Below are 144,179 nucleotides of genomic sequence, written 5' to 3' on the forward strand. Positions count from 1 at the left end.
GCGTCAGAAAGGGAAGACTCTTGAGAATGGCTGCCACGACAGGCGCCTGGTCCTGTGTGCCGTCTACCTGTCTCTCTTCCTAACTGCCATGTTCTTGTCAGTGTTGACACCCTGTCAGCCCCACCTAGCCGGGGCCCTGTGGGTAGCAGGCAGGCGGCAGAGGTGCAGGTACACAAAGCAGGCCGGCTGAATGGGGACTGACTAGGCTTGGCTCTAATGGAGCCAGCCTTCCAGACGCAGACAATAGCAGGGCCCGAGGCCGGGGCCTGAAACCTGAAGCCCCGGCCTGGTATTTTAAGAGGCCTGAGTGGCTCTGGAGCCAGTTGTCAATCAATAGGTGCACACAATCAGGCAAAAACAAGACGGGAAAAAGGCGGAAGAAAGAAATGAGACGATGACAGAGAACAGAAAATATTGACAGATATTTTGTGTTTTTCCATTTCAGTGAGGCAATCTTTAGGTTCACATTCGAGTCTTTTCATGCACACCACAAAACTACACGCACACACACACACACACACACACACACACACACACACACAAATAGATATACACTACTCTATCCAGGCCAAGGTTGCTGCTTGCACACTGAGGTCTTCATTGTCTAAAGTGCCTTGAGAAGGGGTGAGGTGGAGAAGCTGTGTGTGTGTTTGTGTGTGCAGGTGATTCATTAATACACGGCGTTATGCTGTCCCTCATTCTAGGCCACTGCTGCTGGATGTGTGTTATTGCGTGTTTGTGTACGAATGTGTAAACACACATACCCCAGACGTCAACTGCAGCAGAGCCGGGGTCCCTCCTCCTCTCACGAACACTTGCATCATTGTGTCAGGAAGGAAAGAGCCTGTCTCTTTCTCCCTGCTCTCCTCTGACACCTCGCAGACATCTGAGGGGAAAAGCGACCTGTCTGTATGGAATGACACTCTGCAATTACCCATGCAAAAGACCCATTATACCTCCATGTGTCACCGTGGTGGATGAAGCCGTGCCGCTTCCTCTGCTGAGCTCTATGTGCTTCCTTCTGTCTTGAGTGCCGATCACCGTGTTGTCCTACCTGTCCACCAGATGCCCCCAGTGTGTTCTGCATGAGCACTTTAGCCTCCCCCTTCAATTAAGTAATCACTTAAACGAATGGATCCCTTTACTGTTTTTTTTACTTTTCCCAGTGCCTCTCTATGTTTTCTGTCTGATGGCAAATAAAACCGCAGTCTGAATACTCGTGCCTCCAGTTTTTTGGTCATCATCTTTCTCCCCTGAGTCCTGTCATCACACAGGCCTTGCAAGGACATTAGATACTTATGTGGAAACAGATGAAGCCCTCTGTCAGTACTTTGCGTTACCTTTGTCCGTATAAATGCACGGTTGCTGAAAGCTTATAGATACAACTGGAAATCGTGGGGAGGCCAATAGTTTAAGCGAGACGACCATATGAGAGGAAGAGATTTCAGCAATGCGAAAACTTCTTGAGGAGAGACTTTGCAAGTTGGTAAGAAACTACAGGCATCTGGATGATGTTACTTCGCCCGGGCACAGGGAGAAAAAAAAACTCTTAAGAGCTACATTATCACAACCTCCTCCTCTACCAACATAGATCAATGATCTTATTGTGAGGATAAAAGGACTCTTTGAGTGCGACACTCTTCTTTCCATTTGATCAAATATAATAGCAATATGTCTTTTTTTATCCCATGTTTTTCATTAGCTTCCTTCAATAACAGTCCATTTACTGAGTCAGAAGTGATGCTGTGTCATAAAACCTTTCCATGAGAGGGCTAAAGAAATTGGTGAAATGGCCTCTGTGAGAGCATCCACCTGGGACTCAGTATTTCACTATAATGATAAAGAAGCTATTCATATTTATTACAATACTAATACAAAGTTTCATAAAAAGTTTCACATTTTAAAAGTTAACTTTTACAAAATAAAGTGTTAAAAGTTAAAGTTCTCCTTATGCAGACTGGCTCCTTTTAAAGTGTCACGTAAATATATATAGTGTTGACAACATGTTATTACAACATATCAGCTATATTAAATAATTAGCTGAAAAGATGTTTAGGCTTTGCTGTCATCATGGTAACACTCAAGAAACATCCGAGCCTTCCCCCAGAGCTAGAAGCGAGGAGCGTCTTTTGTTTTGAAGGATTGCCTCTCCTCAGGGAAGTCACTGTAGTTTCCCAGTGTTTGTAAAAATCCATTAGAAACAGCTGTCACACATGCATCACTGGTGCTTTGAAGACAACATGCACTGTATAGTTTCTTTTGTTGATGGCAAAAGGAAATAAATACGTTTGTTTTCTGTCATTTACATTAAAGAAAGATGGATGAATCAACAAGGAACAAACAAAAGAAAAGTTTGAAAAGAGCAAAACTTTTCAGCGGCCGCATAACGTAAACACTCACATAAAATGTCACAGGGCTGGAGCCCCTCAGCCAACTAAATATGTGAGCTATCAGGAGAAGGGTCAAAATATCCCGTCAAGGGCCAAAGTCGGCCAGTTGGAGGTCTGAGATTACAAACACTAACCCTGACTGGAGTGTTGCAGCTTCGTCTGCGGCGAGATGCAGATTAGAAGTGACCAGTGGTACCATCAGAGAGCGGCGCCTGCCTCGTGTTTGTCAGTGAAACATGCGTCCAGACACATCTGCAAGCAGTTGACTCGGGCCTTTTCCTGCCGCTCTGTTCCTGAGAGGTCTGGAAGTGTGACACGCCGACGCTGACCTCACTGTGCCCTGCCTGTCACTTAACCTTCATGTTAGATGTCAGCTCCCCTGCCGCCGCTGTTCAATCGCCCCGACCCTGACACCGAACACGACGCATGCACTGTGTAAAGTTGTGACCCCCAAACTCTGGAGGGGAAGAGAAGGTAAATGGTTACGGAAAAGCCAGAAACCCATTTAAATATTTCAGTCCAGTGTTTTGAAAGCTAGAAAAAGTGAGATCGCTTTAGCCAATCTCTTAACTAATGATCTTGTTTGAATAGTATTTAAAGATCACCACTACATATCCTGGAAATGATCAATTTCTCACCCGAAGCGGTTTGGATCTTCAGCCTTTGAAACAACAGTGGTCCGTGTGATAAACTTTTTCAAAAAGTTTACATTTTCTTTGCCTCTGGAGCCCTAGAAACACAAGCTTGTGCTGTATAAATCTGTCAGGGCTGCAGAGTTGAGCATATACAGAGTCCTGATTTACACGTTCCAGATGGGAGATTACAGGACTGTGGTGAAGCACTGGAGCATCACACACACTCTACTCCGTCCATCCACCGCCCCGCTCCCCTTTGATGGAGATCCCTCTCGTCTCGGCGGTTAACGTTATGAGCTTTCTGACAAACAAACAAAAGCACAAAAGAAATTTGTATGTTGGCTTTCGGGGCGGTACGGTGTGAACAAAGAAACACATTTTGGCGAGACGCTGTATCTGGTCCTGATGTAAACTTACAAAAAAACAACTGCAGCACATGAAACCCTGAGCATGTGTCAGATTTTGGATATATGAGGATTCCCCATTGGTTCGGCACAATAAGACATTGTTGATTATGCATTCAGACGTTTCTCCGTGGTCGTCTCCTGGGTAAACTTGCATGATAACTATTTGCAGAAACAAAAGACTCACACAGAGGAAGAGAGCGCTCATAGTGAGGCACGGCACTTTGGTTAGACCTACGTGCATGTGTGTGTCTGTGTGCATGTGCTTATGTGGTGGAGGCATCACACTTTCCTCCCCGAGGGCTTAGCCGCGGGTGCGTAAACAGTGATCCTATGGCGCAGGGCGGAACAATTCAGTGTCAGGGAAAAGGTCAGCTATCGCTACTCAGCTCCATCAGGTCAGACGAAAACACAGAAAGGGAAGAAAAAAGCCGGCTAAAGTGGTGAGAGCCCGAAGAATATGTTTCCAATAGACCCTCGTCAGGCTGCGTTAGCATCTGCGTCCAACACGTGCACCGCAGGGATCGTGACCTTCCGCTTCCCCTCCCCTTGCTCTCCCCACTGGGCAGAGTAGCCCTGCAAGGTCAGCACAGAGCTGAGTGGGGCATATAGGGGCGCGGAATATAAACTGACCCCCCAGCAATCCCCCCCCACTCCCCTGGACATTTCCAAAGGGAGGAGGACAGAGAGGTCCTACCCCATCGCTGCCGGGGTCACTGTCAGCCTGCAAAATCACACCAGCGCCTGCAGCACCGGGCTAGAGGGAGCGCGGCGAGTGAGCTGCAGGGTGAAGCTCGTGCCTTTGCCCAAATGGCTTTTCATCCGTGTGAGCAGGTTGAAAGCTAAAAGAGAGCTGTTTGCCTCGAAAATACGCAGCCCGCTATCACTGGAGGCTTCCTGTTGATCACACCGTAGCCCGTGGTACTGTCGGCCATGATCACTTTACACAGACGGCGAGTGCAGCTTAAACGCAGAGCGACCGCAAAGACCTTTATGCTGCCTTCACCTGCAGTAACGCGACGCATGTGTGGCATTACGAGCCATAATAGAAACCGATGGGCTTACAGAGGAGATAAAGATCATTTCTGTCTTTTTGAAGCTCACGCAATAAGAGTATTAAAATGTATATATAATTGATTTTGGGGGAGTATATGCTTCATATTCACTACTGCATTTTAAAGCAAATATTGAATTAATGCTCTAAAATAACAGCAAATGAATGATTAAATGAGAGCATGTTTAATCATGTAATACTTGAGGTTTATATGCATGAGGTCTCACCTGCTCTTTACACACACGTACAGAACACCAAGATTAATCATTTTAAATAACCTATTGCACACACATCCATTTTCTTATCTCAGTGACTGTGAGGAAGTTGTAGGGTTATTATATTTTAGATAAGAAAGAAACAAGTCAAACCGAGAGACTTACCATGAAATCATAAAATACTTTCTGACAGTAATGGTCATTTGTTCCATTTCAGATTTCCTTAAAATGTTTTGACTCGAGTATTTCCAAACCATATAAAAAACATTACAAAATCAATAAAATAAAACACAATTTACAACAAAGTTGAGATGTTAAACGTGGGGGAGAAAACTAAAATTCTTCCGCTTGACAGAGGAAAAATAATTATGAATTAAGATGGAGCGCCTCATATAATTAGTTCTTTCATTAAGTAAATGAGGGGGGGGGACTCTGATCGAAATATGTGGATGCGTTTTCCAATGCATGACCATGAAAATAACAGGAAGGGGGGGAGGAAAAAGAGAAAGGAAAAAAACATCCCTGGCTAATTTAAATACAGTCTTATTAGTCTAATGACCAGAGTCTGTGATCACTACTCATCACCATTAATGCCAAGAATCTCCCCTGCTCTGATTGCCCAAGGCTTGGCTTTTTCCCCTTAGCCCACATTCGGCCGGAGAACCAACGCGTTTTCCCTTCCGCTACACATGAAATGTGACATGAGGACACTAATGTATGTGGAAAAGGGACGGAAAGCAGGGATGTGAGACACTCTGCACTCCTCCTTTCGCGGTTAATGATATGACGTGCTGCACGGAAACCAAAAACTCCTCTCCTTTTAAAAGCCATCAGCTCTGAGGCATGTTTCTATTAAGAACACTCCTAAATGTTATAATAGGTGGCTCTAACGAGCTTTGGCCTCGCTCGCCTATCTGCTCCCCTCAACTACTATATTGGCCGCATGCTGATGCTTATCAAAATGATGAATGCAGCATTAAGTTCAAATGAGTTGGAAGATTGGGAAAGGGGGAAAAAAGTCGTGTTTATCATTGCATGATTTGGCCCAGTTTTCTGCTTCACATTGCACAGAGACTGCTTATTATTTTAACCACATGTTTTCAGATATCAACAATCACGAAATAAGACTATAATATGCAAGAAAACAGGCTATAGCCTCATGTGGATGCTCTGGCAAATGGAGGGGAAAAAATCATTTAGAGAGGGACAGATGCACGGAGAACAGGGAAACAATGGTGATTAGCCGGAAAAAGGAAGATCCAAGCTTTAAAAAGATAAATCATATTTTTTTCGAACAGAGCTCTTCACTTAGATAAACCCAATTTACGGAATAGTGTCCCTTCTTTGACCTTGCACACAGACACGCACACACGCAAACACACACACACACACACACACACACACACACGCACACACACACACACACACACACACACACACACACACACACACACACACACACAGTCTTATCACTAGTGTTTTCAGTGATCATTATGTCGTTTTTAAAAAACATTCCAGAGTTGTCTCAGTCTGTGTAGCCCTTTGTTATTGTAATCCTGTCTCTCATGGACACAAATTCACTGCTGTAATATTATAGAATACATTCCCCATGGCGTACTTTATTATTGTCTTGCCAACAGCTTTATAACCCCCCTAACAGCTACTGTGAAAGAGGTGTTGTCAAGGGCAAAACCTCAATGAAAGAAAACCATATTGTCATAACATAAAAACGAGGTCTGAAGTCATTTTAAGCCTTGAAATGAACGTCGTGTCTCTTGGGTGACTGCAAACATGTCGCCCGTATCAGCGTCGTGCACACGACAAAAACAAACAGGCCACCAGACGTAAGGTGGAAACATGAAAGTCACACGTCTAATGCCCTGCATCACCAGGCGTGATTCCACTCTGCCAGACAAAGTGGCACAGCTGGCAGAGAAAAGAGCAAGAGGAAAGCAGGCAGCGTGTTAAATGACCCACGGATGTGAACAACCTTGGTGACTGGGGAAGGCCAGCACTAATTAACGCTGGGCAGCCTTGTTGACTGTCAGAGCATCATCGGAGGGGCACAGTCCTTGGATTCTCCCCCATGGATGTCCTCGTCACACCCCTGCTACTATACCCCAATCAAGACCCCGGAGAGGGCAGCCCGCCCCCTCTCACGCCAGCCTCGACCCCTTCGCATGTTAATGAGGGGGATGTTTGTGGAGGAAAGGGCTGACCCAAACTGTGTCAGTCAAATGCTAGCCCGCAAACACCCCATCATCATTACTGTCACTTCACTTTACCACCACTCCATCGATGATTCATTGTTCTACTTTTGGAAATTCACACCTTGAAAACTTGCAGTGTGAAGGGCTGCAACATTCATCCAGTTTATTATAAAACATGTTTACATGTTGAGGCATTCCACGTGACAATTTGCAGCCGCATGGCCAACATTTTGACACTCTCCTATGCACATTCGAGTGGCTAGGCTACTTTCTCCTCAGCATGGTTGTTGGAAGTGAGAACAGTACTTGCAGCCAAACATGTCTGTCAATCATCATGTCATGCTGCCTCGAAAACATTGAGATACTATCACACTATCAACACTGCGTCCTTCTGCACATGGTTTAGCATCCTCCCGATGCCAGAGAGCTGAGGAATTAATATTCAGCGCTTGCAATTTATGGATTCATTTATCACCCACATCTTATTTGTTTCTCTTAATCGACCCTCGGGGTCTGACTATGGCCTTGGCTGGCCACCAGTGCTGGAGCTTTATTCCTCTTCACACAGGCCTAGTGTTAACGCCGCTGGCCAAGTTCACAGATTTGACTGACTGTGGACTTAATGCCGCTTGCCTTGTTTTCAGCACTTGTCCCTCCAGATTTGCCACCCTGGCTGCACAATTTCCTCCAATTCTAATTATTCATCAGCTCGTTATGCCTGCGCCTGGGCGCCTCTCCTAATTAGAGGCGACGCAGGGTTTGGTCCCAGGCTAGCCCCGAGTGAGGGAACCAGTTCAGAACCAGTCCGCGGCGTGCGCTCATGGAGGACTGGGTAACTGCCAGCCTCTCCAAGTGCACGGGGGAGAGGAAGGGCCTGTCTTGACAGTGTGATGTGACGTGCCTGCACACTCTCTTTCTCCCTCTCAGACACACACACACACACACACACACACACACACACACACACACACACACACACACACACACACACACACACTAATAATTCTGCAATGTCCCACATCTATTAGCATAACCTCCAGATATTTATAGGAGCCCTGGAACAATGGAAATCCGTTGTCTCAGTGGTGTTATGTGTTGCCAGAGTAGTGTGAATTTTTTTTCGTTGATTTGTTATCATGCTGTGAAGCTGAGATGTTTGGGCGGGGGGGTTCTGAGAACAGTGTCAGTGGGCAGGGTAGAAGAGCGTGAATTATTAAATCATTGTTCCCTAATTAACATCAGGCCTAAGACACAAAATAGCCTCTCGAGCTGAGAGCAATTGAAAGTGGTCGAAAGATATAAAAAATTATAATTTCAGAATAGGAAACAAACAATGGTGTCTTGTTCACTTAAGAACAACATGCATCTCTTAAGCTTTCAATATCTATTGTATTTGTATGCAGACGAGGAACTGTAACAACAATATGTAAGAGTCAGTGAAAAGGAAATCTCTGGAGGTGCAGGGAGATTTCCTCAGGAAGGACTTCTCTGCTACATTACATTCAGCAGTGGCTGACTTCATATTAACACACTAACATTATCCTACAGCTACTGAACCCTGAGACCTTTTCAGCCACAGCTGTTTTTATGCAGGCTCATAATGGTCCTCTGGGACATCATGTTAGACTTTTAGTAAAGAGGTTAGCAACTTAGGTAGCTGGCCGCTGATGGTGCAGTTCATGCAGCCTGTCCTTATCGCCATACAATCCCTTTAATTATTCATCCTTCCATGCAGATTGTTACTCTGACGACGAGCAGCTAAAACATAGAAGCCATCTTCAAAACCTTTTTGCACCGTGGAAGAATTTATGCTTAATTGATATTATAAAAGCCTATTATTCGGAGCCTATATTAAGATATTTGGAAATTTCTCGACAAGGATTAATGATGACATCTGTATGAGAATCCCTCTGGTGGCCTCAGGTTTCAGTGTTTCGCGTGTCCACCTCTGTGTACGGGTGCGTGTGTTTGTGCCGAAGCTTTTTTTGCACATTAGCAGATCTGCTACCACCGTTAAGTGTGATTCCTCATCTTTTTCTCACCTTCCCTCTTTCCCTCCCTCATCCTGTCAGCCGCTCTGGCCCGGAGTGAGAGAGGACCGCGGGTACTGAACGGAGAAATCTGCTCAGGACACGGGCAGCGCAGGGAAGGGCTCATGGTTCCAAAAGTGTGTACGTGACACACACCTCCATTCAGTAAACTGACAGAGACTTAACGCACATTTATTCACCCTCTCATGCACAAGCACACAAACACAAACTCGCACACAGTAGTGCTAATTAAAGCCCTCAGTGTGAGCAGGGAAATATGTAATCCTGACATTTAGTCAAGGGAGATTTGGGGAGACGAGGAGAAATTCTAGCGCTAGGCTTGAGCTGGGCCTGGGGCAAGCTGGCAGACAAAAGGACAGCGGCAGGCAGAGAGGCTTGGATAGGGAGCGGCGGAAAGGTCATCTCCGTGAAAAGGCTAACGTGTCAGTGCTTTTGTTCCTGGCCCTCGGAACATATGTTTGGCCCTCCTCCATGGCTGCCCCTGCTATCGGGATGAAATCTAACCCCCAGCCCCCCAAACGCAAGAACGGAACACACTTACACCGACAGACACACACAAACATATGCACACACGCACACAGTGGACAGTGGTTATGTTACTATACCGCAGTTGTGTAGGATAGACGGATAAAAGTTGGGTTGAAGGTGTTGCCTTACCACTCTCAGTGATGGAAAGCAACACCGATCAGAAACACCTGTCTGCTTCTGTGCACAGAAATCAAGATAAGAGAGAGGTGACAAAAGAGAAGAAATGAGCAAGTGTGTTAAGGAAATTGGGTTAAAGCTCTCTCTCTCTCTCACACACACATGAACAAACACACAGACACACACACACACGGATATAGAAATGATACAAGACCAAAAAGTATGGACGCAGACAGTGTGTTAATAGATAGATAAATATAGCCATAAACAGGAAGCTACGGGCAGCAGTTGTTTGGATTACCTTAGCACAAAGACTCAAACCAGGAGGAAACAGCTCGTCTGGCTCTGTGCAACGGTCCAAAGGTTTATTCGCCTGCGCTGAATAGCTAAGTAGCAGAATTAAAGGTTAAATCTCATAGATTTTGGTGTGAAAACACTGAAATTCTGTCCAAAAGGAGCAAAATGTCTCTATTATCACCTCCCACGCTCACTGTTTATTATGTTATATCTTGGTTTTTTGCTTATACAAAATTCTAAATGCAAAACATCAATTTGTGGTTAAAGGGCGCACAATTTCTTGGCCGCAGTGGCTTCCTGCGCCCTCGTTTCCCCCTGTTTGCAGTCTTTGCACTAACTCGCTGCTGGCTATAGCTTCAAATTCATCTGGCAGAAATTAGATTTTCAATTTTCTCATCTGACTCTCAACAAGGAGGCAAAACAAACATAGCTCAAAAAAATGATGCCTTTAAAACACAGGCGTATAAACGTATTTACCTGTTTACAGCCTGTATCTGATGGCCTTCTATCAGCCATGCAAATGTGGACGGCTGTCTTCAGGCATTGATTTGTCCTGAACGTGATGTCCCGTGTTCGGACCAGTGGTCGGTAGAAACAAAACAGCAACGCTATTCTTTCGGGGAAATTGAACGCAGACATATTTAGTAGCATGTCTAATGTGGCAGCATCTGCTTCCTGTCAGGTAGGCTCGCTCAGAAGTCTTGTCTCAGTCTTTTATGCTGGAGGACATTTTCTCATAAAAATTTATGATCGGGCTATTTCATGACATGCAGTATGTGGTAAAAATATAGAGAGAATGAACCCGGTTTCATCGGCCGACTTGTTAACATGAACCTGACATAAATTGCTAAAAAAAATTACCTCGCAAATTAGTCGCTGATGCAGTAACACACTGATTTAGTAAAGAACAACATATGAAGTAATTATTGCAAAAAAGATCATCTAATAATTTAATAAGTAAAATGCAAGAGGGTAGCTTCGTCTTAGATTGCTTTCATCTTTCTTATATAAAAAAAAAAAATTTAAATGCTTTTTTAATTTGCTAATATATAGCTACAGTAATGTAACTGTGCTGCACATCAAACACTGACAAGCTGCACAACATATACCCTGAAATATGAGAAGCGTGATCCACACAACTGCCACACTCGATTTTGACCGACCCTCTCTCTCTGCCTTGTCTCTAACTTCCAGTGTAGCCCTGATGAAGCCTGCAGTGATAGAAGTCCTGCTGTGAAGGTGATGCTGGGAGGGACGAGGGTCTGGCTGGTGGTGGGTGGAGGTGGTGAGGTCAGTCGACTGGTTTACATGCCAGCTGCTGATGCCACCCATTCATCCTGTGCCCTTCAGGGAACCTGGGTGAGCTTTAATGTTCACTTACTGTAAATATAACTGCATGTTTCAAAAAGAGAAGAAGGTCACATCTCCATTATTGTACTGTAAAGCTCACGTGTATTAACATTTTGTGGAAAAAGACCAATACAATCAAAGTCTGATCTGTTCCTACCTTATTTTACATTTTTTATTTTGTTGTCAGTTTAAACAGCAAACTGGATATAAAGATGGACAGCATTGCGGATCCCAAAAAATGAAGCCAATGCATTTCAATCGCCCCCTGTTGGCTGACTGAGGTATAGCCCATAAATATAGCCTCCTTCATGTCAGTGGATTGGAATTGGGCCATTGTATGTACAAGTGTATATTATTCTGGTAAGTTTGGTTTTAATCAGTTATTTAATGCCTTAAAAATGGGGTGAATATTACGATTGGTAGATGGGAGTGACTCCCAATTGGTCGAGCACTTGTATCGGTGGAACCTCGATACCACGGCCCCATCCCCCAATCACTACCTTCCAGACTCTTGCTCCAAAATGTGCAAGATAGCAGTGTTTGTATATTCTTTTCTTCATTTCTGCATAGTGTGACGAAGTAGAAATGCATCATCCGTCTATATATACAATCTATATACTGCTGTAACCCAGGTAGATGTGTGTGCCTGTTCTGGCATAGTACATTAATAATCTCTGGCTTTGATGAGCTTTCATCTATCCCTGCCCACACCCACATTACAACCCGCCACCACCCTCCCCAACATACCAACCTCGAATCCCATTAACCACCCAACCCACCCGTCAAATGAGCTGTCCGTGTGCATCAAGGGTGAGGCCAAAACGACGCGCACGTCTCTGTGTATGTGCTTGTGTGTCAAGGGCAGAGAAAGATGCAAAGGTAAGAGGTCACTCTCATTAGTGAGAGTCACTGTCACTTCAGGATTGCAAACATTCTCCAGATTAGCAGAGTGAAGCGACAACTCAATTCCTCCAACATACCAACATCCACCGCCAACCCCCCCCCCCCCCACCCCCCCACCCCCCCCACCCCCCCCCCCCCACCCCCCCCTCCACACCCTCACTGCTTGCTCCCTTGTCATATTGCCCCTTCACACCAACTGCACCAAGCATGATGACCTACATTTGCATAAAGTCTCTGTTGGCAGATTAGATTGGTCATTGGTCATCCACTATTCTTAGACTGGTGGTCAACAAACACACCTGTCAGGAGCGCTAACAGTAAGCGGAGCATTAGCGGTCAAAGATGTGGTGTGACTATAGACAGGGTGACCATTGGCTTTGAATGTGCCGTTTGTTTGTTTGCGTGCATTTCCATTTTGCGTGTCTGAGACCTCGCCTGTGGTGCCATCTGTGTCCTTTTCCTCACAAATCGGGAAAAATCAGAGTGCTGAGAGGAAAACAACACTGGGAAATGGATAAATAAATAAATGATGGTGTGCAGAAAGAGTGCAAATGCAAGTGGCGACAGGAAATGCTACAGGGAAGAGGAGGAGAGAGAAAGACAGTGATTAGGCAACAGGAGCGTTGGTGATAGGCCTCTCTTCACAGTCTCTGTGGACCCTGGAGATGAGCCTGAGAGGGGGTAGACAGCCGACATGGCAACCTCTCAGCCCACATCACGCTGTCGCCTACTGCGATGTCCACCCAGGAGACCGCAGTGTGCTCTCCATGAGAGGGAACAAACTCATAAAAGCTATTATTGTGCAGATGGAATGTGCTCTTTTCTACTCAAAAGCTGTCAGTGATAGAGCTCAGAATTTGGTGGCAACAATCGTGAAAAGTCTCAGGAGCTGGAGTAAGAAGCAGAGAACAAGGCTCATCCTGACCTGATCATGTCACACCGCTGACACAGAGTGTGTGTGTGTGTGCGTGTGTGTGTGTGTGTGTGTGTGTGTGTGTGTGTGTGTGTGTGTGTGTGTGTGTGTGTGTGTGTGTGTGTGTGTGTGTGTGTGTGTGTGTGTGTGTGTGTGTTCTGCCTCCATATTAAGAGCCGAGTATGCTGCTTAAAGTGACCAAGAGTGTGTGCATATAAATCCTTGGGCATTAATTCTCAGGACATGCTGCTGCCTCAGTGATGTGGGCAGACCAAAGGAGCTGTCTCACAATCAGGGCGTGAAATGCTAAAGAGCTTCCAGCCAACACGCCTGCATGGTGTTTTCTCCTCACTACTGTTCATTTGACATTTAGTAAATCATTACTTCAGTCGTGCCCTCAAGGATCATACACACACACACACACACTATAAAAATGTGCCATGTATGTACATGCATACATACATACACCCTTGATGATGATGAAAAGTGTTTATTAACAAGTTAGGTGACCTGATTTCATCCCTTTGCCAAAATTATGACACATCCATCGAGAGGTGTGTGGTCAAAGCCCCCTGAGCGTGCTGTAATTTTATAAATCTGATTGTCAAAACCCATAAGTGATTTTTTAAATATATTTTTCGTTAAAAGGAAAAACACTAAATTACATTGTTTACGATACCCTTCAAAGAAAAGCTTTTTTTCTTCTTGATAACTGGCCACGTACCATTTATGCTGGTATAGTAAATTCCATAATGGTGTTTAAATAAAGACGTCAAGTGATCTTTAAACTTCTGTCGGCCTGCACGTGTTGTCTGGGCCTGCCTGTCCATGCAGGCCCTGTCAGGCTTTCACACATCACAGATGTGTGCTAAACTTCCTCCTAGCTCTCTAATCATTGCTGGGCGGGGGGGGGGGGTGAAAGATTATAAAAACCCAAGCGATATAATGGCCACACATCTGTCTGCTCGCCTCTCATCTCCTCCCATCCACACGCTGTCAACGGCTGATGGACAGTTGATGGCGAGACAGCTTTTTGAGCGATTGACAGGTGACTGAAGGAGCTTTCTCACATTTTAAATGCCAATTTAAATATAGCAATAACATTCAATACAGGATTCAAATTTTGACTGAGATTTGTCTATTAGTATAAATACACTTGTATATATGTAAATTATCATGCTTAGTTATGTAACTTATCACCTGGGATACAGTTTTTTGTTGTGATATTTAAAGAAGCTATGCAAGCAGATATGTGTGACTTCTATGAGAACCGTACACCAAGCTCCAAGATAATGCCCATTCATTTGAGTAACTGCTCTCTGAGGGTATAAGCCAAAAATAAATGTGGTTGTACCAGGTTTGTATTGTGTGTAATGGTGTCGTCCACCTTGACTCTGCTCGGCTAATAAACATGATGTCACTGACATATTTTCTGTGCCGTGTCTATGTTTTACCTGTTTTTAACATTTAACATCTCCATGTGCAAAACAGAAATAATCATAAACCCTGCCGCCTCCATGTTAGCGGATGGGACATGGGACAAACTCAAGGATGGTTTGTGTAATTTTAGGTAGCTCTTATCATGCTGATGTATGTCCAAGTGTTTGTTTTCTTTTTGTAAGGGAGGGAGGTCATTTGTTATTTGATGCTATAAAAATCGGGCGAAACATCATGATTGACAGTTGATCCTGACTCGCAGTTGGTCGAGCACGTGTATCGGAGGGACTTTGCGGCAGCTACTTTTACCATTATAAAATAGTTTATTGCTGACACCCATAGATCTTGTTGCAGTACAGCTGCCAGGCTGACAGGTGATGCCGTATCCAACCCTCTTATCATATCAAGGAGATGTACAACGGCGTAGCTATACATTGACCTAAATTCTAGTGTAATGTTAAACATCCTAGTTAAGTATATTCATTCTAACATGTGGCAGATACTACACAAAAAGTCTGCGGCTCCTCAAATTCAATTCATCCACATGGGACCATAAATGTCCATCTGACAGCTGAGATTTTTCAGTCTGGACCAAGTTAGTCGACTGACCAGCGACGACACTAGTGTGTTTAAAAAGGTCCAACAGATGTTGAGTAATACATATCAACTACAGCTTTTTCTTTCCATCATTTGACCGGCCACATCCATTTTAGGCCTGCCTCTTTTTGCACATGTATAAGTTACCTGGACTCATTAAAACTCTCAGTTTATCAGCCGCACTTTCTCAATTGCTGCAATACAGACCGGCACCCCCTTAATTAATGCAAATAGAGAGCCAGGTCTGAGTCTTGCAAATAATCCTCTGCCTTTGTCATTATGTTTTATCGAAGTGCTTTAAGCCCATTGTCTGTGTGATTAGCTAATAAAGAGCTCCTAATGTCTTGGCTTGCACTGATGGTGCACATCCTTCTTTTAATCCATAAGCTCTTAAGGCCACCATAACCAGTAAAGTGTACAAAAGCAACCTTAACAGTCCATACACATTCACACACACTTAATATCAAGGAGTGAAGAGCAGAGAATTGAGTGTGTGGATGAGAGTCATATCCACCATCAATTAAGGATGCAGATAGGAAGCAAGACATTTTAATGTTGGCCTTGAGAGGCTTGAGTGGGTATAGATGTGGAATCAATAGCATAAGAAACCATATTCTCCTTGTGTGTATTTCATCTGAGGAGGCTAAAATACACTTTAAAAAATATATTTTCAAAAGTTTGACCCAGCACTGACCGTACGATTTCCATATTCTAAATTATACAAATATGAAAAAGACTTTTCCATGTTATTGAGACATGGCAAACAAGATGTGGTCTTGCTCTGTGTTGTGTATCTTCCCTATGCCCTGGCCTTTTTTGCCTTCCAGCAGTGCAGCGCTTAACTTGAACGCAGTATTTGAAGATATGATACATCCTCCATTATTCTCGGCCTACCTTGACGCCAGCCCCAGTGGACTGCCCCAACACCTCATCGTCACTTTGGCTCAGAGTAAGATCCTGAGATGATGCCCATCGCCTCCTCAGTGACAGCAAACATGCTTATTACTGTATTAGTGGGCTTCCTTCCGTCCTGTCCAACACATAAGGTTATCTAGACCGGATAAAGAAGGGAAGGAGAGCGGTGTCCGTGTTCAAGCCCCAGAGGCAGGATGAAGAAACACGCTGAGGTGGGGAGTTGAGACGGGAGACGCTACGAGTCACACGCAGTGGACCTATTGGGTTCAGCCTCGGGGTGTGTATGAGTGTGTGTGGTTTGGGAGTGAAAAGGGGGTGTGTTTGGTCGTCTCCGTTGTGGTGGAAGTAACCTGGGAGAGGGAATGGACGGAAAGAGGGGAGGGGTCAGGGGTGGAGGAAGCGAGGAAACGCAGAGGAGAGGGTCATTAAGATTATTGCTGGAGAGTGTGTAGTGGTGGGAGCTGGGGAGGCGATGTTACCAGTGCCTCAAGCCTTTGGTTATTTTCTGAAAACAGATAATAAATTAAATGTGGAGCATTACACCACAAAGGATAGACAGAGGCTTATCTCAGCATTTAACTATGTGTCTTTGACATGTCATATTTTTATTACACTTTACCTCGGGGGCAGAGTGATGAGAAAACCTCAGCTCCATCCAAGGAGCTCCATGTCAGTCCATCCTTTCTTCCTCCTCTGGGGAAAACCAACCATTATGGCTTTCACAGTAAAGCAATACAAAAAGCATAAATCATTGCCACAGCAAAATCATGGACATGGTTTCAACAAGTCAGCTAAACCAAACTTACTGAGTTGAATTTTTAAACTGATTGTGATTCTACATATTTTTAATCCATGATGGTGGGATTGGAGTGGGTCAAACCACCTCTAGACATTCGTGGTTACCAGAGAATTAACCTCACTGAGATTAGTGATCACTGACCAGCACTAGTGGTTTTATATATGAGGTTTTTAGTGAAATGTCTGGACTTTTGACGGCCTGCCATGAAACTATGTTATGGTTCCCAGTATACCTCTGACTTTCAAGCTCCCCTGATGCCACATCATCTTGTCCAATACTTTGGTTTATGGCTAAAAACTACTACCATCCATTAACCTCAGCTGTACTTTGTACTAGTGCTTATTGGGAAGTGTTCTCATGCTAACATGCAAATATGCTGTGAACAGGGTACACATGATACCTGCTGAACACAAGCATGTTAGCATTTGTATTTGTAATGTGTTAGCAGAGTGATGTTGATATTAAGCTCAAAGCAGTGCTGTTTCTTGGTACACGCCAGGTTATGCAGAGGTTAAGATGAGATTTCGAGGTAAAGGACTGATGCCGAGGCTTGTTCTAATACTTGCAGACCGCTTCCAGATGCAACATCTGCTGATCAGCAGTTCGGCCGCTCTAACCTCCAGCTTTCTGAGACAGTTGACTTCCTGTCTGTGGATCGATGGCTAGCTGTCTGTCTGCGTCACAAACAGGCTTCATCGGGGGCATCTCTCGACATTTTGGTGCCCTGAGTGAGATCAGAATTAAATGTCCCCATACGCCACCACAACATTACCCCCGCACGACTGTCTCATCACCACCCGCTCACTGAAACATGAAAATATGAACAACAAACATCAGACAATACAATGGTTTCAGGGCAAAACATAGAACCTTTATTTTCTAAATTTGAATAATGTAATTACACATATGGACGGAAATTTGATGTTGCTTCACCTGCAGGCTGTGTTTCACTGGAGGCAGCTGCAGTGCTGGGTGACCTTTAGCTATTTCATATATAACATAGAGTAAATCCATACTGTTACATCAATGCCCTAAGCACATTATTATACTAGATTTAAAGTAGAGCTATACAAACAAACTTCATTTGACTAAGACCTACATATAATTTGTAATAGGGGGGAAATACCAATTATTAATGATAATAATCATAGGCATCATATATATCATTCAATTAAGTGCAATACCAACAGAAACACGTCATGTTGTCAAAATGTGGTGTTCAGGGGGCAACGTATGTTTTTTATTATCATATTTAAAATGTTGTTTTGTTGATTATGTTTTTACTGCAATCATGATTTAGAAAAAATTGACATCCTGCACCCAACTACCTTGGTCGCCTATACAATGAACCGGCCCTGTGTATAATGTGTGTCTGTAAGCTACTTTTCTGTGGCTGTTTTCTGTATGTGCACATTCATGAGTAAACTCCTCTGTGTGTCATTCAGTGCTACAATGCCAAGGCAGGCTGTTAACACAACATCGTGACCTTTGACACACTCCATGTGGCGCTACGAGTCCTCCTTGTTACATTTCACTGGGTCAAGAGTTCACAGTCCATCTATCAATGTCCAGAGAGACTTGATGGCTATTTTTAGAAAGACCGGAGAGAAGAGAAGAGAAGAGAAGAGAAGAGAAGAGAAGAGAAGAGAAGAGAACCAGTGCTGTTGTCATAAACAGCTGGGAGATTTATTATTCAATCACTCCCTGGTTACCTAAATCTGGTTTCTGCAAATCATATTGTGGCCTTTTCTACTGGAACCAGCTGACTGAATGGCACGCACTCTTTTAAGTGTTGGTGTCCCACCTGAGGGGCCACAAACCACTGTTCCACCAGGGTCAGAGCAACATCCTCTCAGCTGTTAATGATCTAAAACATGAACTTTTGATTACAGCAGCCACTCAGTGCAGAATGCACTCAGTGTTTATTACTTTGGCTTCAATACTATCCTTAAATATTGATAAATTATGAAGAGCTTAGTGACATTTTTCATAGGCAGGAGCTCTAGTAAATGCACTTCGGTAATTCCTGCGTTTCCACACAAGCGCTAGGGAAAAACGGTGTTCTGCATGAATGCATGAAGAGTTTAATGCCACAAAATTAAGCAGCAGAAGTTCTTTGGGGGGAAAAGGTTGTTTTAAAAAAAATCCCCTAATCCCATTCAATACCATAGATTTGGAAATTTAGGAATATTGCATTTAACATTGTTTTCATGTGCAATCCGTTTTTATGAGATTTCCTTTGATCTCCTCAAAATAATCCACCATGATTTAAAGAGTACAGGTTAGCTGCGTCAATTTCCAAAATGAAATGAAATAAAGATGGGATAGAAAAAAGGGAATAAATGAGTGGGAGCTTTCCTCTGGAAACTGACAAGAGCTCAGTTCAAAGGACTCGTACTTATTGCTAAAGTTCTCTCATGAAATGGGCGAGCAACATGAGATCCTGTTGAGTTTATGATATATGTAACATATCACAATGTGTTTCACATACATTATTGTAAAGAACTCCGATTTCAGGCAGTGTGTCTGCTAGTTTCAGCCATTTGTTTTTGTATACATATCAATTTACTTTAAGGTAGTATTTTTCACTGTTGTTTTGCCAATAGTCGAGTCAATATATGCACTAAATGCTACAAATGGAAGGAGGTCTGTACAGCAACTATTGTCAATAGTGCAGTTGGGAATCATAAACTCTTTCACCAAAACACCAGGTCTCTGGAGATGAAAACCTCTATGATACGAATATGACTGCAATTAACCATTGCAGCTGATGTCAAGATCAGATATACTGTATGTGCAACCACATTCTTGCATTCAAGTGGATGCATATTCCAAATCATAAATATAGGGATTAAGACAGTGCATGTGCATTTACATGCATACAAATGGACACTGAGACTCACACAGAGACGCGAAGCAGAGGAAGGCACACCACCCTGGTATTAATTTTTCATAACATCATGCTCAATACAAAATGCAATAAGTGTTTCTTGTAAGACGACTCCGGGGCACTTACAGCACTTGAGCATTCGGCAAGGTTCTCCTCAGAGGTCCGGCCTACGTGTTTGTCTGACTTACTTTGTCTCTGGCAGGATGACATCTGATGCTGAAGACGCCCAGGGGCTGGAGAGGAGTGAACTGGGCAGAGATCCTGTGCTGTAAATTCAAAAAAACACGATAGGAGAGAAAGAAGCGGAGGAAACCGAGTCACCGTGTTCATCCAAATCCTTCATAAGCAGATTCCCCGGCACTGAGGAGGAACAGCGTTAATCTCTTTGTCCAATACCATGATACACAAATAGATGTAATTCCCAGTCTTTTCATTATTCAACCAGACAGGTTAGGCTTCCTGTTGTCATCACATAGGCCTGGTCAGCTTACTCTGACCCGCATCAGCCTCACGTGTGCATACACTGATCCTTCATATTATTCTAAACCGCTCTGACCTCCATCTCTATGTTCATTTTGAATAATTAATTACGGTGCAACCCTTCCTATAACTATATGGACATGATAAACGATGTTGTGAGATAACCCAGTGGTGACACCTCTCCTTCTTCGAGGAGTAAAAGGGGAAAACTTGAAGTCTAGGAAAACAGGTGCAGGACGTGATGGACAGTAACGGTATGTTTTTTCTCTCAAGTTTATTTCTATTTCTTTCTTTACATCACAGTGCATTTCTCTCCCAATTAACCAATTCCTCTTTGCGATTGGCTTTCTCGCTAATTGTTATTAGTGCAACGGAATCACAGCAATCTTGGGATTTGCACGAGTCAGCTGTATGTTTGGGAAAAGCCTTCAGAGAAAAAAAGGACACTGACATGCAAATGATTGTCTTGAACTTTATTGAGCGGGTACATTTAAGTTAATTTGCAGTTGGGAGTGGCTAATGGAAGTAGGCTCCTCCAGTAACTCTTAAAGAGTCAATCCACCTGATTTAGAGGAAGCGAGCGCATAGATCTCTTGATTGACAGAGCTGTTACTCTGCATGTGACATAACTGACAGACAGGGAGAAAGCATGGAGGCAGGGAGGGAGGGAGGGAGGGAGGGGTTTCGGGAGGTCCAGCGCTGCTCTTCCACTTCCTGTATCGTATCAAGATGCCCTCATGTACAGTAGGTTCCAGATGTTGGGGCTTATGCTAGTGGGATAGGGAGTTAAGTGTTGTTTTAAAGCCTTGAGGGTGAATCATAAATGTTGCACGGGGGACCTCATGAAAAATTCAATATGTACGCCCCCTTAGCTAAAACAGAGCACTGATGGACCTCTGGGAACGGAGCATGTTAGTGTAGCATCATGCTCCGATTACAATCATAACAAGAAAGGGGCTTTATGGAGATGACAACAGAAATACAGGAAGTTAGTTAATCTCGGTAATCAGAGTTCATCACGAGGAGCCGAAAGCCTCGGAACAGCATCACGGAACGCAACAGGGAATCAAACGTGTGAAAATGGGGTGAAGTTGTATTTAGAGGAGCAAGTCCAGATTTCTAGGGTGAAAGTTAATTATTTGTACAAATGTAATAAAAATACAGTTCAAGCTAAATATACAAAAGTGTCCTGTCCTGTGAGCTCACCTGACGCCGCAAGTGTATAACTTTGTCAATATGTGAGGCGGTGGGAGGGGGCATCAAGTCCCATCAGGTCTATTTTTTTTTGTTTTTGTAAAATGTGCTTGCATGATGATGCTCAAACACCCTTGTCTAAGCGTGCGTGTGTAGGTGCGTGTGTGTGTGTGTGTGCGTGTGTGTCCGTGTTTGCCCTTTTATAGATGTGTGTGAAGGACCCGGCAGAGGAGCTAAAAGTAAAGTGTCAGGCCATAATTGGGTTACAGGGACCAGTGATGGATTAAAGCACGGCTAGGGAGACACTGCAGCAACATTAGGGTGTCTGAGATGTCAGGGGCAGAGCGCTCTCATTAATCGCCTTGGCCCTTACATTACTGCATTAGTTGTATTAGCAGCTATGGAGTCGGCAAGCACTTTGGAATTTCTTGCTGAGGCAGGACACATTCCGCGCTTTCCCCTTCTGGTACAACCACACCGAAGTGGGCATGGTATCTCAAAAAAGAGAGAGAGAGAGAGAGAGCAGAAGGAGGAGGAAGGAACAATCAAACTGGACAGAGAGGATCATTTATTTCATTTAATGTGTATTCTATGTCTAAAACTTGAATTTTAAGTAATTGGTGCCTTGAATACAAATTGGTTGCAAGGTAACAGTAATCATTTGCCAAGTTTTGGTATGAAGAATAACTCAAAGGTCCTGAGTCTCACATTTTTCTTGAAACTTGTGAGGTAATTTGCACTAAGTACACACCCACACACACACACACACACACACACACACACACACACACACACACACACACACACACAGTGAGGTAAATTACAGTAATGACACACACGCAGGCACATACACTGACATGCACACACGTGAGCATGCACGCACACACCCAGTCATCCCACTTCTCAATAACCTAATAGTCCTCCTGTGTGAAAATTGATTTTTAGGAGCATGTTCCATGACCCCGACTGCTCCCTCCACCACCATCACAATCTCAGTCCTCTTTTCCTTCTTTCAATTCCATCTATCTACCTCGCAGAACGGATATTTACACAGTAGCTGTTATTAATAAGCAAAGATTGATTTTTCTGTGCAGTAAGAACATTACGTGAGAAGGCGGGTTGGTGTTGGTTACGGAGCCCTGTTGGCTATAGGACGGGGAAGTGGGTGCAAGTTTTACATTTGCCTGATTGATAGGAACGGGTGGGGCAGAGGTCACGAGGGAAACCTATATGAGGATGTATAGACTAACATTAGTGATCCTGAACGGTCAACCCTTGTACACTCCCTCTTCATGAAGTGAGAGCTTCATCACTCATTCCCTCTTTCCTTTCTCTCCCCCCTTCAGGGCCTTAAGTATGTGACTTAATCACAGCTGAAGTGTCCCTGATTGCCTCCGAGCTGCTGGTGGCCGACACAAAACCGAGTGTCCGTGGAAGCAGACGGTTTGATCATATTAGGAAAACACCCACACCTCAGATATGGCACCTATTGTGTACTAGTGAATACATCCATTTGAAAGATTTTTTCAAACTTCCAGTAGTGCAGTCACCTTTAGAGTTGAGAAGCAAAGCATGAACGTAATGTGATTATTTTTGCTGCAATGTCAAATCTACAGATTACAGTTGAAAACATTTTGGGGGTCGACTTGCTTCCTGTACCAGGACACATTGGTCCAGGGGCATGTCAGTAGCAAGCAGGGGCTGGAGGTGTGGTCTGAAATGGTTCTTCTTTCCCAAAAGAGAAGATATGCAAGGGGCGGATCCAGGGGTGGGGCTAAGGGGGCACTGGCCCCAGCTGAAGTCTGATTGGCCCATGAAATGCCCCTGTCCTCTTAGTCCTTTTTTATAAACTATTCACCTAATAATAATACGAACAATGAATATGACATTTGTCAAGAATTTCTATTTCTATTTCTAATTTCTAAGCTATCTAACGATTTTCATTGACGTGTGACTTTGCTCAAAACTATAGAGCTAACAGTAAACAGTGATTGTGCCTGTTTTATTTTCTCTGATTTTGAAAAATCCCAGATCCGCCACGTAGACATGCACCGACTGGTCCAACCAAAGCCGTCTTATTTGCGCTACTGAGCAACAATTACATACTTTTGCTGCTGAGTAGAGTAACATGATTACTGTTTAATGGGAAATATGTCATTATTCTTTGATTGCAAGATACATGCATTGCACCGTTAGCCTCAGAGTAGCCTGATTTCTGCTGTATTTGTTTTGAAATATCCAAAGCTATGCCTCCACATCAGTCACACTGATGGAAAATGTTGAAAAATTACATTTGAAAATTCATCAGCAGCATCATTCTCCATAAACAGAGTCCAGGTCGATCGAGGATAACCGATAGACTTGCCATTGAAACATCTTCTCTGTAGCTACTGGAGAAGTAGTCGTCATGAAAAGTGCTGACTATTAACCTACCATTTAATCTGTGCCCTCTGGAACGAAGAAGGAACGACCCATCAGGTTTACAATCTAAACTTTGCATAGATCACTTTCTCATGGCGGGATGAATGGCGAGGGGCAGAGGGCAGCGTGTGCGAGGGGCTGGGCAGAAGATGGGTTGTTACTGGATCACAGTCGCATAGAGCGCCATTTCCCATGAGTGTCCTTGGTACCTGATCTGTGCTAAGAAATACTGGACCCCACTCTCTATTGTTCCTAACCGCTACATGCCAATGCGCACACTCGCACGCACACGCACGCACACGCACGCACACATGTTCAGGTATCCGTTCGTCTTGCGAGCACCTCTGTTCACAAGGAAGGGGTTGTCCTCCCACTCTAGGATGAGGTATTAGCTTTCCCCTGAGGGAGAGTTCTAATTAGGTAATTGACTGATGTATAAAGCAGGTGCATGTATCCGTTACAGCCGGCTCGACCTGTTCATTATTAAACAGTGACCCGCTCTGCCACTTGTGCCAAAGCCTTCGGTACAGGGGGAGAAAGTGGCCGGGAAGAGCTTTCACACAGATCAGACGCACTCGTAATTACACTTGCTGGATACCTGACGCTATACCACCGTTACTGTTGCATGTTGAACAAGAACCCTGCTCCGTTTCCCACTGATTGAGCACATCGCCGCTGTGATGGCACCGAAAAAGGGGATTTGCAGGGAAACGGAGAGTTTCAGTTGTCTTTCCAGGGAATTGGTCGGAATTTATTTTGCGGAAAATGCACGATCATGGAATGAAAATAGCATCGCGTTTGACAGCTCGCAAAACTTTTCATCCTCACACATTCGTACATCGATAGGCAAAGGAAACGTGAGCCAGACTTGGCCTGGAAGGAGAGGAGAGGTTTGCCAAGTGCCAGCGAGCAGCACTTCTCTCTGACACTTTGACATCGGTGAAATATATAAAGTATTGGGTTGCTGTTGGGCTTATATCCTAGTTTATTCACATCAGGAGGCCCAACGATCGAGATATGGATTGATAGCGGAGACAGGAATTGATTCAAAGGGTGTGTGTGTGTGTGTGTGTGTGTGTGTGTGTGTGTGTGTGTGTGTGTGTGTGTGTGTGTGTGTGTGTGTGTGTGTGCGTGCATGTGACGGCAGCCTCAGAACGTGAGCCGGCCGGTCCATTTTAATTCAGCAAGTCACAAATTTCATTTCCGAGTGTTTAGGTTACAGAGGCCGATGGGAAAGGTTGCAACAGCCTGTGAGCCAACACTTTTTTTGATTGAGCTGGACCTGGATCCCAGCCAGCTTATAAAGTGTGACCATGAAAGACTGTAAATGACATCACAGTTTTCAATCGACTTTTCAATCTTTTCACTTTTTGTGTCGTCTTTTCGTGCAAATAATGACAAATCATTGGAAAAGCTTGTGGAGCTAAGCACACTGCTGCTGCCATGGTTTTATGCCACTTATAAAATAAAAATTGATGTTTTAGTCCTGAGTGCATGTCTTGACCTTTTCTCTCTTGTACCACCTCCGTCTTTTCATTATCTTCCAATTGGTTCAAACCACAGACTGCATATAAAGATGGACGACATGTGGGCTCACCAAAAGTGAGGCCAAAGCATCTTGACCTCTGCCTCCTCCATGTTTGTGGATTGGACATGGACCAAACTAAAAAGTCAAAGTACACATTAGTTTATTCTCAGAGGTTGTTTCTGTCATTTCATGCACGATTTCCTTTTGTTTATCGACTCTTCCTCTCCAGTAATAATCTTAATCTTTGACCACTGTTTATGTTATTCTGTCAAGTGTTTCAATAATTGTCTGGGATTGAGAGGCTTAGTACTCCAGCAATAGAAGAACTGGATGAAATGCTGGACCTCAGGCCAAGAGGAGATCTTTTCTGTCTCCAGTAGACATTACCTGTGTCTGTGTGTGTGTGTGTGTGTGTGTGTGTGTGTGTGGTATTCAAGACTGTTTCAGAAAATTGATGGTGATGATGACACATATCTGCTGACATATGAGTCACTGTCTCAAGTATGAAAAATATACTATACCTACAATTTCTTTTATCAAAAACAGACTGAACAGTTCTTCTTCAAGTTCTGGTACTGGCCTTCTGGTACACACCCACCCTCACTGTCAATTTCTTTTATCAAAAATAAATTGTAGAAATGATTAAAGAAAAGAAAAGAAAGAAATTGTAGGTACAGTATTTTTGATCATAATTCATACTTGAGATAGTTACTCAAGGACTGATGAAGGATGGCACCTGTATTCCTCTCTTTACACAGTTATCATGTCACCCACACATGGCATGGCATGGCATCTCCTCTCCTCTCCTCTCCTCTCCTCTCCTCTCCTCTCCTCTCCCCTCCCCTCCTCTCCTCTCCTCTCCTCTCCTCTCCTCTCCTCTCCCCTCCCCTCCCCTCCCCTCCTCTCCTCTCCTCTCCTCTCCTCTCCTCTCCTCTCCTCTCCTCAGCGAGCCTCCCAATAAGTTACAGGTCCACAGAATCTTGTGCGAGGATTAGTTTCATATTGAATGTTTATTCCCAAACAATCCCTAATCTGATCTATCCTGAACTAATCCCATCTGCAGTGATCAGTGACAGGGGGATCACCTCTCTACACACCCACCCTCACTGTCACCACCACCCCTGCACACTGCAGAGAGGTGAGGAGGGTCACTTTGGACATTATTTTCGTTATTGCTGCTTAGCTCGGGGTCAGTCAAAACATTAGTGTTTTTGTTACTGAGATATCTTTTAAATTCCTTCAGAAGGATCAGAATCCACCATCTCCCATCACATCAAAACCTTTGTCCCCCAAAACAGTTTATGCTAAAACTGCTTGATAGATATGGATCGTATATTGATAAATGTACGATGTGCCATTCTCAGAGATTCTACGACAAAGGCCAGTACCAGGACTTGAAGAAGAACTGTTCAGTCTGTTGGCTCCACAGAAAAGGTTACACAAATTATTCTTCTATTTTCACAGAGGGATGTTATGTAAAAAACATCGAAAACATTTGCTTAGCCCTCATCTCTTATACAGCCATCTTGGACATGTCACCACCAAACGTAACCTCTACAATTTTTATATATCGGCCGCAACACTAACACCAATGTTGAACCATTTCATTGGAAACTAGTTGTGCAGTTTTTGGTGAATTCATCCCACTAATCCGATGTAGCATAATGCACATTTATAAAAGCATTTTCTCAGATATTTAAGGCAGAAGAAGTTGTTGCTTAGAAAAAAAACACTTCCCTGGCCTCATTTTCATTCAGCCTTACAAAATAATCATTTTGAGTTCTAATCCCCTTTTTCCCCCAATTGTAGGACTTGTCCTCACTGTGCGGTACAGTATGCACAGCTGCTAGCGACTGGTGAAGTGCCCATTCTTTGATTCCCAGATCCAATCATAAAAGCTTAGCAGAAATGCTATTCATTACACAGATGTTGCCATTCTCGGCCACAGGGATGATCAACCTGTCCTCGGAAATTTAAGACAATCAACTCCCCAAAAAAGAAAATTAAAGCAGCGGTATGGCTCATGGCTTTGATTGGATTGGTCCCGATTACAATTACCAAAACAGTAAATAAAAATCTTTGTTGCTATAGCACCAATGAGGGACTTTTACATGTCAAGCAAGATATATCTATAATCCATTCAAGCCTGTCTGGAGATCTGTGCAGCAGAAATTAAAATTGTCTGTGGCTTTTCATGACTGATGTTTCATCTCTTAATCAGGCCATAAAGAGGGCGAGTGCAAAACGTGGTTTGTGTGGCAAAGGGTTGGAGATTTTTGATCGGGAGTTAACAAGTCAAGACTTTGCTAAAGCCGTTTTCGGACATGAAATTTGGAGAATGAGAGTTTGTCTTTCACATATGAAGAATGCAGCAGGAGATTGTCCAGGTCAGATACATTCACAACAACAGGAAAATGTCCCGAACATTCAGGCGAGGTGTGGTGCCAAGGTGGATCATGAAGGAGGCATGACGCTGGCTCCACTGGCGCTGGCTCTTATCATCCAAAGATATTTGTTTGTTTCAGTTCTGCATCCGTCTGGTGAGTGAAAGAAATTTGAATTCTCCCAATATTTTCCTGCTGTATTCTCTTATGAGCTTGTCAGGACATTTTCCGAATACGTTATAAGGGGGCTGATGGGAAAAGTAACGGTAAAAAGTCTGAAGTCTCACCAACAGTCCATGTGGAAAATTATAAGAAAAAGTTCAGTGCTTGTCTGAAAGCATCTGAAGAGTCTCTCCGAAGTTTCACAGCCAAGTGCAGTTCAAAGCCGGCTGCTTTCTCACTGAAGAAATCATCCCTCCCCATGAATATTGATGAGTATATTTCTTCACAGCTGCTCTGTTGGGAGACCCCTTAGTTTAAAGGGACTGCGCCCCCCCCCTCCCAACCCAACACTTCACCAGTGACACCAGATAAAAAGAAGTTCTTAAAACTCCACACAACTCACCTCTATCCCTCCTGAGTGTGACCTTTGACCTTATGGAGACTCTGAACTCCCTTGAACTGACCCACAGCCTCGTCCTCTTGGAACCACTGTCCTCTCCTCTGAAGAGAGAGAGAGAGAGAGAGAGAGAGAGAGAGAGAGAGAGAGAGAGAGAGAGAGAGAGAGAGAGCATCTTTTACTCCTTCCTCCTCCTTTCAAATGTTTGCCAGAACACACACACGACTGTAAAAGTGGAACAAGTGCAAATAAAAGTCGTTTTTATGAGACAGTAGAAAGAGGAAAGAGCTTCCTCTCTGCGAGCCGCGTCACATTTGGATCCGACCTCATTCGGACCCTCTTCTCTCTGAACCACATCCATTAAATTATGACCATCTCAAGGAAACAACCTGGATTCGATGACGTGACTTCAAAAGAACATCCAATTCTCTTTATCTGTTGGGTATTGATCATCACGAAGCAATGACCTGAAGAACAAGCAGCAGCCACTGAGATGAACCATTTTATCTCTGTCTCTCAGATCTGAGCTGCAAAGGACTCTTAGCCAGGATAGTTCAGAGGTCATAAAGTCATGTGCACAAAGAGAGAGAGAGAGAGAGAGACACCGCCCTCTATGATTAAAACAATAAATCTGATTAGTCTTCTCCTTCTTAGTTTTTTTACAAGGAGTCTCCGATGCGTGGGAGCGTTCGAAGCCGGTTTATTTCATTCCTCTCCCCAGGTGTGCCGGTACAGCATGTGAAACCTGAGAGTAGATTAAAGTGCCAACCCCAGAGAGGGAAAAATGCTTTTAGGAACTTTTAAAACTGTGTTTAACAGTGTGTTTTTAGTGCCCACTAAAACTAACACACCGCGCCACATGGCCAAGATGGAGAGAGATGCAGCATCCGAGAGAGTGGGAGAAAGATGAGAGGAGAGAGACAGAGACGAGCAGGGGCAGACGAGGATTTGTTTGGTTTACAACAAGAATGACAAAGGTTGATTTCTCAGTCACTGATCAATCTCTCCATTTGTGGTAGATTTTTTTCTTGGCTGTGGCCCCTGCTGAAATCTGATTGGCCCCTGAAGTGTCCCTGTCCTATCAGTAGTCTAATTTTCAAAATAAAAATCAATGACAGCTTTGCTCAAAGATAGAGCTAACAGTAAATAAGAAATTACTTAAATGTGCACCTTACTGAACAGGGCTGTTACCTCGTCATCACTAAATGACATGAATAAAGAAAGTATTTAGTTCCGCCTCACTGCACTGTAATTATATCTATAAACTTCACGCTCCTGCCTCCGACCACAGAGGCATTTCAGGGTGCGACTTTTGTCTATTTAGTGACATCATGGACTCAGAATGTTATTGATAGAACAATGAAAGTCGTAAATCACATCACGTCTTTTGATGGCTTTTAACTGTCGGCACCCTCGCCCGCCAGCACGTCTACGTGTGGCTTCCTCCTCAGAGGTGAGAAAACATCAGTCAATTCACTGAATCTCTTTTTTCTCCGTCCAGAAGTCAAAACGATTCATTTTGAACAAACTGTCAGTTGATCTGAAGATGAAAGCTTCCATTGTGTTGCAGATCAGGAGGTAAACCACACCTGTAGCTACCTGACACCACTTATAGTAACATTATGACATAAGAAGAATTACTGTTAGAGAATTACACACACGTCTGTTCATCCTCCGGCGATGTTATGGAGGCACAACAGTGAGAAACAACGTCCGTATTTTGATGCAGGTTTTCCCTTCTTTGGAAAATGGAAAAACAAACAACATGAACGTTTTTAAGACTTTAAAGCATTTATCTGGAGAAATGTAACGCCTATTTCATTCAGCTTATGGAATAATTAACTTAAAAAATAGCTTAAATAAAGTTTGCAGATTTAAAACCAACATGTCCTATCATGGAAAATCACAGACATACATATTTAGTAAAGAAAAGAGGAAGAAATGGACTTCACCCTCCTCTCCTCTCTGACCAGGCCACTGCTCTTGACCTCTTCATACCTGTGCTTGTAAAAGCAGCCACAGGGGGTCCCAACAAGTGAAGAAATGGAAGCCATGTGACACAAGACAGTGCCTATAAATATGGCCGAGATCACAGGGGCACTTAATGCAGGGGTGGGCAGACTGCTCTTTTACCAGCGCGTCTACAACATCTTAAAAAGGTTCTGTCGTGTCATATGAAACCAATAAAACCCAAACACTTCCTCCCCGGGCATGGAAAGGCTACCACAACTCACCATCTGCCCAGACCAGACCAGACTTTTGCTTTTAAGCCACGTTCATTCTTTTTTAATCTTTTTTTTGTATTTGGCACCATTTCTCACCATGGAGTTGATTTATTCCTCTTTCTACCTTTTCTTCTACGCTTTGAATGCAGTTTTTCACTCCCTTTCCATAGGAAATGGGTGCAGAGTCATGGTTTTACAGGTTTTAAGCGGTAAGGAATGGCCAGCACTCCATAAGACTTCAAATAAATGACGAAAATGAGACAAATATGCACTTCATTACACCGTGAGGCGGCAAGAAACCAGACAAACAAACCGCGTAGAAGCGACTGAGCTACTGTTCTCTGACCTCTGTACTCACTCCCTACCCTTTTTCCAACATTTTGTTTTTTCAGATGATGTCATTGATCAGCACTTAGAGCTCACGCATACAATCAGAGAGCCTGCACGACTGGTTCCCATGATTAGACGTGTGCACTGATTCTGTATCAACAAGTCCTCCAACCTGAGCAGCCACGTAGGGTGTTTGTCTCTACCCTCTGACACGACCCATGGGAGTGTCTCCTGAAACCGTGCCTTCATCGCCAGGGGTATCATTACATTAATAAACATGTGGTTAAAGCTCACGGAACAGTTTGGTTATGTCGCCGCACTAAACCTGGCGTGGGCAAAGATTGTGGTTTCAGTTGAGATAAGTACTTCCTAAAGGTTAGAGGACAAGTCATGATCTTGGTTGCAATAATAAACATGGCATTAAAGTTGTGGAATGGTCTTGGATTTAAAAAAAATTAGAACACCAGTCTCTTTATCAATCGATCCATCTGATGTATCCTCCTCCTATGAAGACGTTTTCACGATTTGCATCACGTCGCCTGACTTCCTTGTTTGTTCCCTGTCATCGTCACCTTAACTCTGAGGGTTAGGTTAGGTCACCTAACAATAAAATGCAGCTTTGGCACGTAATGATCTTTAATGCAACCTTTTAAAAACATAAGGACATATGTAGATTATTCCAAAAACAGTGCATGTGGAGGATACAAGGTTATTACAAAGATCATTGTAAATCTTAATTATATTATGTAACTATAATATGTCCAAGCAATAATGGTGTGAAAAACATAACAACCTTTTACCAGAATGGGATGCAAGTAAATAATAGACTCTCGATGGTACCAATTTAAATTTCTAACGATTTTTCAAATTCCCTGCATTTAAAAAGACTTTTTACGAAATTGAAACCATCCAAGCCTCCTCTGAATGTGATTAGTGGTGTGCACCCTTATATGTGAGGACACATATATTCATATTTGCACTTGACTGTATGCGCCATTAAAAACAAACCACTTAAACGCTGCAAAGACAATATCTGGCTCATCTCGACAAGGTCAGAGATTCTCCACTGGGACGTCTGACTGAGCAAAAAGCTCATTAAGTTTTACTCAGTGAGATTTGCAGTGAGCACTGGAATCCTTAAAGCCTGAATAGCTACACAGCTACAGGACAGAGAGAGGGAGGGAAGGATATGATAGTTCATTAATGGATTATACAATTCAGACGTCCGTGTGGTGAGTTCCTCGTTTCCACGAATGTCAGGTCAGGCTTGAATGGAAATGTTCTGCACACACAAGCGATCAAGGTTAAAACAGTATCTCTATTTCAGTGTCACGATACCATTTAGAACATGTACTGTATGTTGTTGACATCTTTTTATGATTTATGCAAATAAGATAAGACGAACTGTTCTCATGATATGTGACATACAGAGATTTCTGAAATTATTCAATGGATAATCATATTAATCGGAAATTTGCATTAAATAAAAAACATATAAATGCCATATAAGTTTTTTGCGTGGGGATCTTACTAGTGCTCTTCCAGTGCAGTGCAATTGTACCATCTGATTGTCACGTGTAAACCGGGATGGCAGTAAAACCACAAACCATACCCGACGTATCGCTCGGGTTTCACAGCAGACTGACCTGAAGATCCTCTGCCTGTATCTCTCTATGGGACAATGAAATATCTTTAATCAGGCCCATTGCCCGCTAATGAACGGAGGCGAGTCGACGGCCCCGGAGAAGGAGACGCGAAGAGGAAGGCAATTTCTGGAAATGATCACAGACTCATTTCCGTGTTTATCCTGCTTTTGAAAAGAGAAAGAGACCCCCCCCCCCATCCTGCCCTCCATAGGTCCTCCACTTATTGTGTCACAACCACAGACAACGCCCGTCTGAGGCCCTCATTGGTCCATCCTTAATCACTCTCGCTCCGTGCTCTTTCACTTTTGCTCCTGTCCTTTGGCAGATTTGTTTCACTCTTTCAATAAACTATTTCCTTTGTCCCTCCACCCTTTCTTTTCATTCCTCTTCCCGTCCCTCTTTCTTGCACTCCGCTCCATTGTGGATTTGAGGGTTCCACTTGTAAACAATTTCCCCACAAGATCAAGCTGGGTCCCGTCCCCTTTCATTCTGGGCCTCTGGCTTACCCCCGGCCCTTGTCTGCTTCAAGTGGGCGAACTGGCTCGGACTGAAGTTAATGGCTGGAAATCTCTAACTAACCTCTCCAGCAGCTGTCTCCAGAGACCCCTCTTTCTTGTCCCCTCCTTTAACCATGCGTCCCCTCCGCTCTTTGGCTCTCTCCTTCTCTGCCATGAAATAGGGGATGAGGGCTCTGGTTGATTGGGAGGGGGGGGGGAAAAACTCGAGGAATTTTTCCAGAAATTTGCCTTTTCCCCCCAACAAGTGGCTCAGGGCCGGAAGAAAACCAAGGAGGGAGAGCTGGAAGGAAAATTAGGCTCTAAAGCTCCTTTCGCCCTCTGTTTCTCCCTCTCTCTCTCCTCCTTTCAGTAAAAAGGAGACTAAGGAAAGACCCTCCAGTGGACGTGTCTTTCAGTTCCAAACACAGGTTCAAAGGTTCTGGGAGATTTGGGGCCTTTGTGAGGGTTTGACGGTAATGATGAGAGGGGAGGAACAACATCCAATTCCAAACAGCTTCCTGGCCTATTCTGCAGAGTCCCTCCAACCCCTCAGCTGTAGAGCTGCGGCCTAATCCACACAAATCTACACGAGCTGGAAAAAAAGAAGCTGTTTCCAGCCTTCAAGTGGGTGAAAGCACTGTTGGAGTGTAGGCTGTTGGCTGACTGCTGAATCCTGGTGGCTGCCTGTTTAGCTTTCGAGCAAACACATAAACGGAAGGTCAACAGCTCCTCCGGATTCATAAGATAATGGGTGTAATCATTAACACAACAATGAATTATCATAACAATTAACACTCTTCAATTCTGTGGAGGATTAAAATTAATTTTTCAAATAAAAAATAAATATTGTTGATTTTGATCAGAAATATTAGATTTTTGATTGTGTGATTCTCAAATATTTTTTACAAACTTAGCAAAGTGTCTTCACAGAGAGTGATGGAAATATTTTTTCCTAGAAAAATCAAGAAATTAAGGGACACAAACCTGTTTCTTTGATTACATAAAGAAACTTATATGCACTGAAATCTAATTATTCGGATGAGGTAAGTTTCCAGCTTGTGCATCAGAAATTTCTGAAATCTAAAAACAGAAAGCAGAGTAACTAAATTAAAATAGGCATTTTTGAAATAAATACACTTTTAAAGTCTAATATGTTGACTTAATTAAAATGTCAAAAATTCACTGAAACGTTTCATGACAAACAAGAAAAAAAAAAGTATTTAAATGATAAATTGTAATCTATTGTCTTATCTTAAATTCAGGGATGGAAAATAATTGATGTAATATTCACATTAAAATCCTGAACAAAGTCTGCGTTTCAGGATTTGTGTTTTTTTTTTAGAAAACTATTTATTTATTTATGCGTCGACTGACAGTGGGATGAGAGTGGATTCTGCCACCGTCAGACACTCAGATGCCCCGAAGAGACAGGTGACAACCTCCCATCATGCCACATCACGCCCTCTCCGTGCTGGTGACACACTTAATTTGGCGTGGCAAGTAAGCATTTAACCTAAGATTACATTCGGAGACATTCAAAGCAGGCAAAGCAGGCCAACTGGCACACAAAGACGTGGATGCACTTGCATACCGTCACATCTGCAGAGAAACGCACTAAAGGAATAAAAAAAAGATGTCCGACGGATGATGACAATTTCTAAATATGCTGCTGATGCACCTTTATAATGTATATATTTCTTTAAATATAAGGCGGTGTAATATTGATATTGTAGAATAAATTAATTTATTGATTTAAACATGCTTTGACACACACCCACACCAAAATGCTAAATATGTCCTTGACACATGCAGAGAAAAAATGCAAATGCACAGACATATGTCACAGGCCTCTCTGCTGGAGCATGTGGTACCTACATATACTGAAAAATGTAACTGTATAATATGTATATACACACACACACACACACACACACACACACACACACACACACACACACACACACACACACACACACACACACACACACACACACACACACACACACACACACACACACACACACACAACCTCCATGTTGTCATACCGATGGTGGTCACAGGCCATGAGGGCTGATGAGCAAGATCTTGGTCGACATGCCCTGGAAGAAAGGATTTGTTGTCCTCCTCCATCACACCTACCTGTTTTTTTCACACTTGGCTTCATTCTACTCTTTTCCTCCCTCTCGTCCATCTTTTTTTCCCCTCCTCCTTTGCTGAGCAAATATTTCAGTGCCTCAGGACCCTCTGTGTCTCCCTCCCCTCTCTCCCGCACACCCCCAGCCGGTCATCAACCACCGGCACCAGCTCCCCATGCCACCCTCTTCCCACCTGCAAAACACAAACAAAACCTCCCTCCTTCATCTGTCCTCAAACAAAGAGCCCTCCCTCCATCTTCTCTCCTCTCGTTTTTTTCTCTCCGTCTGCACTGTCAGTCCTGTCCAGCTTTTCACTTACAATTAGCTGTGGCGGGCTTCGCACTCATCAACTGTCGTGAGTTTAGCACCCAGTCATGAGGGGCCTTGACAGCTCAAGCTAAGGCAACCTGACACCACTGGTGTGAACGAAGATTCTAATTCCTGATAATTAGCTGACGAGAGCATGAGGGAGGGGGTGAGGAGGGCGGGGGGTGAGGGATGAGGGGGGGGAGGGATGAGGCAAAGTGGCAGTGCGTCGTAAGCACTTTCTGTCAACTTACTGTTGATCTCTATTCTCTCTCTGCTATTCTCTCCCTCATCCGTCCATCCCTTTCTCTGTCTGTCTTGTTGTCATTCTCTCCTTCAATGGAACTCCTTCACACATCTCTCACATCTCTCTCCAAGGACCAGCTATGAGACACGTCCTCCTCATGTAAAACCAATGACCTCATAAAAACGGGGCCCTAGATAATCTTAAATAATCTCACCTTTTAAGCATTAGGCTATGTGTTGAATATATAATTATTAATTCAATTTGGATTATACATTTTGGCTTTTCTGTTTTTAAATGTTGTAATATTTAGCATTTAGCATAATATTTCATTAAGAAAATTATGTGAATCTGTACACGAAACCTGTATCTATACTGACAATGACAAAAAGGACATTTGAATCACATCTTACTGTTGCACCTTCTTCTTCTGCAATGGTTTTAATGGCAGACAACTAGAGATTCAGCATCACCAGCTGATTGTCTTAAAATAAATATAATATAGTGAACAAATATTCACATAACAGCAGTGGATAGAAATGTGCATTAATTCATTTTTTTAAATGAATGTTCTCAGATCTGTTTAGAGCTTGGCCTTATATTTTGATAGAGATCTATGAGCTCTTGTTGAAAATATTTCTTGACAACTTGTCAGTTTTACTATCCTATAATATCCAGACAAAGCAAACGAAGCTGGTATGAATTTCAGCTCTTTCTCTGCTCATCATCCATCAGCTCTCTGTGACTTCTGTGCAGTTGAAGAATGTAGTTTTTCTTGGAATCAAAGCTGGAGAGCAAAGTCCTGGCAGCACATATGTTGCCCTCAGAGCACTTCTCATAGACAGCGTTGGTGTGCACACTAGCACCAGTGTGAAACTGGATACTCGGTACATCCGAGAATGCTTATCAACATGTAAGTGCTCCATTAATTATAAAGTTGGCTAATGCAAGGAATGACCCTGTTATTTGCTTGGGGCATATTGCCACTAGGCAGTTCTGTAAGCAGACGGTGTCATGTGCTGTTTGGATGCCCTAGTTCTTTTGGGAGTCTACGGTGGCCATTGTAACTGTGTTGTGCAAACAGCGCAGATGAAGCTAATGGTGTTGTAGTCCATCAAGATAAGAACCATACGCGACCACAGCAGGCATCTCAAAGGGTTGGATCTTTGCGTCCGCTGTATGAATGGATGTATGCTTGACAGGTGCTCGCACTGGACGTGAATGACGGAACAATGCTACCAATGACAAAGACTAGATGAGAGTGAACAGGCACACGGTTCACATGCAATCTAAATAAATACAAATACACACATGTAAACACACACACACAAGTATACACTGTGCAGGTGCAGGTGCACAAAAGCAGTGGCTATTTGCACACGTGTACAGAACATCCTCAATGGCAAAACATGGTTCGCTCAAATTAGAGCATTGATACACACAGAGGCACATGACTACACATGCATGTTAAAAAATGCACACGCACTAAATCTCACATAGGCACTCTCTCACTCACACGCACACACATAGCGACAGGGAGTCTAACTATCTTGGAGGGAGTCTTGACGTAAAGTGGGTCTAATGCAGAGTGACATTTGTGATGTCAGATTATTTGCACCACCAGCTGGGTAGTTAATGGCCATTAGAGGCTGTGCAGAGACTCTGATTGGTGCAGGAGGACAACGTGACCCGGAATGTGTGCTCGCCAATGACGCCTTCACAGTTGAAACAGCGACCCAACCCGACCAGACACAAGCCAAATCAAACGTCAGTGCATTTATCCGCAAATTTCCTAAATCGTTCCTACACTTGTAAAACCCACCTCACATGACAGTGCTTATGCCCGACCATATTCTTAACCATCCACTCACTGCAGCTCCCCGGCCATATCAACACATTTACTGAGTTAACCATCCATGAATGTCTACATATCAGACCGTGACCCAACAGTTAAGCCCGGCGCCGGGGCCTCTGTGTGCGGCATGCGGAGTAGGCCCATCCAACCGTGGCCAAGGTGGGCCCCAGCCACTGGCTCGAGCCAGACACAATGGGCAGGTCCAATGGTTTTGAAATGATATCTATTACTGCTAGTGACAGCAGTCCCGGACAGTGCGCTTTGATGCTCCTACAGACTGACAAGCCGAGCAGAGTGACGCTGATGGCTGTGGGCACAAATCAGAATCGCTTTACTGCATCTGCAGCACCCAGGCGCCGCTACGCTCTCCATAACCCTAGCCCCAAACCTCTGACCTGTTCTATCCCCCCCAAACTGAGGGTGAAGCAGGGAGGAAAATCAAGGTTGGAGGAAAGAGGAAGAAACAGAATGCAAGGTACAGAGGAAATGCATTTCTGAGTTTTATTGTGTCCTGAACTTCTCAGCAGTTTGCCCCATGTAACTCTCTTTTTTAAATCAGCACTTGTCTCACACTTCTTTGTTTCCCTTTATTTATCTGCAAGAGATTTTCTCTTTATTTGTCTTACTGTTTAAGGTTCAAACGAGGTTGCTCTTCAAGACAGAAGGAGTGGCAGAAGAAAAAGAATTAGGAGGGATGAAGAATGAGTTGAAGTGCAAGAGTAAAGACAACAAAAGAGCAAAACAAGACTTGAATTGTAAAGACACGGAGCAAACTCCTTAATTCTTCCAGAATGAGCCGCCATGCTACTGGAATGGATTAGCCCCCGGGGAAAATAAACTAGTTAATCCTGGATGTGCTGACAATTCTTTTGCATGATACACTTACATTTCCACCCAGAAGTGAAAACATTTTACAACGTGGCTAATTGAGGCTGATCTGCTCAAACACAATTAATTTCACATATTTATAGAGAAATACAGTTTTTAAAGTTTGAAATAATTAGACAGAAATAATCCTCCATACTCAAGCATATTAAAGTTTGACTCTGGACAAAGCATTGGTATTTGCTGCAGTATCTCTGTGCTCCTGTATTTAGTTTACGTCAACATACAGTTCACATCTAGCTTTACCAACACACACATACATCATGTCTGTTATGTATCCTGCACAGGTTGCCCTGCTGGTACTTTCAGAAATCTCATCAGTTAAGTGATGTTGTGGTCCCACGATCTGAGGTAACACAATAATAAGTGACTGTACACACAAACAAGCACACCACTAAATACATAAAATCCTCTCTGTGATTTAAAGTGCACACATACACATAGACACTGGCACACGCAGCTGGATACAAACACAATGGCGAGCGAATGCAGGCGATGACGCCACACTAGTGTCTGCCTGTGCGTTTGTGTGTATCTGTGTGTCAAACACACTTCCCGGCAACTGAGCACCAGCATGCAGCTCCTCAGAGGGAGAGGGGAGAGGTAGTGGTGCCCACTCCGCTGAAAGGCCTCTGGCCACCATGCCAGCACAATCTCTGCAGCACTTTGGGACCCCCGTCGCTCGCTGCCTCTCCCTGCGCCTCTCTGCCTCTCGCCTCTCCCCCAACCCGCGTTTATTTCTGTCAGCTTCCATATTCTTGTCTTCACAGCGTGTTTGCCCGTACTCACAAGACATTTCTAGTCCGTGCAGACGAGGCGCTGCCGCCAACCGCGGGGACCCCTGGTAAGATGGTAAACAGGCACACCAGCTTCTGCTAGCAGGCTTCCCAGTTATACTCAGGGCCTGGGGACATGTTGAAGTCAGACCTTCGCCTTATTCTTATTCTCTACAGGGACGATCAGAAGGCCTGTTAAGGCCCTGGTATGACACCGCCTGTCCCATATGATACACCAACACAGGCACTCAGCTCTTCCCCGCGGTTGTACGGCCTCCATATGCACACATCACTACAATGAGGGTCCTTCAGTGAAGGCCCCAGCTTTACGGATATCGGGGTTATTATCTGGAAAGATTGTTGCCAATGGACAAGCATCAAAAAGGTCAAAGGACTATTCACTAATCACGGCCAAAATTTAAAAAAAATACTGGAAAATAAAAGATTTGTGGGTCGAGAAGTGCTTTGTCACATAATGATTGAAACATATAAATTTATAAAATAGAAATCTGTTGTTAAACATGTAAGGGGGGTTTCTGAGTAATGATCCTTGTAGTACAATAATGAAATAGAAAACATGCAGTACATTCATCAACTAGAATGTGTCGAGTGCTTTTACTCCTAACTGGGCACTGAAAAAAACATTCCATACAATACGGGACAAAAATATAATGAAATCGTTTGTTGCAACACAAAAGAACTCAATGTCAATATAAAAAAAGAAATATGTATATAAAATGTATTAATATTATTTTTATTACCGTGAGATATATAAAGCAACTATTCGGCATTGCTCGACCAACATCAACAACAACTGAGAACACCTTTAATGACAGATTTCCTTATCTTATATTCAAATAATGTTAAAAATATTATTATGACAGCTATTAAAAATAACATTCATAATTTCTGATTTAACTGAGCCATCCTTGAGTGAATTATAAAAACAGCCCAAATCAAATCCCTGAGACAGCATCTCGCTGTTATATAGCTCTGTATATACTGTATATGGTCAGAGTCACTTCTGTTCACATATAGTTATGTTTTCGCAGATCATTATGATGTCACAGCGAGATTGACCTTTGACCTTTTGGATATAAAATGTCCCAATTTTATTGTTTCATCCCATTGGATGTTGGGTTGTAAATCATTTCATAATTAGCAAGTGGGCTCTTGAGTTATGCCCAACCAACTTTTTTGTAAGGTGTTAGTGATCTTGACGTTTGAAGATCAAATCACCATCTTCGAGTCCATGTGGAAATTTACACCTGATGTAATGCTTTCGTGATTTATCGTGTGGGATCAAACGACTGGTTTAACTGAACCTGAAAACAATCCAACTTCAGCATCAAATACTAAACCTAAAACTGTTCCGTCTCATCCTGAGCCCTCAGTATGTCTGTGTAGTTTCCTGATGGTCCTTCTGTGATGGACATGCTGGAGCCAGCTCCATCTATCTGCACTTTAATGAGATGAGCAGGAGGGAGGGCTGCAGGAATTGATGGCTGACATTCTTGTAGGTTGCCTCCTGCTCCTGCCTCTGTACACCAGTTAGGGGAGGTGAAGGCCATATATAATGACTAACCCCAGCGTACTGATTTACAGTGCTGACCCTCGGCACGCCCTGACTGCAGAGACACTAGCCTCTAGGGGCAATGAAGTCGCCATCGCTGTAAGACGACGAGTGGATAAGAGAATTGTCCTTTCTTAACACAAATTTGATCAAACTGAGTTAGTTAAAGAAAGAAAACAAATCATTATTGCACTTTTTTTTTTTTTATTCAAAACAGGGTCAAAATCAGTAAAACTGCAGGAAAGTCTTAAAATGTGCATGTGAAATATCTGAATATCTTAATACTATGTTTATTAACCCATTTCTTACATAAAATGGACCTGAATGGAAGTTTTTTATGTAACACAAACAGTAGTATAGTCTTAGCCTCTTGTGGCTCAGGGGTTAAAACTCTGTCCATGTACCACAATTGCACCAGTTTGCATCAGGCTGAAGACCGAAGACGTCCCATCCTTCCCCGTCCTATCGCCACTGTCCACTCTCCGATAAGTGCATAACCAGCCTTAAAATATTGATTAAAAAAACATGTATTCTGGGAGCTGCTTCTGCCCCCTCTTGTGTATCTGCATATTACTGCCCCCTACCATTACATACCTCCACACCACCAGGCAGGGCAACAGACAAACACAATATTAAGTGTTTGGTAAGAAGAAAAAATGGATCCTAACTTATTCCAACATGTGAATCCAAATTCAGTTAAAATCCAAAATCAAAGATGAGAATGAGAACATCTGTAGTAAAACATCTGAGAATTGGGGGAAATAAGTAAGTTCTATTGAATCCATTATGTTCAAGAGTCACTGCTGACTTGGTGCATGAAACAATAAATTAAATATTCATCAAAACCAAATGTATGAAAGAAAAACCAAAGCGACTAAAAGAAAGAGAAACAAGGATTTTAAATTAAAGTCGTTTGTGTTTAAGACTTTACTGTAAATTTGTCGGCCCTGGACAGACGCAGTCGGGTGACAACTTGTGTCCCTCCTCCATGAGGCTCCACTGTGGCCTCCCCACAGCCAGCGTTTTCTGGCAGGTCATAAAAGATAACTGCGTTGTGTGGGCTTTTTAAGAGTCGGCCAACGAGTGCTCCAGGGTGGTCAAGGGGACTTAATGTGTGTAAAGGTGTGTTTACCATGACACAGAGACAGTGAGACTCTGTGTAACCGCCCACTAGACAGCAGATAAGACAACTATCCACCCCACCTCTCCAATTTAGGGAAGAAGGGAAGGAGAGATGGAGGAAGTGGAGGAGGGGCTGCTTGACGAATGAGTGTTGCTGGCACCATCCACCAGCGGTTTTGCGGCTGCACACACCTCAACTACCCACTGACAAAATGTGTGTGTGTGTCTATGTGTGTATATTTATGTATGCATGTGTCTGTGTGTGTGGGCCATGGCGGTCCCAGACCCAGCAATCTACGGGGAGTCGTTGCCCTATAGCCCCAGTCCTGCTATAACTTCATTAGGTGTGTGTGGAGGTAATGGCACCATGGTCCAGGAGCTCGTAACATGGAGCCAGAGGCTCATCGGCTGCTCGCCACCCCAGCCCACACAGATACTGCACTGTATATTCTGTGAGCGCTTGGGTTGTATGGGCAGAACTAGCGTTTAGCGAGACGCCACTGTAACTTAATATGACACTGTGTTTATAACTTGAAGTGAGTGGAATTCTTGAACAACACAGGGATTAGATAAGTAGATTAATTTCCAGTAGACATGAATAATGTGAATAAAGACTTAGAGCAAATGTAGACAGAAAAACAAGTAATTGATTCTTCACTTCTCGACGATCCATATCTTTCACACCACTGATGTAATAAAGCCGGTCCAAACACAGTCCAAATTCTGCTGACAACCTGATTGTGGTTACTTCTTCGGTGGAGTCAATGAGAGACTGCAGCAAAAATAATGCTGGTTCTTCAGAAATAATATATTAAACTCCAGGATAGAGCAACATAATCTTAAAATGTTGCACCCTAAGGTGTAACAATCGATTCCAAGTGGAAAGGATTAAATTGCATTATGTCATTGTCTGTAGCCCATTGTTTGGTTGGTTGTCACTCACCCTTGGCAGCCAGCCAGCTGAACACAAAGTCAGAGAAGAAGAAGAAAGAGTTCCTACAATCCGAGATGCTAATTTACAGATACACTGCAGAAAATACAGTTATGAAGGTGTTTCACTTTTCTTTTGTTTCTACTTCTGTCCATTTGTTTGCTTGTATGGCAGCAGGATTACACAAAATTTCCTGAAAGGATTTCCATGAAACTTGGTGGAAGGATGGGTCAAGGGAGGACCTATAGGATTCTGACGTGGATCTGGTCTATAGGAGCTCGCTGAGATTTTTTCTACTTTCTTTTACATTGACAAATAGGTGAAAATGTCCAAAATACCTTTTTTCTATAAAATATATATAGATCTTGGCATGTTTAGGGGATTGACTATGAGCAACTTGGTGCAGATCCAAATTAACATCTAGATAGTGGATTTAACTGTGGGTACATAGAGGGGTAGGATTCATTTTGCCTGTAATTTTGGCTTGAAACTGGACAAGAAGGGTATCCAGAGGTTTTGTATCATTTTCTTTAAAATTGCGAGGGAGGGCCCTTGTTGCTCCAATGATTGCAATTGTGGTTTATTCAAATGATTCTGCCCTTTTGAAACATCACAATTTCCCTAACTCGTTGTTTTGTTTCATTTAATTCCAAGAAACCAGAACTTCCAAAACTGCTTTAGAACAAGTGAAACTCTAATTGAATTCAAAGTGCTTCATCATATCGTATGTAAAGCGTGAGCCGCTAATGCAAATGAACGTTCATTGTAGATCGAGCACTGACGCGGCCCATTCAACAATGAGCTGCTTGTCGATTCTGCTTTCTTCTGTGGACTAAAAGGTACAGCTCGTTTGAATAATCCGCGTAGTCACTGACTGACTGACTGACTGACTGACTGACACACACACACACACACACACACACACACACACACACACACACACACACACACACACACACACACACACACACACACACACACACACACACACACACACACATACACACACGGTGATTGAGTTGCACATCCCATGTCCGAAGGAAGCCTCCGTTTATTTATTTGCTATATGTCTGAACTTGCCGGCCTTGATGCTGTCGTGTTGTAAGTGAGTCAGAAAGGGGCCCTTTATTAAATCACTGGGCTCCCTTGCTGGAGTGAGACTATCCCACAGATCTATGGTAATACACAACCTGGGGTGGAGGACAATTCCATTAGTGGAGGACAGGGGCTGGGGCTGATAGCACTACAGATAGACCCCCCCCCCCCCTCTCTCCCTTACTACAATACCTCAGCCTGTTTATCCTGAAGTTTATTAGAGCTAATCAGCGCTGTTTGCACAAGTCGGAATAAATGGGGCCCTGTGCACCTGAGGGATAGACCTGCGACAGTGTTTTGTCATCATGAGGTAAATACCTGGCTCCTGGTCTTGTTTTCAGAGTCAAGTCAGTAGCTGAGATCTGGGAGGGCAGAATAGTCACTGGTGAGCAGATAAGCAGGATCCCATCTTTAAAAAAACAGCACACAAGCAAACAGTTAAATTAACACCTGACTCTTTGGTTCACCTTTAAACTGGTATTTACCTCAGTGTTGAGACCGTTTTATTCTGTGGATTATTATTTCTAACTCAGCAGTTCCCACTTTTGGTTTTGCCTGTTGTAACAAGTCATAGTTTTCCTCATTTATTTACTTTAATGCATGAATATATATTGTACATTCTGTTTAGAGCCCCTCCCAGTGCAAAGTAAAATGTAGTTACATTTTTTAGCCGACCTTGACAAACCTAGGCCAGACGAGTGAGCAAGAATAGGCCGGGCTTTGGTAAAGCCTGTGATGAAAGCCCACCACTCTTGTTTTTATTGTCCACTCTCCACCATGCAGAGTGTTGTGGGAACTCCAGAGAGTTGTGGCTGCTGTTTGATCACACCATGGGAGTCTGACCTGTCACTAAGTGGTGGCAAACATGGCCCACACACGGAGCGGTGAGCAGCTATGCATGTATATGTGTGCGTATGCGTGTCCCACACACAGCGCTACATACCTCGCCAGAGGAGGCAGGTCACAACGTGTCAGAGTGTTGAGGATGCATAATGGCCATTTAGCCTTCAACAGCTAATATCTGCACTGCTGATTTACAAGGATCCAGGCTGTTTGGTCTGTGGACTGTGGAGCTGCTTTTATCAAACCTGTTTGACATTAGCTGGTACGAACATCCAGCACAAAACATCAATATAAATACACATGTACTTTACCAAATAATATTATGATAATAAAGTGGTAGAAAAAAGGAATAATCTGTTCCAGATACCAGATTTCATACCAGCATGTACCATACGCTCCCGCATGTTAAGAAGCATGGCACTGACTCTGGTAACCAGCTGTTTGCAGCCAGGCAGAGTGACAAGGGACCGGAGGGAGCCATCGAAACTCCGGGGACTATGACAGAAGCGTGGTGACAAGTGACGACAATGCCCTCCCTCATGCATGTTTCCCCCACACTGCACAGGACAGCACCCTCAGCAACAAGACAAGACGGAGATCACGCACCATGCTAGGCTAATAGCCACGATATGCTCGGCTGAAGTCAACTCCGATAGAGAGCTGGCTGTGTGATCACTGCTGATAGGCGAACAATGTGACTCGGAGATGTCGGACTGCATATGAGGAAATGGCAACTTCACTTGTCTAGCGGACGGTTTCTGTGCCAGGCGATGAAAACTTGAAAAGAAATGTTAAAAAACTCCCCAGTGAGATCAAATGAAAAGGAGCAGTCACGGTTTGGTGTCGGTGCTCTGCAGGATTTGACCTCAGATTCACCTTCACCACAAAGTGTTGGTCAGTGTCACACTGGTGTTAATGGAGACTGTGTGTTGGTGTTTGTGAGCTCTATTGCAGAGGCCTGGTGTAAATAACACGTGCATGAAGGTTGTGACTAAACACACACAGACACACAAACACACACACACATACACACACCTAAAAATCCAGTTTTGGCTCTTAAATCTCCGACTCTTCGCACACAAACACACACACTTTATTTGCCCCTGTGACCAACTGGAGACCAGAGAGACATTGACATGACCCAGATAATAGGCCCAAAGTCTTGCCTCCACAATTTGATCAATTTGCAGTTTCTTCACAATCGCAGCCACCGCGCTGTCCCCCCCAGCTACTGTGTAGCCCCCCACGCCCAGCCATGCAGACGCATCACCGCTCGCCACAGCAAGATGCTCTGCCTTTCTCCCCTTTTCCCCCCAAATCACCGCTAAGCCTGCCTGATGCCTGCTGCCGGGACACAAACGTGCTCTTGCTCCTGTCATCTCTAAGCAAGCACAGACAGGAGGGAAAAAGGCTGACAGTTTGTCTTGTACCATATGCCACGTGGCAGCAAAGCCTAACTGATATGGCCGGAGTTTGGGCCACAGCCAAGGGCTCTTTTAAAAAAATCTATTTTATTCTCTTCTTCCTTGCATGTGCCTGTGTCTTAAGCAGAAATGTGAAACAGAATCACTGTCTGGCCCTCACCAGGCTGGATTTACTGTCATGGGCCCAGCCAATGCAGGGAGCTTTGATCGTTATTTATGCAATATTTCACAAAGTACTGACGATAGGCCCGTGGAAGCCGCTGATCGCTGACATAGCCTCTCCCCCCAGCTCATGTGAGATTCACACGACAGAGGAGACTTCAAAAAGAAAAAAACTATATGTGAGGAAGTAATCACCTCCTTCTATTTGCCTCAAGATAGGTTTAGTCTGTGGGGTCTGTCCAAACAGCACGAGGACAAGGAATTCCAGTGAGGATGTCAATAGATGTAGAATTGACTTGGCTGTAAGCTTAGCAAAGGCAAATTTGTTGCTGGTGATGCTTTTTAACCTTTGAGGAGCAGCACTGCTTTGATCAGTTTCCTCAGAGTAGTAAGACGGGTCAAAGAGCCTCAGGCCACCAACAAATTTCAGAAAACGGTGTTTGTCTTCAGCTGCCACAAGGATGAGGAATAAAGTTTTATGAATGTGTGTGTAACAATAACAATTCCTCAACCTTGATCATTTATTGTTCTTATTTTTTATTTCGAGATTGCATTGATACAGACTGTTGATCTCAGGACTGAATTTGGGACTCTAACAAAAATGCAAACTTTTTAACCTTTACCCCTCAATATTCTAATGCAAAACAAAGCTGTGAATTTATTTCCTCAAGGGGACCAAACATTTCAAGGATGCAAACTCCAGTGTTGGCGTAACCTGCTTTAGTGTGATGCTGCCGTCAGTCAACACCTCACTGGTGCGTCATTCCTCACAGCAGCTAAACCCAAAACTAGGACAAAGTGGTCACCATTTTCGCTCCGATGGTTCCCTTCCCGCTTTCGCCGAGGCCCGGCGCAAGGAGCTACAGCACCACAGGAGTTGATGAAAGAAATGACAGGTGAGTGACAGGCGCCTTGAGGTTGAAGAAGCGGGAGGGATGAAAGGGGGGGGCGGCAGAGGCGCGTTAGCGGGCGAGGTGAAGCGTAGTGCCACAGGTAAAGAGATGCCAGGGTGGAAGATTGACGCACCTTGATGGCACTGGCAGGCAGATGTGACACAGGTGAAGGGCAGAGTTGTGGCACCTTCCAGGCTCCTCACAGCTGCTTCTCTGCCCGTGTCGGACAGATGCCCAGAGACGCCGTCCGCACGCTCCGGACGCAATCATGTGTGTTCATTTGCGCAATCATGCTCACACTCATGGCCAAGACGAGTCAGAGCGAAAGTTTAATTCTAGCTTTTCTGATTGTTCTTCAGTAACTGAATAATTCATTTCTTAATACAACACAACCACTGGAGGCCAGGACATTCATTTAGTTGCTGTCACGGTGGAAAATGTGTATTTCAGATTCAACTAAATTCAAAGGCTATCGATCAGCGTCTTCCACCGTTTTTCTTCCTTAACCTCCAACGTACTTCAACCCTTGCTGCCAGAACTCCATACCAGGAGACTGATGCACCTTCCATCAGTGTCACACTCTCCTTCCTTTCTAGACGTCCATCTTCTCATCCTTCTATACCCATTGTTATTAATTTGATTTGAATTCATTTAACCCCAGATAACCCCTAACGTTAGCAGTGGATGCGAGCCACCATCCTGCTTCTGACTTATGAGGAGCCAGCAAATAGTGAAGATAAGGAATTTCTGTGATGCTTTGAAGATAAGTTATTTCCTATGGCTCAAGAAGTGTTTGTCTGGTCAATTTTAACTAAATTAAAATTTGAGACAGAAAATGTACCACAGATGTAGAGACTTTAGGAAACTTACAGGAAGCTGAGAGGCTGAATTCAGGCCTGGTTTTCTTTAAGTGGCATCCTTCAAAATTATTTCAAGGAACGCAACTTTTAATCAAAATAAACAGTCAAAACAAGTGGGGATCAACAAAAAATGTGGCAAGCCAATCCTGGTGCTTTAATTATCACCCATATCCACGAGACATAAACTTTATCAATGGTGATCACACAATAATAAATTAGCAAATTCTAACAAATAACAAAACCAAACTATAACAAACATTATGATATTACAAAAACATTGAATACATTCATGGCTCCTACAACAGAGAAAAACAGATTGAAATAACTGTGGGCGACCTCTATTAGGTTAAGGATAAAAGCAGAAATTGTGTGGAATACAAATTAGCCTGGTGGAAAGAAAGACAGAGTGACAGAAAAGTAAGTAGAGATGCAATTGGTTTAAAAAAAAAAGTGTGATATTGACTGATGAACCATAATTTAACTTAACATAAATTACTTAAACTTGAGTCTGAAGGAAGCCTCCACCAATTATTAAATCAAGCAGAGAGAGGCCTGCTTTGAGAGGCTCATCACAATGCCTCACTTGAATTGATTAGTAAACCAATACATTTACTTTCTAAAGGGTACTCATTCAAAAGAAACGCACACAATGCATTGAAAGAAGCTGCGTAAACAAGAGCCGGCATCTGAATAGCGTCTAAAGACAATACTGCTTTTCTCGATGCAGATGAAATATGAATTAATCAGAAGTGTGATATTTTATTCAGGGGCCCTCAGTAGCGAGCGGGGCACCCATCTGTCTCTCATCTCTCTAGTCAGCCATGTCATGTGGGACTGAAGTGAAAGAGAGCCCCCTCTGATTGCCCGCCACCCAGCTCTTTGCTGCTGCTCAGTGTCACTGCCACTCACTCGCCGTTCTGATGTGTTCGTTCCTCTCCACCTCCATTAACGTCACTCTCGGTCGACACGCTCGCAAATGGAAAGCTGTACAGGCCTCCAAAATAGGGGGGGAAAGGAAAAACACTTCATTTATGTTTTAGGTGTACATGGACACTCGAAAGGCAGAACAAGAGTCATATCTTTTTTTTATTTCCTTAAGTAGGCTTGCATTAACGGAAATGTCTCTGGATTTCAGCTTTGAAATGTCACTGCCGTACCTTGAGGAACTCGTCCACAACTAGAATGTCCCCCAGTTGTTATCCTGGCGGGACGGCCGAGGGACCGCTGTCTGTGAATGGAGATGTTTCGAGCAGACTGAGTGACAAGGTGCACAAGAGGTCAGCATTCTAAAGGGGCGACCAATCGGATCATGACCCATGAGGGACAGATATGGGCAAGGGATTTAGCCTGAAAGGTCGCGCTGGGGTCAAGGAGTGTCTTGCATTCCAGACTCCTAATCCTCTCCCTGCAGTCTGGAACGCCGGCCTTCACTGCTTCATACATGCATGCCCACACACACTCTCTCTCACACACACACACACACACACACACACACACACACACACACACACACACACACACACACACACACACACACACACACACACACACACACACACACACAGACATGTACAACTCTCACATACTGAGTCTGTGTCCCTCATGCACCAATGAGCACAGGTTGTGGTGATAGATTGGATAAAGAGACTTAAAATAAATGCATGCCTCCCGGCCCCAAGTCCTCCTCCTCTTCCTTACGCAGAGAAACCCTGGGCTTTGGGCGCCCTCACCACTCAATTCCCTGACCTTCCACTTATCCACCCACCTCCTACCAGGCCATCGAGTTTCCCCCATGCTGAGACACCGGAGTGCCGGGGATGTGGGTAATTTGACAGGGCAACGCAACCCCCTCTTTTCCGTGCTTGTGTGTGTCATCAGGCAAGTATGCACGAGGGGCTTTCTCCACGAATCTCTTAGACTTTGTCGCCAGTCCAGGCGGTCCCAGACAAGTCAGTGGATGCATAAGCAGTGCTCACGCTAGTGGCCGCACGTTGGAAGCTGGGGCATCCTGGTCACGGCATTCCGAGCCATCCGTCAGCCCTATGTGACGCGCATGCCACCCAACACCACGCAGCATTTGTTCTCCCCTCCGCCAAACACTTATACATTTCATGCACAAAGTATACAATGGAGAGTGTACCACCCCGGATGATTTTGGAAGCGGAACCTGTTGACATTTCCAATGCAAATGCTACCACGCACGGAATCACAGTGACAGAACTGCTCCGTCTGCAGCCGGGACCGCACGTAACACAGCAGTTTGAGTGCAGCAGAACACACCAGGCCTCAGCCTCCTACTGTTTGTGTTGGAGTGGCCCTCCTGCTGGGCCTCCAATTGTAACAACCCCCCCCCCCACACCCCACTTCCTATTCCACTACACTTTACCAAACACAGCCAAATAAAACACAGGCTAACATAATGTAGCAGCATGTCAGTGGTGGGCCCTGGAGCAAGGCTGAAACATGAACCACTCTGTACCAGCCATTAGGACAAGAGTAAACGCAGCTACGATTTCTTCTTAGCCATCCAGCCCTTATGTTGCCCAGTGCAGTGTGTGTGTGTGTGTGTGTGTGTGTGTGTGTGTGTGTGTGTGTGTGTGTGTGTGTGTGTGTGTGTGTGTATGCACTGGTGCCAGCAGCAGATTGAGTGATGTATCCTGTGTGGCTGTGGTGTGCACAGTGGGCCAGAGAGAAGTCCCAGCAGGGGACTACTTCTCCCTTGGCCCTGAGGCCACTGCACTTCATCAATCTCTCCACTGGGAAAGGCCCGCTACTGGATCGCAGGAGTTTCACACACACACACGCGATTGCATTCGCTCAGAGAGAGGAAGGAAAACCAGACCAACTGAAGTATACATAATCTGAGGGATATGATGGAGTTTCCATTCAGAGGTTGTTCAAAGCAACGATCATCAAGGTATCGTCTCATCAGCATGTAGTTACTGAGTTACCTGAAAGTTGTAGAGCTTATTTAAATTCTTAATTGCAATATTTAGCCTTTTATTATCTCCGCCAAGTATGGGTCAGGAAAGAAGGAATTTGTTTTCACCTACTTTAACAATGCGAGTTTGGCGTTTTTCACAATTTTCCCAGGGAATAATTTATTAATCTTGGTGAAATAAAATCTGGCACATTTAGGGAACTGATATGTATACTGTGTGTGACATTTGGTGCAGCTTGATTGAATTTAAGGAAACTGTTGAGCCTTGGCAGAGGTACGTGCTCTGCTGTGTACCAGAGTTCTTAATAGTTTTACATTTAGACTTTTAGTTTTCCTCCATTTCCTTTGAAAACCGTTTTTTAGTCACAGTGGAAAGAACACGCTGTGATTTGTACACATTAGTGAAGAATTTGTTAAAAACAAATCTTCCTTAAGGCAAGGGAGCCAATAATCTCCTCATGAGTGACAGTTGACAGACACTACAAGGTACACGTTCTCATGTTAGATATATCACTTTGAAAAAAAAAGTTAAAGATTACCACGCGAGTACTCTTTCCCTGATTTAGGATTACACTGTTGTTAGCCCTCTCTAAAGATTTAAAAAGAAGAACATGAAGGAAATCCTCAAATTGCTGATTTATTTTTTTATAGACTGATGTGGTGTTAATTCTCCTGCAGTCGGTCGGAGAGGCCACGCTATGAGCGAGGGTGTGGTTAGAGAATCTGGCACTGGATCCCATAATTGGTTGGAATGACAATGATGAGGTGAGAGGTGATCGCTGCTGTTTTCAGACTCCACTCTTCTCACGGCAAAATATATGTTTGCCTTCTTGCAGCACTGACAAAAAAAACAAAAACCCTGTCACGATCATAGCGGTCACAGCCCACACGATGCTAACACAATAAATTAAAAAGGATTAAGAGACATTTAAAATGTGGTCTGGTTTCCTTGTCATCACTTGTTTTGCTGCAGCCGAAAAGGAATCCGGTTGGCCTCAGCGCCGGGGGACTTTGCTCTGCCTTTGCCTTGGAGACAGAGTTAAAAGGAAACAGGGACACACACGCAGGCAAATGCTAAATGCACATGCTCTGGCACAGGTCCTGACCTCAAACGGGGGCCCGGTGTACAGATTCTGCGAAGGTGAGAAATAGCGAGCCTCCCCTTGTGTTGATGATGACTCCAAAACTTGAGAAACATGCAGGGAATTTCTCATGCCTCGGTGGGAAGCACGGATCCCCGCAGCACTCGCTCGCTGAACCCTGTCCATTCCACACAGATCATTTTAGAAGTCGTGTTCTGCCAATGAAAATCTTAAGGATCTCGGATTTAGATATCGCGGAGTGTACGCGGGATTTAAGAGGAGGTTGATTAAAACGTGTCCTAAATGTTTATAGCCTTTAGCTGAACATTATGTGACATTGACAGATGCTGAGCAATATGTGTAATTTATAAATGTCTATGGTGGAAGACATTTTCATTCATCCATTCAGCTAAGCGAGCTTTTAGGGCTTGAATCATTGCTTTGTCAAGTCGAGAGGAAGCCGGGGAAGGAAAGAAAGACAGAAAGAATGAAGGAGCAGAGCGGAACGAGAGCCAGAGCGGGTGAGGAGAGTTAGTTTACAGTGCAATCAGCATTAAGGAAATTGGTTTGCGCCAGCGCTGCGAGTGCAGAGAGGTGATTGATGCTAAGCTAGGCTAGCGGGAAGGAAGTGGAGAGTTTAGCGGCGGGCCAGGGCACTGAGAGCTGTCAACTACTTCCTGGTCAATCTGGGGTGTGAAGTATGCGCCCACTGCCAGCCCCCGTGTACCGCGCGCGCTGGTGCAGATTTGCACAAAGGCATGCACACGTTTGAAAATAGCATACACACATTCATAGCAGGGGTTTTTTGCATTGAGCACGACGCGCGCATTTACAGAATTACATGACCGCGAAACCTGAGCACAAACCGACTCGTCCAATCTGAAACTCAAGCAGAACGTCTTGATTTAGGAGTGAGTAAACACCAAGCGTCTGTATCTTAATCTTACAACTGTGTGCACAAGCATGCTGGGAAAAGCAAATACTTTGACATGCAAAAAACATAAAAATAAATTCATGCACACGCATAAAAAAAACACACCAATCTTTAAGTATCTTCCGATCACAAAGAGACCACACGACCCCCCTTTCTTGATCTCCACTCGGCTTGCCTCTGCACACAAGCCTTCAACAGCACATCACAACAACACAGCACAGTCTGCAGGGCACTGTGTCAAAACTTGGCTCCATGCATGCCAACAGTGCGGCCACGTCAAGCCCCTGACAATAGCGGTAGTAGTGCACATGCGGCGTAATTAAGCAAGGCAACAGAGGACAGGCACAGAGGAGGAGAAGACAGAAAGATGCCCTTGATACTTGGGTGTCGGCGCTGACAGCATTTCCTCTGACAGCTTCATCTCGTCGGCCACCACAGAGGCCCTTACGTCTCCTGACATGTGCTTTACTCATGCCTGCCCCGCTTCGCCGTTGCCTCAACATGACGGGAAAGAGAGGGATGGTGGGAGGGAGATGGATGGAGGGATTTTTATGATGGCCAGTGCTTGTTGGTATCAGCGATCAAAGAAGAGGAGTCGGCGGAAACACTTGTCATCGGCCCGAGAAAGAAAAGAAAAAACAGTCGGCAAATTTTCTTGAAGGAACAAAGTTGATGGAATTGACAGCTTGAATTATTTGAATAATAAAGCCACAGATGATGATGAAGCAATGAGAAGACACAGTAAACATAATGAAGAGAATACAAGCAGGTAAACCAAACATTATATTTGTATAAATGAGTTAAAAATGTTCCTAATGTGTCCAATTCCTTCCCGTAGTAAAAAACTGAAAGTGAATGAAGAGCAGGGATAGATGATGAGTGAAACAGGATTGTCCACACATTCGATTAAAGGAAAACTGATCACACACAAACAGGAAAATATTGTCTTATTATATTTTTTTGTTAGTTTTTGGAAATCGTTGAACTTTTTAAAAAAGAGAAGAGGGTGAGAGACGGAGACATGAGCACGCCAAAAGAGCGAGATGGCCATTTTACAGAAGCTCATCTTTTACGAAGCACTCGATTCCTCTCAGGCAGGATTGAGTTAACGTCCCTCCCTCCTGCTCGCCCTCTCATCCCTCCCCTGCCCCTCCCGTTTCGCAGTGACTTGCTGGCTTGATTTATCTGATGGAAGGAATTCTGCACAGGGCTCTGGCTCTGGTGGTATCCCTATACTGTAACCTTTTCCCCCCGCCAGATGTTCCCCTCTCAAAACACGGTAACGCTCATCCCCAAATCCCCATACAAACATATCAAGTGGACACTACATGTTTACGCGGACCACGGCCGACAGAAGTGACAGGGACGGTGACACGAGTGTCGGGGGTTGGGGTTTGCGGGCGAAGACAAGGAGGGCAAGGAAGAGAGAAGCAGACAGACGGACGGACAGAGATGTAAAACATATGCTCGCGCCAGCTGACGACACTGGGATGACCCGGAGGAGTAAGGGGAGATCGGGGGCAGAGAGGAGTTGATAACTCCCACAAATGTTGTAATGGGTGATACTCCGAGTTCAACAGTTTGCCGGGATCTGAGCGTCTGCGCTGATTTATTGTATCCTTTCCTTTTTACACGAAATCTTCTCTTTACATGCTCTTTTGATTCAGTGCTGAGCGATCCAACAAGTGTCGAGGAAGGCTTTTAGAGGAGCCACTGTAAAAGCAGCTTTTATAGAAAGGGACAAGGGCTTGACTTGCTGGACTGAGTCAAAACTATGTAAATTATAGGGCAAAGTATTTTAAGGATCTCCCATTTCTCCAAATCCTGTGTATTTAATGTCATTTAAGCTCATAAGATGCCAAATAGAAAATCTTTATACGAATAATAAACAGATTTACATTTTATTTTTTTAATAAAGCAAGAGGTGTGGTCTGCAGGATTTTGTGTGGGAAAGTGAGTGTATGGATAGACTTAAGTAATGAGTTCCTTATATTTCCTTCATTCTGACTGCATGTGTCATAAATTAGTACAATTCTCATCCGCAGAGATAAGAAGAGACAAGAATAAAGCAAATTTGTTGAATTAGGTTTTACAAGTTTACTGTCAATATATAATATAGTAATATAGCTTCAAGTCTTGGGTCGCATTTGGAGCTCAAATTTTGAATTGCTATTTGGGTTTAGATCTGAGTTTTAGGTCCGGCTAGCAGCATATTGTGCAAATGCATGCGTTTATATATATATCTGTGAATATGTACGTTTATTGGGGAAAGCGACAACACAAACATGTTTCCAGCAGGAGAGGGGCTGAGTAGGAAGGAGAGAGAAAGAGAGACGATGATGACAGTCGTGATGATGATGATGGGGGGTAAGCTATGTCAAGGCCCTGACAGCTTTGACCGCCTCAGCCAATATTTGTCACTTTCAGCGTGCATGAATTCTTGATTTGATGTGCCTTAATTGATTCAGCTCTGCCTCGCACTGTCTGTCTGCCTGCATGCACCCCCCCACCACCACCACCGCCACCCTCCCCCTTTCTCCCTCCATCTATCCATATTTCTATCCATCGTTCCGTTTCCCTATCTCTCCATCTATCTAATATCACAGGGAATAAGGAGTCTAGACAGACTAAGATGAATGGATTGGAGGAGGAAGAGCAGCCAGTGACGCTGCCCCCGCCGTGACCTCGTCCATGACACAATGAGCCCCAAATGCCAGACATGACGGAGGATCAAGTGCTTCAAAGTAAGCCGGGCAGAGATAAAACCCAACAGGCCCCTTGGATGATGAACGAGTTTTTGTAGCAGGCAAAAAAAAAGCCATCGTGTAGCTACCATGACACCTCGGCTTTGGTGCACAGGCCCAACACATGTCTCATCGTGTAGCTCGACCAGGAAGAAAAGAAACGAGTCGTGCAGCTTAGTTGGATGTTTGGATTAAAGCACTGGTGGATATCGTGTAGCTTGTACAAGTATCGAGTGTACTGAAATGTATATTCGCTGTAGGATTTGTGTTTATTGATATTTTGCAACACAACTTTGTTTGACTTCACTCATTCAGTTACCAATTTTCATAATTATCAATTTTTCCGGGTGTTTCTTCTCCAGATTGGACTTAAAATATTGCTATCAGCTCTATGTGCCCTGTTACCATGGTGTTCAGACCAAGGTTAACCATTCTGTTTCTCACAATGTGCCTTTTTTTTCGGGCCCTACACTGTTGCCGGGCACATTTACCATGGTTGTTCTCAAATAATCCACAACCACTACAGAAAGAGACACAGACAAAATTGATTTCCTTTTCCTTTATTGCGATGGCAGAAGTATACAAGGTTTGAGTGGTTCCCACTAAAAGTGACGCCCTCGTCCTCTTTTTATCCTTGGACCAAATGAATGCTGAGAGGCAGGGTGGGGGGGTGGGGGGGGGCTTGTTTCGTAAACATCTCCGTCTGTCTGCGTGTGCGAACATGTGCGTGTGTCAGATGGAGTGGTGGTGGTCATAGACCGTTTCAATGACAAATAAGAAAAAATACTGGAAAAACCTCATCATGTCGAAGGATTGCAAATAACAAGGGGGTTACTACGTAAAATTTGAAAACATGTCGCAAGTGCTTCATACAGCTGATCACCCACCTATTGAACAAGAGTTGAAAGTGGGTAAATCTAAATGAGGCCGTACATGTAAAAAAAAAAAAAAAAAAAGGTAATGAATGTAAAGATGCTCATGTGCTCTTTACAGAAAAAACATAATTCAGCTTTATCAGCTGCTCCATCTTCAAGTGAAGCAAGAAACCTTTAATCTCACTGTTTTATGTGGAGTTGTGGGTAATACACAAGCGGAGAAACATAGAGAGCTGCACTTTCTTCACAATAAATAACCGCAAATAACAAAACCTGTGCTGAGCCTGTGAGCATACTTGATTGCTTTTTAAGTGGGTGCCACCAATACCCTGCCATTACTTTAAGGCTTTTTTGATGGGTGGTAAAAGCCTGAGAGAAAAAAATGTCTTTTTGGAAAAGATGGGGACGGTGTAATCGCAAAGGAACATGTTGTAGTTTTAATAAAAAAGAGCATCTTGTGCTCCAGCCCTGCTCCGCTCCAACCCCCTGCGCATTATGTGGCTGTGCTGATGTCACATTGATTATGCTGATCGTAAACTGCCTTTGTTTGTCCCTCGCTCCCTCCTGTCAGTCATCCGTCTGTGGGGACGAGCAGAAGTCACACTAAAAGCCATCTTTTCCATGTTTCCTGCGTTTTCAGGTCGTGCCGCGGATGGCGCCGGTCCCACTGGAGGCCCGGGCGACTCCTCTCTCCCTTCACACTCCCGTATATTAATTGCTTTTTAATGTTTCCCTTCTTTCCTGAAAGTTGTTGCATACTAACAAATCAACAACAATAAGGTTCTTTTTTCGCTGTTGCGGGCCACGGCCAAGACTAAAAGGGTGCAGTCACTGAATAATCCATGCAGGGTGCACTGGAACGAAGGATTCAAGCTGGTAACAGAGGAGTTGCAGCGGGAGCCCATTTGGCTTCTTTCAGCTTTTTTCCCAAGTGTCCTCTGCTCCCAGCTGTGCACATGTTGCAGAATGGGACTCCGGTGCAAGCGAGGATGGGAAGATGTAACACTGATCCAACTGATCCAGCTAACCCAATTACGCATTGTGACATGCCCTCTCCCTCTTGAGCCACAACTTCGGGCAAAATTAGAGTTTTTAGCATTCATTATTAATCTATACGGTTATAAAGAGGAGGCCCTCTGTTCTGCACTGCCTTTTAGATGAAGTGTAACAATCCATTACGGCAGAATCTCGGGGAAATAGGGCAAATCGTGCCATATGTTGTTGAACATTACATTTTAAAGAGGAAGAGGAGAAATGTTTACTGCTCAACCACAAACACTTAACACTTCAAGAAATAAAATAATAAAGTTGAAGTTTTCTGAATAAGTTTAGCAGCTATGTACAAAGTGAAATAAAGTGCGATTGGATTTAATTGTTTGTTTTTTTTAATGATTGTGATCTGCTTGCTGGGAAACTAAAGTATGTCTGCCTCACAGGGTCGTGATTACAAAAAAAAGTTTAGCAACAAATGATGTGATAGATTAATTTGTTGCAGGCTCAAGCGGGCCGTTTGAAATGTCTGCTCGGTAGCCTGCAGCAGAAACAAGAGCTCTCGCTGCTTAAGCTGCTATAACCTACAATTTGCCACCGCTGGTAACATGATTCTGGCTCACAACATACGAAGGGAAGCGAAGGCGGAGGTAATCAGACGTACTCACAATTTTGTAATACGGAGGAGGTCACAGCCTATAAGTGCGTGATTAGCAGGCTTACTGTAACTAATGACATTACACATTCAACTATATCTGTGATTTGTTTAGGGTGTAGTTGGCTCCTACTGGCTGCAAGCGTGTCTTTGATATAATGAAATTCAAAACCCTGACTGGGCCGTATATTACTTTAATCTTTATTTTTCCAAAACAGAGAAAGTGATTTTTTTAAAAGACAAAGCATATTGATTTAAAAAAAAAAAAAAATCTGCTGCAATTGGTGAAAAAAAGAAGTCTTAAAAATTACCAAACATAACAGATGAGAGAATAATATTTTATAATAAATGATGGCACTTATCTGAATTATGTATTTGTTCTGTATTGTATGTTTTTTTTTGCTATTGCTCACCATACCAACACTGCATCACTTAATAATAAGCACGTTTGTGCATTTTTATATCTAGAAAATGAAAGTACAATATGCTTGGAAAGTACAAGTTTGCATATGCACGCCAAAGCGGTGACATTACGTTGAGTGAGAGACGCACGGGGTGCAAGGGGGGTCATCAGCGAGTGTTTGGAGCTTGAGTTACAGGGCCAGCATCTGCCATCCGGCCATCAGGCCCTCATATCCATCACTGGCCGATGGCGTGGTGCAGCCCGGCGTTTGTAAAAACACCCAGAGGAAATGGAGTCTCTGGGCCAGACAAGAATAAAATTAGCTTGATGACTAAGTTCCTCCTCGGGTCCCGGCGGGAATAGAACTCTGCCATTTGTTTTCATTACTTCCCTTGGCTGTAGAAAGGGGAGGACGACGGGTGTGCGACCGTGTTTGTGTGCATGTATGTTTGTACTAGAGGCTGCATGTCTGCGTCTGCTTCCATCCCTGCAAGAAAATGAAAAAAAATGCACCGCACAGAAAAAAATGGCTGTTTTGTCAGTACTGTGTGGGTTTAATCAAACATATTCACTCGTAAACACACCACTTTGATTTCAAACCTCCTGCCGTGTATAATATTTGCTGCTGGGTCTGTGGAGGTGACATTACTGTTTGGAGCTGTTCCACCAGCCTTCGTGGCGTACAATATTGGCTTTGGCCGTTTTATTGCGTTTGCCTCAGAATATCTAATAAAGACACAAAGGTTATAAAAATTGATTTGCTCACAAATGTGTTTTCATTCATTACCAATGCTGTGACCTCAGCCAAGTTTTGCTGAACGAACTGTAGGACCAGTTTTACTTTGGGTGGTTTATATTAATGCCCCGAAAAAATTAAAATAAATAAAATAACTGTTTTCTATACATCCCGACAAACCCCCACATTCACAGCAGCTGATCACGAGCATATAATCAATTAGGCTTTGAAAAATGAGTCCACTTGGAAACAATGAGACAGCTCTGTTCGTGCAAGTAATAAAGTTCAGTGGAGCAGAGTGAATGTTAAGTATGTTAAATAAAAACTATACTATGAGAATCAAGGTACACATTAACTTCTCACAATTTAAATCTGAAATTCATGCATCCGCGGGAATATCTGCTGCGTCGATTAAAACGTGGAACAGCAACTGAATATCAACTTGTGCTATTTCAGTGTCCCTGGAAGCAGACGATGCAGAAGAATCGGTTTTATTTATAGTATGGAGGCACCAAATAGAATCACAGAGAAAGCGAGGAAGTGGAGGCTCCTCTCTTCTGTAAACACAGCCAGAAACCTCCTCACTACAGGAATAATGTCAGCCATATTTACTATTGTCAAGCTGTGAGTGCACCTCCCAACGTCGATCTGAACAAATTCATGTCCCTGCTTTCCGTCTTGGTTCTCTCTCTCTCTCCCTCTCTCTTTTACACACACACACTCACACACACACACCTCAGATTAGTTCCAGCTTTTACCCAGGGTGCCTGTTAGAGCTGAAGTGAAGACATCTTGTACTTCTTTAAAGCATGTAGCATTAACACCTCCGCCCCCTGTGTAAACCCTGAGCACTGATCCACGGCGGAGAGTGAGAAGTACACAGCTCTTTGGGATGCGGCGGCGTGTCACCCACGGGCCTCGGCGCAAATTTGAGTGCACCGCCAGGGCAGCGCTTTCTGGTCAAAGCTGGGTAGGAAGGAAGGAATCGGGGAAGGGGATACCAGGGCAGGAGGCCGTCGAGCAGAGGCCTTGAACCAGAGGTGTGAACAGAGGAATCCACCGACACATTTGGCACGTGACTTACTTGGTTTTATTCTCCCACTTTTTTAGATCTTTGTTTATGAGATATCTGGCGCCATCTCAGAACAGTTTAGATTAACACAGTTGTCTGTGCTGCAGTTACAAAATAAATAAAATGAAAAACCAGCAGTAACAGAGTCCTGGGATAACTGGTGTACACGTTTTCATTGGAGATTTCTGTTTGAACTTAGAAAATCAGCAGTTTCCAGCTCTGTGAAAGGTTTATTACGCTGAGGGAACATGAGAATTTCACCCATAAAAAATATTTAATCATACACATTATAAATCATCTAATTTGGAGATGGTTTTTACTAAAGAGTGATGATTCAAACTGTTGGTTTATTTTTAAAATAAAATAAAAGCACGATGATAAAAAAAACATGATATAGAGATATTAAAACCTCCCAAATAATAATAAAAAAATCTGCATGGATTTTAACTGTAACTTTGCAGGGTTTGTAATTTGGCATCTAAAATGTGGATCTCAAATAGAAGCGGACACACACACACACACACACACACACACTCACTCACACAAACAGTACAACATACGTATTCTATACGCGCAGACTGAACCCAGCATAATGTATTTAAATAAGCATTTATCGGAAGCCAGAGAGCACGCAGATCACGGAAGAATTACCCGACTTCCCAGAACCACTGTTGGCCGAAGGGGGGAAGTGATTTTCTCTAATGTATCTCTGTGTTGTGTCTTTGTCCTCCCACGGCTGGCCTGCACACCAACCAGTTAGGGGTCCTGCAAAACAGGGGTCAAGGCGAGTGTGCGAGTGTGTGTGTGTGTGTGTGAGACAATAAGAAAGAGAGAGAGGGAGGGGAGAGAGGGAGAGAGGGAGTTTGCCAGTGACAAGGAAGTCAAATAAAGGGAAGAAAGGCTCCATTTCCGCAGCTAAATGTACCCCTGGGAGGCGTAAGGGAGGGAGACAGAGCAAGAAACAGAGAGAGGTTATGAACCAACAATACTCCTGCAAAGGCTCCAGATTTACAGCTACCAAGCCCTGAGAGCTCTGCCATGCTTATTTCTACAGCCAGTTAAAACAAATTGCAGCCATGTTTCAATCGCCCACATCCTCTTCTTGCTCATCCGCCCCGACCGGGCTCTTGGCTGCTGTGTTATTCCTCTCTCAATTACTCCTGAACAAATACTTTCCTCCAGTGAGGAAATCTTCATCCATTGGAAAGTCCCCACACGCTGCACATACATCCACCCACACTCTCCCCAGCCCCGAGTGCTCCCTCTCTCTCTCTCTCTCCCCGCTCCCTTCTCTTCCTCTCAGGTCAACTCGATCCTGGACCCGGACTGACGCAAAGAGGAAATGGAAGCTGTTGTGAGAAGCTGTTGGCACTTTTGATTTTCTTTAATTTTTGTCATCATTGTGCAGCTTGAGAAACCAACAGGTTGGTTTGAATTATCTGCAGCTCGTCTTTCAAAAGGAAAAGGGGGGGGGGGGGGGAGAAGCCACAGCAAAACATGCGGTTTTGTTCCATACCGAGTGAGATCTCCGAGCTTCGGAGGGATGAATGAGAGCACATAAAACGAATAAATACTCCCGCTTTCTGTATGTTTGATTGCGAGTTGTGGTGGAAATCTCTCGTAACCCGACACGCCGTTTGATTTGGGCTCAAATGAGAGAGAGCAACATCGGGCAGAGGGAGTGGGGTGGGGGTAGGAGGATGGTTGGGGGCAGGTATGGGGTCACAAGAGTGTCTTTTTCATGTTGCAGATTAGAAGCAGATGTTGGTGGGATTACACCGCCAGTGTCATCACTCACCCCACAGCCCCACCTCCATCCATACATACTTATAGTACACCCACACACACACACACACACACACACACACACAGAGAGGGAGAGAGTAAGAAAAGTTTCACAGCGCTCTCAACAGTCCACACAGTTACAAGACGTCCAAGGATCATCAGTGACTGATGTGATGCCACAGTTAAATTACCCTATATTTCATGAAAGGTGACTTGTATGAAAATATACCGAGCATGGAAATCTCACGATCACAGATTCCTCAAGAAGTCTTTCGATCGAAACTTTTCCTTCGCATAAATCACATCAATTCCAAAACATGAACAAACCACAGAAAGAGAAGAGGAAACATGCACACTCGCACACCAGGTTCCTGAAGGGACCGCTGGAATGTATTTATTATGAGGCAGCTGCTGGAATGTGATGTACGTGGAAGTGTTTAGCCGGCGAATGCTGACTTATTGCTTCATGAAAGTTAATCTTAATCTAGATTTGTAGATTTTCTGTGGCTTTTTTTTCCTGGTGGATCAGTTTGAAATATTGCCAGGGTGGAGTAAATTTCCTTACAGCTCTGACAAAGCATGGAAAAGATGAAGCGTTTTTTTTTTTTTATTCCTCTGGGAGGATGGAATCTGGCATGAAGGAGGGGAGTCGAGTTCATGAATGAAAGGATCCAAATTCACCAAACCAAACGCCTACATGGTCCGTTCCTAGATCCAACTAAACCAAACACTTCCTCCCTGAATGACACAGGATCATTTCATTATTTTGTAAAAACAGGATTCAAGTCTCCAAGCTGTCAAAAGCAAACTAACCAAGACACATGGCTATATTTTTAGGACATTCAAAAGATTCACAGGTTTACACATAACCAAAACAAAATGAATCATATGATTAATTATCAAACCGAACTAGTGGTGGAGGACGTTCTCAAGCATTTTAATAAAGTATAAGTGCGGATTAATAGACAAAAATGTACTCAAGTAAAAGTTCAAGTTCCACATTAACTTTTCTACTTGAGTAAAAGTACTTGCTTTTAAATATACCTAAAGTATGGAAAGTAAAAGTGTACCCTATTTTCTAATACAATAATACATCATTATGGCTGAGTCAAATCCATTTCATGTGTTTCTTCACCAGTGATATTGCTGCAGGAGGCGGAGTCTAATGTTGCCCGCTGTGATTAGATCAGTGGACCAATTCCCCGCTCTGTATTTATTACTTTTAAAATATATAAAGACCAATGTGAAGATGTCTATTTGCTGATATATGTAGGGGAGTAAACGTTAAAAGTACCTGGAAATAAATGTACTTCAGTAAAGCACAGATACATTAAGGATTTACTTAAGTACAGTAACTAAGTTAATATACTTTCTTAGATCCCACCACTGTATTTAATCATGTCATACTGCCAATGGAAAGAGTTCTCACAGTGTCAAGCCACTAATTATGAATCAGTTAGAACTATAGCAACTTTGTTTTCGTGTCCTTTAAAGTAAAAGTCTAAGTTTTGAACTTTTCTTTCATCAATATGTAGTGTGTTTATTACTTTGATACTTAATTTTTTTCCGTTTTTCCTCGGGCCCCCAAAGTCCCTTGAAACGCTCCTGTGCAGTTGTTAACTGCGAGGCCGTGAGCGCATCACTCTCTCACGTCTCTTCATCTTTACCCTCGTGTCCACAAACCCACCCCCACCGCTGACCTCAGCACCATGCCCCTCTCAGGGCCTTGAAGTGGTTCTGGTCTGGAAGATAAATGATGTGACTGAAGAAGCTGCACAGAGAATTTACTGGAGCTGGTGTAGAGTCACAGCACTCTCAAGTATGAGACGGCTGGAACCACCAAATGCGTGCGTGCATATATGAGTATTTTACACAGAAAAGTATGCTTGTACAAATGTGAGGAAATATGTATATGTGCAGGGGTGGGTGTGCTCGGGCCTTAGCGGTTTGATGTCAGCCGAGTGGTGTTGGTGAAGAGGACAGCAGCCCAGAGGCTCCATAAGAGGAAGCTGTGAGGGGCAAAGAGCTGAAACCCACAGTGCTTATTGTTCCTGACAGCAGCCACACTGGGGCTGTGAGTATGGTCACAGCTGCCGAGAACGTTGCCACGTCGCGATGGGCTTTCGTTATTTTGACCACTGCAACCAGCTGGTGAAGCCCGGCAGCCTTTTCCTTGTGGGGGTCAGAGGCCTTGACCGGGTGTCAAAGGTAACTATGGATCAACTGTGACTGTAGGCGTTCATAAAAGATTCGTGGTCATATGAATATGGCAACAGCTTTGCTTGGAGGAGAGACGAAGCGACGCGTTCAAGTGTGAGCGTCAGGGAAGAAGATCTAGGAAAAACATGTGCCTGCATCTGTGATACGTCTACAGAGAATGGAAGATATAACGGATACACAATGAAACAGGGTATACGGACCTTAGTGGATTAATACATAGTATACATATGATGAAAATTCCATAAAGATTTCAATAATCCAGGAACATTAAAACATCCATCAGGCCTCACCACAGTAAGAACGTGTTACTCACTGACTGCTGATGGTTCCCAGTATTGGTCCGATTCTGTAATCCTCTAAAATTCACACTGTGGGACCAGGTGTTTGATACAGTAAGATCACAGGAGCTCAGATAAGAGCGGTAGGATGAAGATTAAAATCTAATCTGTAAACTCTGAGCAGCACCAGATGAGTGTGTGCAGACCATTAGTCCCAATTTACAGTCCAAACTCTTATTATTTCCATGTATAGTGTTAAAAGGTCAATTTTAATCAAATATCGTAATAAAGTTCGTTACACATAGAAAATGCAGATGAAGATAATTTACTCCCAAAAACTTCCTGTTGTTGTGAACGCGTCTGACCCGGACAGACAATCTCCTGCTGCATTGGTTATATGTAAATTCTGGAAAATGTCCAGGCCCAATTTTCTGGACATTTTCCGGAGTTCATGTAACGTGATGAATTCTAACATACAAAGAAAGATTTTTGTTCATCAAGCCAAACAATCACATTCACAAAGAAAAGATCGGAGTTTAACCTCAGAGTTTTTTTTCGGAAGAGGACACGTATGCTTATAAAATGCACTTGATGTGTGTTGTGTGTGTGTGTGTGTGTGTGTGTGTGTGTGTGTGTGTGTGTGTGTGTGTGTGTGTGTGTGTGTGGTGAGATCACAGAGTGCGGACAGTCGAGGCTCCAGTCAGAGTCTGAGGATGGGAGGAGATTTAGAGGTGCTGCGGCTGGAGCAGACAGACCAGTGGAGATTAAAGAACTTAAGATGGACCGACATCCCGAGGAGTTCAAAGACTTTCCTGAGAGGATTTGTGGAGATTGCCAACCGCCGCAGCACAAGCTCGTCATGACATGTACGGCTCAGTAAAGAAGCCGAAAGACTTTATACTTTGTAAGGTAAATATATAAATTTTACTGAAATAATGCGATAATTACGAAAAGGAAAACTCGCATTCGACAAACAAGATGAAAGTTACTGCGGTAAATATCACGTTCCGTCTGTTCCTGACTCTCTGAAGCTACAGGGGTCAAACTGTTGTACCTCTTCATCTTGTTGTGTTCAAAAGTAGACGTTAAAAACACTTCAACCAACATAGCGTCATACGGCAGGTTACTCAAACACTAGAAGAATTATAGGTAAAACAGGAAACATATATACGTTAGGGGCTGGGTGAGAACATAAATGCGGCTTGTCATGACCTAAATTTAGATTCAAAGGGAAACTCTGTCCCCTCTTATCTCCTCCACTACATGGTGACTGCATGCAAGTCTTGAGTGCTTTCTGAGAACAGCCCTAGAGCCCCAAGAGTCCACTCTTGACTGACTATCTCCGTGCTCTTGACCCAGTGGTACAGCATGTAGATAGCCTTAACTATGGTAACTGATGCAAAGACACTTAATTCATTGTTTAAAAAAAAAACTCTTCACAGAGCAGTGTGAATGGATCTTTTTTCATTTCAAGTGGTTTGTTTTGGCTTCTGCCGATATTTAGATCGATTAAATAAGGAGGTAGCACAATATGTGCGGCTCAAAATTCATCTCGCGTTGCCGTCAATGATCAGATACAGTATATCCTGGAATAACCCTTATATTTAGACCCTGCCCTCCACTGTGACATGGCCAGTGCGACTCTCCATGATAACAGGACTCTATTAAACACCGCTGGCATCAGGCTCTCTCTGTGTGTATCGCCAATGATTCCACTATGTCATTTCAGGGGTGCATAACACCAGGAAACCCAACTCTCTGCTGAAAACATGCCAATCATGTGCATCTTGCGAGGTTCATGAATCATTCAAGGATCACATGATACACGGATGATGCATGAACTATGGAGGATACTTCAACCCTGTAACTCAGTGTGAGGAAACAGGAGGATCATGACCCCGTCTGACGCACCAAGAATATCACAGTTTCTCTTTCACGCACGTATACAAACATTGAATCCATTGTCCATATGTATTTTTGTTTTCTTTATTTTTGCATCATCTGCTTTCCCCAAGGTCAATGATGACGTGATCGCCACTGAGGTGTCCTCAAGCAACGCATTTGACCCCTTCCTGCTCGGCCAAAAGCTCAAAGTCTTTTGTCTTTAATTGTAGCCTGATTATCCCCAGTCACACTATAGAACATTGTCCTGTTGCATGGTTGTATCACAGAAGTTATTCGTCATTTCCCAAGCTAATGATGAGTTAGTTTCAAGCGAGTGATTTAATAAATTGTTTACAAAAACAAGATTTTGCAGTGGGGGGACAGTGAGAAATGGTGATTAATTTGGGGGCAAACCAATCACAGGAGCCTGCCCTCACTGCAGTTTTTGTTGCTGCATCATAAGGTCATATTTTCATGTTTAATTTCTCTTTATTGCCTTGACCTGCACCCGTACTGTGGACTTACATCCGGAATCTGCTCCCTCTGACCTACAATTAACCTTAATGAAATCGGGAAGACATCTTCTTTTGTGATTCTATACGTCTCTTGAGCATGCATGTATGTTTTTCCACATCCTCTCCCTCCCTCTCTTTGCGTTTTTAGCTCCTCCATGTTACTTTTCAGCAATTGAAATCAAGGTAATGACTGGGCAAGGAAAAAGAATGTTCTTTCAATAGATAATTAGGGAGATTGGTTTACCAGGGCCACTCAAAGCCTATTCAAATGCAGGGCTGAGGCCAGGCCTTGTTGTCTGCTGAGCCCAAAAGGCTCCCAAGAGAGACATTCGCCTTGGCTTCATTTCTCAGAGCAGGTGCCTGGCAGGTAGTCAATGGAGACAGCCAGTTGAGATATATAAGAGACCCATCCCCCTGGACAAGGGGTCAACATCACAGGTCAGGGGTCATGAGCAGAGGTCACAAGGTCAATGTTTAGCACGCAGGACCGGCCAGATGACTGAAAATGCATCCTGGATCAGTTCTACGATGGATGGACGTGTGCAGGAAGTGAAGGAGCTACTGTTGTTGATTGACAGCTACCTTTTATTACATCTTTGTCTAAACAGCTCATCTGAATTGAGTCATCGACACAGTAAATAATGACAAATACTCCTCACAGGCTTCAGCTGCCCACTCCAATCTGTTTGTGTCCACTACAGTCGTCTACAGTGTCTTGTTATTTCACTTTTCCCATTTGATTCACATAATTAAGTGGGGTTCCTTTTTTTAAATACAGGCACTTTACAATTGTCTTGTGACCTTGATTCAGTCTTACTGTGTAACTCATTAAAGTTATGCCATTTATAGTTGGGTTTTTTTAATTAAACTTTTAACGACATTGTGCATAAACTCCACTGCACCCAGAATTGATCGATTCTTACCACTCTTTGACATTCCCATGGATTTTCTCATCAAAACAACAAGCTTCATTGGAGTATTATTATTTTACATTAGATGGGGACTGCCGGGTCCCAATTCACAAATAAATATGCTAAGAATTCCTTCCCATGACAAGAGCGTCGCGGGATTAGAGGTCAGAGGTGACGTGCACTCTAATTTCTAATTAAATCACAGTGTGGAAAAGTGATCTGTCATTGACCACAGTCCTCCCCTGACAAGGGCTCAGCTACACTGGCTTCACACGTAAAAGGGATCGACCCCCCCCGCCCAACCCCAACTTCTCTAGCAGTCACTGCCCCTGGACTCCAGCCACCTTGGGCTCCCTGGCTGCACCCCAGGGGAAACACTATATAAATGTCAGCGTACTGAGAAACTACTACTGAAGGAGTCACAGCCACCATCATACAAGATGGGGTGACCGCTGCAGCTGGTTTCCTCTCCATCTAACTCTAGTGGTGGTTCCTGGAAATGCAGCAGTGATTTAGGGCGAGCTCTTCTTACATAGCAGTGGACCTGAGCTTCTGCGATATGTAACTGAAACTCTTTTGGGTTGAGAAAATGTGCACACCCAATCTCTGCTGCACGCATGCGAGGGAATGACTACAGAAGTTACTGCTGTATACATACAAATATCAACTCTGAGCCTATGTTGTATACACTGCGTACACTTCAGGTATCTACAGCTCGTTCTTCATTAGCATTTGTGGCAATAAGCACAGCAACATATCCAATATGCATGTCAATTTTTTCTTTCTCTAATCAAATAGAAAGCCTGTGAAGTAAATATCTATTTTCTTGCAGCCTGGCTGTTTACAACATGAGGGAGCGGCTATATAAACACTGTGTGGCAAATGAGGAATTTCTTTTAACATATCGGCCTGGCCAACATATGCTAGATATAGGAAACCCATAGCGTCAGTGGCTCCATATCGGGTGCAGAGGTCAAAGGCTAGGGAAGGTCAAAGGTGTCATCCTCCTTTCTCATCATGAAGTGCATTAACATCTTCTCCCTGTCCTGTCTTATCCAGATGGCGGAGCAGGCCACGGGACAGATGCCCCCCATTTTAAAATATCTCAGGGATCCAAAACGCACCATCGAGAATAAATATGGCTCCATCTTTGGGACATCATATTTCAAAGGAATATGGATATGGGGGGTGGAGGGCTGAGGGTGCATAAGCCCAGGCTGTGTTAATCATGCCTTAATTGATTCATGGTCCAGTTGCAACAGCTTCCTCCTCACAGATTGTGCTTTAACCATTTGATTTCATTCACTTTTCTAAAGAATAGATATGAGGAACCCTGCAACAAGTGGAAATTCATTAAGTTTGAAACACAACTAAGAAAAAATGTGACATGTTCCAAAGTGTTTTTACAGGAATAAACCTAAAGTAAGAATCAAAGCACAATAATCGATGTCTCAACTTTACTGAGGTCATCAAACAATGAACAAATGTTGGACATAATACTGCAGCACTGTTGAAATGGGACTAATTAGACCAGGTTGTTGTTGTTGGCACAAGACCCCCGTCCATGTTCAGAAAAAGACAACAAACGCTGACCTCACCAGGAGGAGGTGACCTCACTTCAGAAATTGATTCTTCCACTATTTGTGTGAATAAGTCACATGATAGTCAAACACATGATTAAAAAGTGGGCCGGTTGCCTTAAAAACTGAAATTTAAACTAGTCATTTGTGATAATTTTTCCAAATTTCTCAAAGTTAGTCAATCATCAAAATTCCTTATTCGGTGTCCCCCTTCGACCAACCAGTGCAGTCAGTCCACAGATGATCCCACCTCTCAGTGCCAGTCATTATTTTTACAGAACCCAAACCCTCCCCGGCACGCTCGCAGTCAAACCAATGGAACCTGTCCAAGGCAAACACACCAAGGCACCCTGCCGAGAGTTTGGGGTTGGCCCTCACGCAGCCTCTCAGTCATACACACCCATTTATGTTTGAGAGAGGGCAGCGGTGACTCATACACACTTTCTCATGCACAAATCCAAACACACACAGACAAACATATACAGCACGTTACCCTGCCCGGAGACCTCTGACTTGAACCTGCTGCTCTCACTCAGCAACACATAAATCACTGGGCTCTCAGCAGCACTGCTGGCCCTCAGTGCCATTCTGAACTTGACTCCACGGGAATAAAAGTCCGTAACTGGATACAAAAACTAATCCAGGCCACAGACAATTGCTGGCATACAGAGGCCCCGGAGGTGCTGATACCCCCCTGTAACGATACGCCGTCTCTGTCACGAGACCTTTGACTCCGGCGCTGAAGCGACACAGGCCTGCAAGGTGCTACTGGTCAGAGAGGAGACAGACAGTGGGAATAAGTGAGGACACGAGGGAAAGGAGGTGATGACGACATAAGATGTTGAGTCGCCCTTCACTGTTTGTCTCGTCATCTGTGTCTAGGAACTTGTCAACGCCCCGGCCCTCAGTCTGTCAGGTATAATGGAAACGTTACAAAACTATTTATTTAGCTTTTTGTCATTTTCCCCTTCCCTACACACACACACTGGAGTACACTTTAGTATTTCTGTCCAACATGACTTTCTGCCTCTCCACCTAATTTCAGGAGATATTGTACTTTTTACTACATTTCACTTTATTTATTATAATCTTATTGTTTTTAGTTACTTTTCTCATAAGGATTATTAACACAAAAATATGATCTATTAAATTTCCAATGAAATAACCTTAAATAAAGTTGTTACAATGACCTCCACCTAACCTTGCTTTATTGCAGATGTCCATCCAATAATGTAATATATACAATAGAATTACACTGACAAGGGCTACTCTAAGTGATGAGGATTTAGCTTCACTTGCTTGAAGAATATAAATGTCTTCCACCAATTCACACACATAATTCAGGTTTCTCGAAGCCCTGCACAGAAAATGGAACCAAGGGAAAGAAATATCATTTGATTTGTGCAACATAATATGAATAACCCCAATGGTGTGCAGTGATTAATGAAATATAGAGCTTGCAAGAAGTGAATGATGCCTTTGTTATGGTGCTGCAGATTTATCAGGCTGTATCGAAATACAAAACTTAATTTGGACTCCTGTGCTTCCTTTGGTTACCCCGTCGGTCTAGTTAAGCTATTGACAAGCCAGCAAGGCAAAGCCCTAAAAAACACCCCGCTGTAAATAATCCAGCACCCGTTCCTGTAATGTGGCAACTTCCCACACCACTCCCCGACTCCCCTATAAGTGCACTCCTGCAGCGCGCTCCATTCCAGCCCCCAATCACAGCGGCGGGGCCGACAAAAGCTGCAGTAATACAGGAATGCCTCTGTACTCCTCTGTCCTGATAGAGTGGCCACTGTTTCACTCTGATAACATCAGGCACCAGGGTCTGCACAGCCACGGGGCTCAGAGACACACTTTTATGACTTAAGTATCTGGGACTGATATCTGGAGCCATCAGCTCAATACGCCCTCATCACATACTTACACAGACACTCAGACACTCTCTGTCTCACTAAAACACACATACACACGTGCACGTGGACACAGACTTACTCCAACTGCAGCCTAACCTCCATTACTGTTTAGGCTGACCAGGACACGCACATGCACAACTTAACTTCTACATTCTTTGAATGAATTTAATCTTCAGGCAACTTGTACTTCATTAGTCCCAAACTACTAAATTACCCACTTAAACCTAACCATATTGTTTAAATTAAATTATCAACCTCACTTAAACTCTGACCAACTGTTATAGTAGATATTTAATAAATTTAAACCCAGTAACCCTAAACCTAACTCATACATTTGTCAATATAAGAAAATGTGAAGTCATAAAATATTCAAACCTCAAGGTCCATTTACCAGATTTTTCAGTCTATATCAACCATGGGCTTCTTCGGTGAACATGTGCGGAACTTATTAGCAATGTGTCGACCTTCATTTGAGCCTCTGCTGAGAGGAAAAGCATCTTGATGTGATCGGAAGATGATGAAAAAGATGCATTACCTGGATGTACGGGTCCTCCTTGGTCCATACACCAACACATAATGGCACATACTCATGCAACAAGGCCAAAGAATAAAGTGAGAATGTAAAGATTATATGGGGACTGTATTTGGGGGGGGAAAGGACTTTGTACTTCAGCTGCCATAAAGATAAGCCTTTCATCTTGTACACAATTCTGATGTGGAGTTTATTGTATGAATGTTATTTTAGAAAAGGCTTTGCTTTTAGGGATACAGACAGGACAGAACACAATAAAGCTGCTTTCAGAAATGCACTGAACTCAAGAGTCTCCACACATTCTCCAGAGGAGGTGCATGTGTGGACGTAAATGTCTGAGTGAGAGGCTCCGAATTACCTGCAGACTTTCTCCGCCTGGCCCTTTAGTAAAGCGTCTGCATAAAGACCGTAGAATCCGATGTGACAACAGAGCAGGGGATTGAAGATGCTTCTAACACGTGACAGATGTAAAAATGAAAACAACTAAATAAAAACAAATATCTCCGGGCTTTTTTTTTTTTTTAAATAAGCTATTATATAACTTGTCTTGTGAGTTTGGTGCATGAGAAATGTTGCCTGAACCAACACTGCCACTACTGTCGGAGTGTGAAGACACCACAGATACCCTTTCCCTTCTGATGGACAGCACCACTTCACCCTCTCACGTTGATGGTCAGTCACACAAACAAAAAGAGGGATGAGATGAGTTTCTCAGGGGAGTGAGGATAATAAAATCAGGGTGTCTGTGTGTCCTGAGCGGGGGCCATATTTGATGCTCTAACAGAATGAAGGTCTTTGGCGGCCCAGCCTGCCAGTCTTTTAGCTAAACAAGCAGATTTCTTTGAAGCCCGGCCACCTTGGCTGAAGAGCCATTACTCCCGAGTTTTTCTATACATTAACCATGCTACAGCAGCACAAGTGCATTACAGCCTGCCGCCCCGGCAGAGACCAATTGTACTCCCTCTTGTTAAATATTACCCCAACAGAGCTTTTGATTTTATTTTCATTTTTTTCTCCCCGTGCCGCTTATCCTGCTCCCCTCCCCCGATCAGATTAGGATCGATTGCTGTGTGGCAGAGCTGGCCCAGATATGAGGACCAGAACAACGCTCCAGCGTGATTGTGCTCCTCAGGCCCCGCCTTGGAGACTATTCAGGCGACTAAATAGACTAAATAGAATGATTTGCCCTTAGATGTCAAATTTCCTCCGAGACAAGGATGTCAATACCAATTAGATTGTCTGCAGTTGCCTTAGTTACGCCAGCCTGCCCCGCACTGCCGCCACCGCCACCCCAACCTCTTTGCCTCTAAAGATACACTCGCTCTCTTTTAACATCTCACTCACATCTCTCTTTTTTGTAGGCAGAGTGGTGGTCTCGGCACCAAGCCTTTAGCCTCAAATCAGTTTTATGACTGGCGCTGTGCAGACATTAGGCTAACTCCATTAGCCTCTCCGAAGGAGATGGCCTGAGGGGATACTGAGGGGCCAAGACGGGACTGGGTGCGTGGGTGGGTGTGTGTGCATGTGTGTGTGCGTGTGTGTCTATGTGCATGTGTGGTGAAAGGGTGAAGGGGTAACATTGTCTTACAGAGTCTTTTGGCATCTCCTTAAAGGTCACTGTCTGCCGGTCCGAGGAGGCAAAAGCCCAGCGGAGCAAGAACATAAACAAGAAAGAGAAGTGGGCAGAAAATGGATTAATGAACAAATGTAATTAGGAGAAAGGGAGGATGGAGAGAGTGGGAGAGAGGACTCTGTCTCCACTTAGGATCGTGGCTCCAGCAGGCGCTTAAGTGCTAACATGACAAACAGATGTGGCCATGGCCGGCCAGACAGGGCTGCACGCTGCCTCACACACACACACACACACACACACACATACACCTATACAGTATATGTATGAATACACATACAGACAAAAAAAGGACAACACTCTCAATGCAAGTATGAGTCTTATGGGTCTTTGCACAAAATGCAACAAAACAATGATTGGGTTAAATAAGCATAAATAATATTGTCGTATTAATTATGACAAACTATGGAAAACAAACTGTGACAGGATAGAACAAACATATTGAAAAAGACAAAGACTAGAATGGAGTTTAAATTCAGTAGATCCACATTTTTTGGGTATTTGGATCCACACCAAATTGTACACACTCATAAATATCAGTCCCCCTGATTATATTCATCAAGATACATTGTTCTCTGCGGAATTGAGGAAAATGTTGAAGATCACACTATCTCACAACGTTAAAGACTGAAGAAAAAAAGCCCCCTGATCCAGATCCTCTCCAAAATGAAATGGGTTCTTCCCTGACGCACATCTCACCCCTTCGCCAAGCTTCCATCCATCCAAAAGTTAATACGTAATCTTGCTTACAGTCAAACAAGGGTGACAACATTACCTCCTTGGTGGAGGAAACAAGTCCAAATCAAAGATGACCAACATGGTCGCAGTATACTTACATTTGATTAGGCAAGAAATTCAGCAGGACCTGAGCCAAAGCTGCTTCAGTTGTCCAAAACAAAATTCTCACAGTTCATTAGAGATCATTACAGACAGATTTAGGGACTGAAGAGATTGTTTACCAACTTACTGTGCAGCTTGTTTTCACCACACATGCAAGACAAGGCTCTTATCTTAATAAGCTTAAAGCTGCTAAAAGGAACAGATGTAATGTAGCCAGAGAAAGAAAACTTTCCAGAAATGGACAATCAGGTCTGTCCACTGATGAGGCCCCTGTGGTCTTTTCCTCACCACTCACCCGCTTCGGTGTCTCTGTGAAGACACCATTGATTTCAGCCTTTAAACTGCAGCTGCTGTTTTATTAGAAGCACATCATTCACCGCTGTTTAGTTTACACTGTTATTGCTGCATGAAACCTTATACTTTCTTTTCTAGGTTTCAATTAGCATCTACAGACACCATTAACTACTGCAATTGACTAAATCAATACCTTCCCAGAAAGCATTCAAATCGGCTCAAGACAAAGTAATACGCTCTGTTCTCTGTTTTCGATCCTCGCTTACGTTTAACCGTTAACAGGATTAGACCCATTTTGCAATTTAAAAAATGAACTACTGGCATATGGTTTCAAGCTAAAATCTTTTAACAAGAACCACTGAGGTCAAAATGATTTTCACAATTTGGAATACAACCTAGTTTTCTTAATTCTTTCCCACATGTCAAAGGTACAAGGTGAAGCAGACACTAGCGGACCATTGTGAGCCATGACCATGCTCGTGATACTCTTGATACTTTTCACCTCTTCTCCTCCTCTCTTCCGAGGGGCACACTGCCCTCTGCAATCCATTCAGCGGGGAGGACTGGAAGCAGGACTTGCATTTCGAAGTTGGTTTAACCTCGCACTGACACCTATCACAGATGCTTTGAAATGGTTTGAAAAGAATAGTTTCCGCATGGCGGGAGCTGCAATTAGGCGGCACATCTGCACCAGCGGCGGCATCCCAGCATCACGTCAATCTGGCATTCTCCGAGCTGGGTGTTGGTTGGCAGCCAGTACAAACGGTTCCCCCCAAATAACTGTGAATAATTTCATGAGATGGATTTCAACTGGGCAATTAGATGGGTTTCAACTGTGAATGTTTCAAGATCGCCACTGCATTTCACTTTCCAATCGATAAGAGAAGGGACAGATCATGGGAGCGAGAGATACAAATTCTAGTTAGAGAATAGGAAGAGGGAAGGGTTGAGCAAGAGCAAAGAGGATAAACGGAGAGCACGATGAAAGGAGGGGAGGAGGGACAGTGACAGCCATGAGACAGAAATTTACAACCAGATCATCAGTTAACCACTCCAATCACAATGGATCAAGCCATTAAATGTGCATTTTCTTTTAACGACCTCCTGACTGACAACGACTACAGATCACAAGCTTGTATCGATGGCTGTTGGAACACTGCGCCGCCCCGACGTCAGAGAACTTCACCGTTTTTTCAGTTAATTCGGCACATGCGGTCAGGAACAAAACAAATGTCCCCCCCCCCTCTCAACTTACGTATGTCTCATTAAATGCAGGCCAGTTATTTCAAGCTACGAGACTAATGTCTTGTGCTCTCAAGTTGGCATGTTTACCTTGCTCTCCTTTTTCTTGTGCTGAATAAGCACCGAATGTGACCATTAAATATATTGCTGATGGAGAGACAAGGAGAGGGAAACATCAATATGTAAGTGAACTGGAGTTACTGCCCAGCTGTATTACCCGATAGGTTATCCCTGGATGACATCATCACCAGGTTAGACTAAGTCATGCGGTTTAATTTATGAAAGTAAGGACGTGACTGAACAATGTTTACTTTCAGCATATCAGAATCCGCTAATGTTCAGGGAGATTCAAATCTGGAGAAAATGACAACTTTAAAAAAAACATGAATTTATTCACTCGCCCATTATCATCACAATTAGCTTCTGTGTAATGGAAAAAACATGTGAAAGCAAAGACTTGAGGATATGGCATAGTTCATAAAATCCTACTTTCAGCGCCTCTGAAATTAGACCTGAAGTCCCCCAGAGGGGTTATTAGACGACAAATCCCTGCCGTTGACCAGGTTCTGCCCTCTGCTCGCTCGTGACTGATGTCCCAGCCTCTTTGAAGTCCCCTCGCCACAACAACACCAGCACCACTTCCTCCAGAAAAGACTCGATGTTGAGTCGCCCCTTTTCGGAAACCAGGAGAAAGAAAGAAAAAGAAAAGGTAGGAGAAGAGAAGGTTTAAGAGAGGAAAGGGGAACAACAACATTCAAAATAGGCCAGATGTGTGCTAACATGTGGAGACAAGCGTTTGCCGTGGGCCTGCATTAATGAAGGTTGAGATCCATCTGAGGGGGGCGACCGTGATAGGCAAGGGGATACTGTGTGATAGGCCGTGGCCCAAACACACACTCACCCGGTCACATGTGCTAGCAATAAGTTAGCCTCGCTGCTACTCCGATCAGACAAACACATGGAACTGGGCTCGGGCACTTTAGCTTAGACGGGGAATAGAATAAAAAGCCTGAGAAAAGAAACATTTTCGAGTAAAATGCTGCTATTGGATTACACTGAGATACTTTTTTATAACTATCAGCAACAGAGCAGATTTCAATGGATATCAAACTTAAACAAGTAAAAGCATTGTTATAGGTTGTTCCAAAACAATTGTAACTTGTTACTATAATACACACACAAACTTATGTATATATTCAGTTTTTAAAATGCTACAGTTTTAACAAGAGGATTAGAATAATTTAATATTTCCAATATATATACATATTCACACACACACACACACACACACATACAATATATATAAAACATATGTATAGAATTCTACAGTCATTAATTTATCTTGTTTAATTCAATATAATTCAGAGAATAATACAGACTATTGGAAATCTATCATATTTAATATTTACCGTTTGCTAAGGAGAGCGTATTAAACCATAAAGCTATTGTCATGAACATTATGCAGATTCAAAATGAATTATGCTATTTGACTAAAAAGGTGCCGCCGTAACAAATATTTTATATCACTCCAGCAGAGTATTCTATGTTTTTAATATACCATTAACGTAATCCTCTCATTCTATATCTAATCTTGTTGATACAACTACCCATTGTCATAGGCTAATTTTCCTGTCATTCATGAGTTGCACCTTTATGTGACAGACTTCAATTCCATTATTGTGTTGATCCCTTAATTGACTTTCTGGCTGGATGAATAAAGGACTTGTCTGTCTGTCTGTCTCGTCTCTTTGTAAAAAACCTGTTCATAAAACCAGGCTTTCTGCAAACGTTCAACTCACTCAAGTCGGAAAGGGCAGATTTCTGAGCTGCTCTGGTGTCACGTTTGCTGGAGGAGTTTGTGTTTTTATGTTTTTTTTGCACATCGCAGCATTTCAGAGACACTTGGGGATCAGCACACAGGAGTTACAGTGCATACATTGTGCTGTGACTCAGATCTCCGTCATGGCTCCCGGGTGCTCAGCAAAGCATGCAGAGTATACAGCATGTCAAAGCTCCCCACATTTCTAACTGAAGGGCAAATTATGTCAACAGGGAAGGAACAACTGTTTGTAGATATTTCAGAACTGTACGATAAGCAAAGGAGGGGACGAGAGTGAGGGTGTATGGAAATGTGAAGATTGCATGGAATGCTATGGCATGAACTGCGAATGAACCCCTAAACCCCAATCTGCACCTGACAAGAGCTGTTCTTTGCCTCCGACACACGACCGCAGAAAGCTTGCAGCCAGCAGGAAGGAATGTCACGTTAAGATCACAATTACAGTAACTCTCCATGGGCTTTAAGGGGAAATGTCTCCATCCCAGGAGAGGCCGCGGAAATATCACACAATCCAATAATTGAGGATCTCGGTATTTTATCATCCCGCTTTCTATGATTGTCTTGGGGGGGAAAGAGGGAACATTTGCAACCGTGATACCTGAAACACACACTAAGGCCTCCTCTGTAAGCGTAGATGATTTGAAACGGAGCTAGTGTTTAATTTTGAAAAAACGACATAAAGCACAAAAAGATCAACCTAAGAACAAGGACGTCTGAATGACTCTGGAGTTTAACACCTCTGTAACGTGTGACCACATCGCTGGCTTGCTGATGTCTAGTCGTCTGTCATCAGTGACGCACGTTGCATTAGAGCTGTGATTGAACCGAGGTAATGAGAACCACAGCAGCATGGTGAGGATGGTGAGCGGCCTAATGCCCCAGTTTTGTTTTCCTATGTGCTCTCCCACTGGTGCTCTCAACCCAGTGAGAGTGTGTTGAGTGCTGCGATTGCTGTGTTTTTGTCTGTGTGCTCTGTTAAGCTGGGCAGGTCTTTCTCTCCCTCGCTCTCTCTCTAGGCTTCCGTCTCTTTCCTTTTCTTCCCCTTTTTTTACTTCCCCTCTTCATGTCTGCTCGTTTCCTCCTCCTTCTCTCTTCTCCCTCTCTCCTCCCACAGGGCCCGTGTGCATTCCTGCCAGGAGGGGCAGAGGTGTCTGTGATCCGGGCTCGATAAGGACCAGGCCTCCCCCTCCACGCCGCCCTCCCTCGTGTTCACCCTCGCCCTCACCCCCTCCCTGGGAAAATGGGTGCACCCTCCTCCCTGGCAGGGCACCGGCTCCCCTTTGAGTGTGTTGCCAGCCGTGGCAGCAGAGACTTAACATGATTTGTTTGTCTGCTGCTGCGTGTTTGCACCAAGCCCCAGCGCCAACCCCCATTACTCCGGCTGGAGATCCAGAGGGCTGGTTAGCTGGTACAGATCTGGAGTGAGGCTCCTGGAGGCGGGGGGCGAAGGGTTAAAGGGGTGTTTAAGAGGGTGAGGTATAGGGAAGGTGGGGGGATGTAGGGAGAGATCGGGGTTAAAATGAGTTTGGAATATGATCCACGGGCTGGAAACGTTCAACATTTCTCAAAAAGTAAGTCTAGCTGCTGCAACGAGGCTGGACTCAGCACAGATGAGATAAAGGGAAAACACACACACACACACACACACACACACACACACACAACAATTTCACTAATCAGTCAGTTTGCATTCATAAAGACTGAGGTTTTTCCCTTTTTTTTCCTCTGGTGTTTTGTAATTGGCTTGCTTCCCGGTGCAGTGGCGGACAGCAGGCACAGCAGCGGCTGCCCGGTCGGCCCATTGATCTTTCATCAGCCCATAGACTTAGAGCTGAAGGCATGAGGGAGAGGCTGGAGAGGCAGCCCTTCTTTTTTATGGCAGCCTGCTGGAGCCTGACTAGGATTGTTCCCGGCTTCCGCAGATTGTTTTTCATTTAGTCAGGTTGCAGAGCTGTGCCGCTCTAGAGAAGGTGAGGTGGAATGTCGCAGACATTTAGGGGAGCACGTAACAGCCACAGCCAGGGTAGGTGGATACAATGGTATAGCGGGGATTGTTTGCTGATAACATTTTAGTTTCTGTTTTTGTGTTTTTTGTGGCTGTATTTTCAGATTCATGGTAATGGGCTAAAGTCAAGGACAGCTTTCAATTTGGAGTGGAGTGGAGGGTATATGGAAGAAATCAGCTTTCCCTTGCCTAAAATACTTTCAATAAACTCAGATGACAAACAGCAGCACCACTAATTGAGTTGAGGAGATACATTAAACCGTTACACTTGATAATATTTCTCCCAGGCTATTAATCACAACCATTATACATTAAGGGAAAAGTAGCAGAACCTCTTAACGCAAATCAAATTTCACTTTAAGGGACTTAAATTACCTTTATCAATTTGCATGAAAGCCATGGCAGTGGTCAAGACATCCATGTGATATCCAATCAGAGGGTCTAATCAGTAAGTGGGTGTGGTCCAGTGTATCCCCAGCAGTATTCCATTGATCCAAGCTCCGGCGCTGTAGCTGCAGCAGTTGTGCAGGCCCTGAACTTGGTCATCTAACTGATATGTGATATTAGCATCCTTCTTCGAGGCAGCTCCACGGGGATCTGGTCAGAGAGAGAGAGAACGAGGGAGAGAGAGAGAGAGAAAGAGAAACAGACTTCGGATGGATGAGCAGATCAATTTTCACTGGACCTTGAATATTTCATGTAGATACTCTTGAAGCAGACGCACAGAGAAGCAACATAGCTGGCCAACGACCATGTCCCATCACAGACGTGCCCCTGATGTGCACACACACATACACAGCAAATTTTTACCTATTTGTAAAAAATAAATAAATGCCATGTTTTCTATCTATACCTAATGAACAAATTGTTGTGGACCATGTTGGCTCAAGCAGGATGTAGCGGAAATTAACCCATGGCCCACAGAAAAAAAAAAATGATGATAACCATAAGCCCCAAATACTGAAAAACAAATCCATTGTAGTGCTACAAAAAAAAATAAGGTGGTGTCTGCTTGTAGTGTATGACAAGAACACTTCCGTGAGAAGATGTTGCACACACACACACACACACACACACACACACACACACACACACACACACACACACACACACACACACACACACACACACACACACACACACACACACACACACACACACACACACACACACACACTTTACCCAAAGGGCTGGGTTGGAGGAGTCATGTCTGGATCGTGTTTCTAGTCCCAGCAAACATGTGGTCGATATAAGGCTGTGATATACTGACTCAGCCCTGGTCCGAGCAGTGGACACAAAGGGCAACATGATCAAAGAGCTGATTCCTCTGCACAGATGAGATATACCCGTGTCCATGAATGAGATTATTTCTTCATTAGTATTTTATGCAATGTTTCGATACAATCCTTTGTAATTTAACTCCTGCTAAATGGTGACAGATCGTAAACAAATTTTGGGATTGAAATTATGCCTCGTGTAAATCAGACAATAAATCCATCCAGAGGATCAGCGGTAACAATACAACGAGACCATTGCAGCAATAACCCACACCTGACCCCTAAACCTTCACCCGCGGAAAGGATGTCGTTTCACCGACTGTCTTCAAATACTCTCCTCTCACAGAGACATCGGTGAAACCAGAGCTTGTCAGGCCCTGTATTTGTTTATTAAGTATGCTCTCGGACTGGCTTACTCCCAAGATGGCTGTAACTGAGAGATTTGTTCATGTAAGCATTAGGGCTGGCTATCAGTGGTGAATTATTTATTGAAAAAATCCCCCCCCCCCCCATCTTCCTTGACGGATGAGAGAATATGTAGGGCTGCTCACCGACTCTGCCGTATATTAGAGGAATGATGAAAACATTGTTGAACTGGAAACACCGGCACTGGATTCACCGAAAATAAGAAATTGGACCAAATCTCGTATAACAATTCAAAAAATACTGCGAATGAAGAAATTACGTGACCTGGAGAAAGGTATCTCTTCTGCTATAAATGTTTTAGCATATTATTCTAATTCAGTGACAATAATCAATGTTAAGACATGTGTTTAAATAATTTAGATTGACTAATATTCAATTATACAATAATTACCCAGCTCTTTATATGTCATCTTCTGCACCATTTCACACAGCTCATTACTTCAAAACTCTCCCAAAGCTGTGTCATTCTGTCAGTTCCTCCTTTAAAATGCTTGAATGATGCATTTTAACAAATACTATCTACCAGAATAAATATGAACTTCAGTGTAGATACGCTCACTGACAAAAAATGTCAGGGATTCCACAGGGAAGAAGCAGCAGTTGCAAAATATTCACTGATGGGGAACCCCCCCCCCCCCCCCCAAACCCCTGTTTTTTTGGCCACAAGGAAACGCAAAGAACAAAGAAGGCACCAATTTCGGACAACTAGAAAATATGGTTACTATTGATATCCCCCTCCTGCCATATTTACATCACAAGTGATTTGTTCAAATCAGAATAAATCACATTTGGTAATTTTCTCTGCCCCCTTTATTATGTTAGTTTTTTGTAGTCTGCAGCAGTGAAAGAAAAAAAAGAGACAAGCCGAGGGGCCTGGCTATTGTCATTCAATGGCCAAGCCATTTTGGAAATCACCGCTCTCGATTTGCTCCTGCCGCCTCCCTCTCTGTATTCCCTTATGGCCGCACTAGATGGGAGGCTTCCTTTTACAATTTCTGAGCTGCACGAGGGCCACCAACCTCCCCCCCCTCTCAGAATAACATACACATGTCAAAGGCTGAGTTGCATGATTGAATGAGTCACTGATAGAAGTAAAATAGAAAATGAGAAGGGGCGTACTTTTTGAATTTATCCATTAGCTGTCAGTAGACAGAGGGATGCATTTGTATTGATAGAACTATTAAACCGTTATTGAAGATTTCACAACAAAACCCAAGTTTGAATCTCCCAGGATAATTTACAGTTTGCGACGTCCACATATCGGTATTTAAGCTAAAAGCTCCTCCATTACCAGAGGAGACTAATAATCGTGACCTATGCCTGCTCACTCAGCAAATAATCAATCATGCTTATTCAGTGTGTTTGAACCCGGGAGTTTTTTCTTTGGATTCAATGGAAAGCAAAGCAAACCATTGTCTTACGTTTGAGGGGCACAATCCAAACCTAAATTATCTAAATGACATTAAGTGAAATAAACGATTGTATGGGACACACTAAGTCACGATTGTAAACTTCAGACCAAATTTGAATGAAATGACTCTGGCCTCCGTGACCCAGGCTCATCCAAACGCTGTCACACAAAGAGCCACTAAAAAGGGGCCCGTGACCCATTTTGTGTCTAGGCCCATATTTCAAAAATAAAGCATTAGGGGCAAACGTTTCTATCTGTGAGTCCGAGCAGTCACCACATAAAACAAGAAAAGACAGGCCAGAAAAAGAGGTTACACAGATTTGCTACAAGACAAGTGGACAAACTAGAAAACTCTGCATAAAATCCGTGATAGTGGCGGAAGAGCCGAGCTTAATGTGGACGTTGACAGCCTTTAATTTGTAGGAATCAGGCAGAACCCTCCACACTGCCGATGTAACAGTGTGAGAGTGAACTCCCTCGGGGGGCTTACTCTCATCAATAGGGCATGAAATTCACTGGCTGACCACTAGACACCCTGACTGTTCTCAGGCCAACAGAGTAACCAGTGTGTGTGTGTGTGTGTGTGTGTGTGTGTGTGTGTGTGTGTGTGTGTGTGTGTGTGTGTGTGTGTGTGTGTCCTTGCAACTGACATGGGCTTTTGTAGAGTTTCTATTTTGAGTAGACATTTTTAATTGTGTGCTGTTGTTCTTGTTGGTGTCCTGTTGATTTTCTTCCCCCCAAACATTTTGTCCCTGAAATCTTTGTATTATTTTGTATTTGAGTTATTTTTATCTCAACATAGGTAGAAGGGAGTATTTTAACTACTATACTACTGTGTGTAAATATAAGTGGGCAAAACTTTAATGAATCCACCAATAATAAATCAGATCATTTAAAAGTGACCTTGATGACCTCAGATTAAAATCATGAAAACCATTTTAATTAAAGTGTAACTTGTTGAAACCTTACAGGCTTTAATACCTGCTGCTATCTGCATGTGAACAAAGCCACCAGGCTCTTTAAACGCAGGAGAAAGTACAGACACATCCACGTTAGGAGAGGGGGGCCTGGAGCGCGGTGGAGAATGCTGCAGGACAAGACTGAAAACCTGAGATCTCCGGGCTGATTATCATGGAGCAATGAAGAAATGATGACACGCGTCTCTGCTCCCAATGTGATGAATTGATTTCACCAGGTTGAGAGGCTGTGGAGCTGACTTCACGCACGCACCTTACTCCGGGGAAAAATGAGAGACAACAGTGTTTCGAGGCCACTTCAACATGTTGAAACAGCCATGGGCCTACTTAACTGTAACGACAGTCATAAACGCAGAGTTTCTAATGGACAACGCTCATCAAGGAACGCAGCGGCAGGTAAAATAGGGGTCACGTGAAGTTGGTCTCGTCCATATGTGCGTGTGCAGTTTATTTATAATGTAGGTCACGCGATGGAATACATTCGTCGTTTTTAAGGTCACGCTTGCATGTGAGATTTTGTACCAATTAAGTTTTCTAAAGTATCAGAGTACAAAAACTTCCCTGACGCATACGCTCTGTGGGGACTGTGACTCCTCTTCTCCCCGTGCAGCCTCCCTGTAAGAAGTCAGTATTTACATGACCGGGAAGTGTCCTGAGAAGTGTGTGTGTGTGTGTGTGTGTGTGCGTAAATGTCTGGGGGGGGGGGGGGGGGGGGGGGGGAGAAGGATGACCGAGCACTGCAGCCACCGTGTAGCTGCTGGAAACACATGGCTGCTGCTGCTGCTGCTGCTGCAGGACGCGCGTCTTGCCCTTGCAGCGTTGAGTGTGTGCGCCAGGCGCCGAGGAGAATAATCTGTTTACAGTGCGCACGTTGATGGTCATTTTTTATGATGTTGTTTTAATCCACAGTGGTGGTGGTGGTGGTGGTGGAGGACGAGGAGGAGGAGGGGGTGGTTGGGGGGTGGAGGTGGTGTGGGGAGGGGGGTGGGGGGGGGGGGTTGTCTAGCAGAGCCCCAGACAAGCTGGCTCCAGCGGCCATCTCTGCAGGCTGCAGGCTGCTGCTTCTATTTGAGCACGAGAGACAGGTGTAAATCTCTCCTGCGATCTTTACTCGCGCACTCACCGCGACACTCACCTGAAGGTAAATAAATGGTTTATGGTCAAGTAAATGAACCATTTCTCTCGTCTCGTGGGCTGTGTGCGCGCGGCAAGGGAACTCCCCCCGGAGGTGTGTGTGAGTGTGTGTGTGAGTGTTGTCACTGTCATGCACTTAAATTGTGCAGGGAAAAGACAACAGACAATATAAAAGTGACGGTTTGGGGAGTAAAAAAAACAATTTGATTTAACTAAATAAGAAAAGCAAGAAATGAAGCCCCGTGGGTAAAATGAAAAATCTATTTGTATTACTTAACCAGTAATTTAACTTATTTCCAAGAAACTTAAAAAACCTATTACAATTAAAATAAATAATGGCTTTTGGAAAACTCCTTATTCCAATATAGAACATACAGCATTTAGCGTTACTATTAATAATAAATAACCATATTAATCCCGCTTCATGTGCAGGTCTATGAGCTGTGGAAGTGTTTGGGCATCCATGTGTGAAAACTCGCGGGTGCAATTATTGCAAACATTTTTTTCATGCCCAAAGGTGATTCGAGTATAGACCTATTCCACGATCACATTGCCACATTGTCATGCGGCACCCCACGTCACGCAAAGTGTGTGTGTTTGTAGTGAGAGAGCGAGCGAGGGAGAGAGAGGGGCTATTATACCAAAGTTCCACAAAGTAGGTCTGTGCCACTCTTGATTAGGGATTGCTCCCAAAGGATGGTTGCAGACATGAGATAATGAGGTCCTGTGATAACGCGGGTCTCCTTTAAGTTTTTCCCATGAATCGAGACTGTCGCCAGTCCACAAAACGACACTGTGCATCGGCACCACGCTACTCACTTCTCATTTGTCGCGCACAAAAGCTGATCCATCCCAAATCCGCGCTAACAAACTGGGGGCCGGGAGCAAATCGTATAATGTTCAATCATATTCACTTCTCCACTAATTAACTGGAATCCCACCTTATTCATAAATACAGTGACCAATTAAACCGCCATGTATGCCAAAGGTCTCCGGGGCCACACTCGGTCGCCAGGAGCATTTGTGAAGGTCTGCGGCTTCACTATAGGCAATGGATCTTATTAGGTGGATGACCTCAGCGAGGAAAGGTTACAGGCTTTTTCACTGCCCTCGGTTGGAACACTAAGATGTTTCCTAATCGTATTTTAATTGGTTGGTTGCGTGGTGGGTGCTTGTGTCCACTCGGTGTGTGCACTGCAGGGATGTGTTTGGATTTCAGCGCGCACTCACACAAATGGAACATTTATAATGAGTCACAATTAACAAACTTTAAAGTCCATATTGAATTAACATATAAAGGTAAACTCAACAGGTGTTAACAGCATCTACTGCAGGTTTGAAAAATAAATCCTCATTTTACGCAATTTTACGCACAGTTTTAACTACATCCTCACACGACTACTGTGGAAATAACCTGCTTAATCCACTTTTAAATGTTACACCGGATTAAAATGAAGTTAAGAAGGCGCCTATAAACATATATGACCTTCAACGGGACACAGGCCTCTTTTTTTCGTCGGAAAACATGCGTGGACTACTTCATGCAACTGTTGCACAGATTCCGCCTCTTTCGTGCTTTATTCCAGTTTACTGTAGAATCCTATAGGCTGAGTTAAGCCAACCAGGTTCAACTTACGTTCAAATACTCCCCATCATTACCCCCTTCCAAAAATGTCTTTTATGCAAAACATCTGTACTTCAGCAAATGAAAGCACGGCTCCTAACCGCATCATACTTATTTTGATTTTCATGTGGTTTTCGTGTATTGTCTGACTTAGTAAATGCGACCATGCACTCGTATTTCAAAATGTCACAAGTCTCCGACGACTTGCAATTTAAACATTAAAAAACCCAGAGAGGGCAAACAGTTAATAAAAAATGAAAGGAAAAAAGGTGGGTCCAAATCTGTCTTTAACTCATAATGGATCTAAAGAAAGAGGTTTTTTATTCCACTTCTGCGGATATAGCTGAGTGCAGAGTATAAAATGGCGAACTGGTAGTTTTATGTCAAACATAATAGACTATTAGGCGAACTGGAAATACAGTAGAGTATTCTTTTTTTAAATGAACACACCCCATTCATATGTGTGTGCACCAAGCCACATAAACCTGTTGACGCACAACACAAAGCAAAGAGACTTAACTTCAAGTTAATCTGCCTCCAGTGTAAACACACAGTCAATTCAAACATTATTAATTTGCTGGATCAAATTCAGATTTAAGTCCAACATTGAAATGTACAGTTCTGCAACAAAGGCATGGATTAAAATATATTTTTCCTCAAAGTTGCAAAATAAAATCATACTTTTATTTTGTAACTGACAAAGTGGCTGCAAAGAAACAAGTTAATGAATTATTCTTAAATGTGTAAAAGTATTTCCAAATACTAATACAAGTACAGCATTAATTCCAATATCCTTTTTTTTTTGGTTAATCTGTTTCAGGAATTTTTTTAAAAACCTTCTCCAAACATGTTCACGTAGGACTCCTACCCAGAGGAGTTCTGCGCAAACATTTACAAGGCGTAATGGCTTTAACTCTTAATAGAGGGGTCCATCCTTTGCGCAGACAGAGAAGCATGTGGGAGATTCAATTGACCGCACTCAACTTTGCCGCCGCTTGAGCTTGCCGCATACACTTCAAATTGTTGTTCTCGCTACTGACAAAACCGTTAATTCACCCAGAAACTGGAGGTCAAGTTTCAGCAGGAGCAGAGAGAGGGGGGGGAGAAACAGGAGCCCGGAGAAGTTACAGAAACATTTGTGACAGAGCGCAAAGGTTTTACGCACATGAAGAGCTTCCATAAACATTTAACACCTGTTGCACGTATTTATTAGTGTGCATGAAATTCAGACTTTGAGCTTTAAGCAGCATCTGAGTAAAGTGAGACAAATAATATCTAAAATGTTTGGAGTCCATCAGAAAGAACCAGAAAACACACTTTCTGTTTTAACAGAAACGGTGAGAAGAATATGACAATTATGTGAATAAAGTTTGAAGGATTTTTTCCCCATGCAGAATAAACATTCACCTACACTCCCTCATATAGAGCAAATACTGGGTTTGATGCATTTATAAGTAAATTGGATTTTCCATCAAATGTTTAATTAGCAAAGAAGAATTTTATTCCCCAAAGTTTTCTGAAGGGGCTCAAATTATTAGGTACCTCTTAATAAAGTCCACCACATGTTTAAAGCTATTTTAATAGGTGATGAAATGTGTAAAAAAAAAGATAGATTCTTGTTTCATTAGGCTTTACTACTTTATTTATTCATCCAATCCTTAACCTGAACACAGTCAAACAAAAACCTACTGGGACGAGGTTCAGTGAAATCCGCACTGAAATAGGTGGATTATGGGATCAGACCTGCACACAGCACCTGTAGGGAGTGGCTGGAGTATCCTGCTGAAAACACTTCTCCCAGCAGGTCGGCAATGAGGTCCAACAGGAAAAATGACGGCCTACCCGAGGCACTAATCCAGAAGGACCTGGCTGCTATACCTCGAGGGGATCTGACACCTCAGTGAGTTTTTACAAGGTCATTTAGGGATGGGTGTACTGCTGTTTATGTAGCATAACTGTGCTGCAAAATTCCTTAACTGCATTTAAGGAGCTCCCTTGAAGCCACAGTCCCCACAGGCCAAGATCTGTGAGCATATAAGCACAAAGCCTTGAAACCTCCTTATTTCCTACTGAATGTCTATCACGGCTCTTAGCGTGGATTTACTTTTAAAGATTGGCATTGCACTTGATCCATTTACCCCAATCACCACTCCCCGGTACAAACTGTGATTGTGGGGGCCGAGAGACATAAAAGACATGTATTCAACCGTCCCATCAGTGGAAATCAGCACTGGTTTCTCTTACCCAGCCTCTCAGACTGCATGGCACTTGCTTTTCCGCCTATGGTTTTCCATTTCAAAGCCCTCTGTCTCCATGTAAATACCAAAACACAAGTAATCCAATCTGACCCCATTGCAAATTTTCCAGAAACTATTGGGGGGGTAGTGGGGTTGACATGAGCCACACACTTATCCCACTTAACCTCTAGAGAGAAGCCACCCTAACCCCTTAGCCCAAGATTCCCTCGGTGGAGGAATGCACCGCTTTATACCATGCTCCTCTTAAAAGCACTGGGTCTTGAGTTTGGGCTCAGTTGCAAAACCTTGTTACTTTGCGAGACCGTAAAGTCAAAGCAGTGCAAAGCCGGTGCCAATGGCGGGGAAGCTAAATGGACAGCAGATACCCACATTAGGGCGCCTCCCTGTATGCCCACTGCACTGTGTAAACCCAAACCCATTTTTGGTTCAAACCCAAAATTATCCCTCACCAGTGCCTCTTCCAACCAGAGCAGGAACGTATTTATACTGCGCTAACTTGATGACAAATAACCTGAGGATTCTTCTGCTTCCCATTTTCTGTTGTTTGCTTTTTTTGCATGCAAAACGGGCCTCTGGAAGATTCTCAAGTGCTCAGAATAGAAAAGGGGAGAGATGCTTATCTCTTGTGTTGCTGAGTAGTGGCACGTAAGGCAAGCTAAAGACCTCTGACACATGGTGCACATCTGAGGCGTTTACCACCAGCATCTTGATCGCACAGCTTGGAGCTGCCGAGAAAGCCGGGCGGCTGTTTACGGGGCCGAGCAGACAAATCCTCTGCATTGTGCTCTACAGGTGATGCATGCCTGTACACTGGTCTAGAAGTGCAAATCTACCTTTGAAAAGCAGCTGTTTGGCCCTCAGTCTATTCTACAGTAACAGGCGATAATGAGCAGAGCCTGTTTTACGTGAAGAGGGACGATTAGGCAGGTGTTTACTGGGCCTCTGCTCCTGACAGTGCAAAACAACTTCATTTATAAACAACTCTTATGATTTACAAAATGTGTTTTTTGTAAAATACCTATATGTATATAATATTGTGCATGTATAAAATAATTGTCTTATTACATTTTAGGTCAGGTCTAATTTATGATCATGGTACATTTACTAAATATTTTATGAGTTTATATCTGTGACACTCATTTCTATTATAATTTTATGAATGAATCAGCTTGTTTTTTTAAACTTTGTGTCATGTCTCTGTGTGTTGTTCATAGAGATAAAGATCAGAGCCTCTTATATTTCCTTATTTAGATAATGGATCAAAAGCTAAAGATGCCATTCTTCACCTTTCAATTCCCTCTTCCTTTAACTACTAAGTTAAAAGCCATGAGCTTGCATCACTGCTGATGAACAACCTCAACCACGGGAGCAAATGTCCCCCCAGCACGCTGCCATTTTCCTTGTCAATCTGTAGTCAATGGGCCGCCATCAATAAGCACATCCCCTAATTAACTAAAATTGTTTTTCATCAATACCTATAACTTGCCGCAGCAGGAATTGATGAGAGCAAGGGTTGACTTGACTACGAATGCCTGACAGGGACAATTCATCAACAGGTAAAGACTTTTATCATTCCTGCAGCCAATTGACTAAAAACATGCGTGTGATTCTGAAAAGTGCATTTTAAAATCCGCACCCTTTTTGGGGCAATATAAATGTAGCCGATCACTTTTAGCCCCACCTAAGTCTTTGAGGTAAACGGTTTGCATTTAGAAAGTCGTTATTGAACATCTCCCCCTTCTGTGGAGATGTCCATAATGAAGTCCGGAGTCATTAGTTGAATATACGAATCTTGTGATGTTTCCTTTCCCTATCACGTCGTGTTAGGGCTGACGACTCTCACCAGACAATCTCCTCCATTCAGGAGCGGTGCCACCAAGTCTGTCCTTGCTTATCATTAACAATCTGCAAATAAACAGGACAGCATACATTACATCACTTGCAGCTCCGTGATCAATTCCAGGAATGTCTTTGAAGCTTTGCTTAATGAACCTACACAGCATAGCTGTTGTGTGGAGTTGGGGCATTGGGGCTTTATAACCCATGACCTTAAAGCAGTTTTCTGCATTGATAATATTTTAAGTTTTGCAAAGGGAGTGAATAGTCAAAACAAAAGACATAAAATCACAGGGGGGTTGCAAGTTATTTTTTCACCAAATGAAAAGAGCTGTTTTTAAGCTAATGTCTCAAAACACGTTATTTTACTTCACTCCACACAATCTGCAGGAGGAGATTGTGTGGAGTGTTTACAGCATGATGCTTTCACATATTAGACAAGTTTAAAACACAAGCCGTCACCCTGAACTGTCAGAAGCCAGCCACCCACACGCGTGGAGGGGAGACGTTTTAGAGCCTGTCCCGTCACATACGCTGCCCCTTTTGATTTTGATATGCGTGATCTCTGTCGATGTATAAAAGGGAAGCGCTGACAAAGTTGGCTTCATCAATCAGCGGTGTCAGCTCGGCTCAGACCTTTTTATAGCCTCTCAGACTCCCTGAGAGCCCTAACCCTGTAAAAGTTTATATAGTGTATTGACCATTCTCTACTTGCTTAGCTAATGAAGCCGGCCCGGCCGCAGAGACTGAGAGGCTGCCGCCGTGTCAACACTGCTTCCTATTTGATGACACCTTCTGCTAAATTGAAATGTGCTGCTAATGGGGCCGAGTGTTTAAAGAAGAATAAGCCCCAGTAATTGACACAGGCCTGACCTCAGTCACACAAAGAGAGGGATGGAAGGCCCCGCGGAGGCTGGTGGAAAGAAGCACCGTGCAATTTCTGGAGCTTATGCACGTAAAGGGTTAGCTATATGTCATTCAGTCAGATGTTGCAGTAGCTGATCAACAAATATCACATTAGGTTTTCTCTAGGAAATCAATAACATGCAACACATACGTTGAATATAATTGTGCATCTTCCCCGCATGGAAAAAACACTAGTGGGTACATATACACATATTTTGACACCCACAGGTGTTAGAGTAGCTTTTCTAAGACAAAACCTTGTCATCCGTCCAAATCTAAGATGAACAGGGCACCGTGATACTATAACTCACATCATGATAGACCACAATTGAACTGCAGTGAGCGAAACCTGCCCAACATGTCAGCAGTGGCTCCTCACTAATACTTGCATGCATGAGAATTCATTTGAGGTTAATGCTTACAGAGGCTCCCAATACGAGCCCTAAGGCATTCACTGATTATTTCAAGCTCCAAAACACACACACACACACACACACACACACACACACACACACACACACACACACACACTTGACACAGGCTTCCGTAAACAGTGACCAACAAGTCCATCACAATTTTTAAATGTTACAAACACACCATTGGAAGGATAGAAACAGATTTGACCACTTGGCAGACGCATTAATGTTGGAGGAGGAGAGCATATTGTCACAACTCAGTGTATGGGGCCTTATACTGCTTCTTTAGTGACGACCCGCCCTGCAGGGACGCCCTCCAGGACTTTGAGATCCACCACGGCGGCTCTGGTCCCCGCCTGAATCCACGGAGACAGACAATTGACTGAGAATTGATGGTCAATGTTTGTCCAAGGTGGCTGACTGGACACGACTCTCGTGTTTACTTGTGAATTTGTGGTTAAATAGCATTCTGAGGAGCCCTGCAGCCCGACTCTGTGCGTAAAGGGGCGCACAGCTTTGCACAAAAGCAATATTATTTCAGCCAAATAGTGCAAGTGAGCCACTTGCACGCTTCTACTTTCTGTTTCGGCAGATCTGTGCGTCTTTTTCTTACGGATTCGCGGTGATAAAACGCGACTGTTTGCAGACCTGGAGGTGCTTTGATGTTATGACAGAAATACGAAAATCTACTGCTCGGACAGAAATAATAAAAATGAGCCTTGTATTATCAATAACGCACACTTGGCCCAGGGTATGCAGCTGTCACTTTGCAGACTGGGAGTGAAATTGAATTGTTTCCCAGAGGCAGTTGTGCAAGGAGAGCGTGGTGTATTTATCTGACGGGCATGATACTGAACATGTAGTTTTTAATAGGAGTCTTGATGTGGAAAAGGCACCAGTGCACGCATCCTCTTAGTCTCTGCCCTCTGCGTGCGAAGTTGTGGTGTGTGATGATCAGGCTTTATTTCTCGCCATAGTTTCAGGGGCAAAATGATAATATATCCACATCTCGTCCAAAAGGCTTCATCAGTGCTTCATGTTTCATCGATAACAACATTTCCACACAGTGTTTTCAGCGGACTTCACTCACACGGATAGAATCACAGCAGAGGAAAAAATGGGAGTGAAGATTTGCAGCAGAATATGCGCAAATGTCCAAGATGACAATGTAAGAAAATGTATAAACACACAACTCGTGATCATTCTGAAAATAATTAAATAAAAGTGTCGGTATCATAATTATCGAGCGTCGTAACATTGTTGTTAACATTACATGAATTTATATCATCGAGCGGCTCGTCCAGTCCTGCGATCAGATTTCTCTGAGCTGTGATTTCAGACGAGGATGTTACAGGAAATGTTGGCTGATTTTCAACGGCGATAAAAAAATAAATATATATATATATCACCAGGGTTCAACCATATATGTTATTATTATGAATGATTATTTTAAAAACATGCACTCGCAACATTAAAAGTGTGTCAATAAGACCACGGGACAAGGAAGTCAACAGCCCGACAAGAATCACAACATCTCGCCGACAGAGCTCCGCGGCTCCCCGGCGTGGCTGTGGCTCGCCTGCGCGCGCTCTCCCTCCCCAGTGCGCACGGGATCGACCGAGAGCGCAACTTCTGTAACGATGTTGACATATTCACACAACACTGGCTCAGGCAGCGGTGGTGTTTTCACGGCAAAGCTCCTTTGAGTTTCCCCAAACACCTTTTTATAAGTCTGAAGTCTGTCCCCTCCACCCGACCTGTCAAAACCACGCCCACGCAGCCACACAATTGGTCCGAAAGCGTCAAAGAGCCAATCAAACGGGGCGCTGCCACTCGTAACATGCAGCACATCCATACAGTATGAAACCCTATGGGCCACAGAGGCGCTAGGAAAATCACGGAGCTGGGACCTTACCACCTCTCTCTCTCTCTCTTTCTCTCTCTCTCTCTCTCTCCCTCGCTCTCTCTGGCCGTCAGCGGACTCCTTTCTCTGCACACGTCCTTCTCTGAAATGTGTGTGTGCGCGGAGGGGAGCGGAGGAATAAAGTGTGTGTGCGTGCGTGTGAGGGTGCATGTCCGGAGCGAGTGGAGGCAGCGGGATTATTCGGCGCTATCGAAATATTTCAACACGTCGCCCTCGCCGCTGCAGGACGGACGCCAATAAGAGGGAACGCGTTTTAACAGGAATGCCGATATTGTAAAACGGCAGCAGGAGAGCAAAGAATGCGCCTCGGTCAATTAAGTGACTCACCCGAGTTGGTTTAATTCGACTAATGTCCGAGAGCCAGCGAGACGCGCAGAGGTGTCCGGTGCGCGTCAGCCTCTGAAGAAAATCGGTCTCGCAGCACTCCTGAAGATTAATGGAGAACATTCTCGCCTTTCTCCGGGCAGAGTTTTGACCAACAGTTCCACAAAAGGACTGCAGAGACTCCCACGGCAACTTGTCAGAGAAAAAGAGTGGATACTTATTTCTGCAGAGCTGAAGGAGGAATTTCCAAAAAACTTGAGATTTGAGTTTCTCCTCCTTTTTTTTTATTTTCCCCTTGCGCGCAACCGTCCCTGCTGTTAGAAGTAGTGCTCCACATCCAGCACTCCTCTACATCTGTTGCCTGCACTTGGATGAACTTCCTGATGAGAGATCCAATCATACAAGGATCGAGTATGGCATATCATCCGTTTATACATCACCGGGGACCGGAATTTGCCATGAACGCAATGCTGGGCCACCAGCCTCCGTTCTTCCCGGCCCTGGCTCTCCCTCACGGCGGCTCCCTGTCCCTGCCGGGCGCCCTGGGGAAGCCGATCATGGACCAGCTGATGGGAGCCGCGGAGACCGGCCTCCACTTCTCCTCGCTGGGGCACCAAGCCGCGGCCGCCCACCTCAGGCCTCTCAAGACCCTGGAGCCTGAGGAGGAGGTGGAGGACGATCCCAAAGTTCACCTGGAAGCCAAGGAGCTTTGGGAGCTCTTCCACAAGAGAGGCACCGAGATGGTGATCACGAAATCCGGAAGGTGAATAGACTTTTTGTGTCTGCATCAAGAAACAAAAACAAATCTAATATGCAAAAGCCTGTTGTAGTTTATATATTGACAACTAGTTATGGATGCATTTATTTTTTATAGACATGCATAGGTATTTATTTGAACACGTGCCACTTGGAGTTAAATGTATGAATCTCTGGATAATAGCTTCTTTTCATTTAATGCTCTCAAACCTTTATTTGAATAGGCTAAATTACCCTTTTATTGCTACTTACTTGTCCCAAATATGTCATGAAGATATGGATTTAATTACACTATTATATGTTTGCACCACAGCATAAAAACAAATCACAAAAACTGACTATTCACATGTAGGTGACAAATAGAGATTGTGTTCACATCCTGCAAAATCAGAGATAACCTGCTCAAATGATTGGAAATAAACTCTTAGCTCTGATAATATATATATTTTTATTAAAAGTATTTATAAGGGTATATAAGCCTGAAATCACAGTATAGCCTCCAACTTCGTGGATCTATACAAATGTCCTGATGTTTTTTTCTTTTCCTCGCTTGCTAAAGCTTTGTTTAATCCCATTGTTCATTTTCATGCCCGGTTTGTCAAAACTTTACGTTGACGGATTAATGCAGTGAAATGTCAACTGTGAGTGTGTGCAGCTCTGACTAGATTATTGTCGCCATCACCACAGTGACAGTATGGCTCATACAAAGATGGCTGCTGTGTCTGTGCGTCAGCCTCTCAGGGGATTAAAAATCAAGACACCATCCACACAGCCTTAAAATCAGGTCTTATATACTAATTGGGGATTTAGTGGAGGAAGAACTCGCTGCTGGGGAGTTGGGTCTAATTATTTTATGCAGAATGGTAAACACCTTTTCAGCTGACTTATATTTAGGAGACAATTTAAGGGCAAGTAAGGCTGCAACACAGAATTTATTAAACTATTACTACATGATTTAAGATGGTTTTAAGATTACAAAAACATGCATTTATATATTTATCCATGTTTTGGTTCATATTGGTGAATTGTTTTATTTTTGCCACCACATCATGTGTATTTGCTCTTCCTTCTGCCACAGGCGGATGTTCCCCCCTTTCAAAGTGAGGTGCACTGGCCTGGACAAGAAGGCCAAATACATTCTCTTGATGGATATAGTTGCAGCCGACGACTGCAGGTACAAGTTTCACAACTCCCGCTGGATGGTGGCGGGCAAGGCCGACCCCGAAATGCCAAAGAGGATGTACATTCACCCGGACAGTCCGGCTACTGGCGAACAGTGGATGTCAAAAGTCGTCAATTTTCACAAACTCAAGCTGACGAACAACATCTCGGACAAGCATGGATTTGTAAGTTCAACCAATGTATGTCAAATTTTCCTATTTATCAAAATACCCTTTTAGCATAGACCCAAATGTGTTGCACGTGCATGATGTATTTATTCGCATGTGTATTTTTATCTGAAGCATGTAAAGTACCATGATATTTGTTGATTTGCTATTTATTAATTAGGGACATTTTACCATTTAAAAAATATTTGAAATGTCATTATTGTAAGATATTTTTTAGAGCTGCATGTTAAATTATTATGGCCTACTTATCCCAATTAAGTAGGTCTGTAGATCTATATAAACCCTGTATATAATTACACACTGCTAAAACTGTTTAAACCTTTTATAGAAATGTTTGTACATTCAACACAAAATAATTCCCTGGATGTTTATTTATATATATATATATATTTGCATTTATTTGATAGCATATAATCATTTATCAGATTTATTTCCTGCTAATGATTTAACTCCTGCTGCATGATTTAAGTTAACATTTGAAGAAAATGTGTAATGCAGCCTAAGGGCGAATAATAACGACCGCACTGAAATGTCAGTGCGACATAAATAAAACGCTAATGGTTTTTTTTATTGTTGTTTTTCTTTTTTCCTTCTTCCTGGTTGTGTGTTGCAGACCATTCTGAACTCCATGCACAAATACCAGCCTCGGTTTCACATTGTGCGCGCCAACGACATCCTCAAGCTCCCGTACAGCACCTTCAGGACGTATGTTTTCCCTGAGACGGATTTCATTGCCGTGACTGCGTATCAAAACGACAAGGTAAGCACAATGACTGTTGCCCCCCACATCAGCTAAACGTCATGGGCTGGTTTCGTTCTCCAATATGTGCACGCTTCGTGCGTATTGGTCCGTGCCATGCCTGCTCCCCTCTTTCCTTTGCACTGCACCATTTTGTTGTCATAAAATATGAAAGATGTCATATTTGTTGGAGCCTGTGTGAGAGTGGAGGGTCTTAATGGGGGGTGTGGGAGGAAGAGGAGGATGAGGAGGGGGCAATGATGTTGCTGCCTCCGGTAGGAAATTAATAATTCCGGAGGAATGTAATACAGGTTATCTTCCTTTTATTTAATCACGTGGAAAAGATTTGGCACAGACCCAGACTCACTCTCTCTGCTTCTGTGTGTGTGTGTGTGTGTGTGTGTGTGTGTGTGTGTGTGTATAAAGCTAAAAGGGTTGGGGGTTGTGAGATGAAGAAAAAGAAGAGGGGCAACAATGTGCGGTTGAATGGAGAAAATGAAAAAAAAGGGGGTGGTGTGGGAAGGGAAGGGGTGGAGGGACGTTTGGTTGCGTCAGGCTGGGCTGCATGGTAACGTTTTATTCCCTGTAAGACATAAAAATAATGAAAATCATCTCCTCCAGTCTTTGATATTGTTGGGAAACGATGGCACAAACCTCCCCCCACCTCCTCCAAAGCGCAGTTGGTTAAAAACTGCCAGTGGTGGGAGAGAGGAAGTGTGGGAGTAAAGTTTAGCAAACTTTTTAAAGAAAACAAAAAACCAAAAGGGTATATTTCACTCACAGGATAAAATGAGGAGTCATGCGCTCTGGTGCGTTTTGTTGTTTTTGTGTTTTACCTGTAAAAGCATGCTGAAGTAGCTTTAGCCTGCAGAAGACAATAATACCGATAAACTTGCAGGAATTATCCACAGCTTTAGAGCTTGAGGCTGTAAAAAATAATGAGACCGAATGAGAACAGTGTCAGAAAGTGAAATTCCAAGTTGTTGGTATTTACACCCAATTCTGTCCTTTGCAGATAACCCAGCTGAAAATTGACCATAATCCCTTCGCCAAAGGATTCCGTGACACGGGCAACGGGAGACGGGAAAAGAGGTAAGACAGTGAAAGTGCATGTGAAGAGAAAAAAGAAGAAAAAAAATCCAGATGTCTTCAGATTTATACGTGCAGACAGCGTGTTCTGGCGTCATAGCCTTTACATTAACCCACAGGGAGTCTGGCTCTTCACCGTTTCTAATCAAAAAACCTTAATAGGCTGGAGTTCTTTGTGATTCTTTAAGTCTTATAGCAGAAACTGGAAGCTTCAGTTTCCAGTTAATATTTTGAATTATACCTTCCCTCAAAACCCTGACACTGTAAGATATATACATCTTGGGTTATGTGCCAAACTACTGTGAATAGCCTCCAGCTAAAGCAATAGGACTGTAATAGTTTTTTTATTCTCACCTGCTGCAAAGGTGAGCCAGTCCTATAGGTCTCCAGCCTAAATAAGCCTCCACCATTCCCCCTGCTGCTGATACTGTTTCTGACCTGCGAGCTGTGGCCACCTCCTGTAATAGGGCTAACATGAGTACTACTCCCGCACAGGAAACAGCTGGCCCTGCAATCCATGCGCTCATACGAGGAGCAGCAGAAAAAGGAGAACGGGGCTTCAGACGACTCCTCCGGAGAGCAGGCGTCCTTTAAGTGCTTCGGCCAGGCCTCGTCCCCCGCCGTGTCCACCGTGGGGCCCCCACACCTGAAAGGTAGGCTGGCGGACCCCACAGTTGGTCACAGAGGTTGTGTGTAAAGTCGTAACATTTTCCTTTGTGCCAAGATTTTTTTTACGAGGTATGCAGAGTGAGAGTAAACTTTATGAATGTAAAGTAGTTATGGCCAATGAACCACTTCTAATATGAGCTGATATTTTGCCCATGTGCAGTGTGGAAATTGCATTGGCTGCCTTGCTGTAGAAATAAATATGCTCATTAAATATTGAGAATATTATATGTACAGTAGCAAGATATCAGTTGGCTAAAAAATATTTTATTTGCAAAAGCACATAATAAAAAAGATGTTATGAACGTCTACGTGCATAATTTTTTACTAGATATTCAAATATTACGGAAAGTAATGGACGTTTAAGGTTAAATGTTTTATTGTTTAGCTGACTCAGACTGTTTGGCCACTAAATAAATGTCCTGCAGCTCTATTTCTTATTCTACAGCTGCATATGTGTGATAGTGGGAGATATTATTTTCATGATTCACCAATGTGCATACAGGCAACTGATATTCTTCTCCCCTCTCCTGCTTCGTGCAGATTTCTGTGACAGCGACGAGGACAGCGACGACGAGAGCAAAGATGGACACACCAAGGATGGTCCGGACTCCAGCAAGATCTCCACGACCACGGAGGACGGGAAGGACCACGAGGCGAGCCCAGCAAAGGGACATGCCTTTGGCAGCAGTGACTCTAGCAGCAGGGTGAGGGACAGCGGCCCCAGGACTGAGAAAAGCCAGGCGGACTCTCGGCAGAGCCCCATCACCGTCATCTCGAGCACCACCCGCTCCGGAGAAGACCTCAAGAGCCCCAGCCTGGAGCAGCCCAAAACGGACGAGTGCAGGTCGATAAGCAAGGACAGCTTTATGCCTTTGAGCGTGCAGACGGACAGTCCGCACATGGGCCACAGCCACATGCATAATTTCGGATTTCCAACAGGCCTAACAGGACAGCAGTTCTTCAACCACTTAGGGGGAGCGCATCCGTTTCTTTTGCACCCCAGTCAGTTCAACATGGGAGGTGCGTTCTCAAACATGGCCGCGGGCATGGGGCCACTACTGGCAGCGGTGTCCACGGGAGGGGTGAGCGCCATGGACACGGCGAGCATGGCATCTTCGCAGCAGAGCTTGACGGGAGCGCCGGGCCTGCCCTTTCATCTGCAACAACATGTCTTGGCATCGCAGGTAAAACCTGTTTTCTTGTGCTCCTGACTGTACTCACAGCTTTGCGTTAAACACATGTTGCGTGGTATAGCACAGCAGACTGAAGCCTCGGAGGCCCGTGCAGACTGTATGCCAGATTTAATGGGCTACGTCTGAGATATAAATGCCTTTAATGTCCTCCTCATCATGTTTGTGTGCGTTCAAACACGAGTGTGAGAAAGACAGAGATAATGAGAGTGTGCGGGTCAGTTTGCGCATGTGCGTCTTTGTGCGCGTTTGTTTATTTAGCCAAAGAGTTTCAGAGTTAAGTTAGGTGATTATATTTTGACTGTTAAAGACCGAGTTGGATCACCTCTCTCTACACTGTTGTTTTAGATATTAGCCTGAGAAACATTACCTAAACACAAACAGAGATCACATTGCAACAACAAGGTGTTGGGCAATATTTTCCTTTTTTGATGTGGACCTCATTAGGTGTGTTTTAGCGTATTAAATTGCCTCATTGGCTCAGAGAGGGAAACAACATTATGTTTTATGGACAACAAATTTGTCGTTTTTTCCGTTTAGCCCCCTTTTTTTTCAGAATAGTTCCCACAAGTGCAACTCCCGGTGTTTGATTGCAGCATGAGATTTTAGAAAATTCTTGAACGGGCACCAAAAGCTGTTTACACGCCGGGTGAGCTTTATCTGCAGAATATGTTTAGTTTGGGGCAGATTTGTGAGAAAAAGCCTCTGTGAATGGAAGCACTGAGCCTGGGTCTGTACTTCCCATATCAGATCTGCGTTTTGGACCAACTTTTGGAGTCCATTAGCCAAGTGTCAGACGGTGCCACTGGCTTTGTAACGATGCATTACTAACGTTATTATGCATGACGAAAATCTTTACATGGGACAGTGGAAGTAAGGCCCGCAGCACTCCGGAGCTTTACTATTTTACGCATTTGTTCCACGATACATGCGCCTGGTGAAACTGCTGCTCCCCACGCAGAACCGCTCCATTTCCACCATTTTCTGTGCTTAACGTGTGTAACCTACTCTGACCTGTGTGTTAGTATTGTGTGTTAACGCCAGCTCCCACTCAGAGGCTCACTCTCTTTCTCCTTGTCTCCACAGGGCCTCGCCATGTCCCCCTTCGGCAGTTTGTTCCACTACCCCTACACGTACATGGCAGCGGCCGCAGCGGCCTCGTCCGCCGCGGCCGCCGCCTCCTCTGTGCACCGACACCCCTTCCTGAACGCGGTGCGCCCCCGACTCAGGTACAGCCCCTACTCCCTCCCCATGACGGTACCGGACAGCACGCTGCTCACCACCGCCATGCCCTCCATGGCCGGCGGCGGGAGCGACCTGAAAGGGGACGGCATGGTCCCGGCCAGCCCGGTGTCTGCTGTCACCCTGGATTCCACATCGGAGGTGACCAGCCACTCCAACATATCCTCGGTGTCCATGTCCCCAAAAACTTGTTCGGAGAAAGACGCGGCCAACGAGCTGCAGAGCATCCAGCGCCTGGTCAGTGGACTGGACTCGAATCAGGACAGGCCACGGAGCGGATCCCCCTAGGATTTGATTTCCCTTTTTATTATTATCATCATCATCATTATTTTTTAAAAACACACACACACACCACCACCACCACCACCACCACCTGCTTCTTCTCGTTTTGTTGTTCTCTCATGACAAGTGTTGACGGTGAAGAAGACAAACTGTAGGGAGACACTCTTGAAACTCTCATGACTAAGAAAACTAAGAAAAAAAATCTGAACTGATGGACGTTTTAGTTTCTGAAATGCACTTTGGTTAATACACATCCGATATGTACATGTTTCCTATTTTTTCCCTCTTTCTCTCTTATTTTGTTTTCTCTTTGTTAAATTAAACACTTCTATCCTGTCATTTGAATACCGTACAAGTATTGAAACTGAAAAAGTTGGCATGGGTGTGACTTAACAGATTTGGGAGAAGTTGCTGCTGTGTCCCGTCTCCCAACTTTATTGTACACGAGGAGAAACGTGTTTTTAATATGCACTCTGAATTGATTTGACTTGTTTGAATTCTCTATCGATTAATCTACCTTTTTTTTTTTTTTTTAAGAAAAAAAAAAATAGAAAAGACTGCTGTATTTTGTTGTACACTATTCATTGATATATTGGCCAAATGTTGCATGCCCCCAAAAACCCCAACGAATGTTACTTTTAAAAACTAAATAAATTAAAACGAAAAACAAGTAACTCACCACATTTAATTTGGTTAAGGATTTAAAAAAAAGACATTTATTTTTTCCTAGATGCCATTTCATTATCAGAATAGGCCTATTGACATGCTGTTCTGGGACAGATCCATGACCCAGGCATGCGGAATTTACGCCAATTGTCAAAGGGAAGCAGAAATTTAAATACAAAAAAAAAAAGAAGTGAAAGGTAGTATTGATTATAGGTGTACATAGGGATATATAAAATATTTATGTAATTATTTCATATTGTTATTGCGTGTAAATACAACGGAGTAGTTTGTTTCTAGGGATCTGTTCTTAATTTATTGTCGTTATACCTGTGTAAAGATAGTTTGTGGGCTATTATCCTTTTGTTGCCATCTGCATTTATACCCCCCCCCTCCACCCACCTTAAAAAATATGGACTTTATTCCCCCCCCATCAAAAAAATATCCACTGATAGTTACTCACACTCATGTGCCATTGTATTTTCACTTGTTGTCCCCGTGTGTGAAGTGCTACTGTTTCAAAACGAATGGGAAAAGCGACGACGCACTGCACCAATGGCTTGAAAAAAAATATTCTTATTATAATTTTTTTTTAGAAGACAAAAAAAACAAAAAAAAACAAGGAGGCGTCGTTGGAGTGTGACAAAAGTGGACTATTTTTCTGCTATTAAAAATTGAAAAAAAAGAATTACTTTGCGAACCTGGTCGTGAAAGTGCCGCATAATCGAAAAAAATATGAAGGTTTCTTTTTGTGTTTCTTAAGTTTGTCAGTGGGTTATGTTGTATTGGAGTTATGTCTAGTTTACAACATCAACATCGTGTTCTTGAAAGTTTCAATAAAATAATATTGAAATGCCGGTTCTTTAGTGTGTGTTCCTCGCTTGATCCCATAATAAAATGTGGGGACTAATTGCTGGCTGCAGAAGCTGTCGCCTGCATGCGCCACTTTAAATTGGCTGATTTAGGACCATCCAGCAAATAGACGGTTTCTATGAGAGCGAGAGGAGAGTCTTTCCAGGCCTATGTACCCAAACTCAGCAAAACCATGTCTGCCTGATCAGAGAGGGACAGACCCCCGAGACCCCCTCAGCCACACAGGTGATATATACCTGGGATTCACGAAGCCCTGCACTGTAATTGAGAGTTTTATTATTAGTCCTGCTGGCGTCTGTTGCAAAGACCCCTCTCTTTAATATTTGGGTTAAAGTTGATATTTTGAGATGGTGAAATGTGGAAAATAACCTTTTAAAATCCTAAAAAAAAGCTATTTGGAATTTAATCCCAAGCAGTCCAACCTACCTGAGGTGATCTGGACTATATTTCCTTTTGGTGCAACTTTATTTCTAAGATGTTGACGTGGCCATTTGAAGTCACCAAAAGTAATATTTCCATAAAAGTATTACGCATAAATGGTTTTAAGTTTGAAAGAAAAGTGGCCACATGGATGAATGTGACGCTCCTGATGGGTGCGTCTCTCCGCCCGGAGTGAAACAACTTGGACAGGCCGCGTGCCAGTCCCTGATGACCCTCCCCACATTGCACCTCCAGTCATGAGTTTATCAAGAGCATATCTTTATTTGTGTATAGTCTGGTTAATGTGTAGCGAGCCCGGCGCTGGTGAATAGGTGTAAACATGACACACGCTGTCTCGATTGCTCCGTCTTATTGCTCACCTGGCGCCTTCCACGGGCATATCTCCCTGGTTTATTGCACGGGAGGCGACAATGCGTCTGTAATCGCACCGAGGTGGGACGCCCCCAAGCGGTTTATTAAGCACAGTGCAGCAAACAAAAAAGTAAAAAAGGGACAGATCAGGGGGTGACAACTCACTGAGGAGGAGGAGGAGGAGGAGGAGGAGGGGGCCAGAGATAAAGAGTGGCTGACTTGGTCACATATCAGCTACTGTAAACTCTCCTCATGTGCTGGAACACACTGGAAGACGCGAGAGACGAATCTGCTCTGTGCACAACAAGCCTCAACAAACAGCCTGCAAACATTATGTAAATGAGAAGCAGCGTGCAGGCGCGTCAACAGCTCGGAGCTTCACCTCCTGATACCAGGGGCCAAACCGCAGATTTGCTTAAGAGAAGCTGTGACCTAAGGCCCAGAAATAATATGAGAGAGAAGACAAAGGAGAAGAAACTCGATGGCACCACTCAGCCATGAAGAACCACATCCAATCTGCGTTACGACAACTCCCCTAATAAAGGACCATATGATATCCAGTGTGCAGATAATTCATTATAAACATTTCTAATGTTATTATTATATGTATAGCAATTAATCAAAAAAAGAATATAAATCACTAAACCTGTTATTATGAATGCTATCAGTGCACCTGCTATGATGTTTATTGTGGCCTCCTCTTCCCTGCACCTTTCTTCTGTTGGATATTGACTCAGCAGTTATCTCGAGAGAATTTTATATTTTTTCAAATGTGAAGTCTTTAACTATATGACAGCTCTGGGGATGTTTGTCAGTGTTTCCTGCCTTTGGGCTGCACTCAGGAGAGAAGATATTTTTAAATGTTGGGTTGTCCAATCCGCCCAACAGGTTACTTCACTGCAGTGTGGGTCACGGGCCAGTTGCGCCATCTAGTGGCAGTGAAACATGGATGAACGGGTGAAGAAAAAAATCCCTCTGGTGCTCCTGTTCCTCTGTCAAGCTTCACTGTCTCACGTGCAATTCCAGAAGGTCAGTTATTGGCTCAACTTTTCTAAACAGGCTCTGACATCTGATTTTACCGAATGAAAATGGGTCAAATATGAACATTCAATGTAAAACTCTTGTGTAAATAAAGGGCATTTCACCTGATTCATTTTTACTTTGAAGTGATTGTTTAAAAAAGTATCTGTAATAATCTGTAAATAAAAACGTTTCAGTATTTTGCATCTGAAAAATAAAAAAGTGTCTGTTTTTTTCTATAAAATAAACAACTGAACAGAATAAAACAAGAAAAGAAGACGCTGTCCGAGATTTGCTGACAGTTTATTGTATCTTGTTCACAGCCTTCATTGGATTTTCAATTGGAGTAAATGCATGTAGAGTGAATACTTGCATTAATGTTATAGATGTTTTCTACCTCATCAAGTTCCATTAATATTTGAAAATGATTTGAGACGCTGCGGAGTAGATCACAAATTAAATTGGGGCTGGTAGGTTTGTCTGTTTGTGAATGTGGGGAGTTTATGATATTGCTGCCAGGGTAGTTATAATTTACATAAACACAACAAAGAACAAAAAAATCTGCTTCAGGAAAAAACTGCATTTACGTTGATAAATAAATGCACTTTTCTTTGTAGAAAAATAGTCAAACAATCGGAAGTAAATGCATTGACGTTAAATGTCTGTTATTTGATCCAAACCACAAAATATTTTAAATGGTCCCACAGGATTTATTCTTAATCGATGCTGTAGATATAAGACAATCAGAACAGGGTCCTCTGAGGGGAACTGTGATGCCAAACTAAACCCAAAGTCAGTTTAAGTAGCAGGCCGCACTTGATTTCTGCCTGAATGAACAATCCTGACATAAAAACAACAATTACTGCTATTGTACGGCTCCATTATCAGTGACCACCATCCTCTCAGTGGCTTTGTGTCCTTTAATCGTGCATCTCAAAAACACTGGGCGAAAGAAACAGCATGAAACATTATGTGGATTCTCCAGCCTCGTGCCAGGCTGGAGAAAAAAAAGGAAATATCTTACAGATGATACTGATCAAAAGAGGAAGAAGTGGACAACAGAGTCAAGACCAGTCATGTTATTAAATATAATAGTTTTCACTCACATGGAGCCATCAGTGCGTTTTATATTTCAATCTGCTTTAAGGTTCTGAGAATCATTTCATGACCACAGCAGCTTGTTATTTTATGGTGTGGCAGCGCACTCTAGTGTCCAAAGAACATCACTACAGAAAGTGACCACACAGTTTTACAGCAGTGGTCTTATATTTTCTTTATCTTGTTTTGTTTCCACTGAAGAGTCAGGATCCTCTGACAGTGGAACATTTTAAGTTCATTACTGCCGGGTAGTGATCCATCGTGTAAATGATAAATGCTGATTTACAGTCAATATTAATGACACTATTTAAAAAAATACTGTATGCAAACATGTCTAAAGATATGACAATACATTTAGGAGCAAAGTTTTTTTTTTTATTGCAAATCCAAATATACAAATCAATTTATGACATGAAATGAAGTCATGTAAATATTTCTGGTAATTAAGTTAATATTCTCAGTTATTTCACATTATTATTGTCAATATAATTACTTTCATTGTTGAAATTGTTGTCAATGACTCTTAAGTGTGATTTTCATTTAACTTTGTGAGATTGGGGGGTGGCTTCAATCGTTTCATTTGTAAATCACCTGAATCCGTAGACAATAGCAACAACTTATGTGGTTTAATTTTGATATGGCCTTTCCAAATATGCAAAATAAGAATATGATATCCAACAGTGTAGAATGACAGCTGAGCCATATGTGATGGTCGGGGGTTTTCAATGTGTGGTTATGCAAGATTTTGCCTGAAGGAAAAAAAAAGGAGAGGCCAGAGTGCCGGAACTAAAACTACATCAAACAGAAGGTGATAATGAAAGTCTGCAGAAGCTGTGGAGTCGAAGGCTGATTTCTGCCTGAGCGACTGTTGGTTTCAGAAAGGAACAAGCCCGGGAGCAGCCCCTTGGACTGGTGTTGTTGTGAAAAGGTGAAGCTTAAAATATCACTTCTGAGGGTAAAAGTGACTTTGTTCTGAGGCGTCTGCAGCTCACGAACACGCCGACCTGTCAGTCAGCGAAATGTTCTCCATTTCTGTGGCTGTCCGCCCTAATTCCCCTCAGTCATAATGAGCCGCCCTGCAGCTGTCGAGGTGTGTCACGGCTTGCCACAGACATGATAGCACAGTAATCTGTTGTCGAATCAGTTGTCAGCATGAGATTACAAAATGTAGTGGGGGGGGGGGGGGGGGGGGGGGGGGCAGTTTTTTCAGCTGTGCCACATGATGCCACTTCTGCCAAAAAAATTGGAATTACATGAAAAATGATTTGTGGATAGCCTGTCCAAGGATTTAGACCATTTCTCCATAAAGGCACTTCATGTGTTTCGTAAAAGCTCTTAGACGCATTCATGCAGCTTTTCTGTGAATAATAATCTGTCGGTCCTCAGTCCAAGGCCTTCAGATGAACTTCAAAGTGCAGTAGTTTCAGACTAAACTGAAAAAGCTCATCAAAACCTGCATATATTTCATGTGCAACATGGACAATAAAGTTCCTCACTAATATAGATAAATGGCACCTTGCATTTTAGCCACATCAATATGATCACCTATTGGGAGCATTCAAATAAGTATTGTACTTATTAATGGTTTAATCTGATATTAAATATTTCAATGTGATTATTGTCACCTGAATAAACGACCAAAGTAAAACCTGTAGCTTCATGACACGTTTTGTTAAGTGCGACATGATTTATTTTTCAGGAGCTTTTACAGTATGTCTCTATGAGAGCTTTCTAAATTCCAGGACGTTTCCTCTTCACATTTGATGCAGAAAAACTTGAATAAATCGATCAGTTATTTTTTTATCCCATTTACAGAGTCTGCAGTAGCACACTGACACACTGAACATCAAAACAACTCAAACCACCAAACCACCAGGGATCTTTAGGAGAATCTCTGCAGAATCTTTCCATTAAACTCCACAATAAAATTTGAAATAGAGTCTCAACACGGCAACAAACATGATTTAGAAATATTATGAAGACGACAACTGTTAGTGTCATGTCCTGTTGATTGCAAGATGATTAAATTCTTTAAGAAGATGTTTCCTTACCAATATTAGAAATTACAAATACATTGTTACAAAGATATAACAAAACTGATTTAGGAATAATGTGAAGAAGAGAAAATTCTCATTGATTTTAACAACTTGTTCAGTATGTTTTCCTGGCCTTTGCAAACCCTAAAGAGCAGATTGCCAGATGTAGAAGAGGACCAGGCCACATGTGTAGCATGTCGTGTGAGGCATATTACATTGTTTGAACGCGCGGACCCACTGATGCCCTGCTGCCTCGTGCTAAATGGGTTCTTTACATGCTTTTCAGTCATTCATGTTTCTCAAATTGCAGCCCAGGCCTCGCCACAGGATCTCCCCTTCTAAGAGAAGACGTTTAATCTCAGCCATCAGCTGGAGGTTTAAACGAGCTGTGGGGAATAGGAGAAGACAGCAGCTCTCCCCTCACAGGCCTAATAGTCTCCACCATCAGCGGCACGTCATACACAACCCCTGGCTGGCAGATTAGAAGGAAAGCTCACCGCAAACACAGAGAAGCACGCACCAGTGGACATGCTGGTGGATTCAAACCCCTATATTCACGTGCCTCTGTGCAAAGTATACAGAGGTATAGCACAGATTATAACACAGACCCACAGTAATCTTATTATGAGTAACGCAACAACACACAGAGCGCTTTGTGTTGACGACTCTGCTGTGGTCACACTACAGTCACTCTGTTAAAGACATAAATGCACAAGCTCTTAAAGCAGCTAAATCAGACATTATGTATAGTATCATATATGAACACAGGTGGCGCTATATAGGCTTCATCACCCTCTTCTATAACTGCAGTGAATTACAAGGGACAAACCCTAGACCCCCACACGACCATTGGTTAAGTAGTCGGTACAAAGCCTCAACAGAGGGGGGGCAAACACAATCATAAAGGTACAATGGACCAAATGATAGAGTATATATTTAAAAAATGGACGTAGACTCTGGTTCTAGAAAGCGGGAACAATGCTGAAGTGCCTGAACATTGTGTCTCTCGATTGACCAGCAGAGGGCGACTCTACCGGTTGGGACAAGAAGTCAGTTTCTATAGAAATCTATGAGAAAATGACACTTGATTTATAACGTCACTAAATGTAAATTCATGAGGAGTTGATGGTCTCGATTATTTGTTTCAATTCTTCTTCAATACATGATGTTCATTTTGTAACCCATGGTCCCTTTTACAGTCAAACAGACGATAAAGGAGCTAGATAATTGAGAGCTAGTCCTGTCCAGTAGGTGCAGGTCACAGGTGGAGGTGGGCGTACAGTGTTCTCCAGCTCTGAGTCAGGCTCATTCCTGCTCCTTCAGATATAGTTACTTCTGATATAAATAAAACTAAAAACGTTGGGACAGGACAAAATGACGAACTCTCACAAAGCAACGGGTGACGGAGGGTTGCCACTTGGACCGAACCCCGGCCATGAACGACCAGGCAGCAGTTTTAACATACTACCAAAAGGTTTAATCCTAATACTGCACTGTAGTTGTGTTGGTAAAGAAATTACATGCATAATGAATGGAAAGAATGGCTCATCACTGAAACCCACCCCACAGTATTTGATGATTTACAGACCTGATATTTGAAATACCAATATCATGATGCAGATTTTCAGCGTTCCTCTGAGCCAGAAGAATAAAACTAAACTGCCATCCCAGCTGGTTTTCGGGCGAGTGTTGTGTTGAACATCGTTTAACCCTTCATTCGTCACCAGTGTCCGCCTCAGTATATACTGTAGATGGCAGTGTTTGTGTGTGGGCTGCCATGTTCTCTGTTACCTTGCAGCATTAAAAGGACTTGGCATTGCTGTTACCTTGTACATTTGTTTTCCCTTTAGCTGCATGCCTCCAGCCTGAACCTTCTAGTATGCATGTGATTCAATGCAAGATCTTGAGTAAAAACAGCAACTACTCAAGTTTACAGTTGCTAAAAGGGCTGAGGTATAGTCAGGGCCAGATTAGATCATTTAAACTCAGAGTAAATGAGATCACACACCAGTTCATGCTACTAAAGTAGAGAAAAACATTTTAAAGCTTAAACACTTCAAGCTTTGGAATCAAGTCAGTTTTGAGATTTTATGAAGCTTTGTTTTGCTAATGGAAAACATACGTATACACTTCAGTGTCAAGATGAATGACAAATGAACAAATCTTGGCTGAACTAAATGAGAAACCTGTGTTTTCTTTGCACAAATGTTTTGTTTTTTGAGTTCCTAAGCATGTAGTTTCGCTGTATCACCTTCCTAAATGCTGAGAACCTTATAGGATGCCATCTGATTAATCGGAGATCCACTCAGAACACAGGTAGAGTCGGTCAGAGGTGGTTATATAGCAGCTACTAACAGGGCTCACCATATATGCTTCATGCATTCAGGTGAATAACAACATGAGGAAAAGCTTCAGGCTTCACCCGACTGTGAGGACAATAAAGATCTCGAATTTTGAATTGAACCCCAGATTTCCTCTGCCACTCAACTGATCACTCTGCAGCACAGCTCAGTCGACTGGGTGGTTGGGGCCCAAAGCTACGTCCAACTGGTTTAGTTAGACTGCTCCTGTAATCCAAGTGTACTTTGGGCAGCTGCCCTTTTTAGCTCCAACAGTAGAACTGGAAGCGTCTTACCGGCTCTGTAGAGAATATAAAATCTCCTCCAATCAGGCCGTGTACACGAGCCTCTGTTCTCACTGCTTTCATCCTCTGGCCTCTTATTTACAACCGCTTCACCGTTCCTGCCGCCATGAACCACGTCAAAACCTGGCTGCACATTTCATGCTCATTCTAGCGCGATATGGCAACTATAAAACGGCGTCAGTAAAATGAGATCTTTCATTTCGTGGTGAGTGCAGGCGTCACAGGAATTAAGGCACCGGTCTGGAGCTGCTTCCTGCTGTCTCAGGGAATCCAGGTTTGATGGTTCAAGTTGTCACATGAATTAAAAAAAATACTTGTTCTGTGCATTTCTGGAATGGCACCATAAACCTGTCTGAAGCACTTTGAGCCATTTCTCTATAGGCCATGTACTTTTCATTTCTATTTTCTTAGGATTAAACCAAAAAACTGAGCGCTTCCTCCAATCATACAGCCACTGCTGGTTCGACCAGATTTTCCTCCAAGTTGATTTCTCCTGGAACTGAAATCAACTTTTTGAGCGATCCAAGATCATTTCCCAAATTTTAAATGAGGACTTTGAATCAGAAGCCATTGTGCTTACTTTACATTTGCTCTCACACACATACGCACACACACACAACACTGAGAATTTAAGGTTGCATTCAAATCACTATCAAATACGAATTGCAACCACCAAACACACACATAAACACACTTCATATAAAAGGACAATAACAAACCTCACACACGTCATCAAGGATATTTAAAAAAGAGAGAGAGAAAGACCCAACACTTCTTGTACTGGTAACATTATAAACTTTCTGACTTTAGCAAGATATACAATATCTTTTCCACAAGACCGTGTTAAACTAAACTCCATATGCAAGCGTTTTTGTGCAGAAACAGCTGGTCTGCTCAAAAGATGCACACTAGCCATTTAAAGCTGGTGGTGAGGCCTATTTAATGAGCCAAATACAACACAAGTGTCACGTCTAGTTTAGAGTCACTTCCAGAAAAGCATAGAAAGTATTAATAGCCAAAGCAATTCAAGAGCTTCAGGACATAATATCTTAAACGGTGTTATCAGCATCCCTTGTGTTATTTGGTCAAATGGAGCCAATATTTTCCAAATTTAAGAACAAACCTGGTTCCATCATTTCTTTCAAATATCACAAATCACAAATGATACAGACAACAACGACACTACTAGAGATTCATAATGGCCGGAGAGCAGTAATGAAAAGTTTGAAAAGTGCATCAAAACCAATACTCCCCTTCGAGTATTATACAGAACGATCTTGTGTACTCATTTAAGAATTGGTACTTTAACACTGACAGAACAGACAGGATATTTGTATTCTTGCAGTTTAATTTCATGTAGTGTTTTTTTACAGAAACACTCCCATTTCCTCCCACTACAGCCATCCCACATTTCCCCACTGTAAATGGTCTTGACCAGCAGGTGCCCCGATAGTGAACACTTGAATTCTCAGGAACTTTACTATTTTTCAACAATCCTGTTGGGGGGAAACCTCCAGAAAGCCATGCCATGTGAAGGGCAACTTCACCAACATTAAAACGCAACACCTGTGGTTATATATATATGGTGTTATCTGCATTTGACCTATATGTTATTTCCTGTTAAATTACCTGCAGCAGGTGTCTGGTTGGTCAGTTGGTGAAAGCTCCTCTCAGCAGTGGGCTTTAAAAACTGTAAATCTGGTGAAATGAGTTTAAGCAAACAAATTTTCTCAAACAGACAAAATGGCAGCTCTTCCCCCTGCACCTGTAATGGCCTCTCTGAGGTGCCCAGAATTCCACAGCTCCTCCTACAACAGGAGAAACCACTTTGTGCATCAACGACATCTTAGAAGTCGTGTATCTATTCCTAAACACATAAACACCTTCATATAACAGTAAATAATCTCATTAGACATTTCAAACATATTGATTTAACCCCAAAACTGTCTTTAAAAGCTTTAGTTTTCTTAAAAGACATCACAACTCTCCCCCCCACCTGTCCAACAGTTGGTACATTCCAGGAACTCCAGTATAATTGGCAGTCAGAGAGACTGTCTATGGTTTGACAGTTCCTGTGAATAACAGTGAAGATGATGTGCAGCAGAGACAAAAGGTAAGAAACACTGATTAGATCAAGAGGAAGAGGAAAGTAAAATCCAAAATGTGTGTGAAGTTTTTTTTAACAGTGCCTCAGTAAACATCACTGTCAACAGGCCCAGGTATAAAAGGTATAACTAACTTAGTGTAGACCACTGCTACCCCTGGGTGGCAGTGGTCTATTCCAGGTAGAAGTTGGGTTTCTAACTTGTTCTGTGCATTTCAAGTGAGTCCATCTCTTTCTTCTTTGAGATTTTAAAGCAGCCCTTGTAGTTGCATTACTGCCACCCACTGGTCTATCCTCCCTTCCCAGTCTTCAGAGTCTAGTTGTTCCTCCTGCCTCCACACTCCAGTGCAATTCTTATTTTTTATTCTGATAGTCTTATGTGAACTTGTCATTGTGACCAGCCTCTATACGTAACATGCAATATGGTGTACAATACATACATAATATTTCCCATTTCTTCCTCAACTTCCTACGTAATTCTATTTGGAGTTGAATACAATTTATTCCCTTTTGTTTCCATGTTGACTTAATTTCTTCCATTTTATGTTTTAAAGTTTATTCCCTCAATCATTTTCAGGGATCAACTCAGTCCCATGTTTTCGTAAAAGTCATTCAGTGGTGAAGTCAATAACTAATTCCAAAAAAGTTACATTTTGGTTTATATGGTGCGTAAGAACTGTGGTGAGGATTATCATAGGTTTAACTTTGATTAACTTTGAGCTGTTTCATATATCAGAAATATCCCTTTCTATTAACAAATGTATATGCTGTACATTCGAGTTATACAGTATTTCATATCATACAAGACAGTGATGTCTCATACGGGGACAGATTTGGCTCAGTTCTCCACCCTGTTCTGCCCCCTGGATGTATTGAGGAAGCCCAAAGACAGATGTCCTGTTACGACTCCTAAGTTTCCCAGTTGATTCTGGGATTAGCGGGGCTCAGCTTTTATCTACGCTGCGTTTCATCCCTTTTGTGTCAGTGCAAGTGTAACTTCCCAGGATTCAAGTCCAAAGTCCTGGACATACCAGAGGTGCAAAATGAGGCGAAGGAAATACCTCATTCATAATTTCTGGATTCGACAGCATCATAAATTGTGCATTTGAATATGTCAGAGTTGAAGGTGTTTTGACCTCAGTGAAGTGAGACGTGACGGCCCGCAGGCCCGCAGGCCCACAGGGTCTGTGAATGTGGCCGTGGCAGGAGCAGACCACACTCGGGCTCATTACCTCAGCTTGGTAGGTGGCCGAGTGTCTGTGTCTGTGCTGGGGTGGATGCCAGTGACTGTTGGAATACATGTGTTTGTGCTCTGGAGACTCGTGATGTTTTCTTCCTCTCTATATCGTGCGAGGATGGTGAGTGGGGAGGAATCCAGTGCATATAAGCGATCACATCTGAGGATGGTCTTATACTTACAGGAGCTTACTGACTGTTTTGTTTAGCTTTGTTCAGGTTTTTATTTGTATTTATTGAAGGATGATCAGAAAATTATTGAAAATTATTGATTGTTTGATTATTTATTTATTTGTTTACTGACAATGCTAAAACTTGTAATAACTAATGAAGAACTGTTGTGCTACAGCATTGACCCGGGCTGCCATTCATCATGTTCTGCAGACATGAAAGAATATGCTTCTTTGGAACAGACCACAATAAAAATCACATCATCATCATCATCATCATCATCATCAAATTTATATCTTTTCAGAAAAGATTTAATTGCAAAATCTTTCCTGCTAGAGTCCTAACGCACTGGAATCTGTCAAAGGGATTGCATTCTTATTAATTGCACATTATTAATTGAATTTAATTGTAATTTAGGTGGATCCTCAAGTCACATTTTTAGTATTAAACTATTTAAAAAAAACATATCAGTGAGAGTATATAGCCTTGTGACTCGTGCCCTGTAATGTAACTCTGTTGTGTACCATTGAAAAAGATCACTAGAGGGCACCAGAGTACATGACATCAGTACAAAACCCATCCACTCACAGGTTCAGCTTCACTTCCATGACTTGCCATCACGTCAGGATGAACTGGATCCAGATGTGCTACAATAGTATTCATTTTAATCACCTAATTCTCCAGTCTAGCAAAATTTGATCTTGTATTTGGGCAGTTTTTAGCACTCAGGATCAAACCGATTTAAAATATTCTTTTCCCAAAATTCATCTCTTAGTCACTTCATATTTCTGCAAAATATGTCCATGGAAAATCCCATGTTACTCTTAACTCTGACCACTGAGGTTGACGCTGTAGCTGCACGAGTTCCACCAAGGCCTTTGTGGGGGGACGATTATGGAGGTAGCAGGGAAACAGGCTGGTGGGGCGGTGGGGTGGTGGTGGGGGGGGGGGGGGGGGGGGGGTGAGTTGATCAGGAAGTTGGAATGTGGTTCCCTGTGTGTGATGTGATTGTTAGCAGAAACGTGTCAGCCCCAAGCCCACCACCACCACCCCTGAGCCTGCGGCCCCCTGCTCAGGTTGTAAAGCAGAGCTCTGTACAACGTGAATATGTGTGCATGTGTATTTGTGTACACAGGATGTACAGTACCTCTTAGCCAAGCATCGCCATGGAGACCCAGATACCTTATCACCGGCTTTTCTAGTGGAACACGGGGTAAACTCACTCGTGAGGTCGGGGATGAGGAGAAGCCACATGAGGGTGGTGGGGGTGAAGTAGAAAAAGACGGCCAAACGCTGTGGGTGGACGTCAGACCACAGGCCCATGTGTGGCCATGGAGGGTGAAACCATACTGGATTAGGAGGCCGTTTATACCTCTCCATCTTTATATAGAGAAACTGAAAGACAGAGGAGGGTGGTGGTGGTGGTGGTGGCTGAGTGGGAGTGTGCATTACTGTACTTACCAACAAATGAGGCATCAATCGGTGCACATCACTTTCCAGTCAGTGTGACGACCTTGTTCAAAGATACACGTCAGTTCCTATAAGAAGGGCTCGTCAAATGCAAAGCTGTATATTTGGTATCCTATACTTCTGGCTTTTTGGATATACTTTAGATTAATGAGTTTTATTGTGCACCCTGTGGCTTTTAGGTTTTACTTCTCTAACAAATGTATGTGCTCATTTGCTGAATATGCACACGCAGGCAACTTCATCCACACAATCAGAAAAGTCATTATGCTTTTAGAAATTGGTCATAAAATCCACTCTATGGGTGTTGTACCCATTACATTTACAGCCCGCATGGAAATGCATTGCAAGCAGGAAGGAGTCTTGAATCTGAACATAACCTGAAGAAGCCTAATTGGTAATATTAACATCAGAGTCACGCTCATTTAAAAAAAAAAAACACCAAATTAGGGTATTAGCCTTTCCTAGTGCCACCTGGAAAAGGTTTGGCCCTATAGAACTGCCGTCTCTGCAGCTTTTGTTCTCCTCTCCTCTCGCCTCTCTCCTCTGTGCTGGCTCTGCTCCTGAGAGTCAAAACCATGGATGGGTTTGTTCGGCCACAAACCTCACAGCTGGTCTTTGGGGCAGAGCATCTGGGCAGCCTCCCTGCTCTGATCCAGGAGTCCTGGCTGCACTGGTGGCGGTTAGCCACACCAGCGCTTTCACCTGCCTGTCTGCTGAAGTCTCGCCAGACTTTTCTAAACAAGCGGTGTAACATCAGACCACACACTCAATAGTGCTGGACAGCCAGGAGGTATAGGGAGCACGTATTTACCCCTCCCTGTGTGTGTGAGAGTGTGTGTGTGTGTGTGTGTGTGAGTCTGTATTCATATTTATTCACTTTCTTTTACCTGATGCTTTGTGCCACTTTGTCATTTGCACCTTGATGAGTAAGATTTGTAGTTTTTGTAGTTTCTTTCTATTGTTTACACCCAGCAGTTTGATTTGAATGCTGCAGATTGAGTCTGGTCAGTGTGTTCAGTGCACAGCTGTTCATACTGACTTGGGTGGTTGATGCATTGTTTGTCCTCCAGGCTACATTTAGCCTTTATGTTTCAGAGTAAATACCCGTTAGCTATAGCCTGGTCACACAGCATGTATTATTTCAGAAGTGATAACGCAGTTTTATGAACTTACCACAAACAGACTCACTATATTCTATCATAAAAAAGGATTTTAATTTAAAATGTAGAGAAGATAATCCACAGATGCAGCTTTTCCTTGCATCTACAGCGTGTTGTAATCAGTTCTGTTGTTTTGCTTTACATCATCAACCGCTCAAAGTCTTTCTCTTACTATTTATTACCAAAAATAATTTGATCTTGCTAAACCTCAGCGGCAATAACTTTTGACATTGTCTCAGCTGCTCTTTGTGATTTGAATAGTATATTATTATGTCTATTGTATCACTTTTTAAGCTATGAGCTCAAAAATACTCAATATTATATTTAAAAAATATAGATTCTAAATTTAGCTGTAAAAAAACAACTAGAATCTTTAAGGTTTATGTTTAAATTATGTTGCCTTTTGTCAATTTCCAACACATGGACCACATTTTGTTTTAATTTTGTTTCATGTATTTAGTTTTACTTCACAGACTTTGTAATAAACGAAATTGTACATTATTTTCATGCATTGAAATGTGTAGAATTATATTTACATCATGCTGCTTCTTCTAGTTTCTCCAAATAGCCGTTAAACAGCTCATGTGCAAATAATAATAATGATAATGAGAGATTTTAAAGTAAAGATATAAAACTCTGATCAGTTTAATATTGTAATTATTGGCTTTTAATTACATTTTATTTAGCTTGGTACATATAACTACTGAATTCAGCTGGTGTTATATTTTCTATCATAACGCATTTTGTGTTTTAAAGTTTGAATATGCTGTGTGATGTTGTTAGTTCACTGGACTGGTATGGAACGGCTTCATAATCTGAACTTTAATCTGATTTATTTCAGTCCACTTAAACACACTTTGCTTTCAGTCTTTTATTATGTATGAATCACTGGGCAGCAACTATAATAAAGCGTGCTTTCTAATCCCGTTATTAAATATCTCTGTTGGCATCAAATAAAGGTGTATGGTTAGAAATTATTAATCATCACTGGGAACATTTTAACGAAAACGTCTCAATACGAACTCAGATTATTCCCTTTGTTTTGCTGCTGAAATGACAGATTTCTTTTTTGCTTGAATACAACTTTGGTCCAGCTGTCTGATTTGTATTTTCGGTCTCTTCACCTTGACGCACCGTCAGCTCCTGTTGGAGGCTGAACGTTAATTATAGTGTGAGTGAAGCTCTCGTCCTGCTCCCCTCCACCCAGCACGTCATCTGCTCCTCAAGGTTTAAAAAGATCCAAACTTTGGGTTTCCAGCTCTTGAACTTGTTCTTTTTGTTTTACTTCAGCTCCTCAGGCCTTCCACTCATTTGCACGTTTTTTTTCTCGTTTAATGACCGAGCTTCACTAATAAAGTCTTTTCACAATTTATGTAATCAAACCCAATGAGCAGAGTTTGTTTTGGTATTTTTGCACTTTACATTTTCATTTATTATTCGTCGAGGTAAAACTCGGCAAAAACGCATTTTCTCCCGTAAATACGTTTTCATTACAAAACTGCAGCATTTAGACGGAGCCATAGAAGGTGCGTGCGGGATCGAGCGTACATCGATCAACAACTCATGCTTGATATGAATTTTATTTCAAACTTGATTATGGAAATCAACTTGGACGAATCTCAATCAATGTGCTACAGGTGTAATGTTATGGGGGGAAGTTTTTAGTGCGCGAGGCCCGTTGTCTGAGTTTATATCTCATTTCTATTATTTCTGTTTAGGCTATACATTTATAATGTTTATACATTTTTATCTGATAAGTTATTTTGTCTTAATTTGTGCTCTGTTGCCCTTTTGAAATGTTGTGCTAGTTGTGTAGTGCTATGCTCTATCTGGTGCGTTTCAATTAGTTATCCACTGTATTATCGTGTAAAAACACTGTGAAACTAATTGCATCTATTCATCATATATGTTCTGTGTTTTTTAGCCCAAAATTCAAGTCATTTTTCCGCTTTGGAAAAAGAAAACATTGGTGCAGTATAAGTTCTGTATGTCCAAAGTCTGCAAACCCTGCTTGTGTTGATACAGTAATGGAGAGGCAGCCTTTCAGAGCTCTGTGCATGCGTGTGTGTGTGTGTCTGTGTGTGTCCGTGTGTGTACCCTGCAAACATCTTGACGTCTTCTTACAGCTTATTCATTACATGTAGTTTTTAAAAGCAAACGATATACCACAGAGTAAAGCTGCAGCTTCAGAGAGAACCATATAAGTTTGAAAACCCAAAATATGTTAATAACAATTATAATCAGTGTAGTGGGCCTCCTTTGTTTCCAGAAGTTTAAGAAATGTTTTCCTCTTTCTAAATAAATTATTCTGGCATTTTCACCTCAAACAGTTATAGGAACAACTCTAATTTTAACAGCTGTACTCTCGGTCCTTATTTTCACCACCAAATTTGTGCTACTAATCTATGATTAATCTGCGTTTCGGTTCAAATAAATTACAGCGTTTTACATTCTGTGATATAAGAGGTGTTAATACCGACACCTCGCTAATAGACAAACAAACAGCGAATACAGTCTCTGCGTCACACTGACTGGAGGGGAAAGGGACTATGTGGATGCCTGCGTAATGAGATAACAGCCACAAACTGCAAATGAGACATGTTAGAGCGCACACTGCAAAAAATGACAACTGTTGGCGAGTCCTGTGATGTTTACTGCTCCTGCCTGACTGAATCAAATATTCGCTGCTGCCTTAAATCTATTGTTTCCAACTTTGTGCTTGTTTTAGAGGAGGGTGGCATTTGGAGTTTTTCTCCGTCAAATTCAGTTTGGAAAGGTAGAAGGTCCAACGAGTGCACCATCAGAGCGGATGACCTCTTGCGCAAAATTAAAAGGTGGCTATTTTTGCAGTGCGTGATAAGGTCGGATTCATGAGCGTCTGTATCTAACCGTGCACTCATTGTAAACGTGGCTCCATGCAGTTTTAGACCCTCTGGTACTCAATGTTCTTGTGGTTTGTTGTGTTCCTTTTTATGTCAATGTCTGCAACGGTCTGCCGTGTGCAGACTAAACCTGTGTGAACCCATTGGCCTTAAAATAGGCTCTTTACATCCACTGGTGTAATGTTGTTTTTTTCCTTTGAATATATGAACTGTTTGGGTCTTAATACACTGAACTCCATAAGATCCTCTGTTCTTTTGGTTAAATAACGGGATAATTTAAAGATCATCCACAACATTTGGAGATAACCTGCTCGAGAAAACGGTTACCCAGACAGTAATCGAACTACAGGCAAACGCATATGGTCGATTAATCAATTTATTTGTTGTCATTCCCTCCGCTACAAGCAGACAGAACATGGTGGCTTTCATGTATCAACTGATCCATATGTCGAATATAGCCTTGGTGTTCTTCTTAATTAACTTTATTTTCTGAATACCACAATAAGAAGCTGTGCGTAATTACGCACGAAACGGTCAAGTAGGTTCCTTCTACTCATTGAGAAGTTTAGAGGACAAAAATCCGAAGAGCTGGGATGGGGACCTGGAAGGAATTATTATTTAGGGTATAATCCAATGCTATTTCTATGCAGGCTGCCCCTCAACACCCCACTTCCTCCCCCTTCTCCAAAAATCTACGTCGTTGGACTATGCTTCCGCTTCGCACGGTTGGTCATTGATGCGCAGTGGAGGCTTTGGATAGGGAGGGAGCGCGCCTGAGAGAGACTGGGAGACGTAGAATTGACAAGGCAGAGGCTGGGGAGAGAGAGAGAGCGAGAGAGAAGGGGAGAGAGAGAGAGCGAGCGAGAAGGAAAGAGAGAGAGAGAGGAGGGAAGAAGGAGGTGACGGACCTGCTCCTCTGGGATTCGGCTGCAGCTTTACTGCTCGGTGCTATCGGCGGGCTCGGCTCACTAAAACGGTCCCCGGCCGTAAAATAAGGCACCGATCGAGGAGCGCGTCGAGGCTGTCACTGAGCTCCGAGGAGGAGGATCTCCGCAGCCGCTGCTTGTAGGGAAATCTGGAGTAACCGTGAGACGAGGTGGAGGGTGAACGCAGGATTCATGGAGGCTGTGCAGCTCCACAGAGCAAAACGCCTGGATTAACTGACTCTGGACTGGGGGGCATTACTGCACAGTTTTAAAACAGACGGGACCGTGTTTCTGAACCATCGCCGAGTCCAACTCCAGCCCGTACGGCGTGTTTTTGTGTTTTTAGGTAAGATGATCCCGCTCTCATCCGGCTACGTGCGCTCATTGTTGTAATCCACATAAGGTAGTAAAGGTTACTCTGCGCTGGAGGAATCGATCCTCTCTGTGTAAGAGTCACTTTCTGTGAATAGAGGTGTTTTTTTTAGGGGGGGGGGGGTCAGTGTGTTTCACTTTGTCCTGGATCTTCACTATGTTGCGATGTAACAACAAAGCTCGTGTCTTTTGTTTTGGGATCATGAATAGAAAAACTGTGTTTCCTCAAAACCGAGGGTTCTTCCTCAATGTGCAGAAATATTCTCCCCAAATATTTCATCTCATCCATATTTTTTTTTAGATCATATCTTTGTTCATGACTTTATAATCGACTAGATTTGTTACAGTGATATTTGCATGAGTCACCAAAACTTCAGCCTATGTGAAAAATTCAACATAAAATTCACTCATTTTGATGTTACTCTAAAAACATTTAGTCTAATTTTGAATCGGGTTGATGTGTAGGTGGGTTTGTGCTTCTCTTTTAAATCTAACAGTATTTTGATGTCTATGCCTGTAGCGTGGGCAATATCCTGTAGTCACACCGCACTTCTGAAAATGGGAAAACTTTGTGGTCACACAGCAAAGAACTGAACCCGTGTCTGTCAGTATACATGCTCCTAAACATCTTAAAAATAAGTAGCACTGTGTAATAATGTTGCTAAACGGCTCCATCCATGCGCTCTGACATGTCTGTTCTGGGTCTTCCGTGCAGCTTGGGCGGTAACGTTTTCGGTGATCCTCATCATGGCGGACCAGGAGGAGACTTTTGGCCTCCAAAACTCTCCCGGTGGCTCGGATTCAAGGGAAGCACAGAGCGATAGTAAATCAGAGAAGCCGAACGGGACCTCGAGCAAATCCCCATCGTCCCAGACGACTTACATCCAGCAGGTCAGTAGCGCTGCGTGCGTGTTAGGCCTCACTCTCTCTGCTCCTGGCTGCACACCGAGGTCACATCCACACTAAATAAATATCCCTACGGGTGTTATGTTGTTGCTGTGGATACTAAAATATCAATAACTGTCTCAAAACGAGAAAATAGTGTGTCAGCTTATGGGGGTGGATCAATTCTACTGGTTTCCAAACTATATCTTTATTAAAACATGTAGACTTTTTATACCCCATGTATGTTAAGTCTGACTTATAAATAAAAAATAGAGAGTGTCTCCAAGAAACTGACATTACACATTAGACAATTTTGGAAACATAATAGTAACCAATATTTTGTGGCTGAACATGAGACTATATTTGTATTCTGCATTGTAGAATATGCTCCTCCTCAGACATCAACTGTGCCTTATTATGGTCCGTATTTAGTTTAAATGTTTATGCTGTGGCCCAACAAGTGCAGAATGATTTATTGCCTGATGTTGAAATAAAGTTTCTAAGAGGTTACATGAGGGTTTCGTTGTCACTACAAATCCTATATTATTTATTGATTGGACTTTGCAGCGTCCCATTGCTACAACGTTTCCTTAAATTCAAAATGAATGTTTAATTTCAAACTACAGTCGTTTATAATTTCATTTCGAGGACATGCTGTTCTATTTCACCAACTCCAAAGGCCTCAAAACTTCTAGAGTATTGTATGACACCTCTGCGTAAAATGTGGGTAGGCTCTTTTTAATGTAAAATACATGAGCACTGTGGACACTGAGGTGTTTTATTTTGAAGGGAATGGAGGGCATAAAAGTCTACCTGCACGAGAGGGAACTGTGGATGAAGTTTCACGAGGTGGGGACGGAGATGATCATCACCAAAGCCGGAAGGTAAGATGCCAAACTAAAAAAAAGTTTTGTGAACGCGTCACAACAAGAGTTTGCATGCCTACTTATTGGCCGTGAATCAGTGTGTATTCATTTTATCTGGACCCATTTGTGAGTTAAAATGTGTAGACCATAGACTGGATTGGATTTTTTTGTTCCTTGCGTGGGGGATTTGGAAATGCACAGTGTGGGGAGCTACAGAGAAAACACAGAGCATCTGGTGGACGCTTTAACGCTCTAGAGCAGCAAAAGTGCACATAGGCTGCATTTAAGTCTGCAGGGTGGGCCTGTGGGGAAATATATGGATTTATCAATCAGCCTGCAGAGAATGGACATAATTGTTGGTGTTAAAAAACATAATTGTGTGTGTGTCCGTCCTGCCAGCCAGCAACACATTTGCCTGCAACATGTTACCGTACATGTGTCCCGCTGTCAGCTCCACGTTTGCCCTCTGACTGCATCCAGTCAAAATAACGCACGTCGACTCGAGTGTGACTTGCCTATATGCATCATGACCGCTGGTGTCTGCGAGCACACACACTCACACACACACACATGCCCCGTGGCTCATCGCTGAACGATGAACATTTATAATTCAGCACAGCTACATTTCATTGTGCGGGTGTAAGGCAGTTGTTTTCTCACAGCTGCACAAAGTCTCCATTATATTCCCGTCACTCATTTCGCTCATGTCTTTGCCGTGGAACGATATTAACACAGTATCCGTCCCTCGTCTGCTGCCCTCCCCCCTGACTCATGAGACTTATCACATCGTGTGTGTGTGTGTGTGTGTGTGTGTGTGTGTGTGTGTGTGTGTGTGTGTGTGTGTGTGTGTGTGTGTGTGTGTGTGTGTGTGTGTGTGTGTGTGTGTGTGTGTGTGTGTGTGTGTGTGTGTGTGTGCGCGTGTTTTCATATATGTGTGTTTTCTAAATCATTTGGACATTTCGTATGACAGATACCAAATGTCCAAATGATTTACTAAAAGGATCCAGCACACATCTGGCTCACAGTGTCAAAACGTTTTATAATGCCCAGGCCCCACTCAGACCTAACGCAGGGCACAGAAAATACATTTCCAGACCTGATGTAAGACGTATAAAAACACCACACGTGAGCTGACTTTAGTTTAGTTCGCAATTTTGAATCAATAAAATGGCATGCGTTTTATTCTAAAAAAATATTAAAGTGTGCCACGGATGCTTGCGCCCTGCAAACGTTTGGAAAATGGCCAAACTCTGTAAAAACTAGTGATTTTTTATACAGAGCACAAAACCATTGAAAAACACCACAGTCTATTTTTGCTTGTATATTTTTCCAGACATGAGACAGAAATACCACACCGCGCTTTATAAACCGTATTCTGTCCTTCACAGGCGAATGTTCCCCAGCTTCAAAGTGAAGGTCACGGGACTAAACCCCAAAACTAAATATATCCTCCTGATGGATGTTGTTCCTGCAGATGATCATCGATACAAATTCGCTGATAATAAATGGTAAGTAAAGTTATTATACGTTTCTACAATTCTTAAGGACTTTTATATTCCTTCCAGAAACCTTTTACGCACAATTACGCACAATTACGCACTTTTACGCACAGTAAGTTTCAGTAAAATGTGGCGGTTATGGTTTGGGAGGTCGCAATTCTCTCTCAGGACGAGAGGAGGGATGAGGATGGACGAGAATCGGAAGTGAAACGTATTCATTCCCCGAGAATTATGAACTGTGTGTTTTTTAATGGTTGCCAAGAAGTGTGGTCAGCAGAGAGAGACGTTCGTGCCGGAGCTGACGTTCCGGTGTTGAATAGATGTTTGATGACTTTTCCCTAAAACTATAGCAGTTCTATATGCGCAGTGCAACAAGGCTCTCTTTCATGACGGAGCACAAACATATTTATTTAGTGTCATGTCGATCTGTCTAACCTTGGTCAGGAATGCCTTGTTTGGGTCAGTGCGTTTTAATGAGGAGATACTTAGAGAGGATGACTGCATGCCAATACTGCCGATAATGACCTGTCCAAAGCCTCTCCTGGAACTAATACTTCTCTTGATCCAAGTGTTGGAAGATGGTTTCTAATCTGACCACTGACAATCCAAAACCAACCTCATGAAACGTTAAACACGACGGCACTGCAGGTTCATCATAATCAATAATCTATTTCATTTAATGCAAAGTTTTAAAAAGAGCTAAACAAAAGTGCCTGTATAGAAATGGAAGTAAACCTTGCCTTTGTAATTTGGTAACACTGTGCTTTTTTGTTATTTTTCATAAATTCCTGTGATTCATTTGCTCAATTTTAAAATTGTAAAAATGTGATATAAGAGTCTAAATACAATGAAACTTGTAGCGTAATTAACTTTTCGCTCCACGGACACGGTCCACCTCTCCCAGTGTTTTTGCGCATGCACGGTTGATAGTTTGTGGGTGTCATTGCGAAGTGTGACGGTGCGACTGTGCTGCTGTGATCCAGGTCCGTGACCGGGAAGGCAGAGCCCGCCATGCCCGGGAGGCTCTACGTGCACCCGGACTCTCCAGCCACGGGCGCGCACTGGATGAGGCAGCTCGTCTCCTTCCAGAAGCTGAAACTGACCAACAACCACCTGGACCCGTTCGGACACGTAGGTGCCTAGGCCTATATCATCTATTCTGAAGTGTCACAGCCCCGTGTCGCTGTGGATGTAATGATAACATGACACTGCGTTGATCCAGAAGTGTTGTTTTTCTCATGGTTTGTTGCTCAGCAGCACTTAAGCAGCGTGGGCTCCTCTTCTACTCATCTATAGGCCTCTATAAAAATCCTGTACAGAACAAACGCTGGTTTTCATAGCTGATAATTGATAATGATATTTTTTTGGTCGTTTAGTTTCAAACTCTATATTATTATTATTATTATTATTATTATTATTAACAAACAATTTAAATAATGTTTAAACTGAAAGCAATACATTTAGATTATAGGCTCGATAGAACATTAAACTTTAAATATTGGGGGCCCACGTAAAAACAAAATCGTATTAATCCTCTTGTACATTAGAATTAAAATTATTATTCACAAACATTGAAAACATTGAATTACACTTGGTTTGAAAGTTATGTAACTTTGCAGCATTGAGCACCATCAATGCAGAATTTAGTCTTTTAAATTTACTTTAAAAATTCAACAGGACAATTTCAGGTCCTCCTGCATTTTTCAGTTTTGATGTTATTGTTGCTCTATTCAACCACTGGTGACTCTTCTGAATACATGATGCAAATAATGCATCAGGTACTAAAATCCCATGGAAAAAAATGTTTTGTTCGGTTGCTGTTTACCGTCTACATTTTTTTCCTGATTATTCTTTTTTATCTTTCTGTTTTAAAATTTCTGCAGTGGGATTTTGAGAAAGAGAGGTTTGGTTTTGAAAATATTCAGACATAAGAATCCAGGTTATGGAGTTGAAATGAAAGTCTGGTTGCTAGTAGATTGATTTAGTAGAAAGCGTTTGCCTTCCAAAAATGCATTAGAAATTATTGGTCGAATCAATTTGTTTGCTTTTTTTGTCAGAAAAAAGTCATAACTTTTCAAATGTTGGATAAACTATGATCTAACTATTTTTCTCATAAAGGAATCATGTTTTATATATTAAGTTATATAATATTTTAAACAACAGGGATCAAAAAGGGAAAACACTGCAAAACAAAACTTAAATAATTCTAAATAATATTTCCCTTATAATTTCTGATATTGAAAACAGCATGTTATTTATTTTTTTGCACACATAACGTTTTGTTTAAAGGGAATTGCTCAGTGAATAGTTGCCCTGGCAAAGTTAATTAGTTTTAAATGTGCATTTATATGCTGTTGAATTCCTTAAAAAAATGTACAAATTACATAATATATGATCCAGTAAAAGCAAGAAACTGTGCCTCCATTACTTCAAGCTGGAGCAAACTCCATTTAAAAGTATGATTTGAATTTGGACTCTTTCCTTCCTGCCAACATTGAATAACATGTTTGTTGTACCGGCATGTTGGAGCCTCTTTGGTACGTTTTGTTCTTGGGGCTTATTACACCAACCCGCCTGGATGCATTCAAGTTGCAGACCTCCTGGAAGTCTGCTCTCATAAGTAAAAGGAAGTATTTGGGCACTTTTTTTAGCAAAAAACTGACAGAGGCCGTTGTATCCTTCCCATCACCTCCCTCAGCACCAGTGAGGGACAGCATGGTACCCATTTCCGAACTTTGCCTCCTCATTATTCTGAACTCAATAACTGGCCCCAGGTTTTCGTTATTCCCATCTTAACCCCCAAAACAGAAAACACAAGCATCACTTACTTCATCACCTGGTTTTTTCCGGTTACAAATGAGGCCCAGGCAGGTTTTTATAAAATTTTGGAGCACATCGAGGCCTAATTAGATCTAGAAACTGAACAGTCCGACTATTTGCTTTCACCGATGGGCCCAGTCATGAAAGCAAACAACATGAGATCTGCTACAGGCGCAGGATCAGTCGCTGCCCTGTCTAATGGGCAGATGTGTAATTACAAGGAAAACACAAGAAATGTGATTGTTTTTATTAAGAGTGTGCAGCTAATGATGATTAGAGGCATTTAACTAAATATGGTTAAGAAAAAGGATGATTATTTAGGTTGTTTTCTGTAAATTTATGTAATCAAGAGGCAGCGCTCATACTTAAAAAGAAAACCTGGTTCTGTTTCAGTTTTATAGTCATTAAATATTAAATGCATTACAGTTATCATGCCCACTGAACACAGAAGATCAATTATTAACATACAGTTAATCGAGATAATATCGCTTATCACCAATTTGTAACATAAGCAGGAGTTTGGATGCTTAATACGAAGAGGTCACATTTTTGATTCAATCCCAAAACACAAAAATGAGTGTGCATTCTTTTACACACACACACACACACACACACACACACACACACACACACACACACACACACACACACACACACACACACACACACACACACGCACACACACGCACACACACACACACTAAAGCCTTTATCTACCCACATGGCACCTTTAATGCTTGTTGCCCTGCCAAGGCCCAGCTGGTGAAATAAAAGTGGAGCTCGGTCGGAATGTGCGCACAATTGTAAATTTTGGGTTAGAGTGCATTTTTGATTGGCTGCAGTGGTTCCTGGCTCGCCCCCTTTTGTGCTGGGAGACAGCACCAGGGGATTCATAAATGAAATGCTGGTGGCCGGCCAGAAACCTCCTCCATCAGCTTGTTGGTGCAGCTGGTTGAAATAACTTGTAGATGATTTATAATTACCAGGAGTGAGACATGAGAGCGAAACATATTGCTGATGCAGATTGGAACCGCTCGGGACAGGGGCCTGTATAGCAGACGCTGTTCTCCAGAAATGTCTGGTAATTAGACACATGTCAGCGGAGTGAGCCGGGCCGAGCTCACAGCTCAGCACTGGAGGCCAGCGTCTAATAGGAAGCGAGGGAGGCGACGCCACATGAGGCCTGAGTGTTTGTGTACAGGGTTGATTGTGCAAACTTTTTTAAAAATTCAGATGAAGAGGTTCAGGTTCAGGTGCAACAGTCCCCTGAAAAATATTTATATTTGCAGAAGCTTATTGGAAGAAACACAAATTATATTTTCTTTAAGCGCTTTGTTTGTGTTTTGTAACTTCTTTTTTATTGATATTTTCAGGCAGACAGAGTTTACATACACATACACACATCAGCTACATCTCAGATGTACTTCTGCACAACACATGTTTCATTATTGCATGTATAGATGCACATAGTCTGTTTTTGCCAGTATTTTACATATTGATCATATTGTAGTTTTGAGGTGATTGTCAATTTCTCCGTACAGTTGAATTCACTGATAGTTGATCTGGTTTTATAGAGAAAAATGCTTTCATGTGACATTGTAATGTTCGCGCATGTTCGTAAAAAAACACTACAACAGTTGTGGGAAGTAACTCAGTACATTTACTCAACTACTGGGCTATTTGTACTTTAGTATTTCCACTTAATACTTTTTCTTCCATTGCATTACATTTAAATTTTGTAGTTTTTAACAAACAAAGCGCTTTACAAAACGGGTAATAATATAGTAAAATATGATTTCCTTCTCGGTTAAAGTATCGTGATAAAATGTGTGGTTTGAGTGAGTTTCATACAACTGGCTGCTTAATGCATTGCTAAAACTAATGGTAGTAGTACATCATATATGATAACAATACTCTGGAGGGGGACATTCTGCTTAATAACTAGTCCTACTTTTGAAACTTAACTACATTTCCTGTGAATCCATTTGTACTCCTATATAAATACCACTGTGCAGAACCTCCAGTCTCATCGTTATGGGCCTAGATAAGCAAATTGGTGTTGTTTTCTTAAATTCCTCAAAAATCATTTGTTTTTGTCTCAGGTTTCATACCAAGCTGTAGCTCCTACTTTGATCTTCCCCTCAACTCCAGGAATATTTGTCCGTGTTATTCATCTCTCCCCCCCCCCTCCTCCTCCCTCACTCTGCTCCCGCACTCGTCTCCCTGTCTTCCCACACATGTTTTGGCCAGGAGGGTGGAGTGTGAGGATCGCACTGTTTATATTCGAATGGCAGTGTGCGATGAGCAATAGATGATGGTGTACAAAGCCTGCTAATCCCGAGGCTCGGTGGAAACTCTCTGATGTGGTGGAACTTGAAAGCAAAGGGCAGCGGCACGAGACCCAAAGTGATCCCTCACTATCATTAAATACTATCATCTAGAGGCAGGGGGGGGGGGCGCAGAGATACTGAGACCCAGGCAGGGCAGCGGCTGGGCTGGGGAGACGAGGCGTGTGCTGGGGCCCCAGTGGGTGGTCTGCAGCTCCACCACTACCCCCCCCCCACACACACACATACATACACACACACACACACACACACACACACACACACACACACACACACACACACACACACACACACACACACACAACCCCTCTACTAACACTGGACTTTGGGAACCCACAGTCAGTGGGCCTTGAAAATTCCCATGCAACTTGTGCTGTGTCACATAGCGACCGACATCTTTAACCTCTAAAACCTTGTAATGTGCCGAGTGATGAGTTTGCATTGATGGGCCTGTTGTTGTGGTTTGTCCAAATCTCGGACGCACGGCTGCAGACCTCAAATAAGTCAGCAATGAATGCATGCATGGGGAAATCTCCAGTTTAACCTACTTTTTAACTGCACTGTGTTCCGAGAAGTCCTCTAATAGGAAGTTAAAGCCTCTTATGTGCATCCAAACAGGATGGAAGTGCTGTATATATAGAAGAATAGCTTTCATTTGCACACTGGCACAGCTTTACAACACAGGATCTAATCTTATGCCACATGTTATTATGAAAATCAGGAAACATTTAACAGGAACACTGCTGCAAGATGGAATTTTTCTCAGTCTAGAAACTATCCTCACCTCAGATCCGAGTTTGCTGCAAATATTTCATTTTTGGCAGGTTGTAAAATTTGCAAAAGTTTGTTTTCCATCTGCAAGTCACCCGCTCCTCAACAGCCTGCGTATCCGCAGAGATACACCCAGCAAATCCTCACTGATATGTTCTGCACCATTAAATCATCCTTGCATCTACGTGGTGCATGGCGGGCAGTTGACATACATTTTTACCCATCACAAAAACCTACTGCACCATGTAATTAGATCAAGTTCGACTGGAAATTAATAATGGATGACCATTGTATCATCTGTGTAGGCCTCTATGGTTCACTTGGCTCCAAAAAAAAGCACTCTGGGGTTATGGCTGTGCAATAACACAGGATGCCCCCACAGGTACTCGGGGGTCAGGGCGAAACCCTTGTCTCTTCTCGGGCTGGCAGTGAAAGGCAGGTACAAAAACAAGCTTTGAGATAACAGTTAAGAGGAATGCCTATGGGAGAAGAGACGTGAGGGGGCTGGGTGTAAAGAGGAGGGGGAGTTAAGAGGAGGAGAAGGAGAAAAAAAACTCTTTTTTTTAATCTGGAAACGTAAGTGGATCTGGTGAAAATATAAACCATTAGATTTCCACAGGGCCGACAACCATGACCCCCTGTTCCGTCAAAACAATTAGACTTAAGACCCACGGATGAGAGGGCCTCAAAAGAGAAGTTCAAGGCTCAAGTTCAGCTGTGTGGACCGCGTCTCCATGTCGCCACTGGTAGCAGTCATCACTTAGAGCGGACTGGGTTAGTCAGGTTACAGGCAACTAGAGAGAGGACATGCTCCTGTCAGCCTGTTACTCTTCTGCTTGACTCCTCAGGCATCCCCGTTACCATGGGAACACCCCTGTAATAATTATAACGTATAAGATTTAATTTAGTTTTCAGGCTGAATGAGAACTAGTCAGAGCTTTTCACTTCTGTAAATGAGTAGAAAGTTCAAATGAGGAATTTTTCTATGAAACGATAAAAGTTTTACCTTTGGTCAAACATGTATTTTTTTTCACAAAATAACTAGTTACTCAGTTTTCGATTGAAAATGTCCCATTCAAGTTGATTTATTAAGGTTCTTTGAGATTGAAGAATTATATATTTTTAATAAGGAGCTGTCAAGCCCGTTCTTCTTGTCATGCAAAAAAGAAATATGGCTGTAAAATGTCACTTTGCTGCAATGAATGACTCACATCGTTTTATCTTAGTGGTGCATATCATCATTCTGCTTATATTAAAGAACATTTTCAGTATTTTTACCCTATGGGCGTTTCACCAGTGTGTCTTCATCTGAAATGAAAATCTAGAACATTTGCCAGGGCAACAAAACAGCATCAAAAACCAAACCAATAAAACAACAAACAATTTATTAAAGTTATTGCACATTTTGCCAAAATAAGGACTTCTGGGGAAATGGTGGTTATATTTTTTTCTTCATTAAATTCTTACACTACTCGAGAATGCTGTCAAAGCATCTGGACTTCACTTCCTAATTTCTTCCTTCAAACAGACCTGAAGAGAAGTTTTATTTTATACTTGTATATTTCATTTTAATTCAATTTCTTCAACTAAATGTGTGACTATAAGCTCCACGTTTTCTTTCTTGCAGATCATCTTAAATTCGATGCACAAGTACCAGCCCCGGATCCACATCGTGAAGGCGGATGAAAACAACGGCTTTGGCTCCAAAAACACGGCCTTCTGCACGCACGTCTTCCCGGAGACTGCCTTCATCGCGGTCACGTCCTATCAGAACCATAAGGTACGTGCTTTGTGCATGGGCCACTTTTGGATTTAGTTTTAGTTTTTAATTCAAAGCGCGTTTTATGAGGAACATTCATTAAATCCAAGTACAAACAGAGTCCTGTTGCACATTTTAAAAACAGAAGAAACGCAGATTGGATAAATATCTAATTTCTTTTTCCAGCTAAACTAAATCACCTATGATTAATTATATCATTCACACAAGACTTCGTTTGAATTAAGCCCAATTTGCTGACGGTAAACCGGATTGTTTGTGAGGTGCAGCGGTGAAGCCTTGTCGCTGTCGGCTGGAAACGTCTGATTTCACGTGAAGTCTCTGGCAGACGAGACAAAGCTGCAGGTACTCGACGAGACCACGTCTGACCTCAGGAGACTTTGTCCCAGTCACAGTCCTGCAGCGCTTTGTGGACAGGGACAAGCTGCGGATAAAACACTGCAGCATAAACTGACAGACCCCAACTACTAATACTTAAAGTGATACTACAACTATTATTACTAGTACTACTGCCACCAAATAATAATAATAATATACTTCTACAATTATTTGTAAAGATAATAATAAAAACTATAGCCTACTTCTAATATTAAAAGGCAAACTACTATTACTACTAATAATAATAATAATACTTATATGATAAGTTGTGATATAATAATACTGTATTTTTAATACTAGGTTGTTATTATGGATCTAAATAAATAATAACAATGAATAGAAACACCTTTGCTTATCATACGAATCTGCAAATAAAATCTTGAATTTAATTTGAAAACACTGAAAAGTTTGTGCCACTTAATTGTTTAGTCTTATACTTGCAAAGTAGCAGGACAACTGTGCAGGTTGTATTTAGTTTATTATCAGATCGATGGGTTATTTTCAGTCTTTTATTGATCTTGTTTATTCCTCAGAATAGCCGTTAGTGTGCTGGTGATGGATGCGCAACATAGAACTACAGGTTATTACCGGTTCTGGTTGGTGAAAAAGATTTAAAAGAAAACGAAAGTTCAGGCTAATTATGTATTAAATATAATTGATAAAGCAATAATAATATTATTTCACTTATTCTTTGTCGGGGTCTGGTTTGTTTGTTTAGTTTCTTGCAGGCGTAACGTGTTATTTTCATTAGTAGAACGTTAACTTCTGCGCGTAATGTGTGCGTAAAAGCTGAGATTCTGCACGGTTTGGTTGTTGTTCTTTTCACACAATGATTTAGAAACGGGTATTAACTATAATAACACTGAATTAAAGTTAAATGTCTAAGCCTATGAGTGATTTCTCGAGGCCGTGCAGCCTCCCAGTTGTTTATATATTTAGTTGGATTTTGCGTTTTAAGACTCTGGGGAAAGAAGCAGAAATAAAACTCGGTATTTACTCTGTGTCCAAAATTTCTGCAGAGGAAAAGAAAACCTCGGGATCCCAGATATCTGTAAACAGCGTCTGTTTAACATCATTTAACCATGTTGGCCTACATGTTTTTAGTTTGGGGAGGATATGGCAGAAAAAGGGGGCGAGCGCTCATAATGTCCCCGGAGCCAATCAGAGGCCCCCGCGCTTTCTGGGAACAGGAAGCGCAAATGACCGACATTCTGAAGGAACCATTCATTATTTTCAAACATGTTATTGGGGGACTGAGATCGTAACCTCGGGGCTAATTATTGGGGCTTTGCAGGGCTGCAGGAAAAGCACAGCATTTCTGATTTCCTGGCGCTTTGGCACGACTGTCTAATCAAACAGTCCAAACATCTGCTGGAACAATATGAGCTGCGGGCCTGCGTCCAATTCACCTGTTTCACTCTCAGCTCATGAAAACGCTCAACGTTTCCTGTCACAGCTTTAATCAAAGCATTTTCTTCCATTCTGTGATTTCTGAAATAATAATGTTTTCTACAGATTTTGGTCAAACTGGGGAAAAAAAACTATTTTGCTTATATCCAATTTAAACATAATAAAATAATTTGAGTACATCTGGAGGCCTTGGTTATTTTTAATGAGCATAGTTTGGACACAGTCTAGTCTTTGAAGTTGTGAGTGAACTTTGCCTGATTGTCTTGAGTCCATACTCCCAAATTATATTTAACAGTTTTTTATATTTTCCATTCTTATTATTTCCATCCTCTGGGCCCATGTCAGCAGGAGATAACACATGTGTTTTGCTAAATATGTTGCTTTTCTTTTTCTGTAAACTGAGCTCAGGCTATCACTCTGGAGCGGGTCATTGGTATTTCTTCTTGGAAAGGTTACAAGAGAGCACAACAAGACCCTGAAGTTTTTATTCCAAAGACAAAAACAATATGCAAATGCTCTGCCAGGCTGCATTAGGAAGAGAAGCTGAAGCAAGAGTGTCACGTGATGAGAGATTTTTTACAAGTTTTGGTAAAAGTGTCAGCCAGCTTGCAGACAAACCTCCACTCTAGTCGGAGAACTCCGAGCACACGAGAGCTGCCAACTAATTACCTGCCAGAAACCCCCGCTCATGAGAGGGATATCCCAGGATTGTACTTATTACCTCTTTGGGATTCACTCACTGCTTCGGGGTGGCTCTCAAAAAAAAAAGACTTCTGCTTATTTGTTTTATTCTGAAAAACACCAAATCATATAATGGATCACATTATTCGCGTCTGTCAGGCGTTTGCCAACTATCTGCCGAGCCAGAGAGCATCAAATGTGACATAATAAATTGTGAAAGAAAAATATGTCTTATTGCTTTTATTGAATTGTTTAGCTCAGGATCCCTAAAGGACTCTTAGGTTTCTGGAAACGTGATCTATTGTTTGGTTCCCTCCAGTGACTTGTAAAGCAGCTAGGTGCTTCCAAAGAAACTTCAAAACTAAGCTCCACACAAACATCTTGTCACAAGGCCATCATATAAATCTCAAGCTGAAGAGGACCTGACTGTTGATAGTCTAGTAGGAGGAAGACAGAAATGTTGCCTTTTAAATAGCTGCTACTTTTGTGTGTGCAGAGCTTTTTTTAAAACACTACTTTTAGTGTAAGATCTTGTAACGAATGGTTTTCATTGCAGAGGATGTGTCACTAATGTCGAGTGTGTTTTTGTGTTTTGCAGATAACTCAGCTGAAGATTGAGAACAACCCGTTTGCAAAAGGTTTTCGTGGAAGTGACGACATGGAGCTGCACAGGATGTCCAGGATGCAAAGGTAGCTACAGCATTTTCAATGCATTTGGAAATTCTGTCTTTAACTCTGCAGTTTTCATAAGTTTTTTAGGAGTTTTTAAGGAAACTTGACCATGGAACCCCAAGATTTTGGTTCTTTAATGTTTGAGAACCTTTGCTCTAATTGATGCTGGCCTGTGATAAATGGAGACGCTGAAACAAACTCAATGATGTCAAATGAGTAGATAAATGTCGCCTCAATTAGACGGGCATTAACTGACATCCATGGTCCCACTGTCGCTTAACAAGCCCCGCTTTAATCCTCCAGTCAGCCCAGTGTAAGCCAGTTATGAGCGTAACTTTCACTGATGTAAGTGTAGTTCTTGATCCTCGGCCAGTTTTCATGCCGAAGACTTTTATGGTCCATTTGGAAGAACCTCTGACACACGGCTGCAACATCTCCTTTCCGCACTCCTTCTATACCAGGATGTTCCAACAGCTCATGCGTCTGCTGTGTGTGTGTGTGTGTGTGTTTGCGTGTGTGCTGAACCGGTGGTATCGTTTGGTCCAGCAGCCAAGTCAGTACACGACCACATTGCTCTCTCTCTCTCTCTCTGTTATTCAGTCCAGATGAGGGATGGAGTCCATACTGCTCGGAAAACACTTTTTCAAAGGACAAAATCTGGTTTCTTAACTTATACAGAAATCCATACTGGAAAAGCTGCTTGGCGTGTCCACAAGGTGCGAAAATCCTGCTTCCTTCCCATAACCTTTCATTCTGAGCCACAGTCAGAATAAAGGGCTTTCCGTAATTAAGCATTTCAGATTAACGTCATGATTTATGCTGCAGAGAAGAATCCCTGGACGATTGTTCTGTCGCTGCACTTCTTTCAAAAATTGCGCGCTTGATTGTATCCGACGCACGTTAAGTTACTTTAAGTAGGTGCGTGCCACAAGATAATACGACATTTTAAGTGAAACGAATTTCACCTATCAAAACTCGCAAATAGATGGAGGTTGGTGGGAGGCCAAACCGCACTATCAGTCTTACACGCCATTGTCCGCTCCTGCCAAAGTACAGTAAGCCATGTACGTCTGCTCTTGGTTACAGTTTTTCGAAGGGAGAGCTTATTGCGAAACCAGGTCACTGTTCCGACTGAAGCGATCCCTGAAATCAAAGACCCAAAAGTAGCAAAGTGATCTATTGATGGATGCGGTGGATTAATGGGAGTGAAAAGCATGCATGGCATTTTCACTGAAGAGGGTTTTCCCCAGAGGAGCATCGCACCCTGTGTGTCCTGAGTCTGTGCGATTCACTCATGGTGAACGCAGTTGTCTCTGAAAATGGATTTTAGAATTTCCGGAAATCTTTAATATGCACTATTTATAACATGCAATAATATTTCCGGTGAGTTCCAAATATTGGCTTACGTCTGTCTGTCTGTCTGTCTGCACATCCACAGCACCAAGGAGTATCCAGTCGTGCCTCGCAGCACAGTGCGACAGAGGGTGGGCTCCAGCCAGAGTCCGTTCAGAGGGGAGGTCCAGGGCCTGGGCACCCCGAGCACCCTGAGCTCCCAGTACTCCCAGTGTGAGAACGGGGTCACCAGCACCTCACAGGACTTGCAGCCCCAGTCGGGCTCCTACCCCCTGCCACACGAGCACGGCCAGGAGTTCCACTGCATCAAGAGGAAAGGTAAGGAGACTCTACTCTGAAAGGTGGAAATGAAAACGTGACGTTGTGTGAGGGGTTTTGTTTGATATGGGAAACACAGATTCACCAAGAACATGAGAGATCTGACAATAATTATTAAACAGTACATGTGCCCGAATTCGCCAAATGACAAATTTACATCTGTGGTCTCTTGCTGGAAAGTTCTTTTTTATGCTTCCACATATTTCTATTATGTTTTTTACAAGTCAAATAAAAAACAGATATGATAATAAAGCACCATAAACAAAGTCTATATCATATGTGCATAAAAGGGACAATAATCATCAATGCAAAATATCATGTCAAACATTGTCTGTTTATACACAAAATGTATATTTTTGTTTGTCTTCATGATATTCATTAATTATAAGTAGAATATTTGAAAATATTTGGTTTTGGTGTTAATGAACAAAATAAAATGATTGCATTATTCTAAAAAGGTTTTGTGACTGCAAATGTTTTACTTTCTATAACTGAGAGAGAACAAGTGAGTGACACTGTTCTTTCACTGTGTCCTTCTACCTGCAGTGGAGGATGACTGTCACTCCAGTGAGCACAGCTATAAGAAAGCCTACCCGGAGAGCTCGTCCAGTGAGGAGGACCATTACTACCGTCCGGTCGGCTACGCCCAGAGCCTCGGCCTGGCAGGGGGGCCCTACCGCAGCGAATCCAGCCAACGGCAGGCCTGCATGTACGCCAGCGCATCGCAGGGGGCCGAGCCCGTTCCCAGTTTGGAGGATATCAGCTGCAACACCTGGGCAAGTGTGTCACCCTATGGGAGTTGCTCCGTCACCACCATGCAGCCGATGGAGAGGCTGCCCTACCAGCACTTCTCCGCTCACTTCACCTCAGGGTCTCTGGTGTCCAGACTTGGCGGAGTCGGGGGCCACGCCTCACCGCAGCTGGGCGACGGCCACCACGCGGCCATGTACCAGAGCTCCATGGCCCACCCGACTCTGGGCCGCCAGTGCAGCCCAGGTGCTGGGATCCAGTCGCCAACGTCCGGCCTACAGGGAAACGAGTACCTCTATACACACGGCATCCCACGTACATTATCCCCACACCAGTACCACACTGTACATAGTGTCAGCATCATGCCAGAGTGGAACGAGAACAGCTAAAAGAGCTTATTTACCCTCGACAGGTGAAAGGAAAAAAAAAAGGACCAAAATCCGGAAGGTTTTAGATGAATTTATATTTATACTCTTTAGAGATGCTGTCCATCGTATTGAGATCAGTGTTGGTTCACTGACGGCCGTGGATATTTGTGAGATGAGGTGTTGACTATAGGAGAGCAAGCATCTTCTTACTTAACTTTGTTGTGACAGCGTCTGCACTTAAGAAAATGACAGAAACATGAAGAAAGAGGAGCCGGACCAGAACGAACACGAAAGACTTCTCGAGTGCAGACAAATGCAGACACTGATCAGAAGAGGGAAACGCTTCAGATGCTTTTCCAGGCGTCTGGTAGAGTGTGTCTTCATGCAGTGGAGTTTTTCTTCAGAGACAAGGGAATATGTTTTATCATTTTTTTAAAAGAACATTGTCTTCTGTCACATTAGCTTGAGTTCTCAATTTCTTTAAAGTGTTTGTAGTTTACAACTTACTTTGTAGTAACATTGCTATGAGTTGTTTTTTTGTTTTTGTTTTTATATGAATAAGCAAATGGGAGCTTTCGTTGTGGCTCTTTGGTGAATTTGCGCGCTCTTAAATCTGTAAGAGCGGTTATTTGGTTTCCTGCTGCAGGGTACATGTACATGCACGTCAAATAAATTCATCTTAATGCTGCAAAACAGAAACATAGATATATAAGATCATGACGTGCAACCGCATAGACAATATCATTAACATGACACTAAAGGAGAGAAAACCCAGATCTGTAAACTGGACCTTATTTCCCATATATTTTCCTCATGATGCAAGAATTACCATAATTAACTATTATATAAGTTTGCAGGGTGCATTGCATTTAAATTAGTCCAGTCAAGAGCCAAAGTGATTTTAGTTTTTTGACCCTACATCCAGCTCTCTCTATTAACGTAAATATAATGAATCCTTTTTTGACGTTGCAGCAAAATTAATACAAAATCTTTGCAGTGTCCGATTTTAGGTACTTCCACATCGTACACTCTTCACTATGGACTTGTGTAGTATGTGAATCTTGAAACATGGCCGTTGTGCACACCTCAAATCACGAAATAGCTGTTAAGTATTTGCATTATCATTCATGGTACCAAATAATCATAGACTGCTAAACTAACCCACTAAATATAGTGATGGCTTCAATACAACCACAACAACAGTACAGTGGTATGAAGTGGAAAAAAAGTTGTGTTTAGACATTTATAACTTGAAATTGTTTGGTGCCGTGTTCACCATTATCCCGCCAAAAAGTGGAATGGGCTCCACCCTCAAAGTATAAGTGGTCAAGGTGATGGACGGATGTATGTGTTGGCCGTTACGACCATCGTCCACCATTTTAACTACTTTGAAAATAGGTTAATCTTCCATCATTTCACTCTCAACATCTCAGCAGTTATGTGTAGCCTACACCATCCAGGTCCTAATGGTGAAACATCACATTGCCATAATTCACAGTGTGAACCCAACTAAATTTACCTAAAGCTTTATTATCAATATTCAATGCCCCCTAATCAATATTAGTTGAGAATAAATTGGTTAAGTCCTGGACCTGTTCTGGTTTTCTAATCTGCAAAAAAAGCTTTGTTGAAAAACATTTAAAGCGGAAACAGTCTTGTATAAAAATTGAAATATTACAAAATCAACTTTCTACCAATTGTTATGTTGTGATCACAAGGAAAATGTGGTTTAAACTGTAAAATAACTGCTTGTTATTTATTGGGATTGTCTCCTGTAACACACTCCACATGACAGAGAAACATTGGTCGTCCCTCGTAGGGAAATGTCTGTTAGTTGCTCTGGATCATCCACATCTTATTTTGATATGTAGACATAAATATTGCATCACTGTTCATCTAAAACACCACAAATATTTTTGCCGTGTTTCAGCCCTGCAATTTTGTGAAGGAGATTTTTTTTTTTTTCCTATCTTTGTGTAAGCTCTGATTGTGTGTTTCATGCAGTCTCATGTTGTACCCAGTGAATGTGTGTGCTCTCACATTTTAAGTATTAACCCTCAAAGTGGCACTTCTCTGACAATCTAACTCAATCGACATGTAAAGTAGCAGTTGGATACAACGTAGAATGTAAATCGGAAAACTCAAACTAAATTTTACTCTACACGTTAAAGCAGAGGTCGGTTTCACCGTACAAATGAGTGTATGTTAGAGGTACGTTTTTACATGTGGACAAAGGCAACATTTTTTAAAGGTTTGTAGTCAATAGAATGTTATTTGTCAATAGTATTTATTTTCCAACCATGTACATCAGCCTGCTTCTGCATGTATCAAAGATGGAAGGTCCAATTTCTTTCTTTCTTTCTTTTTTTTTTATAGCTCTTTTTTTTATGATTGTTTATAGGATTTTCTAATCATACTTATATAGAAAACGGGAGATTGTTAGACGGCCATCAACAGGTATCAAAATAAGATTAAAACACATGAATAAACTTTGTAAATAAACATGTACATAACAGAATACCTGCAATAAATTCAAAAACAATAACACATTGTTCTTTTTTGTCTTTTTGTCCAGAGGCATTGCTGTTATGAAATCGGGTGAATTTATTATCTCTGACACACTTGGACCACACGTGTGTAGTGCTGGCAATTCCACGAATGAGCTTCGCTAATATTTCACTGACTCTCGTGCAAGTAAAATCATATCTTCATCTGTCGAGTTGATGCATTGAAGGTGGTGACCTCACATTATCTACCCTCAGCCGGAGCAGAGGTTGAATCAGAAAAACTGGATAAACAGCAGGACCCTTTTTAAATGGTGCAGTTTGTAGTAAATGAGTTTGTATGTAATAGACACACGTTCACATCAGTTAAATGCAGTAATTGGCAGCAAGTATGGTTACACTTTGGCATCGCAACCGTCTCTGGGGTAAACCTTGTCCTCCTCGAGAGCTACCAGCCGATTCATCTTTAGTGGTGGTGAGTAGATAATGAGCGAATTTTCACTTTCGGGTGAACTATCCCTTTAACACACAAGGGACATGTATGAATGTAGTGAGAGGTATGATGGAAGGTTTTCACAGCATAACATGTCACAGTGTCATTTAAAGTACTATAGTAGAAGACAAAATGTGAGCGTGCATTACAATCTTTTATCAGCTCCTATATCTTAGGTCTGTTTATGGACATTTTTGCTTGAACAATATGGTTCATCTCAGAAAAGTGTCCGTTTCCCTTCCCCCCCTGACTTGACCTGTACAGTTTTTCTTGGTTTCTTCTTCTGTTTGTCTTTCACTGTTCTACCCATCCCCTCTGCTTCATCAGCTCCTTTTACTCTGCACCCATCCTTCTCCCGATCCCTCCATCAACTCCTCCACTCTCTCTCTCTAGCACCCCGTGGCCCAAACACACTGACCTAGACTCCCCAGCCTGCTTTGATGTGAGTGATGTGACCCCTGCGCTCCAGATGCCCCTACACCGCCAGTCTTATCCTCTCCGAGAGCCGGCACAGCCCACAGAGAGGGCCGGTCATTAACCCCATACAACCCGGGCCTCCCATCCACTGCTTAAACACATGATGTATCACAACACCCACCCCCATGCATCTCCCTCGGATTCACCCAAACATGCATGCGTGGGCGAGGGGCCGATGATGCAATAGGCCCTTTAAACATTTAAAGAACGGGTCAGCTTTTCAAAGGGAGGAGCGGGAACCTTTGGCCACCGCTTCAGTTATCATAGTCAGCGGTTGAAAGTCTGGTGATATGTCAGAAGGAAAACAAATGAATGTCCAATGAGGGGAAAGCCTGGATGATGAATGAAACTTGACACAGGTACATTTTTGGTTTATTTGGATTATGAGTGTATATCTTTGCCATACTTGGAACGATAGGCACAGATAGGATGAAAAGAAACCATGTTTATTTTTCTACTAAGTGATTGAATTTGATAAAATGGAGGGAAGATATGCATGTTAGGAAACTGATTGCTACAACATGTTGACATTTAAATGCAAACTGAACAACACTGAATTCCTTCCAACAACACCCAGTCTCTTTCTGCAAATTGTTTTTTCGTTTATATATAGATTAGCAGAAAGAAAATTAAAACAAGTCATCGCAGAGTAATGATGAGTCATGATCTCAGTCAACCTTAAATCGGAAACCTAAACAAATCATAGTCTGGGTGCCCCACATGACGAAGGAGAAGAGTGCAAGAACAAGAGCATTCCTAGGGGTAGAAAAACGAGGGAGGGGATTACTTTATTAAGATGTACTGAAACACAGATCACCACAGATGGATGAGCGCCTCGCACAAAGAGGGGTTTCACAAAATCAAATCCATCTCATGCAGGAGTTACAAACATCTGTTTGAAAAGTCAAAGTAACTACAACTGTAGGTCTTTCATTAGAAACTGGGAGCCCCCTTTTGAAAACCTTTAGATAACAGGATAAGGCATCAATGTCAGAGGAGTCCGTCTTGGCTTGAAAGGACAAAAGATTGTAACGGACAATGAGGTGATTTCTTCTGATAACCACAGATTGTGATTCTCCACGCACTTCTAATAGAGAAGGTGTCATTCTTGGCCTCAATCGACAGAACATCTGGAACGTCCTCACGAGGAGGCAAACGCTAATATTGCTCTTGCTGGGAGATAAAATAAAGTCGTTTCTTGACACGTTCCCAGGACAGATGTTTGATTCCCGGCCGTACGCTTGTTGAGGGATGGTAGTGGAGGACGGTCTGGAATTAGGGGAGTCCTACATCAGATAACACATTTTCTGGTTCATGTAAAACTGCCCACCACATCAACGGAGGCATGCATCACCGTGATGTGAAATCTGCGCCTGTGCACGGCGGACAGTTTTTACCTCCACGGCTTGGGACAGGAGCGCTGAAATGGGAGCACAGACCTTTCCATCTCCCACCAGTCGGTCTTTCAGCACCACTCCTGGCCAGAGTCTTTTAAAAGAGAGTGGGAGGAGAAGGGGGAGGCCAACAAGCGTCTTGGGGAAGAGGCAGAGAGGGATGGGGCAGTGTTGATAGGGTGCGAACGGGAGAGAGTCTCAGAGCAAAGCTGGAAAAGCTGTGTGAGTTTGAACAGGAACTGCTGCCTGTGCATTTTTGTACATACTGTATCTACATGTCTGAGTTAAATATTTGTACTCGATGTAAAATCTTAAAACCAATGGTCGACTCACAACAACATTTTGCCAGAGGATAATATCCTTCAGCTACGGTCACTCAAGGTGTTCCTCATGGATCAATATCAGGCTCCCTGCTATTTACAACAGAAATTACATTTATAAATGTATTAAAATAATATCCATTTCAAACAGAATATTGAAATCTCCATCTTTATGCTGATGATACCATTTTGTGTGTGAGATTTGTTTTCACGACTGCTAAACCTCTCTTCTCAAGGTTAAGCTTGATCTTAAGAATGACAAAACAAAATGTATAAATTTCAAAGAAGCAAGAATCATTTATGATGTTAGCAAATTATTTATGTTGTTTCTCTTTTTAACAGAGAAAAAGTTAGATTTAATGACCTAACCTCTAAACTCATGCTATTTTCATTATTCTTTAAGCCCTGGAGGATATTTGATATAATGCCATTCAATTTACCACACAATAAACCACTGTAAATGATCTGAAAGGTTGGATGGACGTCATCATCTAAAAGGAATCAGCACTCACTATGTTTTAATCTGTTGCCGGGAATGGCCATGACACCTTCAAAGTTCCACATACTAATGGGGATAACAGATTGATCTTGTTACAGCACCCTTCAACAGAACTGAACTGCAAAATGGATTTACACGAGAGCCAATAATTCTGTTCTGTTTGCCGATATTTTTAATTATATCGGTGATTTAGTGAGTGATATTGAGCGATTTCTTTTCAATGCCTGATCTGAATGATCAAGATCCCTGAATTGGTAAAGTTGAAGTAAGTAACTGCATGACAGAGTTATGAAGACAGAAATGAAAGAGAAGAAAAGGGACAGAGTCTCAATTCACTGAC

At 42.9% G+C, this 144,179-nt stretch overlaps 2 protein-coding genes and 1 long non-coding RNA gene across 5 annotated transcripts; 2 read left to right on the forward strand and 1 right to left on the reverse strand.

Annotated features, from left to right (window-relative positions):
* Positions 1 to 56,377: 56,377 nt before the first annotated feature.
* Positions 56,378 to 94,858, reverse strand: LOC117771987. 2 transcript variants are annotated; one of them, XR_004615693.1, is made up of 3 exons: positions 94,497 to 94,858; positions 80,356 to 80,577; positions 56,378 to 59,184 (listed from the first exon to the last, which is right to left on the reverse strand). It is a non-coding gene; the product is annotated as an uncharacterized LOC117771987 (long non-coding RNA). The 2 variants fall into 2 exon arrangements; XR_004615695.1 differs by lacking the exon at positions 94,497 to 94,858 and adding an exon at positions 94,161 to 94,271.
* A 6-nt stretch (positions 94,859 to 94,864) lies between these two features.
* Positions 94,865 to 103,146, forward strand: tbx3a (T-box transcription factor 3a). Of its 2 annotated transcripts, none has more exons than XM_034602898.1 (7): positions 94,865 to 95,256; positions 96,328 to 96,610; positions 97,212 to 97,358; positions 98,353 to 98,429; positions 98,922 to 99,079; positions 99,636 to 100,279; positions 101,372 to 103,146. In XM_034602898.1, exons 1-7 carry the CDS (start codon positions 94,865 to 94,867, stop codon positions 101,813 to 101,815), a joined length of 2,145 nt encoding a protein of 714 aa, XP_034458789.1. In that variant the 3' UTR covers positions 101,816 to 103,146. The 2 variants fall into 2 exon arrangements, with proteins under 2 accessions (XP_034458789.1, XP_034458790.1); XM_034602899.1 differs by having other exon boundaries at positions 96,328 to 96,595; positions 101,372 to 101,815.
* An 18,002-nt stretch (positions 103,147 to 121,148) lies between these two features.
* On the forward strand, positions 121,149 to 138,173 carry tbx5a (T-box transcription factor 5a). The gene is made up of 9 exons (XM_034602383.1): positions 121,149 to 121,230; positions 121,972 to 122,147; positions 122,931 to 123,025; positions 124,396 to 124,515; positions 125,490 to 125,637; positions 132,073 to 132,225; positions 135,290 to 135,381; positions 136,802 to 137,034; positions 137,581 to 138,173. Exons 2-9 carry the CDS (start codon positions 122,004 to 122,006, stop codon positions 138,171 to 138,173), a joined length of 1,578 nt encoding a protein of 525 aa, XP_034458274.1. The 5' UTR covers positions 121,149 to 121,230; positions 121,972 to 122,003.
* The last annotated feature ends 6,006 nt before the right edge of the window (positions 138,174 to 144,179 follow it).

Source organism: Hippoglossus hippoglossus, chromosome 12, assembly GCF_009819705.1.
Source record: "Hippoglossus hippoglossus isolate fHipHip1 chromosome 12, fHipHip1.pri, whole genome shotgun sequence".
Taxonomy (NCBI): domain Eukaryota; kingdom Metazoa; phylum Chordata; class Actinopteri; order Pleuronectiformes; family Pleuronectidae; genus Hippoglossus; species Hippoglossus hippoglossus.

Bases quoted from the DNA above. Each gene is read 5' to 3' on its own strand.
- tbx5a (XM_034602383.1), top strand. From the start codon at position 122,004: ATGGCGGACCAGGAGGAGACTTTTGGCCTCCAAAACTCTCCCGGTGGC. The intron at 122,148-122,930 runs GTCAGTAGCGCT...TTTATTTTGAAG, and splicing joins AGACGACTTACATCCAGCAG to GGAATGGAGGGCATAAAAGT. The intron at 135,382-136,801 runs GTAGCTACAGCA...GCACATCCACAG, and splicing joins AGGATGTCCAGGATGCAAAG to CACCAAGGAGTATCCAGTCG.
- tbx3a (XM_034602898.1), top strand. From the start codon at position 94,865: ATGAACTTCCTGATGAGAGATCCAATCATACAAGGATCGAGTATGGCA. The intron at 96,611-97,211 runs GTATGTCAAATT...TGTGTGTTGCAG, and splicing joins GATTTGTAAGTTCAACCAAT to ACCATTCTGAACTCCATGCA. The intron at 99,080-99,635 runs GTAGGCTGGCGG...TGCTTCGTGCAG, and splicing joins GGGGCCCCCACACCTGAAAG to ATTTCTGTGACAGCGACGAG.